Source organism: Mytilus edulis, chromosome 1, assembly GCF_963676685.1.
Source record: "Mytilus edulis chromosome 1, xbMytEdul2.2, whole genome shotgun sequence".
NCBI lineage: Eukaryota > Metazoa > Mollusca > Bivalvia > Mytilida > Mytilidae > Mytilus > Mytilus edulis.
In genome coordinates this window covers 95,882,862-96,027,040 of record NC_092344.1, presented here as the reverse complement: position 1 = coordinate 96,027,040, position 144,179 = coordinate 95,882,862, and the positions used below count along the sequence as shown (strand labels likewise).

General features: G+C 32.1%; 4 protein-coding genes across 11 annotated transcripts in view; 2 read left to right on the top strand and 2 right to left on the bottom strand.

Moving 5' to 3' along the window:
- The window catches only part of LOC139495916 (alpha-N-acetylglucosaminidase-like), a 47,139-nt gene extending 40,872 nt beyond the window's left edge, over positions 1-6,267 (bottom strand). Inside the window, exon 1 of the mRNA XM_071284349.1 lies at positions 6,212-6,267. The gene's annotated coding sequence lies outside the window, so the exon portion shown is untranslated. The remainder of the gene's footprint in view (positions 1-6,211) is intronic.
- The window catches only part of LOC139495966 (tyrosine-protein kinase SYK-like), a 42,466-nt gene extending 4,598 nt beyond the window's left edge, over positions 1-37,868 (top strand). For 2 of the 7 annotated variants that reach the window (XM_071284433.1, XM_071284441.1), the window contains exons 4-19: positions 5,698-5,932; positions 15,057-15,217; positions 16,516-16,648; positions 17,487-17,580; positions 18,198-18,289; positions 19,689-19,899; positions 21,623-21,754; positions 22,749-22,861; positions 24,642-24,702; positions 25,174-25,255; positions 27,177-27,366; positions 28,153-28,293; positions 32,384-32,499; positions 33,055-34,269; positions 34,824-37,010; positions 37,115-37,868. In XM_071284433.1, the coding sequence (XP_071140534.1) occupies positions 5,698-5,932; positions 15,057-15,217; positions 16,516-16,648; positions 17,487-17,580; positions 18,198-18,289; positions 19,689-19,899; positions 21,623-21,754; positions 22,749-22,861; positions 24,642-24,702; positions 25,174-25,255; positions 27,177-27,366; positions 28,153-28,293; positions 32,384-32,499; positions 33,055-33,136 (1,843 nt within the window). In that variant the 3' untranslated portion in view covers positions 33,137-34,269; positions 34,824-37,010; positions 37,115-37,868. Of the gene's footprint in view, positions 1-5,697; positions 5,933-10,658; positions 10,707-15,056; positions 15,218-16,515; positions 16,649-17,486; positions 17,581-18,197; positions 18,290-19,688; positions 19,900-21,622; positions 21,755-22,748; positions 22,862-24,641; positions 24,703-25,173; positions 25,256-27,176; positions 27,367-28,152; positions 28,294-32,383; positions 32,500-33,054; positions 34,270-34,823 lie in introns of all 7 variants that reach the window. The other 5 variants (XM_071284397.1, XM_071284403.1, XM_071284417.1 and 2 more) reach the window with 3 other exon arrangements.
- Positions 37,869-46,532: 8,664 nt separating this feature from the next.
- On the bottom strand, positions 46,533-73,910 carry LOC139515866 (TPR repeat-containing protein DDB_G0287407-like). 2 transcript variants are annotated; one of them, XM_071305606.1, is made up of 23 exons: positions 73,772-73,910; positions 67,854-68,056; positions 66,740-66,808; positions 65,741-65,850; positions 64,743-64,876; positions 64,107-64,237; positions 62,714-62,809; positions 61,648-61,803; positions 61,181-61,311; positions 60,583-60,694; positions 59,854-59,961; positions 59,218-59,391; positions 56,380-56,567; positions 55,744-55,913; positions 54,126-54,297; positions 53,403-53,523; positions 52,746-52,874; positions 50,528-50,646; positions 49,385-49,517; positions 48,869-48,985; positions 48,463-48,606; positions 47,686-47,766; positions 46,533-47,371 (listed from the first exon to the last, which is right to left on the bottom strand). In XM_071305606.1, exons 2-23 carry the CDS (start codon positions 68,004-68,006, stop codon positions 46,574-46,576), a joined length of 3,546 nt encoding a protein of 1,181 aa, XP_071161707.1. In that variant the 5' UTR covers positions 68,007-68,056; positions 73,772-73,910; the 3' UTR covers positions 46,533-46,573. The 2 variants fall into 2 exon arrangements, with proteins under 2 accessions (XP_071161707.1, XP_071161716.1); XM_071305615.1 differs by having other exon boundaries at positions 73,637-73,901.
- A 7,563-nt stretch (positions 73,911-81,473) lies between these two features.
- LOC139515858 (FAS-associated factor 1-like) lies at positions 81,474-123,669 on the top strand. The gene is made up of 18 exons (XM_071305595.1): positions 81,474-81,681; positions 83,501-83,569; positions 84,066-84,393; positions 84,762-84,853; positions 85,521-85,630; positions 86,428-86,536; positions 87,120-87,206; positions 87,971-88,069; positions 92,395-92,515; positions 94,662-94,725; positions 95,887-95,968; positions 96,872-97,026; positions 97,660-97,796; positions 99,336-99,424; positions 113,325-113,405; positions 115,706-115,795; positions 117,570-117,785; positions 122,120-123,669. The coding sequence occupies exons 1-18, from the start codon at positions 81,640-81,642 to the stop codon at positions 122,198-122,200; spliced, it is 2,052 nt and encodes a 683-aa protein (XP_071161696.1). The 5' UTR covers positions 81,474-81,639; the 3' UTR covers positions 122,201-123,669.
- The last annotated feature ends 20,510 nt before the right edge of the window (positions 123,670-144,179 follow it).

The window sequence follows — 144,179 nt, the reverse complement described above, 5'->3', positions numbered from 1 at the left end:
GATATGGTTTTGATTAAATGTACAACATGTAGTACACTTCAAATCAACATTGTTTAAAAAAAAAAAAAGAAACGCCCATAGAACTGAGAGTAAAGAAAAAAGATAATCCGTCTTAAAAGTTGTTTACAGTTATAAACCAAGTCAATGTTAGCTTTAATTGGTATTTATAAACATGTAAGATCCAAAAGGTATTTGATGCTGATTCTTTTGTTCAGCTAAAAACAATACATATGCTCTTGGTCATACAAGTCTTGACCAAAAAATCCTTAGATAATCAGGATCCAGTATTTAAGGTTATAACTGGAGTTATTGATTAAAATGAGGCAGTTTTATCACAGGAAGGATGTACATATATTATTTCTTACCAGTAAATATGAAACAATGGTACATTTAACTCTGAAAATCCCTATCCATAACAGTACCTTTATGCGGTAGAGGGTGCCCTAAAAGTATATTCTTCAATGCAAAAGGTGTCTGTGAAGTTTAGCCAATCTGCAATTTTGAGTTTCCTTTGATAAAAAAATTGCCCTGCAATTAATAAAAGCTGCGGGGAAAAGACTAGACTTTTCCTGCAAAGGTTTTGTTCGGATGTGTTCAATTTCATGGATACCTATGGCATCATGAGTCAGAAAAAATGTAAATGCAGGGGAGGTAACAATGCATTAAGGGTCAACATCAAGGAGGACTTTCATTGCCCATGACAATCTTTATTGCATTTTAACACCACATGACAATCCCAATGATGTTGTTATGTATAAAAAGCCATGAAACTGTATAATTTATTATACAATGTATTAGGTATGCCCTTTCTACCTCACTTGGCCCGAAGGGTCAAGTGAGCTTTTCTCATCACTTGGCGTCAAACTTTTTACATTTTGAACTTCTTCTAGAGAACCACTGAATGGAATGAAACCAAATATGGCATGAATGATCCTTATGATTTGCTGACCAAGTGTTGTTACCTTGTAGCCGATCCATTATCCAAAATGACTGCCAGCAGGGGACTTAGTTTAACATAGGACCCTACGGGAAATGCATACAAATGACTTCTTTTAGAGAACAACTGAATGGAATGAAACCAAACATAGCATGAATGTTCCTTATGAGGTGCTGACCAAGTGTTGTTACTTTGTTGCTGATCCATCATCCAAGATGGCCGCTAGCGGGGGACTTAGTTTAACATAGAACCCAATGGGAAATGCATACAAATTACTTCTTTTAGAGAACCACTGAATGGAATGAAACCAAACATGGCATGAATGATCCTTATGATTTGCTGACCAAGTGTTGTTACCTTGTAGCCGATCCATTATCCAAAATGGCTGCCAGCGGGGGACTTAATTTAACATAGGACCCTACGGGAAATGCATACAAATGACTTCTTTTAGAGAACAACTGAATGGAATGAAACCAAACATAGCATGAATGTTCCTTATGAGGTGCTGACCAAGTGTTGTTACTTTGTTGCTGATCCATCATCCAAGATGGCCGCTAGCGGGGGACTTAGTTTAACATAGAACCCAATGGGAAATGCATACAAATGACTTCTTTTAGAGAACCACTGAATGGAATGAAACCAAACATGGCATGAATGTTCCTTATGAGGTGCCTACCAAGTGTTGTTACTTTGTAGCCGATCCATCAGCCATGATGGTCGCCAGCGAGGGCCTTAGTTTAACATAGGACCCAATGGCATATACATACAAATGACTTCTTTTAGAGAACAACTGAATGGAATAAAACCAAACATGGCATGAATGTTCCTTATGAGGTGCTGACTAAGTGTTGTTACTTTTAGCCGATCCATCATCCAAGATGGCCACCAGTTGGGGGACTTAGTTTAACATAGGACCCTATGGAAAATGCATACAAATGACTTCTTTCAGAGAACCATTGAATGGAATGGAATTGCTGGCTTGAAGTTCAAGGTCACATACTAAAGTTGAAGTTGCAAATCTTAGGTCCAAATTGAAAGATGTGTCTGCTCTGACATAAATCAGGGTATTTTGGTGTTGCATTACACCAAGAAATTATTAATTGAATTTTAAGGTGCCAAATTCTTGTTTTTTTTCTGTCAAAATCTGATTTAATTCACTCTTTAGTGTTGTGGATGACTTGGTAGTGTTCTTCCCAGATATTTCATTTAGCATCCTGGTAAACAGGAAAAATTAAAATACCATCTTTTTTCTAAAAATTATAGCATCACATCCATAACACAATCTATAAGAAAACCACTTCAGATAGCATCACATTACCATGATGCTAACAGACCCTAGGGAGAACACTGCTTGGTTATATGCAAAATATGAATTATGAAAATTCAAACACAATTACAATATAAGTAGAACAAATTATAAGCCGATCATATCAATAGTAATAATTTCAAGTGATGGTATATCAATTGAAGATTACGATTTATTAATTTATGTTTTGTTACAATAAAATTAAATGATCGTGTATCAGGAAGTATCATTAACTTTTGATGTTATTAGTTGTATTGATCTTTCTAATTATATTAATTTAATTTATATATGTGGCAATTTATCTGTTTAATGATAACTAGTATTAAGACCAATAAAACCCTACTAAAAAATAAAACATTTTGGGCCTGAGATCCTTTAATGGCCTTCAGAAAATACTGATTATTTATAATAATCTTTTACTTATGATTGTTTGAAACCTGCATTTATCTTTCCAAATTATCCCAATTTACAGTTTAACATGGGGACACCTTTAGAGTGTTATGATGGTTCTTGGAATATTTACCTCATGTACTTTGGTATCCCACAAATAATAATATGGATTCATTATTATTTGTTGATTACCCCGGTACCAATTTTCAAGGATTAAGTGGGAATATAAAGCCACAAGTTGAAATAAAGTATGAATTTTCCATAGACTTATATGCAGACTTTGGCAGTGCATTTGTACCAAAATATTATATATTCAGGAAAAGACTTTTTTCTTCAATCCACAAAAAAATATAATCCATGAAAACAAAAGAATCCACAGTAAAAATGAAATCTGATTTCAGGTAAATTCATTAGTGCATTTTCATTAAGACTATTTAACAAAGACGGGCAAAAGACGGGCACATATTGATAATAGATACACAATAAGTAAAAAATAACTGTATTCTCTGTCAAATTACAATGTATCTATTTTATTAATAGCTGACTCACTTGAATAAGGAAGTGAACAAATATTTTGATATCAAATAATACTATTCCCTCTTGACTTTGACATTTGACCTTTTAAATCAATACTTCCTGTTTCCCCTTGACTACTTATCAATGAGTATACACTGATGTAACATGCAGATGCATATTAATAGCTTATGGAAAAGTGAAAACTTAATATAACTTAAAAATTACTTATACAAAAGTACGATGTATATATATACTTTTAATACTGATTTTTATTTTTGTTTGACATATATACTTATTCAGTTGATTTTGTGAGCATTGGAGAGCCACAATTTTAAGTTTTTGTAAAAATACAATGTTCCTTTAGATTTTGATTTGTTTTGCTAAGTTTCCCTTTAAGAATTGGTCAAAACTCTGAAATTAAGAATTCACATAAAAAGGGTTTTTCAAAAATCAACGAAAAAACGTTGATTGACAGTAGAACAAATTTTATGAATAATATGTAAAAGATGAAAAAGATATTGGAAATTATAGAAAAATATTATGTAAAATAGTCAACTGTACCATTTGAAATCAACATCGAGACTGAAGAAAGCCTGAATGCAACAAACTTAAATCTACCTAAAACAAAATACGGGCTAGATTTCTTCAATGTAGATACATGTATTAAGAAATATTTGTTTTTGGCTTGTAGGTCAAAGTTAAAGATCATAGTTTATAAAAATAGAGTTTTATTTCTAGTTTTTTTTCTTTTTTTTTCCATAAATCAGACCTTAAAAATATTTGCTGGACTTTAATTTAAAAAAAAAATAACATGGATGCTTCATACCTAGTGTGCAGATAGATGCCTTATGTTACGAAGTTTCCGTCTGTCATATGTCTATTGTCCTTGACCTCATTTTTCATGATTCAGTGACTGCTTGAAAACATATTGAAATTATTTTGTCATGAATTTCACTCGTGAGTAGTAAATTAACTATATTTGGTTAATGGGTTCCTTGTAACGTCTACATACCCTTCAGACTGGTTTCAACTGACCTAATTCTGATTTAATGGATCATAGATCAAGGTGAAAGTTAGGTTATTAGTCTGAGTCTCAGATAATTAACATTGAGGTCAACATATGTGGTGTATGGAACGATTATAAGGGGTAAATGTCAGTCTGGCAGGTTTTAAACCTATCAGTAAAACCAGGATAGTATTTCCAATCTCTCTGAAGTTATCAAAGTGCCTTTAATCTACTTTGATAGAAAAGTTCTTCAAAGGTTAGTCAAATTTCCTTCACAATTGAAACTGAATCCCTTAGCAAGATAAAACTGCAAATTGAAGTGATTAAGTTAAAGATGTAAATTCCTCCTATCTTTTCAATATATATTTATCACCGATGTTTACATTCAATAGCCTCCATTTTTGACAAAAAATATGTATTTTCCCATCTTATGTTATTTTTTTTTTATTTTTTTTGTATAAAAGAGCCATTTACAGTTGTTCATTTTGGTAAAAAGAATTTTTATCTTGCTGGTAAATGAAAAATTTGTTCCATTTTTATTACCAATTGTTTGAGCTTCAATAAATTGATTTAACTCTGAATATCTGTTTTCCACATATTTCTGTCTCATTTTATATATTAGCAGCCAGACTATAGCTTCTCTAAATGTTCATTTGTATGATTGCATGTTATGTACATATATTATTACATTTATGTTTTGAGATTTTAAACACAATTTTACATATGTGTAAGATGTACTGTGTGGCACATTTTCTGATTGTCACCGCTTCTTTAGACCATTTTTTACAAGACATTTATTAATTTTGTAATGTGTTACCAAAAGCAAAAACTATGGTATTTGTTTGATACACACCTTTAAGTTACCAATTACTTCCAAACTTTTGAAGGAAGGCGATAATATCCCTGGTGGCCATGTACCCCTGGTACCTGGTTTATTTCTTTTTCATGTTGGTACAAAAATGTTTGTTTGGTTTCCCATGGTGTTTGTCATAAACATTCCAAATAAAAGTTAATTCAGAAGAGGTCTTTTTATGACCCCCACCTTGTTTAAGGGAGAATAAGCTTATCCTTGTCTGTCTGTATGTCCATAAATTGTTTTTTTTTCTGTAACTTATGTCTGCCTGAATTAAATTTTATTAATCTTATACACAAAGCTAATGACCACAAAACACACATCAAGTTTGAATTCTGATGGTGTCACTTTTACCGTTCTAGAGTTATGCCCCTTTACAAAAAGAAACATTGCTGTATTTTTCATTTCCGTTCTCTTACTTAAGTTTGTCTCAACCAAATGTTATGAATCTTATACGCAATGCTTTTTACCACAAAACTCAAATGTATGAATTTGGTTACGATCACTATTACCATTCTTAAGTTATATCCATTTTCATCTTTAAATGCAAATGGGGATATCATCTGTGTCCCATGGACACATTCCCATCATTTATTTCATAAGCAACATTAACTTTACAGTTTATCATTTTTCATATGATGATACATGAAGCTATATAGCTCCAATTAACAAACTTAATTATATTTTAGTTTCCATCACTACAACATTGAGAAAAGACAAGATGGCATGTATAAAATATCTGATGGTCGTCCCTTTCCTGGACCTGTAGAATTAATACAACATCATGAGTATAATCTGGATGGTATGATTACAAATCCAAAGTTCCAATGTGTCAGGCAGCCATTCCAGAGACCTATAGCATTTAGAGGGATGACATATACAGAGCTTGAGAATGAACTTATATCTAAAGCAGAATCTATGAAGGTAAGACCAGATTGAATGTTAAGTCGATTAGAAAAAAATTTGAGCTGTTTACTGCCTGTAACTTTCCCTGCCAAATTTCTTTCTTGCTTCTCTTTGTATAAGTATTGAGCTATGCTTTTTTTAAAAGGCCTCAAAAAATTTTGTGAATATTAAACCCTTGAAGTTTTAGTTTTAAAAACTTAAATAAGTCAACCTTCTACACGAAGGTAAAAAAAAAAGAACTGCAAATTGAAAAATTAAATTACAAAATTAATGCTCTATGAAAGTATTTAAACTTACAGTAATGTAGACACCTACGATTTAAATCTTAATGCAGTCTCTATCTACCTTTTTCTTGGATTGAGTTTTTGACTTATATCAATACTTTATCATATGATCTTAAAAAGCAATGTCTACAATAATAAAGTAACATCTGTTTTCTACATGCATGTGATCATACTATTGTTTATGGGCATGTTGATGAATAAATGAGTTCTTCATTATGCATAAGGGTGTTTATCAACATTTATCAACTAACCAAGTAATAATTATGATGATGATTAAAGTAAGAGGGTTGTGAAAGGGGATAGTGCATGAAGAAAATGAATGAATAAGTAGTGTTAAGGTTTAATTGTGAATTTCTGACTATTCACTAAACAGATCTAGATGATATAGCACCTTCGCCAGAGAAAGTTATGATATTAAAATATGGTCTGAAAGGATTTATTCATATCAATTCAGAATATACTTGTATGATTTTTTGGCATATATTAAATTAGTAGGTGAATATGAGCTCTTTGAAAACTTTTTTCTTTTCTTTTTTTTGAAAACTTGGGATCCATCATCTGTCCTTCATTTTTTTTGCATCATTAAAAAAAAAAGATTTGTCAGGTTAACTCATTTGCTTCAATTACTTGTATGTTTCTAACTTGAAAAATTATATAAGTGGTTCCACACAACCAATCAACAAGCTAATATAGCAGTATTTAGGACCATAACAAAAAAGAATTAAGCAGATAAATTGGTAATTTTTTATCATAGGTTTATTATACACCCCTTTACAGAACGTATTTATGGTAAACCAATGTCCATCCGTCCATCTGTTGTCAACATGTTGTCAACATGTTGGACACTAACAGAAAACGCTTTAACCAATTTGAATGAAACTTTGGTGAATTGTTTATATCTATTTAAGTGAGCTCCTTATGATTGTTATAAATTTCAGATTTTAGGTTTCTGAGTCATGGGATTTTATTCATTAAAAGAAAGGGTATTTTCCAGTTTTCTGACATTAACTAAAAAGCACTTTGATTGTTTATCTGTTGACTTAAGATCCCTTTCAACTTTTAACATTTTCAATTTTAGGTTTCAGAGTTGTGGGATTTTATTCATAAAAAAGAAGGGATTTTCCAGTTTTGGTCAATAACTGAAAGTGCTTTGAGCAGTTTTCATGAAAATGCAGTGACTGGTTTATATCTATTAAAGTAACCTCCCTTTAGTTTTTTTTGTAAATTTCTGATATGACATTGAGGAGATATGGCACTTTATTCTTTGAAATTTTGTAAATTTAGAGTTTTCTCCCCCTCCTAGATATGCATTGATATTCTTTATTGACTTTAATTATTCAATGAGTAATGTGCCATACTAATTATGAACACTGGAATTTATAATTTTTATACGACCCCAAAAAAATTTTGGGATCGTATAATGGTATGATGTCGTCGTCTGCGTCGTCGTCGTCCGAAGACACATTAGTTTCCGGATAATAACTTTAGTTTAAGTGAACAGATCTTCATGAAATTTTTTCAGAAGGTTCAATACCAAAAAGGGGGTTGGGATTGATTTTGGGGATGATGGTCCTAACCGATTAGGAATTAGGGGCCCAAAAGGGGCCCAAAACAAGCATTTTTTTAGTTTCAGGATAATAACTTGTGTAGCAGTATTTCAATTGCTCTGAAATCATACCGCAATGTTTAAAACCACAAGTAGAAGGTTTGGATTCATTTTAGGGGTTATGGGGCCAAAATTTAGGAATTAAGGGACAAAAAGGGGTCAAAACAAGCATTTTTCTAGTTTCAAGACAATAACTTATGTGTAATTGTATGGATCTCTCTCAAATTGCACCACAATGTACCATATAACAAAGGGGAGGCTGGGATTAAGTTTTGGGTTAATTTCCCAAAATATGTAGGAATTAGGGGCCAAAAAGAAGCATGTTTCTAGTTTCCAAACAATCATGACAATAACTTGTGTTTAAGTGTATGGATCTCTCTGAAATTGTACTACAAGGTTCAATACTGCAATGGAAAGCATGGGATTGAGTTTAAGGGTTATTGCTCCAAGGGGGTTTCAAAAAGTTGGGAGGGGGGGGGGGGGTTTGTTTACCATTTTTTGAAGGGCTGCCTTTTTTTTCAAAATTTCGCAAATTTCAAATTTTGAAAAGTTTCAAGAAGAAATCTTCAATTGCACAGTATTGTGCAATAGATTTGTTAGATCTTTGACCACATTAATTTTGTGACAAAAACCTATATTATGTCAAAAATTTGATCACAATGCAAATTCAGACAGAATCAAGCTTGAATATTGTGACCAAATTTGCCCCAACTGTTCAGGGTTCAACCACTGGGGTCATATAAAGCTGCGCCCTGCGGAGCACCTGGTTATGAATGTTTTCTGCTAAGATGGCAGCCATTCATGATTTTGAAAGATTTTTTTGGTGAAATCACGTAAAAAAAAGAGACAGAAGATAATTTTATCTAGGTTATGCATAAATATCAGGTTTGACATTCAAAATTTGTTCCAATGGATGTACTTTGAGCTTAATTAAAATCCTTGGACTCCGAAACTTTAAAAAAAAAAAAAAAATTAATTTCCTTGGTGTCAGCTTTTTTACCAGTTTAGTAGCTGATTCATTGAAAGCTTTCGTGTGTTGAGTTTTAAGTAGGTAAATGATGATTTACCTTTGACCATAATGTGAGTAAGGGTATTGAAAAAAACATATGATACCATTGTGCACAACCATTTTTTTTAACTAGGGTTTGTCCTAAGGAAACATGGGTTTTGTCATTGCTTTTTCTAGGGTTACCCAGCCTGTATCTACAGTTTCTCCAAAACCCTGTATTAGAATTCCTTTCTTTGAAATTCACCATATAATGCCATTGTACACCATGTATTTTGTTTGTCAATTAGCAAATTATTGCTTTGTTCCGTTCCTTTTTCTGGGATAGAGGCATAACAATTTTGTAGCCACGACACCTTTTTGATTTTTCACCATATAATGCCATTGGGCACCTCCTATTTTGTTTATTATCTAAATTATATTCGGGGTTTTCCTAAGCAAATCATAAACTTGGTGAGGTACAAGGGGTATCTTGTTTTGTGAGCTGAGCTTGCAATAAACAGAGTTCTACTTGTATTTTATTGTTCTCTCACTGCTTATGATTATTGTGAAAGATTTAGCAATCATAAAATAAGTTCAACCCAATCTCTTTATTGAAATCTTTAGGAAGAATTGTCAACCTTTACCTCATTTTCTGACTTTGTGCTGACTACTAGTATTCTTTTGTCCTTCACCTTATTGCTGTATATTTGACAGAAAAGCTGCAATTACTAACTTTTTAAGTATTTGATTTGACTTTGACATTAGTCAAACCCACAACTTCCAGCTGTTGCAGCAGTTACCCTTGTACAAAACCATCAAGGCAGTCATTGATGGAAATTGTATCTGATTTAGCTGATGATTTGATTAGCCTGTGTCTCTGAGTCTCCCTCTTTTATTGACATGAAAGTTACTAGATTTTTATGCGAGGGAGAATAATTTAAGATTTAAATGACATCCTGATATGTTTATAATATATAAAATACTGGTTCTTTCTATTCCAATAAACTTTCTGCTTATTATGCTTGGCCATTGCTGAAAATCTTGATTTGACAAAAAAAAATCTATTGATTATGCACGGTCTTGTTGCAAATACATTTTGCTCATAACCATTAATGCCTAGCCTTTTTGAAAAAGCAGTTTACTTAATATCCTTACTAAAAATAAACCAATAGAAAATGTATGTCTATATAAGGGTACATGCATATACGTATTTTGTCCAGTTGTGTATGTTTTTGTGTAAATTATTGCCTTATTATGTCCTTTTACAATTCTGACTTACCTATAGGACCCTCTTATTTTGAGACATTTCTGAGGGGAACTTATTATCCAGACTGCATTCTGAAAAAAAATGTTTTTCATATAAATCCTCATCTACAGTATGTTATAACTATATAAATCAATAACACATAAAAACTGTAAAACATACGTTTACCATCAAAGGGTTTATACATCTTTATTGTTTCTGATTCCACCATTTTGTATTGTCATTAGGTTCATTGTATATGTCATTAAATTTACACCCAATACAAATATATAGAATGCATTCAGAGTTTATGATATTATTTATGCATCAACTGGGTCAAGAAATTTGTTAGAATGTTATTTTTTCCATTTGTAGTTTTACTATTTAAAAATAGAAACTTATGTAATTTTAAGGATAATTTTGGCTTCTACACCAGTGTGCCAAAAGAATCAATTGGCAGGGGCACCAGGGCTCTAAAAATATACTTTCAATATGATCAGGTTTTAATTGTTTATGAAATTCACATAGGGAAACATACAAAATCAAATCAAAAGGATCAGTTTATAGCTTGCAGAAAAAGTCAAGAGTTTTTATCCTTTATACAATTTTACTTTCTTCTGTAGAACAAATATACTGACTTCATTCATAGACATTCATTAAGTCTGGACAAGGTAAGAGAGCAGATCTGCTTGTGGAATATGTTATCCATCTCGAAATTTATATGATTCCAATACAAATCATTTAACTAATCTTTTAAAGAATGCAACTTTCTGAATTAACAAGTGTCCAAATCAAAGTGACTGAAATGTATTTGCAAATGAATGTATAGATTCTCTTTATGCATGGGTAACATTTTGCATTTTGACAGTTATAAGCTGATTGCCTAGTCTGCATGATGTTAAAATAGTTCCAATCCTGATTAAAATACAGATCCTTTATCTGTGCTATGCTTACAATGATCTGACATCAATCTGTTCTGCTTACTTATCTGATAATTAGTAGGTACATCACTCAACAATTTTAAAGTGTGCAGGCACTTCGATTCAGACCAGCATGTAATAAGCTATTTTTTCCATAATATGGTTCTTCAACTCCTTATACTCATGGTTCCCATCCGTCTGGCTTTCCTTTGAATGTTGTTAATTAATCACCATAAGTGAACCCCAACAAAATCCTTGCAGGTGACTGTTTTTATGATAGTGTAAATGTAGGTAGTATTTTGCTTCCTAGGTAATACCTTTCTCTCTCAATGCAAGTAAGTACAGATAGTAATTTGAGTATTAAAGTGACAATAGTGACACAGTCTATTGGACCTATAAGTCACATATTTGACAATATATGTAGGTTTATGTACTATCACAGACTGTATTATAAAAATATTATATTTGTAATACTTTTCAAATAATTTCAAATTAATGTTCAAACATTTAGATTGAAATGTGTAGATATAAAATTTGTAGTTAAAATATCACTTGGCATCTAATATGTATTTTGCTCATTCATTTTCTTGCATTAAAAATCATTAAAATGTTAAATTTTCCAGAAATTTACTGCAATTTAAAGTATGTACCGTACTCCAAAAATGTTATTTCGAAAAATTAGATATAAAGAGGGCAATCATAGATATAATGGGACTCAATTTTGGTTTCTCCATTAGTACATTATATATGCAGGCGCGGATTCAGAGGGGGGGTTCAGGGGGTTGGAACCCCCCTTTTTTTTGGACGATCAATGCATTTGAATGGGGACATGTAATTGGAACCCCCCCCTTTGTCCTGGGTTAGGAACCCCCCCTTTTTAAAATGTCTGGATCCGCCCCTGTATATGTACTACTTCTCGTTTTATAAGATGCTTAAGCACTATGTTCTGGTGTCTCCTCCAGCTAAGCAATCAACATACTGAAATGATTGTCTCCTCTTGGGTCAAACTGCTGCAAACATCCTTATTGCAGATCTAGAGAATGCAACATTGAAAAATTATCTAATATTGTTTTTGTCATTACCGCACCCATATTGTACATTGTAATCTTGAACTGTATTGTTTGTATAACTGAATTAGGATTGTATCTTTGTCAGTGCCCCCTGAGGGACCTTAATTTGAATAAACACATATTGTACTGTATTGTATAGTAAGCAGGTCTTTCAACTGGAGTTTTGCATGAACATCTTCAGCTTTCCATCCTTTATAGTAAAATTCCACAATTGTAAATTGCAGTTGTTATGAAATCAAATCTATTCCGATATCTTACCATATTAATCCATTGATGATACTGACTTGGAATCCCGCTTATATCTTTCTGATATCCAATAATGGGTGCAAATACCTATGATTTTATCTTTTTATGTAGTATAACAGAAATATATACAATATAGGCAAACATATGAATGAGAGCAGACAAGAAATGAAGAAAACTTAAATAATGATGGAAAAATCTTTTATTTTCTTAGATATAACTAAGAAATAATTTTAATGACCTCTTAATTATATTCATACAGATTTTTACTATATTTAATAAAAATTAACTTCTTCATTCACTCACTTTTTATGCTTAGTCGATTAAGCATTTAAAAGTGAACAGTGCAGAAATAAGAATATATATAAATCTGTTTTTTACTAATTTATTTTTTACCAGTTTTATGGGAAGTAACTCTTGTGCTTTTTTAACATGATTTTTTTAAATAATTAATTTTACAGGTATTTTATTAAAAGTTTCATATATTATTGTATTAAAATATTGTTTAAATCGTTATAACTGTAATGGCTTAATTACAAATTTTACATGATTGACAATAATATTTTTTAGCAATTTTAAATAATATTATATAGATATAATATATAGATTGTAAAAAAATAAGCTACGTTTTGTGTCTCCATTATAATCAATACGTACAAAAATTGTTAGATATCTTTTTAAATCTCTCGAGTAAAAGTGTGGCAACACACAAAATAAATAATTAATGGAAGCCAGTGTCATATCAACTGTTGCCAGATTAATTGTGGTGGATCTCGTTTCATATAGTAGGTAAAACGAATCACGCCACAGGGAAACAGTGAGTATCAACTTCAAATAAACAATAAAACTACTATCAAGTCTAAAAACTTTAAAAAATAAAACAACTGTTTGTTATTTGCCCTTTTTTTTTTTTCTAACATGGATATGATTACAATTCTTGCATATCTAGTTAAGTGCAATTTTTTTACTAACTTTTAAATTTGTCTCATCAATGTCTGTCTCAGCTCCGATCTGTTAGTTCCTCTTTAACTTTAGAGTTTTAAATGCCCCCAGGGTATCGTCCGCCTTTTTTAGCTCACCTGACCTGAAAGGTCAAGTGAGCTTTTCTCATCACTTGGCGTCCGTCGTCCGTCGTCCGTCGTCTGTAAACTTTTACAAAAATCTTCTCCTCTGAAACTACTGGGCCAAATTCTACCAAACTTGGCCACAATCATCCTTGGGGTATCTAGTTTAAAAAATGTGTGGCGTGACCCGTCAAACCAACCAAGATGGCCGCCATGGCTAAAAATAGAACATAGGGGTAAAATGCAGTTTTTGGCTAATAACTCAAAAACCAAAGCATTTAGAGCAAATCTGACATAGGGTAAAATGGTTGATCAGGTCAAGATCTATCTGTCTTGAAATTTTCAGACGAATAGGACAACCTGTTGTTGGGTTGCTGCCTGTGAAATGGTTATTTTAAGGAAATTTTGCAGTTTTTGGTTATTATCTTGAATACTATTATAGATAGAGATAAACTGTAAACAGCAATAATGTTCAGCAAAGTAAGACCTACAAATAAGTCAACATGACCAAAATTGTCAGTTGACCCCTTAAGGAGTTATTGCCCTTTATAGTCAATTTTTAACAACTTTTCGTCATTTTTTGTAACTTTTCTAAAAATCTTCTTCTCCAAAACTACGTTGCCAAATTTAACCAAACTTGGCCACAATTATCATTGTGGTTTATAGTTTAAAAAATGTGTCCGATGACCCAGCCTGCCAAACAAAATGGCCGACATGGCTAAAATTAGAACATAGTGGTAAAATGCAGTTTTTGCTTTATATCTTTGAAACTAAGACATTTAGGGCAAATCTTTCAAGATTTAAATGTCCATCAGAATAAGATATATCCCCTCACAAATTTTGAGTTGAATCGGACAACCTGTTGTTGGGTTGCTGCCCTAAAATTGGTGATTTTAAGGAAATTTTGCAGTTTTTGGTTATTATCTTGAATACTATTATAGATAGAGATAAACTGTAAACAGCAATAATGTTCAGCAAAGTAAGATCTACAAATAAGTCAGCATGATCAAAATTGTTAGAGGACCCCTTAAGGAGTTATTGCCCTTTATAGTCAATATTGAACAACTTTTCGTCATTTTTGTAACTTGTATAAAAATCTTTTCTAAAACGACTTGGCCAAATTTAACCAAACTTGGCCACAATCATAATACTAGGGTATCTATTTTAAAAAAAAGTGTCTAATGACCCCGCCTACCAACGAAGATGGCCGACATCAGTAAACACATTAACAGGTGAGCGACACAGGCTCTTGAGAGCCTCTAGTTTTCATAACTGTGATGTGAACCACTGAAGATGTTCAAACCCTTCATGTGAAATTATTTGAGATTTGTTCAATCCTTATCAATATTTTATATGATATGTCTCATGTTGAAATGGGGGTCAAGTTACTTATTTATAGTTTTAACTTTTGCTCTCAGGAGTTAGTCTTTGATACACCTTATCACTAATCCCCGCTGACCCCAGAATCGGTCCCGTTAGAACTGTTGATGTCACTTTTTCTTTTAGGCGTCAGATATTTTGTATTATGATGTCAAAATTTTACGGGAACTTGTGTGATGTCCAGTAATGGCAGAAAAAAGTGATAAGGTGTATTAATTGCGAATTGGTGCTTTATGTTGTTTTCCTGAAATAACTGAAAAACCACCAGTTCAATTCTTTTTAAATTTTGTTTATCATGATAAATGGAGGTTTTAATTGATAACATTTTACTCTTTTATTTGTAGAATGCCAAAATGGAGAGGGCTCTTGGTGCTCAAAGGGACCACTTAATTTTGTTAGTGGCTAAAGATCTTCATAAAAAGCAACCATGGTATCATGGGAAAATTACCAGAGATGAAGCTGATAAAAGAATGACTAAAGCTGGGCATGATGATGGAAAATTTTTGTAAGTTTTACTTCTTTATGAATTAACTGACATAAACATAAATTCAGGAGTTGCTTTTTTGTTGTAAAAATCTTAGCTGTTTGAACAAATGAGATATATTCCTAAATTTGCACAAAACATTTCTGAATAAACTATATAAAGTTATCATCAGGAATATACTTATATGACCTAGAAACTAAAAAATAAATGTATCACACAAGGATGTCAATCTGGAAGCACTGGTCACTGGAAAATACAGGTTTTCATCCGTTTAATACGTTCACCTTTACTTACACTATACTATCATAGATCTTAAAGATATATATCAGTTGACAACTACTGATAAGGTTCTTGAATTGTCTTTTTTATAAATCTGAAAAATACATTTCCTCTATATAAAATACTGTGTTTATTGTCATTAAAGTTCATTATGATATAGTAAATTAACCATTTTCTTCTTAAGAATTGAATGCTTCTTTTTGTAAATTTATTGGGGTGTAAAAGTGACTGAAGTACATTTTGTATGTACGCACGGTCAACGCTTTTACAACCCTATAAAGTTACAAAAAGAAGCATTCAAAACTTATAATTACATTTTTATGCCCCACCTACGATAGTAGAGGGGCATTATGTTTTCTGGTCTGTGCGTCCCTTCGTCTGTCCGTCCGTCTGTCTGTCTGTTCGTCCGTTTGTTCGTCCGTCTGTCCCGCTTCAGGTTAAAGTTTTTGGTCAAGGTAGTTTTTGATGAAACTGAAGTCCAATCAACTTGAAACTTAGTACATATGTTCCTTATGATATGATCTTTCTAATTTTAAAGACAAATTAAACTTTTGACCCCTATTTCACGGTCCACTGAACATAGAAAATGAAAGTGCAAGTTTCAGGTTAAAGTTTTTGGTCAAGGTAGTTTTTGATGAAGTTGAAGTCCAATCAACTTGAAACTTAGTACAAATGTTCCTTATGATATGATCTTTTTAATTTTAATGCCTAATTATATTTTTTACCCATTTTCACTGTCCATTGAACATGGAAAATGATAGTGCAAGTGGGGCATCTGTGTACTTTGGACACATTCTTGTTTAGCTATGATTATGAAAACACGAATTTTATATATTTTATTATTTAATTCACCTGTGCACTTTATTGTTGGAGCACGTGTTATCATGAATGAAAAGTTGTATTGAGCAATGCAACTGCTTACGGAATAACACGTGATGTGCAGTTAGCCAATCAGAATAAAATATTATAATGAAACATACATCTAATGTAATTATATAGAATTGAAATTATTAACAAACTATAATGTGCCTCTTTTGCAGAGTTAGACAAAGAGATGATAAAAAGACCTTTGCCTTAACATTAAGTTATAGAAATGAGGCCAGACATTATATGATTGATAAAAAAGAAAAATTTGCCATACAGGATGGTCCAAAATTTGATTGTTTAATGATGGTAATTAAAACTTTAACTACTTATAATTAGTTATCTCTAAATCGGTTGAAATAAGATGATACCCTTCATATGAATGGATAAGTTTTGTCCTCTATTGAAATATAGAGATTATAAAGATTATGTTAACCCATTAATCTTCTATATGTCTGTGCATTCGGACATATATGTTAATTTTTATCGGAAATAAGGATGATGTATAAAAACTGAGTACTATAATTATGTTAGAAAGACATATCGGGTAATAGATATAAGAAGATGTGGTATGAGAGCAAATGAGACAACTCTCCATCAGAGTCACAATTTTTAAAAGTAAACCATTATTGGTCAAAGTACTGCCTTCAACACAGAGCCTTTGCTCACACCAAACAGCAAAATATATTAAAAGGGCCTCCAAAATGACTAGTGTTAAACTATTCAAATAGGATACCAGCAGTCTATATTCAAACAAATTCCTTTTATTTTAAACAGTAGGGCATGAGTTCTATTAAAAAAATACAAGTGTAAGAGTTTGCATTCTTGAATCCCTGGAACAGTTAACCATGGCTCTACTCATGATTCTAAAGAAATGCTGAATTAATGCAGCTAATTCAGGGTGGTTCTAAATAGACATTGGTAGAGATAAAATATTCAAGAATATTTGTATTCAATTTTTTTATAGAGAGAGAGAGAGAGAGAGAGAGAGAGAGAGAGAGAGAGAAATGATATATAATTATTTTTTTTAAGGATATGATACATGGAAATAACATCAACAAATTTGAAGTTTTTATTTCAAAAATGATTTATGTACATATCATATTCATATATTTTAAGAGTATCAAATGTTTATTTTCATTTTTAGTTGATTGACCATTATCATAATAAATCTGATGGGTTACTATGTAAACTAGCCACTCCTGTTCCTAAACCAGGGTATGATAAAAGTGCTTTGGCAAGTAAGTATTAACTAGTCTAGGTTGGTTCCTCCCTCAAATATTTAATATGCCTTCTGTTTTGTCAAACTCATCAAATTTGGCGTGTTTCTGAAACATGTATCATCTTAATATTTACATTGACACACAATATTGGCCGACCATAGCAAGGACTGTATAGTCAGTCAAGGGCTCGAGGTAGCTAAAAACTTCCATCATCAGACACACAATATGAACTAGTTCACAAAAAGAAGTTTCCAACGTATCTTGCACACAAGATTTCTTTGTTTGGTAGAGGTCATAGGGAGGATAAAGGGTAATTGAAGAAGTCTTTGATGGTTGCCTTTAGCAATAACAGTGACACAACATATCCTTATATTTAAATATGCACTAAAAAGATATGTAGTTTAACATTCATATCATTTTAACATATTATCATACAGGTAATAACTCTATAATACAGAGAGCATTGTTATGTAAACAACGTACAAGAACTAAAAACTTTTTGTCATAATGATAGAAGTTTCCATATCCAATCAAACTGTGTTATGAGAAGTTAGTCTGATAACAAAGTGTTAAGTTTTTCAGATGACTGAATTCCTATTACCTATTTAAACTCTTTTATTGAATTTGCATTTTAGAATATATGGAAAGCAGTACAAGACAAAACATGGTTTATTCTGATCATCAAATTCCAGGACGTAGGCCGTCACAAACCTCATTACACTCACCTGTAAGTTTTTACAAGTTTGTTATGAATTAATCATTCAATACCATCTTATGACAAAGACAATTACTGTTAATTTAAAAATTATTGCGTGAATTTATTATTTTGTCATTTTTGTTAAAACACTAAAATGCCATTTAAAATTTTGCGATATTGAGAAAAATCCTGTTTAATTCATATAAAAAATTTCAAAATGCAAGTTTTAATTATTGCCATTGTAACCCTGTCCCATTTTTTGCCATAATTTCTTAATTTACAGTAATTTTGTGTGTTGTTAGGAGCTATTCAATGGCACTCGTTAATTTTGTATATATGATGATGAGCCTAGATTGACAAAGGTGGTTAATATGTAACAGCCACTATGTTCCGTCAGTTACTTTGTTCTGACGGATCTTTTCAACTAGTTATTTCGTTCCGATGGAACTTTCCAACTAGTTGTTTTATTCCAAATGCAGTCGAAAAGTTCTGGAAAAAAATAGCTAGTTGAAAAGTCTTGGAACAATGTAGCTAGTTGAATAGTTCTGGCGGAACAGAACAATTAGTTACATCGTACCGAATATAACATATTTCGTCCTTTACGTAGAAAGAGGGGGAAGAATGAGTATCAGTTTATATAAGAGCAAACCATTAATTTACAAGAATACCTAACACACTGAAAAGGGTTTCTTTGGGGACAAATATGAAAAAAAGGGGCATGGAACTTTTTTTGGGGGGAAATAATGAAAATGTATTTAAAGTTTAATGTACTGAGGGGGAAGAACAAACTTCCCCAGCAAAATTTAAGTTGTATTTCATAGCTCACATAAAACGGAATAAGTTGCATTATCATGCAAATTTAATATTCATAGTACCCTCAAGAGAGGGAAGAATACCTCCCTCCTCATGTGGGTCTTTGCATCAATTCTTTTAATGGAACTTTGTGGCTGGTTGATAAGTTCCATTGGAACTTTTGTGCTAGTTTGTTAGTTCCTGTTTTGACTAATTTGGCAAAAAGGAAATTTCTAACTAGTTGATATGTCCCGGTGGAACTTTTAAACCAGAGGAATAAAAAAGTAACTAGTTAATAAGTTCCTCCAAAACTTTTTGGCTAGTTAGTTCTTTCTGCACAGAACTTTCCAACGTCAGAACAAAAAAGCATTTACAAATACTCATGTATGTATGAGAGTTAGTCACTGAGGTCAGAGGTAAAACTCCATTTTAAAACAAGACTTTATTTTTGTACCTTTCTATTTTACAATGACTAAAAATGTGAGATATTAATGCATATTAGTTGTCTATGTTAATATACCAATTCTTTTTGCTATTTCAACATACCACTAACCTAATTATGATATGATAGATACTAATGTTTATAAAATGTTCAAACGATGTTAAAGAATATTTCCAAACTTTACTTTCATTTTAGACTTCTCCAACTGGTAATAGCTTCCCAGGGAAAGTCCCATCCCGGGCTAATAGTAATCGAGATCGAGCTTTACCACTTCTTCCTCCTGAAGAGAATGCACCACAACCTCCCCCTACACGGACTAAATCTGGTATCATAGGCAGACCCCCGCCTCCATTACCTACTGGTGCAGAAAGGGCAAACTGGACAGGTGGAAATTGGGAACAACCAGGTATAGTCAAATATTCAATACATAGTGAAGATGTATTAAGGTCTGTCATTCATAGATGACATCATAATATATGTGATCAGAAAAATCCTTGTGTCATTATGTTTATAATAATTGTTCTTTTTAATCATTTTTATACCCCACGCAACAAAGTTGCGGAGGGTATAATGTTTTTGACCCGTCCGTCCGTCCGTCCGTCCGTCAGTCCGTCCGTCCTGTTTCTTGTCATCGCAACTCCTCTCAAACCACACAACAGAATTTCACGAAACCTTTTCAGATAATAAGGACATACTATGTAGTTGTGCATATCGACGGGAAATTGCGATTCAATTTTTTTTCTAGGAGTTACGCCCCTTTGAATTTATTTACTTTAATGTACTACTGCAACAGTTTGTCATCGCAACTCCTCTCAAACCACACAACAGAATTTCACGAAACCTTTTCAGATAATAAGGACATACTATGTAGTTGTGCATATCGACGGGAAATTGCAATTCAATTTTTTTTCTAGGAGTTACGCCCCTTTGAACTTATTTACTTTAATGTACTACTGCAACAGTTTGTCATCGCAACTCCTCTCAAACCACACAACAGAATTTCACGAAACCTTTTCAGATAATAAGGACATACTATGTAGTTGTGCATATCGACGGGAAATTGCGATTCAATTTTTTTTCTAGGAGTTACGCTCCTTTGAACTTATTTACTTAATGTACTACTGCAACAGTTTGTCATCGCAACTCCTCTCAAACCACACAACAGAATTTCACGAAATCTTTTTATATGAAAAGGACATATTATGTAGTTGTGCATATTGACGGGAAATTACGATTCAATTTTATTTCTAGGAGTTACGCCCCTTTGAACTTATTTGCTTCAATGTACTACTGCAACAGTTTGTCATCGCAACTCCTCTGAAACTACACAACAGAATTTCATGAAACCTTTTCAGATAATAAGGACATACTATGTAGTTGTGCATATCGACGGGAAATTACGATTCAATTTTATTTCTAGGAGTTACGCCCCTTTGAACTTATTTGCTTCAATGTACTTCTGAACAGTTTGTCATCTCAACTCCTCTGAAAACACACAACAGAATTTCATGAAATTTTGATGATAATAAGGACATACTATGTAGATGTGTATATTGACAGGAAATTATTATTCAATATTTTTTCTTATACAATTTTTTTTTCTTATACTTATTTAATTTCTCCAATGACAATGTGGGGACGTGGGGTATGTGAGCGTGCTCACTAAGGTTCTTTAATTTTTGTAAGATTTATGATTTTTGATATGATGAAATTTTGAATCATCATACTAAATAGATGTACTGAAATGTAAAATGATGTCAAATTGAATAAACTGGTAGATATTGTTTGAAAAATTGTATTTTATTACTAGGTTTTGCCAAATAATTAGAGCCCTGCCAAATGGCAGGTCGCCCTATAGTGATCAGTCTGTCTGTCAGTCTGTCCGTCGTCCGTTCATTACAAGTTGTGGCCACTCTATATCTAAAATACTGTTATAATTTCATACTTTATACTTGAGATGTATATTAACCAACACCAGAGGGTGTGTAATAATGTATGTACAACTTCCTAGGGCAAAGGTCAAGGTCAAAAACTTTAAGTTTACTTGACAAACCAATATCCTATGGCAAAGATCATGCCCGCTCTATATATTGTGAAAAATGTAATTAATAATATATTTGATTTTGTAGAGGATGATCAGGACAGAAGAATTAAAATTGATATGGAAAGTTCACAGTTAGAAAAGATTTATGATGACCTCCCTAGAACAATAGAAACGTTTAGCATTAGACAATCTCAGCTTCAACTTGAAGAAGAACTTGGTAATGATTAAAATACTGTGGATTCATTTATTTTCGTGGGTACTAATTTTTCGTGGATTAAGGAAAGCTCGCATATTTGTAGATACTTAATTTCATGGTTTTGCCTTAAAATCTGCATACAAGCTGATATAAAATTTGTCATTCGTTGATCATTTAATTTTGTGGTTAACCTGTTATAACAAAATCCATGAAAAATTGGTATCCCACGAATAATAATAAATCCACAGTATTGTGAATCTTTAAGAAATAATTTATAAATGAAAGCAAACCATTGACTCTCATAGGTTATTTACAATGAAATAAAACTGTAGTATGTACCAATAGAATTGCAGTAGTGAAACTTAACCATGCTGTTTCCTGCATTTATTACATCAACAATTGTTAAAAGAGACACAAAAGGTACCAAAGGGAAATTCAAACTTATAATTCTAAAACAAACTGACAATGCCATGGCAAAAAAACAAAAAACAATGGAAAGACAAACAACATTATACAAAACACAGCATAGATATAGAAGATTTGGCAACACTAACCTAACAAGAAGCTGAGAATAATCTCAGGTCCTCTGGAATGGTAAGCAGATCCTGCTCCACATGTGACTACCCTTGTGTTACTCATGAAAGTACAAACCTAATGATTGGTCATATTCAAGGAAAAGTGGACAGAATTGTATTTACGACGGTTGGAACACATCCATTGTCTTTTGTGAAACAGATATTCTATTACGATCAACCAACTCATGATGGAGTCCATAAAAAGTTTGTAATTGGATCTTTGTATTATGTATTCATCCAACTTTTGGACATTAATATAAATAAAGATGTGTGTAACAAAGGCTTCAATTTTGAAAAGAAAAGCATACTAGATTCAGAATATGTTAAACTCAATTATATTACTTTGTATAACGAAATGTATTATTCCAAAATCAACTTTACTACTTATATATAAGAAATTCTTTGTTTTATACGATATTTATATTTTAAATGATTAACAGGATCTGGGCAGTTTGGATCTGTACAGAAGGGATATTGTACATTAAAGAGAGAAGGAAAAATTCCTGTGGCTGTTAAGAAACTGAAAAGTGAAGACAAGTCTGCAGAGCAGGAGGTAATATATACATCTGAAAGGCTTATATCAGATAGAGAATGATTATGATTGGTTGATAATTTGTTATTATCATATACTTAGACTAAATAACATATGATTTTTACTGTATGATAATAACATTAAAAAACGTAAACTCCAAATTTTTTGGAATTGGTGCTTAGCAGGCTGATAGGAAAAGTTTATCACATGCTTCGATTATTATCACATGCCTTTCCGTAACGTTATCGCATGGCATTCCAGTGATACTGGGCAAGTTCCAAAAAATATACCTCAATGCTACGTTTAAAGTGAAAAACATTAGAAAGTAGTGTACAAAACAATTATTTGGATACTGAAAAGAATATTGTGTAAAATATTAAAAAAACAAATAACAAAAAAAAATATTGAATAAATGCATTTTTAAAAGTTTCAAACATGATTTAGAAAGTTACTTTTCCAAACAATGTTCATCATGTTCATTATGTATATTGTTGAATTATTTTTTTGTTTGTTGATTCGTCCAATTTTAAAATATTTTTCTTCTTTTGAGGCATATAATAGAAAGATTTCATATTGATTGTACTAAATCTGGTGTCCAACGTCCGTAAACTTTTCAATCTTTGAACTTCTATTTTGGAACCACATAAAAGGATCAATATATGAATCTGTTATTTTTCTCCATTGTTGAAGCATATGATAAAAAGATCATAACATGTCATTTTTCATATCCCATGTTTTATCAGCCCTCAGTCAATTTTAGCCCTCGAGTCATGCGGCTCTTGGCTAATATTGAACCTAGGGCTGATAATATATGCGATATGAAAAATACCATGTAATAATCTGATAGTTGTAGGTGTAAAATATCATCCATGTTTTGATAAAGAGATGACAGGTAGATTTTAAAATTTGAATTGGGATAGTTCTTATATGACTGGTTATGGTATATCAAAAAACACATTTTAGATTGGGACAAATTTTTAAGAACTTATCAAAGTATGATTCTGTTCCTAAGTTAAAAAAAATCAATAAATAATCTGTGCAGTAACTAGACAAGAAGAGGTTGATAGATTACTGGCAACAGAGAAAAAACAAAGCTAATTTGAGCTCAGTTCTTAAATCAAGGTTGAGAGTTTGAGGTCAAGTCTGTATCTCAGATATTTTCAAGCATAAGGTCATATATATGTGGTTATTGAATGCTTGTAAGGTTAGCATATCCAACTGACAGGGTTTATCTGACCTTGACGTCATTTTCATGATTTTTATGATCAACATGTTTTCCTGGTTAGGTCCCTTCCTTAGATACAAATCAGCATAAGATAAACTATGTTTGGTGTAGGGAATGAATGTATGTTGTAGATGTCTGTCTGGCAGTGTTCATATAACCTTGACCTCTTTTTCATTTAATACCTGTAGTAGAAAATCTTTATTTTTACATTCTTTCAACATAAAATTTAAAGATGATCAATCAGTAAAGCAGGTGTGATATTTCAGTGTATTTCCTTTTATTGAAAATTCTAGTCTGTTATAATATTTAAAGGAAGTGCAAACAACCGACAGTTGATGGATCTTCTCTAGGTAACATGTCTTCCTGTAGATGGTTACCTTGTGAACTAGCTTGTTAAAAATCCAGCTCAGCGTGTTGGTCAAGTAAAAAGCCAGATAAATTAACATGTCACCACCTTGAATATTTATTAAATGCGGCTGGACATTCAGCAGCCTTTATTCATCATCATTATTGATCTATTCTCCTAGTTAATGTGTTTTTTTTAACTCTTTAATGAGTGGAAACTTACCTTTTCAGATGTTAAAAGAAGCTGATTTGATGAGAAATTTAACTCATACAAGAATTGTCAGAATGATAGGTGAGTGAAAAATATATATAGTCCACGATTGGAATTAAATATAAAATTTTGATGCTATGGTATGATTGCTAATGAGACTACTTTTGACCAGAACCCAAATGATGTAATAGGTAACAACTATAAGTCACCCTAAGGCCATAGACAATGAGCAAAACCTTTACCTAATAGCAAGCTTAAGCAGAAGTGACAAATGTAACACAATTCAAATGAGACAACTAACATCCTGAATTGGATATAAAAAACACACCTAAAAATGATATGATATACAGTAACAAACAACAAACACTGAATTAAAACTCTTGACTTGGGACAGGCACATACAAAATGTGGTGGGGTTAAACATTATTCCCAACCTTCCCTCAAAACTGGGACACAGAAGCATAAGACCAATGTATGTGTCTGAATGATTTTTTGATGTTGCATCTGTAAAATGATGTCATTAAAATAAGATTACATATTTAATTATTTTAGGTCTATGTAGAGCAGATTGTATAATGTTAGTGTTAGAATTATGTCCCTGTGGACCTTTAAATTCGTTTTTAGCTAAACACAAGTAAGTACCTATTTTCATTGCTTGAGGAAAAATTGTATTTACATGGGTTTGCTCAAATCTGTGTACAGAAAAATCTAAATTAATATGTTTCATTTTCAGAAAGATTTGAAGATATATTTTTTAGAAATATTTTAGTTATTGTTCCAATTCTTTTCTAAGGGTCCGGTCGGATCAAGAAACGATCAGAGATAAGGTCACTGTAGGAGCCTTTTTTGTTATGTCCCATTAAGGAAGTTCGTTGCTCAGTTTCAAAAAATAAATAGCTTTCCATAACACTATTATATATTGATAGGGGATTAATTAAGGAATCAAAAAAGTAAAAAAAATATAGGGGTCAATGTACTTGTTTTTGAGATATTAGCCATTGGAATTTTGGCGGGAAATTGTTTTCTCTTGATTTTTCATAGCTTTATCATTGACCAGTTAAAGAAAGTTCTCAAAAACTATTAAAAAATAAATAAGATTTTATAATATAAAAAAAGAAGATGTGGTATGATTGCCAATGAGACAACTATCCACAAGAGACCAAAATGGCACAGACATTAACAACTATAGGTCACCGTACGGCCTCCAACAATGAGCAAAGCCCCTACTTCATAGTCAGCTATAAAAGGCCCCATTATGACAATGTAAAACATTTCAAACAAGAAAACTAGCGGCCTTTTTTGTATAAAAAAATTAACGAAAAACAAATATGTAACACATAAACAAACGACAACCACTGAATTACAGGCTCCTGACTTGGGACAGGCACATACATAAATAATGTGGCGGGCTTAAAGATGTTAGTGGGATCCAAACCCTCCCCCTAACCTGGAACAGTGTTATAACAGTACAGCATAAGAACGAACTATAAAAATCATTTGAAAAAGGCTTAACTTATCAGACGGACAAAAATACAACTGGACGTGGCCGGGTACTTGTACATCCCGACAACAAAAATACACTAGGAACAGATCTGAGAGTACTCACAGTTATCTGAAAGCTAGTTCAAAGCCACTAACAACTAATAAAAAAATCATTCTGTCTTGCCATGGCTTTGTTTGGACTTGTTTGTTTGCTTTTTGGCCTTGAATGTTTGTCCCTAATATTTTATTAACTGTGCATTTGTATTCAGGTATTGCAGATCAAATTTATTCATTCATAGTGTGTTAATTTACATTTTTTGATTGAGTTAAGCCTTCCAATTGATATTTTATCGTGCGGTTTTCTATGTTGTGATGTTATGCTATCGTTTCAGAAAAAGGGAGAAGGTTTGGTACAATTAAAATGTTTAATTCCGCTGCAAATATTTGCACCTGTCCCAAGTCAGGAATCTGATGTACAGTAGTTGTCGTTTGTTTATGTAATTTATATGTGTTTCTCGTTTCTCGTTTTTTATATAGATTAGACTGTTGTGCAATGACAAGTTACCGGTATTGATTATAAAACTTTTACAAATGTCTTATAATTATGCATGTAAAAGATTTATAAAAAGGAAAATTGGGGTCCATGGGCAAATTTTTTTAAGCCATTTAAATGGATAAAACCAGAGGATTTCGAAAACTTGACAAAAATTCAAATATAACAGCTATAAATACACAATAGACCTCAAAATGATGTCAGTGTTTTGTATAATATTGAAGAAATCACATATCTCTGTTGCCATGGAAATGATCAATTATCTAACAAATAGCTAATGGAAATGTTGCAATATTCTTTCAAGCTGCATAACCCAATCAAATTAATGCATTTCAATAATTTATTATTTTGGGAGCTTGTATGACTTTGATATTGCTAAGATAGTATACTTCATTTGATTTGTTGAAATAAAACACATTGAATAAACTTGATAAGTGTAACCCATTTACCTGTCTGTTGTGTACATCTTACAGGTGTATTTTTTTAATGTCTGTTCTTAATAAATTGATTATCTTTACAGAGAACTGAAACAGTCAACCGTTGTCCAGTTAATGTGGCAGGTAGCTCAAGGAATGGCTTATCTTCATTCTAAAAATTATGTACATAGAGACTTAGCTGCCAGAAATGTATTATTAGTGTCCGAAAATTCTGCTAAAATAAGTGACTTTGGTATGTCTAAAGCACTCAACATTGGAAACGATTATTACAAGGTAGGTTTGAAATGATAATGAAGGTGGAAAGGGGGCAGGGGTTATTGATATATAACTAAAAAGTTGTGATTGCAAATGAGAAAAATATCCACCAAAGACCAAATTACATACTTGTAAGCAACCTTATGGCCTTCAATAATGAGAAATCCATAACATGTAGTAAGCAATAAAAGGCCACTATATGAAAGTGGACAGCATGAGTTATATATGAAAAAAAATCTAAATTGGAAAACATAAACTAAGGACAACCACTGAATAACAGCCTCCTGACTTGGGACAGGCACATAAAGAATGTGGCAGGGTTAAACTTATTTACAAGCCATACCCTTTCAAAACCTAGTACAGTGGTATAACAGCACAACTTCAATAACAAATTTTAGACATCAGTTGAAGACAGCTTGACATTATGCAAAAAACTAACTTACAAAGAGACTAAACACTAAAGACCTACTCACTGTTACTGAAAGCTAGTTCAAGGCCAATAACTAAGAAATATCAAATTAAGGAATTTTAATGAGGTATTGTGATCAAAATGATTGTAGACTGCATAAATTCAGTCCTAGGAAGCTTAGGAAACTAAGTTCAGAAATTAAGCCCTCTTATCCTGCCCTTCAAGTTTATTTTTTGAAAGTTTTGACTATTTTTAAGGGAAAATTGAGGCTTCATTTTTTTATGTAGATTTATTACGGTATTGAAAAATGTATGGATAATTTTCTATTATTTCTTTAAGATTGAAATATCTTGTCTTTTTTTCTACCAATTTAACTGATATCTTATCTTAAACAGGCCCAAGAAGCTGGTAAATGGCCATTAAAGTGGTATGCTCCAGAATGTGTATACTATTGGAAGTTTGATGCAAAATCTGATGTATGGAGTTATGGTGTAACACTGTGGGAGGCAACTTCATATGGGGAAAAACCTTACAGGGTAGGTGGTAATGTAATATTAAAATCTAGCATTTGATATTCTTAGCTGATTTTCAACAAAGTTAAACTAGGCTTATACTATGATCAATGTTATCAAGCAGTTTGGCAGTTTTAGTACTAAAAGTCAAGGGCACTGTTTTATTTTTTTAAATATCAGCAATTTATAGACTAAATTTCACGGTCATATTTTGGTTCCAATCATTTGCAGTAAATTGTTAGTGGACCCTTACATTCTCCACACAAAAATATGTTGCTTCTGCAACAAATCTTTTAAGGATGTACTTAGGTGATATTAGATGAAATTAAATAAATCAATAGAATGAAATTCATAACAGTGTGGTCGACAGTAAAACGTTTATTAGTAATTGTACTGAAAAGTTTACCTATAACTTGTTTGTCGTGGGCGATGATTTTGTGCTCACTCAGTCTATCGGAGGCCTTCAAGTGGGGATTTAAATAATCATGTGTTACACATTTTGATACATAAAATGAAACTTTCTTTTCACAAATCATTTAAGGAATTTATTTTAAATAATTGTTATACCATCACTTACAACAGTTTCACTTTTAAGAATATTAATGTCCAGAGCTGATATCAATAAATAATAATAAAAAAAAAAAGTTTATTCATGGTAAAAAAAAACAAAAAAACTTTTAAGTTAATGGGGACCCGCGTTATTTCAGAAAATATCTTATTGATTATTAAGAGAACAAAAACTTCTATGTTGTGATCATTTAAGAGTGGCCTTCTATTTATTCAATGCTAACCATGTGGGCTTTGTTTTTTTTATATACCATAAATCGATTCGTTCATTCAGATATTTGTCAGTTTGCCTTGGCTCTTCAAGTCCAACACACAACTTCTCACGAAAGTGGTATTTTTCTTACAAAAATTACATCCATGTGATGTATTCTTTTCATGGAGAATGAATGTTGCACCTTATTTTATTTGTTATCGGTTTTTTTTGTGTGTATCATTGACGTATAAGACAACCTGAATCTTCTTTATTCAAATTTAAAACATACGAGATGGCAATTATGACACAAAATAACCAAATTAAACTTACAGCAGAAGAAAGATAATGAACATCGCTTTTATAGTCTTCTAAATATCGAAGACACAAAGTCAGTAGTCTTTTTTATAAATGATGTAAATTTATAAAGGAAACAACAAACAAAATAGTTCGAATATTTATATTGGAAAAAGTAACGGTGTGTAAATCATAACAATTATTTTATTTCAAAGAAAATCAAACTGTTGAATTTTTCGGCTGCGAGCAAATTTTTAATTTTGGTCGCATTTTTAAAATCAATAAATCTTGTATTCTTGTTGGAAGCTGCACTGTGTAGTTTATACTCGTTTTTTTTTAATGCCACACAAATCCAACACAGACAAAAAAAAATGGTAGGTTCAAGAAATAATTGATGCAAACTATACTTTATTGTAGTTTTAACATGGGTAGGCATTATATTCGTGATTATTTTTCCCCGAGCGATATCGAAAAACTATTATAAAAAGTGTCCTAGTTCAGTGAAAATGTACGTCATACTTATTTCCTAAACAAATAAATAAACAAACATTAATTAACATACAACACTACCAAAGGCCAGAGACTCCTTACTTGTATGATTTTGTAAAAAAAAGCATCTTTTTAAAACAGTGGAAAACAAAATTGTCTGTCCAATGGAAAAGTCGAAGCCCAAAAAAGATGAACAGTGCATTATAGAAACTTTACATAGAAGCTGGTTGCAAAAGTTGACGACAAGATCTATTTTATAACTTGAGTATGGCCTAATACTATTAACCTGAAATAAATATATTTATAGCAATTCCCTTGATACGAAAGATCTACATGTTGCCTTGGACTTTTTTTTTTCTTTTTTTTTGGCTCTTTGGTTGGGTTTTTGTCTCAATGACAATTCAATTTTCATTCTTATCATAGATATAACTGCATGTTAAAATAAGAATATGTAGTGTGATAGACAATCATACACATTCTTTCCAGGGACCAACAGGCGTTATCAAGCTATAGGTCCCCGTATGGTCTTCGACCATTAGCAAAATACACACTTTATAGAATGAAAGCTCCAAGTGGTCTTGGCATGAAAAAAACAAACATAAAAGATGAGCAAGAAAAAAAATAGGGATACCGCATGGAAATTGATAAATGGTCCGCAACATTAATTTAGTCAACTCACTTAGTTGAAATTAAAGACCTGGCGAATTTTAGCCTTTTGCAATGGATGTGATGTATGTTTAAAAAAAAATCATGGTTTGTTTGGACATTTTTATAAATCAAGTCTTGGTTTTAAATTATTTGCAAGTAAGTTTTAAGTCATGAACAAATAATCACCCACAGAAAGACGTCAAATCCATCAACAAAAGAAAAAAATTAATAGATGACCGACAACGCACAGAATATCATGTATGTGTTCCGGAACATATGAGTATTTGGACCATACGCATATATCATGACCATAAGGGTATACTAATATGGTCCAACCATACACGTATGGTCCGACCGTACGCGAATGACGGGTATGGTCATGCGCGTATGGTCCAAATACTCATAAGGTCCGGAAACATATTTTATTTGCGATCACAAATGCACGAAGACGTCCATTTCTATGTAAATTGGGTCGATTTTTTTTTTATAGATAAGATGAATGCGTTTCTGTTGCCAAGTGTTTTTCACAAGTATAGTAGCAGTATAGCAGAACGGTTTAAGTTTCCTATATACACCAAATGATACATTTTGCCAATACAATAACGTAAATGCATGCAAATTTCACAAGGTTTAATCCAAATAGCTTTGTTACTATCCAATAACTTTCAAGTACGAAAAAGACAGGGCAAAAGTATATTTTGTCTTTATGTTTTGTATTTGCACAACTTTTGAAAGTGGATTATGTATTCGTTCTAAAATAAAATTAGACCAGATAAAAGTTAAAAGATTACATAACTCGACAATCGCAATTGTTAAATCGCTTTGACATCCGAAAAAGATAATCAATCAATAAATGCATTGCAACTTTTAAAGCCAGTAAGTCATTATTTTTTCTGAAAGAACATGGCTTTGCGATATCTTATTATGAAAATTGATTGTCGAAACATAACAAAAACACAAGTAAAGGACGTTTAATTAATCAATATAAATCAAAACACAAATTCCTGATTAGTATTTAGAATTATTTTATATAGGCGTTGAGAACCTTTGGTGACCCCACGGTTTAAATGTTTATATTAAGGACGTCGTGAGCAATGGGCGTTAGACGAACGTTCACCTAATCTGTCCCAGTCAATGGGATATAAAAGTGCGCCAATCAATGTCCACAGCCACACTGTTATGAATTCAATTCTAATTTGAAATTGATACTGTAAGCTGGAAGAGTATTAGTTAAGGATCAGAATAAGCTAAAAATATTGATAGGTCATAGATCTTCTTTTCCAGATATTTGATTCATAAAATATGGCAGGAAAATGCTGACTCGAACTTTTACCTTATATTTGCATTGGTATTATATGGGTCTCAAATCAAAAGAAAGAAAATCAAGAATCTGCTTAAATTTTATCAAATAACCTGTTATGAGCTATGAAGTCGTATATTCAAAGATAAGTAGGTGTTATGGGGCAAAAATATTTTACCTTGTATCATATGGGAAAACACCAAGGAGTCTGAATATCTGACACAAATTCCAAATCCTCACCTAAGTACATCCTTAAGATTGCAACTCTGCCTATGCCAAGATTATGTTTCTGTAGTTTTCTATTCACAAAATTATGTCTATATATGTCATGCCAAAAATAGTAAAATGATTTTCATATTAAATGTTATAAGTCTGTATCATATACTAGAAGATGTGTATATTACAAATGACATTCTTAAAAAAGGAGATAAATTGATATAAAATATGTTTTATCCCATTATAAGCTCTTATGTTGTCATAGGCTAGGATTTTTTTCAGTGAAATCAATTTATGACCATTGACCAGTGGTATACTACTATTGTCCTTATTGGGTAAAGGAAATAAGGGAAACAAATTTCAAATGTTTGTTTTTTTCTCAATTTTTGTGCTATTGATTTTCACAGAAAATGAAAGGAAATGAGATTTTGAAGTTTCTGGTAGAAGATGAGAAGAGGTTACAGAAACCTGACTTTTGTGATGAACAAGTTTATGAAATTATGTTGGAATGCTGGCAATATGAGTAAGTAACTTTGAGTATAATTACTAAGCATTTTCACGATACAGGGAGGAGGTATATGAAGCATTCATTTGGCAGCAGAAACAGTAGTAAAATAGTAATCTTCTTTAATTCTTTCAAAAATCATAGTATTTATTTTTGATAAATGAATAGTATTCAATTGAGTGGGAAACTTTTTTTTTTTTAATTGCTAATATTGTTGATATATTTTTTATTTTTCAACTGGACAAATGAATCAGACACAAGTTTTACAGCTTAGTAACATCGTATTCAATTGACCAATTTATTAATTCACCGTTTCCGAATCTAATGCATCCTGGGTAATATTTTGAAAAGTGTACACCAAAATGTTGTGATAGGTTGAAAATGTCGTATAAACAATGGAAATTCAACCAATGACATGACGTTATTTTCATTTTGAGGTAGGAACAATGAAATAGCCCATGGTTCTCTAGATTTTGAATCGGCTAATTTCATTACAAGCTGAATGTTAAATGTATTCCTAACATGTTACAAGTAGAAACCTCAATTTTAAAATTATTCTTTATGTGTTTGTAGTAAAAAAGATCGACCCACATTTGAAGAAATTGACCAAAAGATGAGGTATCAACAACAGAGACTGCTGAGTTTACATAAGTGATTTTTTTTATTAAAAAATGAATAAGATTATACCAGTATTGTTACAATATTGTTAATGTTTAAAACTTTACATGGTATTATTTGTTCGTCTTTGTTATTGCAAATAGAATATATTTGTAAATGATTTGTAAAGATTTGCCAGACTATACACGCCTTAATGACATTGACTTCAAATTTTGTTATTTTAGATATAATATAATTGTTATTAGAAAGTGCAGGGAGAACTTGGATGATTTATGTTGACATCCATGTAATATCAGAAAGGATATATATGTTTTAATATGAAATCTGTACAAAATAAATTAAAAAAATCATTTACAACTTCATTTCAGAATAAAATTAGTTAATTGTCTCAACAGTGTAAGATCGAGGGAGGGGGGCATTTTAAAAGGCTGGTATCACTCTACTTTTATAACAAAACAAAAGTAATTGTTTCTATAATTTTCAAACTTATCTTTGTTCAAGACTTATCGTAGAGAAATTTTGTGCAATTTACTGTAAAATAAAAAGATCTTCCATGCATTGTCTCATCACCAATTTTTTAATTATTTTTTTTTTGCTTTTATGTTTAATTTTATTTTTGATGAATTTGGAGAAATGAAAAGTTTACATTGTTTACATTGAAAACCTGTTGTGGATTTTTATTAACTAGAGTATTTACAAAAATGAACATCAATAAAATGTATTCCTATAGTATGTGCGCATAAAAGTCCTAGAAAACTAGCAAATTATTCACTAGGTGAGTGATACAGGCACAGTTGGGCCTCTTGTTTCAATGATTATGTGGTGAAAACATTGAGAAGAAATTCCCCAGAGTTATTTTGCTGCTGGACTATTTCTCAATCCAGCAAAAAAAAATATGTTGTGCATGTTTTAATGTCTTAAGGGTATATTTTACAGTTACAGGGGAGGTAATGAGGATGCTAACGAAAAAATTATATTTTTGCGACGTCAAACTGTGACATACCGGGAAAAGATGCATTTTTCGATTGATTTTTATCATTCAAACTGATTTAACTTTTAAAAGAGTTCATGGATCCCTCTTTTTTAAAATGACATTCGGTTTGATTAGGTATGAAGATTATTTGTACCAAATTTCATGAAAAAGTCAATGATGCAATTTTTTTTTAATTTGTTAAGGGGGTTCGCGGGTCTAAATCATTTATATAGGATTCCTCTATATTTTTCTGTAAATGAACTTCATCTTATAGTTAATAGAAAAATAAAATTAAAAAATGGGGTCACCTTTCATTTGCGCTCACAATCTGCCTTCGAAAGAAGCATACATCTTTGTAAAAGTTTTTTTTTTCTGTTGACCCAATAGGAGAAATAAAGGTAAATATCGAAATAAAAAAAGAAATTTATTACAGAAATCACTCAAATTTTACAATAATTTAGTTTAAGTACAGCATATATCGAAATTATATTAAAAAATATAGGTCACCGATGAGTTAAAAGAGATATTTCAATTTTAAAGCCAAAAAATGGCATTTTTCCACCAAAGGGAGATAATTTGGAAGTTTTTCAATGATGTTTACATTTTAAAAGTCATCTGGGGTCAACACGAATTAATTGTTTTGAATGTTTTTTGTACCATATGATAAAGTAACAACTCCAAAAGATAATAAATAAAATTTGTAATGAAAAACAAATGTTTAATTTTTTTCTGAAATTTTTATACCCTCGAGCCTCCTTAAATACACAGCAAAAAATGATGTTTTTTTCTACATTCATAAACATTTGATAAATTTTAGTTATTTCTAAACAAAATATCTCATAAATTTATGGGATACTTATATAAAAGAGAACTTATAAATAATTTAACAAAATACAGCTTGTGTTTATCTTTTTAAACAAAAAAGTTATGCATTTCTGTTAGGAGGAAAAATACGTCCACAAATCTGAATTTTGAGCAAATATCTGAAATTTCAACCACATTTTGCTCAAAAAGTAGCACATGAAGGTATATTTTTTATTACATATTTAATTTAAGTAGGTAAAGAATAATAGCCTATATATCTTAAAGGGGAAAATTCTCACCGTCAGAAATAAACTGTTGGATATGCCCTCAAGGCAAATAGCAGACAAGGGTTACATTTGAAAAAAGCAGCCATTTGAACTGTTTTAGTGTTTAATTAAGACACTTTTGTTATGATGTGTTTTTTTGTTTATCATTATACTTTTTCTTAATATGTCTCCTCATTCCTGGTGCTACAAAAGCAGTCATTTCATGATTCATATTTCATTTACATGTTGACTTGTGGATATTAAATTTCATTCTACAAACAAAATTCATTGTGCATAATAATATATGAATGGTTCATATGTTTCAATTGTTAATGTAAAGGAAACAAAACCTGTCATCAGAATCAGCTGTTTTTTTTTGGCCAATTAAGTTAAGTGTCCCATTGAATAAATACAATAGCTTTTGTTTTTTGTGGTGTTCATTTAACTTTAAATTTCTCCCTTAAAAACCAATCGTTCATTGATTAATTCTGCTTTAAAACAAATAATTCAATTTTCTAAAAATTTAAAAAGAGTCGGTAAAAATCAACAAATACTGGGGAAGGTTTTTATTTTCTTCGAAATAACAATTTAAAAAAAATTCTTGTATGATACAAACTGTAACTGAGAATTTTGTATGATAGTTATTTTTATAATGAATTTTACTATCTTTTATATTTGTGAAAAATGAGTTTCGAACAACTTTTTATTTTGCATAAAACATATATTTTTTTCAATCATTAGATCATCTATAGTTATTCGTAAGTTGAATTATATTAGTTGAAATGTTCGTTTTTGATCAAATGTTTAGAAAAAGACATGGGAACAATAGTTGCAAAAAAAAATCACAATAGGATAATAAAGAATCATAGATTTGATTTGCTGCTATAAAGGCTTCATATCATTTTTTAAAACATGCAATGTGGCTTATTCTTATCATTTTAGGAACCTGGCTTTATTGAGAATTTTGCCAGAGTTTTATTATTCAAGAAATCACATTTGCTTATTAATTTGTTGGTGTGTACAAAACTTTTTCCAAATAAAATTTGATGTACTTTACATTCTATTTTATTAAATTTATTTACTGACTTATTTTATTTGCTTTTTTTGTTTAATACAACAATTGTGATATGAATAAACATTCCACATACTTTTACAATAGATTTTTACAGTAGGAAAAAAGGTAAACAACCCTTTTTGATAGAAATCTTCCAATGTACATGATGTACATATAAAACATACAGTAAGAAATTTAATTTTGGAATGAACCAAGAAAAAATTTGTGAAAGTGAGCTAGCATAGTGATTAATTTCTTTATCATGATACTGCCATTATTTTTTAAATGTCTGTAGGCATCGAAGGGACACCCAAGTCTAAATGAAATACAATCTAAAAGAGCTGTTTAAAAGTGGCTAAAATCAAACATGGTAAAAATGGCTCGATTTATGATATACCTGGTATTATCTTTTAACCTATTGTTACTTGTATTTTTACTTGTCCCACCAAATTATTTGTGAATTATTTACTTATTTATATTTTGTAGTCAGGTTTTTTTCCTGTAAATATTTATATGTGTATATCTTGAAAAATTCTATATGAACAAATGTTTGGAGTTCTAATCATTACTAATACAGTTCTCAATGAGAATAAAGTGTTAAGCTGTACATATTATTATTACACTAAATCTTAATTTATAAAAAAAAACTCTTGTAGTAAACATTATTATATCTACAACTTGATTTCTATGGGTAACATTTAATTTAATTGCTATATTTTTTTGATTTAATCAAGGAACTATTTGAATCTGGAACAATTTTGAATTCTGGAAAATTAATTAGAAATATATGATGAAAACTAACCCAACTAAATAGGTTAGCCATGTGAGCATGGCTAAGGTTAATTTGACTTTCTCTATCATTTCAGTATGAACTAACTAACCCCCCTTAGCCATGCGCACATGGCTAACCCTATGTAGTTGGGTTAGTTTTCATCATAAATTTCTCATAAATTTTCCAGAATTCAAAATTATTCCACATTCAAATATTTCCTTGTTATTACCATACTTTTTATCTGTATGTCATTAACCTGAGCAGTGGCGGATCCAGAATTTTTCATAAGTGGGTGCCCACTGACTGCCTAAGAGGGGGCCTTCTCCAGTCATGCATCAGTGATTTCCTATATAATCAACCAAATTTTTCCCAGAAAAAAGGGGGGGGGGGGGTTAATCCGCCTCTGCTGAGTTCATAGTAATTATTTTGGGCATCAAATTTGTAAACAGGATGACATAATTTGAGTAAGGACTACTTCCCTTTTGTTGTAATGTTTTTTTAACAATTTTTTTTTTTTTTTTTATTTGGGTCATAACAACAATCTAGTACGGATCTCTGTATAAAACTCATATTGCATGTTTCAATTTGGTTCGTCAAATTAGAAAATCAATAATGCATCCTTCCAAAAAGGAAGCCAAGGGAAATAAATCATTCTAAACCTATCTATAGGAAAAACTGGAACCCAAAGTTCAAAATCTGCCTTGTCAATCTACTGGAGTATAAGACATTTTATAGTTTTTACACAAACCCTGTGTTGTTGAATAGCTAGTGTTTTTGAAAATAGAGCAATACATTTGATTATGTATTTACAAGTTAACCAACCACAAATTATTTTTGTTATGTTTTTCAGAGTTTTGATGTTACTATGTATTTTACTCATAATAAATGAATTTCTAACTACTTATGTACTACTTCTTTAAAACTTATTAGAGGAAAGATATGTATTTGTCTGATCACTTAGCCGTATTTGTGAATTTGATCTATTGCCAGTGCTCTTTGAACTAAACATACTTAATAATTCTTGTAAAACTACTGACATAAGTCTGGCATGACAAACCGGAAAATTGTCAAAACAAAAGCCAGTCTACAATCAAAAATCCCAACGACAGTACATGTACTAAGTTTGTAGTAATTTATTCCAAGCAAACTAGATCTACTTAGCTTATGCATGACATTTAAAAAATCCCTTATCAGACTGTAAAAGTTTCATTACTGGAATGGTTGGAAATATTTTTCATCAAAGTATGTGTCACGTTTCCTAGTTTCAACCATTTTGCTAAGTTTCCAGTAAACCAATCAAAGCAAACGTAAGTTATAGTACAATATGTAACTAATTTACTTAAATCTGACAAGTCCCTGTAACTCTGAAATGACAAACCTGAAAATAGACAAATTCAAAGGGAGCTTTCTTTTATCAATCCCAACAATAACATTACTTACTTACTTACTTACTGCCCAATACGCCCATTGGCATAACATAGTTTTGCATAAAACAATTCTGGCATACTGGGGTTATTGAGCAATATGTAAAAAATTGCCTAAGTTAAAAAGTTTAAATTCCAGAAACTTTGGAACCACAAAGCCAAAAAAACAAAACAAATTGGAATGTTAATTATTTGTTGTTTAAATAACATGAGAATTAGAGATCTCATACAAAGTGTTGATGGATAGGCTGACAGTATACCATAATAAATCAGTTCTAGGATAAACATGTGAGTACATACAATTTCTAAGGTGTGTATGCAGTTTCCCTAAAATTGTTTTCCTCCAATATTCTGTTGGATATGATAAAAAAATTGTGAAGAATTTACTTTTCTTTCAAAAACGAGATCCTTGGTATGAACAAGTTTACACCTGTTCAGTACATCAGTAAAAGTTTACACCTGTCCAGTACATCAGTAAAAGTTTACACCTGTCCAGTACATCAGTAAAAGTTTACACCTGTCCAGTACATCAGTAAAAGTTTACACCTGTCCAGTACATCAGTTTTACACCTGTCCAGTACATCAGTAAAGTTTACACCTGTCCAGCACATCAGTAAAAGTTTACACCTGTCCAGTACATCAGTAAAAGTTTACACCTGTCCAGTACATCAGTAAAAGTTTACACCTGTCCAGTACATCAGTTTTACACCTGTCCAGTACATCAGTAAAGTTTACACCTGTCCAGCACATCAGTAAAAGTTTACACCTGTCCAGTACATCAGTAAATGTTTACACCTGTCCAGTACATCAGTAAAAGTTTCAAGTTAACACCTGTCCAGTACATCAGTAAAAGTTTACACCTGTCCAGTACATCAGTAAAAGTTTCAAGTTTACACCTGTCCAGTACATCAGTAAAAGTTTACACCTGTCCAGTACATCAGTAAAAGTTTACACCTGTCCAGTACATTAGTAAAAGTTTACACCTGTCCAGTATATCAGTAAAAGTTTACACCTGTCCAGTACATCAGTAAAAGTTTACACCTGTCCAGTACATCAGTAAAAGTTTACACCTGTCCAGTACATCAGTAAAAGTTTACACTATTATTTTTTGGATACCAATTTTCTTGGTTTTTGTGGGAACAGCAAGCTATAAAGGGCCCCAAAAATGACTCTTGTAAAACCATTCAAAAAAGGAATAGACAACTTTCGAGTTCGATGCATTTCCGTCAAAAACTCTGGTTTTAGTGAACGTCATTTGTGCGTTTAGGGGCGTCGTCACTTCCATTCCAATGTTGAGCGAGTGGTTGGAAAACTATACTTCTATATTGTACGAATTATTCGGCAAATTGAATTCTCAAAATTGACAATCAGCATTGCTGTCATTAGGGAATTGTCATTAAGTATCTACAGAACAACCATTATTTCTAGTTTATCCTGCACAATGACGATCACTAAGACGCTTGATGAACGTAAATAGTGCAGGGATACAGGCAACCCCCTCTATCTGGTAAATGACGTCATAAAGGCGCGTATAATTGACGAGTTTTTTCCGGTGACGGATGAACTCGAAAGTGGTCTATTCAATGATCTAATCTATATAAAAAAAACAAGCTATAACACTTATGAACCCCATCAACAAAAGACCACCACTGAACAACAGGTTTAACTGTTTGAATAATAATTAAATGAGCAGATGTAATTGAATAGAAATTCTTTTGAGATGGTCAGTATTTAAGCAAATGTGGATTGTATCTACTTGGAGTCTTGACTATGTTAAATAATTGGTTCTGCAGGAAGATGCAAGATCTGTAAGACGATAGTTTGTTTCAATTTGTCAATAGATGTGCCTTTTATAGGTTAAAACAGTTTAGCCAAATACATGAAATTTTTGTCAAAATTATGCTTAGATGTTCCTGACTGATATAACTGCAAATAGAATGTTTCTGAAGAACACATTATATGTTGCATATCAAGAACTGTTCTTTGAGACCACTTATCAACCTTTTGATTCATAAATCTAATAAAGTTTAGGGAATCATTTGCTATTTAATAGCTCATTAACTCTGGTTAGCAACAGATTCCATTCAGAAACTATTTTCATTCTATTCATGCTGTGTAGAGAAACACCACATACATGTGTCACTGTTTAAATGATAAATATGTCTCAAATCTGGTTGATATACATTGAGCATAGGTATCAAGCCAGGGGACAGCACTCAACAAGCTATGTCACAAGAAAAGCCTGCAACTTGGATTGCATTGTGACCTTTATGACCAAATGGTTATCTTGACTCTTTTATCTTTAAAACTAGCATACTCAATTATTGGAATAAATTTTTAACAGCAATTACGAATCATATATGATCAACACAACATATCCATTGGTTCATCTGAAATATAATAAACTCTAACCTATCTTTATAAGCATTTAATAAAAACAAATACATTTAATACATCATTCAGCACTTTCACTTTTATAAATGCATTAGTATCATAGAGGGACGAAAACAATTATTGAAATGAAAGATGAATCATGGGTTTCATCTCAACTTTTACTTCTCCAACAGTATAATGGCTACTGTGGGTGGTCACATTTTGTATAGAAAATACATATTCATCCCACCTATAAAATATTAGAAATTGTGATGATGTAAAAAATAAACACCTTACACCATACAGATTTTGAAACAGCCTTTCAAGGCTTTGTATGGTTGCACTTATAACCTGTGTGATCTCAGAGACACCACATTAGACATGCTAACCTTTTTTTGTTTTTGAAAATAAGCAACAAAATGAAAACTTGAGATCAATAAATTATAATTTTTTCTTTTGCTTTTTGTTCCAATACAGAATTATTTCAAAATGATTTTCCACAAATTGTGGCAAACAATATAGTATTCTTGATATCAACTTTAATTATAACTAGTAGGAAGTGTTTACAGCAGTAACAATCTTGACTTACAAACATTTGTCAACTTCATCCTGTTGTTTCTAAATACATATATCTTTTATATATAGCCACATGATAAACTGATTAACAGTATGCATGCTAAAACTTATCAATTGTATCTTGTAAGAAAACTTTTTTCCAATAATATTTTTAAGTTTTATCAAATGATTGAATACTGTTGCTGAAGTTGATTCTTATAGTCTCCATCTACAATTATTAAAGCTTACTGCTATAGGAATAGTACAAATGAAATATTGAGATAAACCCCTTGACCATGGCAATTGAACTTGCAAAAACAATCCAAAATTGAGCAAAAAAACTTTATGGTAATATTCAAAGAAGACTGGATGTGACTTAATGCCCGCATCACACTGTCCCGATTTTTACGTCGATGGCTACACGATTATGGAAATTTTCAAAATCGGGACTGATCGTATCCAGATCGGGCTATTCGAAGTGCCATCTTTAACCATCGTAGAACCATCGGCCACTTTTTCTAGCCTTCGGGGACAACTTCGGGAAGGGTTCTAAATTTTTTAACATTTTAAAAAATCCCCGAAGGTGCGTCCGATGTTGAGGGTTCGTATTGAGTTCGTATCACCATCCTCACCATCGTAATGTCACCGGGAATGCATCTTTGAACATCGTATTGCATTCGTGTTTCCATCGTTTTCATCGGGCAGTTTTGACATTACAATGTCTAAACGAATGAATCACGAAGCTACCTGAAGGTCTTACGATGGCAACACGACTTCGTGAAGACCTCGTAATCCCGTCGTGTTGCCATCGAATAAAAGTACGAAGGCCACAAGATTGAACTACGATGGCAATAAATCCAGCTAAATGTAAGTTAATTTTCGCTCTAAAATACAGGTAAAGTGCCATGCACGATGTGCACTGGTCAGTCTAATACGACAGTTAAGAAAGACGTTCACAAAACATGGAGCTCATATCATATGATTCTATGAGAACAAGAAAGGCGACCGACAGCGTTGTTTCTATTAATTCAAATGGAACAAGAAGAGCAGCTATTACAGGCTCAGGATTTACTTTTACAAGTAAAATATTATTTTTTGTCAATTTTTCATATCAAGTAACGTAATGAAAATCATAAACGCGCCTCGTACACCAACACTGCAGGTACACGTATATAGGGAAACCAACTTTTCCTTCATTATTTTGATTTTTTATGTATCGTCTGAGTTGTTGTCACACAAATGTTTACTCCATAACCATTTTTTCTATATGTCATATTTTGTCGCATTTGTTGCTTTCCCCACATCCTTCCCTTTGTCTATATTATTATGATATTCTCCTGGAAAGAGCTCTTTTTGAATAAAAGAGATCAACGAACCCATTACCTTTCCTTTAAGATAGATCAGTAAACATGGGCATAATTACGGGTAATTATTCAGACTAGTGCACACATTTTACAGTTCAAACAAGGCAATGCCGAGCATGGCATCCCCTCGTATGTAACATATTGGGGACAAATATGGACACTATATTTGTATATGACACATTCAGAAAATGGTAAATTGAATATGCATATTTGATACATAAACTATTTTTTTAGAAATCAACCAAAACATTCAGTAACTGGAAATACCTTTAATATTGTCTTTAAAACCAGCAGGTAAAAAATTGAGCCACCAATTTCCTGTGTATTATGCTATTTCCACAGGCAAGTGCCTGTGACTATTTCAAGGAGGAAAAAAAACAAGTCCATCTGCATGACCTTGACCTTTGGCCTTGAACGTAAAAAATGTCAGATCATTACAAGGAGGAACAATATACCAAATGTGGTTAAAATCTTTTGAAGCATATTGGTTTCAGAGTGTCCACATCTATTTTTCTTTTGGTCTTGTACTTTCCTGCTAGACTCATACCCCTCCCTCTTTCTTTTCCTCTCCCTCTCCCTGATTTTGGTGGCATTATATGCAGAGACTCAGAGTCAAATTTTACCCTTCAAGCCCACGGTCTTCCGTCTTATGATTAAACCAGAAAAACATATAATATATATTCAATATTGATCAAACAATTTAAAATGTGTGATGCCTTCGGCATATAATTTAAATGCATCGTAAGCTGTACACGACGTCTTTTAGACATCGCATGGCCATCGCGCCATCATCGTAATCCATCGTGTAGCCTTCGTAATCCATCGTGTAGCCTTCGTGATCCATCGTGTAGGCTTCGGCTGAGATATGAAGCTTAAATACCCGACTTCGGTTAACCTTCGTATGTCCATCTTTTGCTATCGTATATAATTTCGGCACCATCGTATAGACTTCGTTATTCATCGTACTTGCTTCGGTCACTTTTTGGTATTTTAACGAGATCGAGACCAACTTCGTACGAACTTACAATTTTCGCATTCGGGTGTCCATTGTATATAAAAATCGGGACAGTGTGACGCGGGCATAAAGCATATACACAAGGAAGGTCCTTCTACTAGAATACATATATTGGATAACATAACTAACATCAGTACGGGATACTGGGTACATTAGTTTACATTCTTTGGCACTTCATAATGAAAAGAATAACTTATAAAACTAAAACTTTGTATGATTTCAAAATATATTGTTATTAAAATGGATATTTAAAGGAAATTTGGATACATGTTGAATTGATACTTATAATACCTGTTATCAGAGTGAATGCCTGATCATAATTGACGTACATGGTGAAATAATTCATGCTAACTTGCCTGCTTGTCGATTTAGTGATATCTTATTTTACACTTCTAAATGGTATGATCAATTTCAATAAAATTAGTTCATTTTGTTTGTTGATATACATGTAACACACAAGAATAGACACAAAGGACAACAGCACAACTACCTAGCATCATGTAAAGATTTGGTTCTAGTTTATAGATCATCAAATTAGTTTCATATAATATTCCATTTAATGATTTTTATTCTCCTTTTTTTTTCTCTTGCTATCTTTATATCTTCTTTTATATTCCTTTGACCATAATAAAATTCTGAAAACATCCCTGATCTATAATATTACAGCAAAATGCATTGAGTGTGTTGGTAAAGGAATTATGCTTTGTTACCTTGCTTGCTAGCTGAACCATGAAGTCATTATTAGGTTAGGTATACTACCCTTCTTTCAAAGTAGTCCTACAGACAGATAGATTTTTCATCTTTTGGACTAGTCTACTCTTAAAGGAGGGAAGTATACCTAACTTCTGTGAAATCAAATCAAAGGTGTAATTTTTTTATAGGATTATACAAATACAGATGTTTAGAATAGATAAAACAAAATTACAGGTCAACACGAGATCATGCAGGTTTTTTAAAATTGACCAGCTTGTGGAGATTTCCAGAAAATACCAACATTACCAAGGCTCAACATTTTTAATAAATATTCCAATAAATAATTATGATTAAAAAATATAAACAACTGCTATCTGCCAAAGTCTAATATTAAGATACCAAGAATCAAAAATAGAATGGGTAAAGACAGTAAGTTATTCCAAGCAGAGAAAGGTGTTCACATATAGTGTTCACATATACTGTTCACATATAAAACTGATATTAGAAATCCCAACAAGTCGACAAATAAATCAGTCATTTAACCATGATATTGCTGAAGTTTACTTTTATTATTTAATTCTGGAAGGACTGTATTCAGCAGGACAAGGTTATTCATAAATATTCATTTTCTTTCTTTTCAAATTGGGGAATTTTGCAAATATTAAAGAAGAAATACCAACAATTTCACATCATTTTGGCTATATTTCATATTTATTCAGACTTCCTTGGTAATCAACTTATTATATATAATCATTGTGATAGTAATGTAAAGATTTATAAAAAATAAAAAATTTGAGGCATTCAGAATTCCTTTCTCCTAGAAAACTTTAACATGAAAACTCAAAGTCAAAGTATGGAAACAAAACTCAGAAAATACATAGGAAAAGTCAATAAATATTAAAAGCACATGCAGGGACCATACAATTATTTATAAGAATGATGTCGAAGTTGTGATTCATCTCATGGTTCTTTCTAACTTCCATTCAATATTAGTTGACTATACAACCATAACAAATAAGACCATACCATATAAGATTTTTACTTCACAATCGAAAATATAATGATATGCTCAAATGTGATGTCATATTGTTGTCAGAATGTGCATAAAAGAATCATAGTAACAGAACAATGAGTTTAAAAAGGCCATGAGAAATTAACCCCAGTGTATGTTCTTAAGGGGAATATATGTAGAATGTTCAGTTAATATACATGAAAATTGAAGGATTTATTAGTAAAAAAGTATTTGAATTTGATTTTAATTCCTTTTCTGTTAAATTTTGTTATGAAGAAGTTTGAAAGGGTCCTGCCTAACAAAACCTTTGTAACTGGAGCCTTTAATATGTTGTTACATATTCAAACACTGGCAAGATTTTTCTAGTTCAGCCATTTAGAATGACACTGATTTAACCCTATATGCCTACAACAATGTAAACTAAAAGCATGATAGATCATCTAAAATTTACAAATATAAAAAAGAAGATGTGGTATGATTGCCAATGAGACAACTATCAACAAAAGACCAAAATGACACAAACATTAACAAAAGTTCACATAGTCATGATGTCATCATTAATAATTTAAATTATTAATATAGAATATTCTAAATATGTAGCACTACTATCACATATAGCACTTATTGATGCCAGGGTAGTTAATATATTTCAATGCAAAAGAAAATAATCCAACATTTTACAATACCTGAGAAATGAACAACATTATAATTAGAATCAGGGATGTTTATAAAAATAGGTCAGAGAAACCTGTAATATTCTCATTATTTCAAAATACATCTTACTACTTTTTCAGGTTGATGAAGATTAAATTTTCAATGATTTAGGACTCTTAATGTTTTGAAGGAAACATTTACTAGTAAACAAAGCAACCATGGGACTATTTTACTTATAAATTGTATATGCATGTTGACATCCCTACCTGGTGCATCTATATACACAAAACACATTTAGACTTTGATGTAAAACTTCACCTCATTTAATCAAAATTATAAGAAAAATTTGGTTTTGATTGGATTTAAATGTAAAAATAAGTTAAGTACAAGTCACATTTACATGCAAAATTAAATGACCCTGTTACATGCGTTTGGATGTGTATGTTGAGAAAATAGGAATAAATACAGATGATACTAAAATAGTCCACCTTAATTTTATTAAGACAAACTAATAATCATAACTGGTTTACTCTCTGTCTGGTATTAGAACAATTATCAGATTCATTTTCACTATTGTTATCTCCAGCATAAATTGCATATCTATTGTCTGTCTCTGCTTCATTATCATAATTTTCACGTGAAGTAATTTGTTCAATTTCATCATCTACATCGTCATTATCATCTATATTTATATTTAATTCATTCATTAAATTGTCATCTATTGGGTTAATCATTGCATACTGTTCAGCATACTCATCTAAACAATCATCATACAAATTTTCATGATCGGAATTCTCACTTTCATTGTCACTACTACTGCTACTCCCATCATGTGAAGATGCTTCCTCAAAATAACCATTCGACACTTCCTCTTCACTATTTAATGCATCTTGTTCATTATTTGGCAAATTGCCAACCGAAACCAGATTCTGGTTACAGTCACTGACCACTAAATTGATATCATTCTGGTCAGAAGAATCATCGTAAAAGTTTTCTAAATCTCGTCTTTCTGTTTCATCAACATTTTCTTCCCCAGGTGAGGAATCATGGCCAGTTCTTTCCCATTCATCTAAATTTCTGGCAATGTTTTGGTATCTACTTTCTCTGAGCACACCTCTAGCACGCTTTGTCTTTGGATGATCAGGTCCTAGAATTTCCTCACTTATTCTAGCCCATTTCTTGAAATATTCATAAGCTTTTTTATAATCACAGTTATCCTCATAAACAATACCTATGTTTATATAAAGTCTTGACATCAGAATATGATATTCTCCATACATTTGCATACACAAGTCCATTGCTTCATTATACAACTGAAAAAGAGGAAAATAAGAACTGCCAAAGGTAATTAATTCATTGTTTGTTTTCTTTTTTGTTGTTGTCATATTTCTTAGATACAAATAGAAAAGTGGCTAAAATTAAAATTTCTATGTATAAAAGTAAAAAATACAAGCAAAGACAAATTGCATATACTTGCACACTGAGCTAACTATTCAGAAATCACCACTGAGATTTATCTATTTTTATATAAATTCATGTAGTTAAAAGATAAGAATGTAAAAATGATAAAATTCTGCCTTGAAATTGAGTTGTATAAAAATAATTGCTCTATTCTATAGAGGTTTACCTTTAACTGTTCCATACTTCCTCTCTTAGCAAGAACACCTTTAGTCATTAAAGCTTCTGCGTAATGTCCCATGTCGTTTAACTGAAAAATATATACACTTTCTTATTTCATCATTAAGTGAATCTGTTTCTACAGTCAGAGTTACAATCACTTTCCAAAGTTCCAACAACTTATTTATTCAGTTTTTCATTGTCAATTTGAGAGATATACTAAACACTAGTATCATATGTAAAGTCTTTTTAAAACATGATTTAAACCATAGGTAATCTAGTCTTGTCTTATAAACGTTTTACCCAGAAAATTGATAAAACAATTATGAGAATGATCTTTTGATTGCTGATTACATATTCATTATTTCTAGTGACAAATATTTCATGTGTATTCAGACACTTTATTACTTTCACTAAAGGGAATTCAAACTTCAGCATGAAAAGGATACAAAACTATTATCAAGGTCCCTATTACTTTGTTGTGGTGAACTAAAAATAAAAACAGAGAAATTTGAAAATTAAATTGGTTATTGACCCAGTTTGTAAGAAAAAAAACCATATACCTATTCATAAATTGTTTGACATGTCTGGATTTTTTAATTATAAGCCTGGCATATTTAAGAGTTTAACAGAAAGATTAATATAAGCATGTGTTGCTTGTTTCTGAATCATAAAGGTGTATGTAAGTTTATATTGTACAAGATGTAATTAATTTCATACCGGTAGTAAAATATTGTTTACACCAATTTAGCCAATTGTAATCAAAGCAAAAATCTTATATTCATACCTCCTGAAATATTTTGAGTGCTTTGTCTATATATCTATTGCCTTCCTCTAAAGCTGAGGTTCCAGTCAGTTCTGGTCCTCCACCACATGCTTCCCAACTTTCTAAGTTAAATGCTAGCTTCATTAAACTCATCCCAAGCTTAAACTGAAACAGAAGTTACCCAACTTTATAAGTTAATGCTAGATTGCATATTATAAGAAAGGCTTTTGAAAATTAAAGTCCTTTACTAAATAATCTTGTGAGGGCTGTTCCAAAATTTATCCTTTGGAAGGAATGAGAGGCATTCAAATTAATTGAATATTGGTGGTTGTATTTTCCTTAGAATTTACCTTTTAAGGAAAAGTTGTATCGTTGGTTATCATACCACATTTCCTTCTTTTAATATCAAAATCTGTTTATTTCTTACTTTATGGTAAGTGCCAGGCAGAGTTTTCCTTATGGCTATTGATTTCTTTCCATAGTGAATAGTCTTCCTCAGATCTGGTAACTGGCTTGGAGATACAAAATCATTTAACTTTAATTTCTGCAAAATAAAAATTATCACATAGACTAACCATTCATTATCACATTAAATATTTGTGTGTTGATCATCAATGAACATAACAATACATATGAGTTTATGAATTTGATTCTGCATTCCACATTAACTAAAAGAACAATAAAGGTGAATAAATCATTATAGGTGAAGCTACAGGACATTTCAGATTTGTATATGTAAAGAAAATTCCATATTCCCATATGTACAATAGAGAAACTTTCTGCAGATGTTTTTTTTTTTTTTCATTGACACCAGAACATTTCAGACAGAAATGATTAAAACCATTTTAAAATAACTATGTAAGAAAATAATCATGACAGAAACCCATTTCATATCTGACTAACATCAGTCTTAAGATTCTGGTGATAAACGTTTGCAAATTACCTCATCATAAATTTCAGCCATTAGGGCATAAAGCTCCACCATTCTATGTGGTCGAGCTCCAAGTTCCTTCTCTTCAATCTTCATGGCTGTTTTTAGCAGGTCTAATGCATCATGGTATTTCCCACACTGCACTCTATTGGTAATACACATATAAAGATCTAGTTACTGTTAACCAACTTGTTTTACAAATATTAGTTTTGTGACATTAGTCCTTTCTAGTCCATTTTGTAGAATTTATTTTCGAGATTTTTTTCTTACTTTTTTAGTGTATTTGTATATCAAAGAGAATATACCAAGTCATGTACATTCCTGTAGCATCCTTCTGCCCTTGGTTTCACTGAGGAACTGCTGCTTCAATATCATACTTACAAGTTGTTTTAAATGTTTAATTACAGTATTCATTTCTGGCAGTATTGATATATTGCTGGCTGCTTAATAATCTAGTTAATTTCTCACAATAAATTAGTTTTTATTCAATAAAATTATGCTTAGCCTAGATAAAATATATCACATCATATATTTAACATCATTATTAAACACATGCTGTTGTGCTGAACATACTGCCATTTGCAAAACAAAGTACCAGAAAACCTCTTCAAACATTAATGGTAAACCATACTTTGTCTGTTGTTGAGTATAAAATTACCTTTAACACAAAAACAGGAAAAGTGCAATATTTTTAATCCTTAGGATTTTCAAAGTACATCATCTTTATCATTATCATTATCATTTCAATATGTTTGGTTGCTGTTGGTATTTTCAAATAATTTAATTTTGGATGTAACTCGTCTTTTGATTGGCTGACGTCATTTTGTTATGAGCCCATAGACATAATTTAGTCATGTGACCGTGACGTCATCAACGTTTTTTCATGGTTTTCTACGGTTTAAAATGGAATTTAGAATTAAATTATAAGAAATGACTGTAATATTTTTTCTGTCTATTCGAAATAACATAAAAATGTGGTGCACACTGAATAACGCGCTACTGTTAAATAACCCGCTACGCACGTTATTCAGTGTGCACCAAATTTTTAATGTTATTTCATCATAGACAGAAAAAATATTACAGTCATTCCTTAAATAGTTTTCTTTAAAAGTACAGTTAATCCAAAAGACTTTCAAACCAGATAAAGTAACATACATGACCCTGCAGACTTTTTCATAGCGTATAGATACAGCTTCCTCTTTATGTGCTGAATGGGCTTCTAGTCCGTGTAATGCTTCACCATATTTATTTATCATAACATGAGTACTTCCTACCTATAAACATAAATATTTACTTTACTAACTTTTAAAAAACATTAGTAATATAAGCATTTGGCTACTAATATAGTAATAATAGAAACTTTACTGTTGCATGGTTAAGCGCTAGCACTTAATTTTTTATTTACATCATTATTTATCTAAGACTCTATCAGTTCATAAAATACTGAGATTTGAAATTAATCTTACAAATTTGAATTCACAAACTGGAAAATAACATCTGTAAAATGAGAAAAACTTGGAATTTGGAGAACCATTTACTAATGGAAAAAAAATCACAAATGATGTTTGTTAAATACTGGAGCAATTTAGGTGAAAAATATTCCTAAACTTTTCTTGCATAATTAACTGTTTTCTTTATTTCTGCAAACTTATTTGTTTTTTAAGGTAAAATTATTTTGCCAACAAGAGTAAAGTTTTTGGGCCAAATACATAGAATGATATTACACATTAGTTCAATGTTAAATAGTCTATTAAATTGAAGAAAGATTACTGTGAATACCTTAATGTATCCAGCAGATTTTAATCCTACTTGATAACTACCAAATCAGGTGTTGGTTCACCACATATAATTATTTATCCCTATTTTAAGCACTTTTCCGTTGATCTATGTTTGTGATAATTTTTATCATACTACTTGTTTGAGATGGAAAATTATCGCTAGAAACTACTAGCGTTGCTAATGAAATTGACATGAAATTGACAATGTTGTCATAGGTAAAATAGCGATAAACAGATTATCATCGGTCATCTCAACTCGTTTGCCATACCGGCTCAAGCGAAAAAATCAATCTCATTGAGATGATCAACGATAATTTATAAATATTGAAACAATTACTACATATATTTAAGTAGATGGTGCTATCTTCTCATTGGTAAGACATATCCCTATGTCTATCAAAACAAGAGTGCACACGCTGAAATGTCTCGCCTTCGATACTAATCATTGATATTATGTTGATAGTCCTAAGTATAAAGCTAAGCTTTATTACAACTGTCACATAAACTTAACATTAACCAAGATAACTAAACAAAGACCAATGAACCTTGAAAATGAGGTCAAGGTCAGATGAACCAGGCCAGGCAGACATGTACAGCTAACAATGCTTCTATACAACATATATAGTTGACCCATTACTTATAGTTTAAGAAAAATAGACCAAAAACAAAAACTTAACACTGTGCAATGAACCGTGAAAATGAGGTCAAGGTCAAATAAAACCTTCACGACTGACATAAAGATCATAAAATATTTCCATACACCAAATATAGTTGACCTATGGCATATAGTATTAGATAAAAAGACCAAAACTCAAAAACTTAACTTTGACCACTGAACCATGAAAATGAGGTCAAGGTCACATGACATCTGCCAGTTGGACATGTACACCTTACAGTCCTTCCATACACCGAATATACTAGCCCTATTGCTTATAGTATCTGAGATATGGACTTGACCACCAAAACTTAACCTTGTTCACTGATCCATGAAATGAGGTCAAGGTCAAGTGAAAACTGTCGGACAGACATGAGGACCTTGCAAGGTACGCACATATCAAATATAGTTATCCTATTACTTATAATAAGAGAGAATTCAACATTACAAAAAATTTGAACTTTTTTTTCAAGTGGTCACTGAACCATGAAAATGAGGTCAAGGACATTGGACATGTGACTGAGGGGAACTTCGTAACATGAAGCATCTATATACAAAGTATGAAGCATCCCGGGTTTTCACCTTCTAAAATATAAAGCTTTTAAGAAGTGAGCTAACGCTGCCGCCGCCACAGCCGACGGATCACTATCCCTATGTCGAGCTTTCTGCAACAAAAGATGCAGGCTCGACAAAAATATTCAATGAAATTTGAACTGTATTGTTTATTGTAAAGAAAACTAAGAACCATCTATTTTTCTCCAATATTGTAACAATTTAGACCTAATATCTTTATTTGTAAAATTCATTGAACAATCGGTAAAGCATTAACCTAATATTTGTCAATAGATAAACTGTTTCAATGGCAAAATTTTGTATCCAACTTTCCACAATATTCTAAAAACTTAACAGTATACAAATTACAGTGTAGATTATTCCCTACCTTTCTCCAATATTCCAGCAGTTTAGAGCTATACTCTTCATGGTAAAGTTTATCAAATACTCTCCAATCACAAAGACATTCAGTCAGTCTGTAAGTATCATCTGTACACACTAATTGGTACAAGTATTCCTGAAATTATCAAAGGCCAATCACTTTAAAGTAAATAAGGTAAAGAAAAAGTACTACAGAAATTGAAACTTATGACTGGCTGAAGATAATTTAATGAAGGCTGAATACCATCGTAAAACAGGTAATGAAGTTGCCTGGAGTATTCAAGGCTGATTTATATGTAGATGCAAAACAAGATTTTTGGTTGTAAATGCCTCCTACAATAAACCTTATCGATATTCCTGGCTGATCTGAGAATCTGTCCTGCTTGAAATATTGACATCATACAACAATCATTTTTCTCATGTGGTGTCAGATATTTTGTATTATGACATCAAAATTTTACAGGAACCTGTGTGATGTCTAGTAATTGTAATCAAATAGCGATAAAGTGTATGGGTTATTACTATGGCAACTGATGTATGTTAAAGTTGTCAGGTTTTTCTTTCTTGCTTTTTAAATTCAAAAAGTATTTTAACATTTGAGTCAATAGTTTATAACTGCTCTTGATTAAAAGCTCTTTAAGATTAATTTAAAAAGTCACAATACCTCAACAAATCTTTCATCATTTTGTGAATGTTCAAATGATTCGGCCAACTTTTTATGCCACCAATAGTATTCCTCTGAATGTTCTTCTGCTGCTCCTTTATCTTCAGACTTCACAAAATACCTACAGAAACAATTGTATATTACAACAATCACAAAATACCTACAGAAACAATTGTATATTACAACAATCACAAAATACCTACAGAAACAATTGTATATTACAACAATCACAAAGAATATTAGAGATATAAAAATATAATGAAATGATCACTTAGTCATCAACAAAAATCAATATGCATAGATCACTCACAACTATCTACACCAAAGCCTTAGTAGAAGTCGTTCAGATATTTGCTACAAATTCATTAGCTAGCATTTAGAGTAAGAATATATTATAAGATAGAAAATTATATTGTATTTCTCACAGAAGAGGAGAAAGTCTGAAATAATATAGATATCTTTTATAAAATACTGTTCAAACCTCAAAAACTTAAAAATAACCTGCAAATCTTGTGGTCCTATGTTATAATTTCAATAGCAATTTTAAAACAATTCAGTAACATCACAAAGTTTATGTTAGTAAAGAAGTATTAAAAGGCCCTTGACATACTGTATTTTTGTGACACACAAGATAACATTTATAAACCAGGTGTCCACTGTTAAGTATTCTATTATAATTTTCCAAAGTCAATCAATACTAGCATGACAATATATTTAGGTTACCTTCTCCGAACAGCTTTACTGAGTGCTCTATGATAGAAATCCAATCTGCCCTCTTTACTTTCACCATTATAGCGTAAGTAAGGCTGTAATGTTTTCATAATAGCATTCCATTTTCTTGAAGAAACTGGATCCATAACTTTAATAACTTCTTTCTCAGATGATTCTTTTTCATCTAAAATACCAATCAGTAGAATAACAATCTAAGTTGGTAATCAGCTTAAAATTACTTCAATTAGTTTTAATTCTTTTCATCCTATTATGTATATAATTAAGTAAAATTTGACATGATTATTCAGTTCTCTAGTGAAGAACAATTGTGGATAACAATTTTATTGTAGATCAAACTATTTTCGAGCCTTAATTCAATTCCATCTGATTTCATGGCTTATGTTGTAAATTATGAATAGTCTAGAGTGTAATGTATGACTGGTTTAGGCTATAACACATGTCTAGAGTGTAATGGTTTAGGCTATAACACATGAATAGTCTAGAGTGTAATGGTTTAGGCTATAACACATGACTAGTCTAGAGTGTAATGGTTTAGGCTATAACACATGAATAGTCTAGAGTGTAATCGTTTATGCTATAACACATGACTAGTCTAGAGTGTAATGGTTTAGGCTATAACACATGAATAGTCTAGAGTGTAATGGTTTAGGCTATAACACATGAATAGTTTATTGCTGTAACATATGACTGGTAAATTATGAATAGTCTTGAGTGTAATGTATGACTGGTTTAGGCTATAACACATGAATAGTCTAGAGTGTAGTGTATGACTGGTTTAGGCTATAACACATGAATAGTCTAGAGTGTAATGGTTTAGGCTATAACACATGACTAGTTTATTGCTGTAACATATGACTGGTAAATTATGAATAGTCTTGAGTGTAATGTATGACTGGTTTAGGCTATAACACATGACTAGTTTATTGCTGTAACATATGACTGGTAAATTATGAATAGTCTAGAGTGTAATGTATGACTGGTTTAGGCTATAACACATGACTAGTTTATTGCTGTAACATATGACTGGTAAATTATGAATAGTCTAGAGCGTAATGTATGACTGGTTTAGGCTATAACACATGACTAGTTTATTGCTGTAACATATGACTGGTAAATTATGAATAGTCTTGAGTGTAATGTATGACTGGTTTAGGCTATAACACATGACTAGTTTATTGCTGTAACATATGACTGGTAAATTATGAATAGTCTAGAGTGTAATGTATGACTGGTTTAGGCTATAACACATGACTAGTTTATTGCTGTAACATATGACTGGTAAATTATGAATAGTCTTGAGTGTAATGTATGACTGGTTTAGGCTATAACACATGACTAGTTTATTGCTGTAACATATGACTGGTAAATTATGAATAGTCTAGAGTGTAATGTATGACTGGTTTAGGCTATAACACATGACTAGTTTATTGCTGTAACATATGACTGGTAAATGCTGAAAGGCATGGATACCCCTTTCATTGTTATAAGGCCATAACAATTAAACAATTCTCAAAATGACAAAAAAAAGCATGAATATCATGTTTCATCTACATGTTTTGGATATAACTAAATACATTAGTACTTATGGATGTTATTAAATCTTCTATACCTTTTTCATCAAATGGTGATGGAGGCATCAATGTGTTTTCATGACCTAATATCTGTCTCAATTCAAGCTCATATAATCCAGCAAATGAAGCTTCCAAAAGACATAGAGTACCTATGACAAGGTTACTACCTGATTCATTCTCCAGTCTCATTAACATGTATTCAAATAAACTGAAATTATAAGGAGAAAAGTCTACATCAGATACTGCATTAACTGGTCCTTTGAAATGATTTACTCTGAGAAATTGCTAAAAATCTAATTGCTAAAAATCTAATTGATAAATATAAATTTTGCATCTTTTGCACTTTATTGTATTTGTATCACAGATGGTCAAAGAAATATTCAGTATCTTGCAATATTGAATAATTTTCATTTTCAAGTTCTATATCTTGATTTTAAACAAAAGTAACTACATGTAGGAATGGTACATCTCACTCTCCTGGAACATCAGAGGTCATCTACACATAATATAGTAGTTCAAGTAACCCAATAGTGTGATTTCTTTGTTGTCAGTTTCTAAATTATCATCTTCCTTTTTTCCTTGTCTCTCTGTAATGACCTAGTTCATCATTTTTTTCTCTCTTACTATCTATCGATTTCTTTAATTAAAATCATTCAATAGTTTTGTTTACTTACTTTGGTAAACCTTCTGGCAGGTCATTAATTTTTTTATCGATTTGGTCCAGGTCACAGACCAATTTGATCTCTTCACAAGCTAATGACAACCACAAAAGGTTTTCTGAGGAGGATTTTGACAGTAATGCATCCAACTGTGTACCCGTTAATTCTTGGTCAAATTTCTTGCACCAACCTTTTGCTAAAATCTGAAAGAGAAACAGTTATCATAATAAATTTACTGACCTAACCTGTAGAGTGGGGTGGTCATTTTCGCCGGGGACACAATTTCGCCGTTTAAGGATTTTGAGGTGTAAAAACTTCAAAGGATGGCTGAAATGGAAGAAATGTACCCGTAAATTATATTTTTATAACAAATATAATATTTTTTAAAACTGAGACAAAATTGCGACTCCTACCGAAAATGACCGAAAAACGGACAACGATTTTCGGACAATTTCCTGAATAAAAAACACGATTTCAAAGAAGTATTTCTAAGTAAATATTTGACTGAATGCCCTAATTTTGAATTCTTTATACCTTTGAAATGTCTGCTATTCATCTATAATGCAATTGATTTGATAAAAATTGTTAAAAGCTGCGGTTATTTGGTTTTAAATAGATGTGTAAAAACGGCGAATATGTGTCCCCCATTGACAAAACATCCGGCAATTTCAAACACCCTTTAATCTAACTTTTCAGATGATTTTCTTAAAACAAACCGGTTTTCAAGCTTAAGTATATTTTGCATTTGAAGTTATCTTCATATAGAAATATCAGTATACTTCAAAAACATTTAGACCTGAACATAAACTGTAGAAAACATGGAAAGATGTGGCGAAAATGAGCACCCCACTCTATGTTTTATGCTAAATGTATTAATGTGAAAACTAAAGCTAATTTGCAATGCTATATTTCAGAGCAACACATTCCATTTGTCTGATAATTTTGGTACAAATAGATAGTAACTTAAGTAAGTAATCTTGAAATACTGAAAGATCATGTCAGATTTCTTCATCTTTTATGATTTACAAGATAAGAATTTTTCCCTGTAGTCTACCCTTCTTATTTCTATTTTTAGTGATTAAAAAGTTTTCAAAATAATAACAATCTTTAATACAGAACTCTGAAGGCTGTAAAGAGTGTTTCATGAGTAGTTATGCAGATACATTTGACTTGGGTCACCAATTTCATAAAAAAACTAGATATCATTGAGATCGGAGACATCTCTGTGGGCCCCGCTGTGAATAATGTGCATTAAAAAATTATATCTTTACCATAGGACATGGGTTTGTCAACTGAAATCAAAGTTTTTGACCTTGACCTTTGACCTAGGAAGTTGTAAATAAATTATGACACACCCTTTGGTGTTGGTTTATAAACATGTCAAGTATAAACTTTGAAATGATAACGGTTCTCAAGATATAGAGCGGACACAATCTTTACCAGAGGACATGGGGTTGTCAACTGAAACCAAAGTTTTTGACCTTGACCTTTGACCTAGGAAGTTGCACATAAATTATGACACACCCTTTGGTGTTGGTTTATATACATGTCAAGTATAAACTTTGAAATGATAACGGTTCTCAAGATATAGAGCAGACACGATCTTTACCATAGGACATGGGGTTGTCAACTGAAACCAAAGTTTTTGACCTTGACCTTTGACCTAGGAAGTTGTACATAAATTATGACATACCCTCTGATATTGGTTTATATACATTTCAGGTATAAACTTTAAAATGATAACGGTTCTCAAGATATAGAGCGGACACAATCTTTACCATAGAACATAGGGTTGTCAACTGAAACCAAAGTTTTTGACCTTGAACTTTGCCCTAGGCAGTCGTTCATAAATTATGACACAGCCTCTGGTGTTGGTTCATATACATGTCAAGTATAAACTTTGAAATCATAACGGTTCTCAAGATATAGAGCGGACACGATCTTCACCACAGGACACAGGGTTGTCAACTGAAACCAAAGTTTTTTTACCTTGACCTTTGACCTAGGTAGTTGTACATACATCATGACACGCCCTCTGGTGGTGGTTAATAAACATGTAAAGTATAAAGTATGAAATCATAATGGTTCTCTAGATATGGAGCGGACACAAAGTTAAAGTGTTACGGACGGACGGACAGACTGATCACTATAGGGCGACCCGCCTAAAGGCGGGGCCCTAATAAGCCTCATTCTAATATGACGTTCTTCAGACACTCTGAGTCTGTGGTAAAATACAAATATATATGTATGTCAGCTGGTAAACAACCAACATCATGATTTGTTTGGGTTGTTCCAATTCTACTCCCATGTCGAGTACTTTTGATGAATGATTTACTTCACGTCAGATGGTGTAAATGATGTCATTGAACAATGACGTAAGAATAAGAATATTAGTCAAATACAAGAATTGGAAACAGAAAGTACCGGTAGTCAAAACATGAAAACAAACTAAGAATTGTAGAATTTGTATAATGTCCATATCTTCTTAAATGAAACTAAGATCAGCAATTACATTACATTTATCCAAATCAGTCTTATCATGTCATTCTATATAGTTTTAAAAAATGTTTCTATTCAATTTTCTTTGCTGTTAACATCAATATTAATATTGTGTGCAATTACAGGAACACCAAATATTTCTCTTCACATAGAGCACTTCAATCCAAACAAATTGTTTTCTTTGTTCTTTTAGAATAGAATAACTTCATATAGGGTTGAATTTATATTTATTTTACCATGGGTTGGCCCTTTAAGCTGATATTTCACCCTTTTGTAAACTTAAGCTTACCTTACACTGCCAGACTGTCTGTCAAGGGGTTCTAACCGTAAACAATTGATGAATATATTACTTACACTACGAGACTGTCTGTCTAGAGGTTCTAACGGTAACTCTATAGGCTTTGATTCTCTACTAATCACTGTTTTGTACTGATGTGAGTCCGTAACAGAGGAAAATATACATCTAACATGTGGAGCTAGTTTCCTTGGTAACCAACTCATTACTTTTGAAGCTTGATCATCAGAAAACTATATCAAAAGAGAAAATGGAATGTTTTATCTTAACAAGAGGGCACCTGCTGACATGTTTTATCTAAACAAGAGGGCACCTGCTGACATGTCTTGAAATTATTACAAATTATGTTGAAAGTATTTATGATAAAGGTTTAACCTTAGTATCACAATAAATATACATTATCAATGATCCACGTAACATAAAAATATCTTTGGAAAGTCAAGTAAGTGTGACCTGTTTTTCAGCAATCTGCCACAATATGAATGATTAACATCAGGACTATGAAATTTTCAGCTATAATTTAAGGGCTAGTTCAAAATTAAGCAGCCTTGGTTATTAGGCCCTGCTTATCATTTTACCTGGTATTTACATGTAATTGAAAAACAAAAGAAATTTAAGAGCATAAAGTCTGTGAAAATGTCCAACATATAAACATTCCTGTGAGAAAATACACTTGATGTTTAAAAATATCTCACCTGATTCAAACCGTCTATAAATATAATAATAGGCTTAATACTGGGGTTAGCTAACATACTACAACAAGACTGGGCAGTTGCCTCCACACCTCTTGGAATGCTGGAGTCCTGAAACAAAAAAAAGAAATAATTGATGAAACTGGTCACTCAAACAATGAACTGCATACAAGATATTTCAGGTAATTAAAATGAAATGAAAATAACAAAGATTAACAGACTGATACATGTAGTTAAAAAGAATCACTATTGAACATAAACAATGGTAATATGTCTTAAAGCTACCTATTCCATTATAAAAATTGTATATAAACAAAAAAGAGTTAAATCTGACTTCTCTTGAACTGAATTTTAATGTGCGTATTGTTATGCATTTACTTTTCTACATTGGCTAGATGTATGGAGGAGGGTTGAGATCTCATAAACATGTTTAACCCTGCCACAATTTTGCGCCTGTCCTAAGTCAGGAGTCTCTGGCCTTTGTCAGTCTTGTATGATTTTTAATTTTAGTTTCTTGTTTATAATTTGGAGTTAAGTATGACGTCCATTATCACTGTACTAGTATACATATTTTTAAAGGGGCCAGCTGAAGGACACATACGGGTGCGGGAGTTTCTCACTTCATTGATGACCCATTGGTGGACTTCAGCTGTTGTCTGCTCTATGGTCGGGTTGTTGTCGCTTTGACACATTTCCCATTTCCTTTCTCAATTTTAAAAAATAAATGCTTACGTTAACTAAGTCTGCTTCTTTTAACAGTCTCTTTAACATAGTCTCTAAACAACAAGAACCAGGAATAGCACCAACAAAATGGAAAAACAAAGTCCAAGATTTACCTCCAGGGCTGAAAATATGACATAAAACAAGATAAAGGGCTGTGCTTGACAATGAGAAAATTATTTTACACAAGTAGTCCCAATACTTATTTTCAATGGCTTTTTTCTATGATATAGTATAGATTCAAAATTAGATTTGTGGAAAAAGTATAGTAAATAAGGACACTTATAAATAAACATAGAATGACACTTTTAACTGTCTCATGCACACGATATATCTGTTCAGAACTGGTAATACTATATTGGTGGTATAAAACATCTATCCAGGTTAAAGGAGTTGAACAATTTTTGTGACTTTTGCATATAGAAAAATATTGTGAATATAAATTGTTGTGAACTTGTAAAACTTGGATCTAATCTTATTCAAATACATCAAGTAAATTTGGACATCCTGAAATTAAACAGCTGCAAAGTTGTCTAAAAAAGACTGAACACAAAGTAAAGTTTCCATGAAAACAAGTTGGATTACAGTATGTATTACAAGAATCAATTACCAGGGTATATGTCCAAGATTTTTGTAAATAGTATAAGCTGCTTTACACATCACAGAAGACTTTCCTATACCTGCCTCCCCTATAACAAATAATGGAACATCCTTTTCTTCTTTGAATATGTAATCTTCAATCTAAAAAAGATAGACCACAGTTACAGAGATTTACATATGTTTATACCTATTTACACTTGAAATATTCATAAGTATTATGGTTTGTCATGTTTTCTCATTATGAAATTGGGAATTTGATTTCATATTGGTTCTGTTTTACCCATAAGGTCTACCTAAGAATGATTTTGAATTACTATATAACATCAAATTCAGACTGCTATTTTTCCAATTAGTACATTGTCATTGACCTTTTTTTCAAATTCAACTGGGATGTATAAGAATAATACTTTCTTTAGTTGGTTACGCTTTCTATTTTGAACTATATACTAACAGTTATCAGGGAAAAATAGTACTGACCACTTTAATAATATCATCTCTTCCTATGACCGTGGAACTTTTATTCTTCATGTACGTCAGATGTTCCTGAGATACTGTATTGTCAACAGGACTGTAAGATGTCACCTGATCACCGCAGTAATCACATCCAATTCTTTGTTTACAAAATTCTAAAATCTGAAACAAACAAAAAAATGTCTGTTCAACCACAAAAAATATAAACTTGTATAGAACAATTCTTAAACAGAATGAATCCATAGTACAGGGATCCCCAACCTGCACTATCATTTTCTATGTTCAGTGGACTGTGATATTGGGGTCAAAACCCTAATATGGCATTATAATTAGAAAGATCATATCATAGGGAACATTTGTACTAAGTTTCAAGTTGATTGGACTACAACTTCATCAAAAACTACTTTGTCCATCAACTTTAACCTGAAGCAGGACAGACGAAACAACAGACAGACAAATGGATGGTCATATGGACAGACAAATAAACAAATGGAAGCACAGACCTAAAAACATAATGGCCCTACGTAGGTAGGGCATAAAAATCAATTATCCTATAAAAAGGAATCATCTTCAATCCGCAAATTGAACTTTGAGCTTTACTAAAAAAATCATACTCCCTGCAAGTAACAGGAATTCAAGAAGTTGATAAGCTATGGATAAACATCCTCTGTCAATAAAATCTGGCTGCTATGTGATTGCTTTGTGTGCTTAAAGTGGTGTAAAATTTTAAAAATCAATCAATCCTAACATGGGATCTTGCTAATCACTGTAATCAAATGGCTATGTTTTGGTTGAACTAGTGCCATAAGTAATAAATCTTCATTTTAGAAGATAGTTTTAATTGTCTTAAGCTGTTCAATATCTGTCCTATATATCAATACTATATGTATGCCCTTTGTCATTAAATAACCAGCTTTCATTTAAGGTCCCCTGCCCTTTCCAGAACCCTGTGTAAATCCCTACTCATTGACATTGACATAACATCTCTTTTAACCATTTTAATCATGACGAAAAAACATAACAAATTGACACAAAAAAATACATTCCATATACTAAATGCACAATCTGTTACCTTTTGTTTGAAAGAATCACTTAGTTTTAATTTGGGTTTATTCTTTGAACTTAAACCTTTGTATTCCTCACAGTTATATTTTACTACTCTGTTTATCTGAAAATACATAATAATAAAAATCTGAGAGGGCATCAAACAAGTAACAAGAACAAATAACAAATAAACAATTAAGAAGCTGAATAATAAACACACGAGGGATTTCAAAGTTATCAGGAAATAAACATATCCATTATGGCATGTCTTATCTAAATTGAAATGGCTAAACAGAAAAGTCCTTTCTGGCTTAGTAACCCTATGTAGAAATCAACACTCATTTGTTATTCATATTCCAATTAATTCTTCAAAATTACATATATGTATTTAAGCATTTTTGCGCCTGTCCCAAGTCAGGAGCCTCTGGCCTTTGTTAGTCTTGTATTATTTTAATTTTAGTTTCTTGTGTACAATTTGGAAATTAGTATGGCGTCCATTATCACTGAACTAGTATATATTTGTTTAGGGGCCAGTTGAAGGACGCCTCCGGGTGCGGGAATTTCTCGCTACATTGAAGACCTGTTGGTGACCTTCTGCTGTTGTTTTTTTCTATGGTCGGGTTGTTGTCTCTTTGGCACATTCCCCATTTCCATTCTCAATTTTATTACCATAGTCACAGAAAAGATTGAAAGCATGGATTAACCATGGGTATGTGCATTTAATGTATGCAAAATAACAAAAGCGTGTTGACTGTTTGGGGAGAGGAGGGGGACTTAAAAAGGTACCAACCAACCATTTTTTGTTTCAATGCAAAAGTCATTAAATTAATAATTAAGATTCCTTTCACAATTCTTCTTTTAACTATGCAATAAAAATATAACATATCCATGAATAAAATAAAAACGAAATATTTGCCAATTAATGTAAAGCCAACACTCATTCAAGTTTTCAGTGTTAAAAAATTTTTGGGGTAAAGATTGTATGAAACCCTACAATACTGACTTGATATCTTAATCCTCCAAGGTTTGTCACCACTTTTGAGATACACACGATATAGTTCATTAATCATATCACCCTTAACATCTTAGCCATAAACATTTCCAGAAATTTATCAATGTAATATTTGCCCAGATATTCAAGTCACAAAATGATGTTATATAGTTGTGAAGAAAATCACATAACTTATGTAAGGTGTAGGAATCTAAGAACTCTGTTCTAAAAAATATGAATGATGTCAGTGTTTAAGTAATCTTTAAAATTGCTCATAATTGTTATTGAATCAACTACAACCAATGCTTTATACAATGTAATGTTTAATTTTACTTCCCAATTAAAAATCAAATCAATCTTTACCCTTCAGTGCTTAAAAGCACTATGATTTTTTTAGTTCTCTTACATAAATGATATAGTTATTACTTACAGGAAACTTTTGTGAAATTTTATCTCCAATTTTGATGACCGTTTCACTTGCTGGAGTTTTCTTTAGAAAATATTTTTGGTCATCTATAGGAAGGTTTTTCAGAAAGTCATCATTTCTCATCATAAACAAAGCTATGTGTGAATAAAATAAGAAATGGAATAATTTAAGCTTTACATAAACATTATTCTTTATTTATCATTCATGTTAGGAAAGAAATACATTGTATGCTCTCAATAAAACAATAATTGATTTTTGTAATTTTAACAGTAATTAATTTTATTTCTACAATATTCTAACTATGCAAAATATCATTGACACATCAAGTGCCATTTGAAAAGACAATATCACAGATCAAGCAATTGTGTGCATATATGTATCTAATTGGACCATCTGACATGGAACTAGTTTATTTACATGTATTATGATTGACAGAAAAAATATATGTGTATACATGTCATAGATTCATCTTTTCATTGAAATACACTAAATATGTTTTTATTCATACTGTGTAATTTTTAATATTTCAGAGATGTAAGTGTACTGTCTCTGTGACCTACACTAATTTTATAGTAACATCATGGTTAACATGAATAACACACAGAATTAAAAAAAAATCTTTAGCTATCAAAAACTTACAGTTCTGATTGTCTTGCCTAAAGGCACCATTCATAACTTCTAAATCTTCTACAACTAATCCATAGGCTTCAATGTAATTTTCTACAACTTCATCAGGACATTCATCCCACATTGGCACCCATCCAACTGACTCACTGATATTTAAAAACAAAACAAAAACATAATACCAAATCAGTAATACATGTATACATTGTTTAACAATTCAACACTCAACAGCAATATCATGTTGATAAAGATAATGTTCATTCAATATAAATCAATTTTGGATTGATATATATACATTATATAATGCAAAGACAAGACAAGAAATAATAAAATAAATGTGTCTGCTATCAATTTATTAATATTTAATAATTAGATGCTACTTAAAATATTAAGAAACAAGAATGTGTCCATAGTACACGGATTGCCCACTCGTACTATCATTTTCTATGTTCAGTGGACCGTGAAATTGCGGTCAAAACTTTAATTTGGAATTAAAATTAGAAAGATCATATCATAGGGAACATGTGTACTAAGTTTCAAGTTGATGTAACTTTAACTTCATCAAAAACTACCTTGACCAAAAACTTTAACCTGAACTTCGCACTATCATTTTCTATGTTCAGTGGACCATGAAATTGGGGTCAAAACTATAATTTGGCATTCAAATTAGAAAGATCATATCATGGGGAACATGTGTACTTAGTTTCAAGTTGATTGGACTTCAACTTTATCAAAAAATACCTTGACCAAAAACTTTAACCTGAAGCGAATGGACGCACGGACGGAGGGACAACAGAGGCACAGACCAGAAAACATAATGCCTCTCTACTATCGTAGGTGGGGCATAAAAATATCTGCTCCAATATTGATGAAACCTTTTCATTACAATATCCAAGATATATACTAATATTTAGGTAAAACAAAATGTTGTAACAAAACCTGAAACAATCTCTCATTTTATGTAAATATTAAGCTACAAAAATTAGTTATTATCATTGCTTTAGTTTGCTTACCTTGTTATATTGATAAAAATAGGCATTACATCTTGGAAATAACATGTTTCTATACAAGTCTGTATTTTCTCTAATTCAGTAACATCTCGTCTGTCTGGATGTTTAGATCCCTAAAAAGAAAACATTTACAAATATAAACATGCTCAGGGTTTGGCTTCACAGAGCTTGTTTCACTTAGCAACATTATGTATATGCCTGTACCAAGTCAGGAATATGTAATTCAGTGCACATGGTTGTTGTTCAGTGCTAATTATCATAATTGTTTTCGTTCATTGTTTTGTACATAAATCAAACCATTATTTTCATCCTTTGAATTGTTTTATATTTGTCATTTCAGGACTTTATATAGCTTACTGTCTATGTGATATATGGGTTTTGATCACTGTTGAAGACCATGCTGTGACCTGTAGTTGTTTAATTCTATGTCATTTGGTTTCTGTTGGAGAGTTGTCTTATTGGCAATAATACCTCATCTTCTTACTTTCATATTAACATGGATGAAATAGTTTTCATTACATTACCTAGCCTGATATAAGTTTTACTTGTAGAAAGATACTGTCTTAAACAATTGCCAAAATGTAAGTATTCAAATACTGAATAAAAGGTGTCAAAATAATAGTTCTAAGATGACTTAAATGTTTCATGTCAGAATTCAAGTTGGTTTTTTTATTGTGTTCATGACGCTTTTTTGCCATCTACTTTGAAATACTATGGCCAATCATAGAGTGTAAGCATGATGTCTACAATATCAAATAAGTGCTCTAAGATTGCTATCAGTTAGTATTCTGTAACAACTTCAAGTGTTATTGCTTTACTTGTACAGGTTTTAAACTGTGTATTTGATGTCTGAAATTTTGAATACTTTAAAACTAGTTCAATCCTCCACATGTTTATGTGCATGATAACTTTATGATTAAACATTTTCATTTTCAAAATTAATACAACAATACTCTTTTAATTTCCTTCCCTTTTTAGTTTCACCGTATTTATTATCCATACCCATTTCACAAACTGTTCCTCAACTGTTAGATGTTTTGATTCACACCATGACTTTAATTCAGGCAGCACCTAGAAGTAATATATATGTTATTATTATTCTAAGGATGGTGGTTTTTTTAATGAACTGTTAATGCTTTTAGAAATAAACTAATTAATTATCTCTAATATCATCTGAGGGGGGTAGGAGGGGTCCTGATCCCAAAATCCTGGACTTAAAAACACGAAATCCTGAGGTCCCGAATTTAAATAAATCTAAATCCCGACAACCTGAAATTTGAAAAAAGAATTCCTGTATCCTGAAAGGGTCAATCCCGAAATCCTGAGCTTAAAAACACCTGATCCCAGAGTTCTGATAAAGGTCTGATTCCCCTTCTCATCTGGTCACTAGATAACTTTTATTGTTTTAATCTCCAGACACATGTCACTAGCTAAGGATCATAATGTAACCATTTATAAACAGTTATATGAATTCATATATAGAGAGGTTTCTAATTGTGTAAACTATTTTCACATGTCTTATTTTAAACTAGTTTTGACCTGTTTGATATTTTAAATTCACTACACATTTATCAAATTTGTTGCATTTTAAATCCTGTCAATATTTAGTTGGACCACTGCACTTGGCATTTTTCAACAAATCATCAGGGTAACTGATTGTACCTTTTTACCACATTGATAATAATATGTATCCATTCTCATAGTTAAATTTCAAATTCAAACCATCTCCAGTAGATAAATATCTTAATCAACAGGGACCCAAGTGTGATAGATTATTTATGTAATAAAAAGCATTCTATATTGTTCTATGTTACATCATCACAAATCATTTTTTTCAAATCATGTCATAATTTAATATAGATGTACAGTATATTCATGAATGTATTGTATTGGTATGCATGCTTTATAAATATTGTACTGCTTCAAATTGTTAACAGAAGAAGACATTATACATTTGTTTTACTTCTGTCTAATAATTTTTGCATATTCAGGTAAATAATTTTAAACTGATAAAGGTATACATAACGAAACCTCTTGTCTTACACAAAATGAAGTTGCTTGTTAAAATGTAGTTGTGTCTAATATAATATCTTGTGTTTGTAATAAACTTGCATACCTCTTTTCTTACTATGTCTCTCTCAGTATAAAATTCATCAGAGTATGTTGTGATGAAAACTTTAACAGGTTTCTTTTGTTTTCCTCCTTTTCTAACTGGGACTTCAGGTAATTTCTTTGAACGTCCAGGAGCTGGAATGCCTCCAGTTGCCATAGTAATGGCTCCTTACTGCTGTTTATTCACATTTGCATCAATTCTAACATCTAGAAAAGCAATTAATGTTGCATAATTTTAAAATAAAAATAAAAACATTTATAAATGTTAACTATTGAGAAACAAGAATGCATGTATGGATGTGCTAAGAATATTCCCATTAAAGATCAAAAGTATTTATTTACATGCCTGAAGTAGGTGTATTTTGTCCATTGTTGTCAAAAAGGAGAAATGTCTTTTTGATCATGTATCTCATCTATTATAAACAGGGTTTAAAATTGTGGACTACTAAATTTCTCTTTTTCTTGTATATTGACTTCCAAAATTTAAGCTGCCACAATTATAACTTAAATCTCTGATACACGTTTTATTTAGAGTGGTTACCTAGAATTTTTCATTCCAAAGAGAAGGTACAATTTTGGCTGAGACTAAAATAAAATATTTCAAATTTACAAATGTAGCACAGCTATTTCTATGAAAAAATACAGCCATGAAATGACAGTAAGATAGTTTTTTCACCCAACTATACAAATGTTTATCTATTTAAAGAAAATTAATTCATCTATATTTACAGTTCATCAAGCCTAAGTCATGTAAGTTGTATGCTTAATTCTAGTTTATTAACAAGAGGCTGTCAGAGCGACAGCAAACCGGATTTATTAATATTTATCAGTGTCCTGGCATTTTTCAATATTACAAGAACCATAAATGATGCACGGTTAAAGTGAAAATCATCAATATCAAACTTGACCTCCACTTTGTCATCAGTAAGTTGAGTAACAACATATTAAAATTTGAAAAGCTTTGGTTGAACGGTTCATGAGTAAATGCAACAACATGACTGGTAACACAATTTTTCAATCTTTCAAGAACCATAACTCCAGAACCGTAAAAGTCAAAATGGTCATTATTAAACTTGACCTCCATTTTGTTGTCAGTAACAATTTTAAAAGCTTTGGTTGAACGGTTCATGAGTTAATGCACGGGCAGGACTGGAAATGCCATTTTTCAAAAACCATAAACTCCAGAACCGTAAAAGTCAAAATGGTCATTATCGAAGTTGAATTAATTCCGTAGAAACCTCAGCATCAAAAGCTAATGTTGCACCCCCTCTTCTAAAACTATGAGTAGAGTAAAATAAAGAGTTACGACCTGTTTTTTGTATTAAATATCGAAGCTTATTTTGATACTCTTTATAAGTAATGGGTAGAATGCGCCCCCTTTTAACTTTACAAAATGCAGGATCCTTTTTAACCGCAGGAATAGCTTTGATCATATTCTTGTATGCATTAACCGGACATAAAATACTCCCTGAATACTAGAAATGGGAATTCTCAACTTTCTTTGTCCAAACTGAATTGTTTTAGACCATTTCAAAATAATTATTAAAACATCATTCTCAATAATAATATCCCCTCTACATAATTGCTTATTTTCATCAAATTCTTTTTCTGAATTTGGAACAAGATTAGATTTTCTACTCATCATAAAAAAGGCTAACAAAAACAAACTCCAGAAAGTCTTATCCTGGGTGTCATTTAAATCCATTAACTCATAAATTTGTTTTAAAATAAAAGGAGTTATAGGAAGCACTTTCCTTGGTAAATAAGGATTTAATCTCTGTAAACCTTTCAATGTAAGTTTTAACGAAAAACTTTGTAAATAAGGAAACTCCAAATCATTGTATCATAGCTTTGGTTGAACGGTTCATGAGTTAATGCACGGACAGGACTGGAAACGCCATTTTTCAATCTTTCAAGAACCCTAACTCCAGAACCGTAAAAGTCAAAATGGTCATTATTGAACTTGACCTCCATTTTGTTGTCAGTAACAACATATTAAAATTTTAAAAGCTTTGGTTAAACGGTTCATGAGTTAATGCACGGACAACATTTGGTTGCCGCCCGCCTGCCCGGCCCACTGCCGTACATCCCCAAATCAATAACCGACATTTTTGTCACAAAAATCCGGTTAAAAATCTGTTATAGATACCATTTACTGTAAATTGACCTATATAAAAGGGTTAGTCAGGAGGTAGGACATCTTCACGACCAGTTACCATCAGTTACCTGTTACTTCGTTTGCCATTTTATTCAACGACAGAAACATTGCATGATATATTAATTTACAATAGACCGCTGATATCTTCTAACAAATGTTTTCTGTAGTTGTAAAAATTTTGTTTTGCTTAATTAATGCAATACACCTTATCGCTATTTGTCCCCCATTAATGGACATCATAGAATTTTGACGTCATAAAAGAATATCTGATGCCACAATGGAAAAGTGAGGGTTGCAAATTGTTTTATCTAGAACTGAATAAGGGCATGGTCATTTTTTTTTAAAAAGGCACTTTGAGAGTCCACTATATAATAAAGGGCACATAAATAAAATAGTTGTTTACATATTCAGGGCTCACACTACTGACTTCTCTTTTTGAAACTCATAGGGAGGGGAGGTGAGATTTGAAAGAGAAGTGCTCATTTGCCCGAGGCCCTACAATGTTGAGTTTTTACATAATAAAAACGGCTATATGTACATTGGTGTACATGTATCTTTTTTTTTATATATTGTTCAATTCATACTTGGTAAACAATTAAAGTAACAATTCAAATTCAAAGTTGTTTAATTTAATCACATCTATGCCCTTCTCTGTTAAAATGTTTATGAAATTCAGTGTTTCTCATTAAAAAGATATTATATATAAATTAAACAAAGTTAAGCTGGGACATAATAATACAAGAGGCTGTCACAACGACAGCAAACCGGATTTATTAATATTTATTTGTGTCCTGGCAATATCACAAGAACCATTACTGATGAATGGTGAAAGTGAAAATCGTCAATATCAAATTTGACCTCCATTTTGTCATCAGTATCAACATATTAAAATTTGAAAAGCTTAGATTGAATGGTTCATGAGTAAATGCAACAACGTGAATGGAAACGCCATTTTACAATCTTTCAAGAACCATAACGCCTGAACGGTAAAATTTAAAATCGTCATTATTGAACTTGACCTCTATTTTGTCATCAGTAACAACATATAAAAATTTCAAAAGCTTTGGTTGAATGATTCATGAGAAAATGCACGGACACGACTGGAAACACCATTTTTCAATCTTTCAAGAACCATAACTCCTGAACGTTAAAAGTCAAAATCGTCATTATTTAACTTGACCTCTATTTTGTCATCAGTAACAACATATTAAAATTTGGGCAGCTTTGGTAGAACAGTTCATGCGTAAATGCACGGACACAACTGGAAACTCCATTTTTCAATCTTTCAAGAACCATAACTCCTGAACGGTAAAAGTCAAAATCGTCATTATTGAACTTGACCTCCATTTTGTCATCAGTAACAACATATTAAAATTTGGGAAGCTTTGGTAGAACAGTTCATGCGTAAATGCACGGACACGACTGGAAACTCCATTTTTCAATCTTTCAAGAACCATAACTCCTGAACGGTAAAAGTCAAAATCGCCATAATTGAACTTGACCTTCATTTAGTTGTCAGTAACAACATATTAAAATTTTAAAAGCTTTGGTTGAACGGTTCATGAGTTAATGCACGGACAACATTTGATTGCCGCCCGCCCGACCCCCCGGCCGCCCGACTGCCCGACTGCCCGGCCGCCCGGCCGCCCGCCGTACATCCCCAAATCATAACCGACATTTTTGTCACAAAAATCCGGTTAAAAACATAAGAATAAGAGTCCCATGGTTGTTCTATTCTAATAAATAAATTAAAAGTTGTGCCAGTCATGCGTCCAGTCATTATCGTAAGAATTCGGAATTCATTCATAGCTGGTCCGTTTCCCAAGATGAAGAAAATTTACGAAAATAAAAGATGTTTAGGTCGTAATTTGGAAATTATATGACCATTTTAATGCAAAAATGGATTACAAATTTTCTTCAGGCATCTTTCTAAAGTATCGCAAACTTATTTTGCCAATAAGATAGAATGATCTGATGTTCCCTTTCCATTCTCGATGTAGTGATTAAAATGACATGCAACCAACTTTAGTCAATGCTTCCCGCCCTTATATCAGTAAAAAACACAGCACCTTGACCCTCTCTCGATCTATATAATGTTACAGGTCACATGGCGTCAAAGAGCGATGCAGGACGTAACGGCCATACTGCCATGACGTCCATATGATGAAACAGCCATACCCCGAAACGATGAAACGGCCATACCCTGAAAAGATGAAACAGCCATACTTTGAAAAGACGTATTGTCCATGTTTTTTTTTATATATCTTCATCGACAGCGACAGTCAACATTCCTAAATATTAAACTTCATATAAAATAAGATGCCTTTATATCACATTACGATAAAAATTATTCTTCAGAAATTGTTTATAACTGATAATAAAGAAACCAATAATATACTTACATACATGTAATATGGCCCAAACAAGATGTAAATACGAGTGATGATGATCAAGTAAAGATAACTCTTACAAGAATAAATAAAGGTGCACAGTATATCTCTTGTGCAGAAAAAAATACTAAAATATCATATTTAAGTTATTAATATGAATAAATACTTATTTTATTATTACATTTTATATCTTATGTTATAATCTCAATAAAAAAAAATAATTAAAGTGTGGACGATACGTCTCACAATGTGTGGCCGATATGTCCCGTGGACGATGTTGTGGTATGGCCGACACATCCTATGGCCGTCATGGAAGTATGGCTGTCGCGTCTCGAAAGCTCAAATTTTGCAGAAGAAAAAGGGCATGGCATAGTGCATGCTAAATTGCTTTAGATAAAACACTATGTATGAGTAAAATTTCAAGCGAGACCCATTCTCTGGTCAAGCAGGACATATTTCCAAATAGCGATAAGGTGTATTAAGACAGGAAAATGCTTAATTTTATTAATTTAACTTAATTTTCTGTATACCATTACTGTAATATGTATAAATATTGTACATGACATAGTAGACTTGCTACATGTCCCTTCCTAATTATTATTATTTTTTGCCCCTTTAATAATTTTACTGCTATAACTAGGAGATTACAATTATACTGACATCTGCAAGAGCTCCAAGGGCAATCAGTAGGCTGGTTTTTATCAGTATACATATAAATTAGTAAGAGAGAAATAATAGAAAGGGAATTGTAGCATGACATAGATCTAAAGGCTAATTGTCGATAATTGTACAATGATTCACTAATAAAAAAGATTCTCAAGATATTTCTTTTCCTTGTTTTCATATTAAGATAGTTAATAGTTATCAAAGGTACCAGGATTATAACTTAATACGCCAGACGTGCGTTTCGTCTACATAAGACTCATCAGTGACGCTCAGATCAAAATAGTTGTATAAAAGCAAAACAAGTACAAAGTTGAAGAGCATTGAGGACCCGAAATTTCAAAAGGTTGTGCAATATACGGCTAAGGTAATCTATTCCTGGGATAAGAAAATCCTTAGTTTTTCGAAAAATTCAAAATTTTGTAACAGAAAATTTATAAAAATGACCACATAATTGATATTCATGTCAAGACCGAAGTGCTGATTACTGGGCTGGTGATACCCTCGGGGACGAAACGTCCACCAGCAGTGGCATCGATCCAGTGATGTAAATAGCATGTCGATCTTATCACTCACTTTGAACACACATGTCCCTTGCACAGTTCAAGAACAAACCAGATCGGCAGTTGGGCTTACAAATTATGTACCTTTCCTGTCGTCAAAATGTTCGCATGATACCATGATGCTATAAGGACTAATGACTTAACTTACTATTACTAAAGAAATTCACAACATCAAGCATGATTTACATAAATAATTCTCAAGCAAATAAGCAAGTTAAATTTGTCGGGCGACCAAATCAGATTTTTTAGGATTCTAGCCTTCTTGACTAGAGAATTCCATCAACATTAGACTTACCTCCCTTTGGGTATAATTAAAAGTTTTTAAAGCGGTAAATTTAAACAAGCAATTTTACTTGTGCTGGGATTTATGTTGAAAGTCTCTTATTGATATGGTTTCTAAAGCTCAAATAAGCTTTAAAGTATCACATAAGAATCAACAATCTTTGAATGATCCATGAAAATGAGTTTAATTAAGGTCAGATGAGCCACGTCCACTCCTTACAAGTCCTTTACGACGAAGCCACCCCCACTGACTGCATTAAATCAAAGATATTTACACATATATGTAGATATATCTTTAACTATAGTGGTCATTTTGTTTTGTAGTACCTGGACATCAGACTTAACTTCAAAAAGCTTAACATTGACCAAATGAATATGAGTAAATGAAGTCATGGTCATATGAGCCCTGCCCACTATACATGGGCCATAGAACACCTTTAATACATTCATTCATACAACATTTACAAAGATAAATGACACATTTTCCAATCTCTTTAAAATCCGATGTTCTGAACGGAGTGGTGTAGCGTATCAGAACATCGGATTTTAATGAGATTGCACATCTTCAGTTTTTATATCTATAGACACCGTACAATCTTACAATCTTACATTCATTCCATACACCAAATCTAACTTTAATAGCCTATATCTGATAAACTGACAAAACCTTGAAAAATCATCATTGACCTTGCAATGAACCATTGTCATATGAAACCTACTAGAGTCACTAACCATTCATTAATTTTCTACACAAAATATAGTGGCCCTTTAAAGTTTGCTTATAGTATCTGAGAAATAGACCAAACTACAAACACTTAACATTATTCAATGAACCATGAAAATGAGGTAGTTGTCCGACTTGACAACGCAAAATTAACCTTGATCACTGATACATAAAATGAGGTCAAGGTCAGGTGAATCAAATGCGATGGAAACTGGGACTGTGCCAAAGAGTTGGTCTCATTGGGGTCTAAGCGTGAAGCGGGATTGCCGATTTTTTGTAAGCGTGACACGTGAAAGTCAAACTATTGTGTCGTGAAAACGGGAAATGAGGTCTAGCGGGACCCGGGAAATGCAAAAAAAAAAAAGAGAATTGCTTACGTACATAGTGTAAGCAAGATACGGGAATCTGACAAAACAATAAGCGGGATCCGGGATCGGAACCCCCCAAAGAGACAACAACCCGACCAAAGAGTGACAAAACAACCCCAGGCCACCATCCAATGGGTAACTAAAGATGTAGGGGTCATCTGGAGTATGGGGTCAACTCGCTGAATATGTGTTGAATATTACCCATTGAAGGCCTTCGTTGTTATATGTTTATGTCTCTTTGACACATTCCCTCTTTTCATTCTCATATGATCTATGGTTAGATGAGAACTAACTTTTTTTATACGTTTAGTTGTCGTGCTGCTCTTTTTACAAATGTTAGAGATATGTGTATTCGAATTTAGTTTAAAAACTATGGTTACACCAAGAGGATTCACCTCATCCTCACAATGTGTCATATTCCGTTTAGGTTTAAGACTATATTTAATGCCCGGGCATACATTCTTTCGGTCTGTCCGTTCGTTTGTTCGTATGTCCCGCTTCAGGTTAAAGTTTTTATACAAGGTGGTTTTTGATTGAATTGAAGTCCAATCAACTTCAAACTTAGTACACTTGTTCCCTATGATAAGATCTTTCTAATTTTCATGCCAAATAAGAGTTTTGAGCCTATGTATCGGTCCACTAAACTTAGAAAATGATAATGCGTGTACTATGGACACATTCTTGTTTTAATGTGTTTTCACCTTTTGCAGTTGCCTGAATTTTGTTATGGTTTTACTTGCGTTTTTTTGGATGAGAACCATATTAAGAAGTTACTATCTTCTTTTCCCCCGTATGTGACCTACCTACGATCTATTACCGGGGTTGTACTAACATGATCAACACGATGTATTTTACGAGGAAGATCCTTCAGTATTTGTGGAGTGAGTTGATTTGGTCCACTTGTCTTAATTGTTATGGTTGAGTTATTTAGACAGCTTTTTTACTCTATGCCGAATAAATAGTATGATCAATTTAGATAATCTGATGTGAGGGACTTAACAAACACTTTCGAGAAGTCTAATATTCCATTACCAACTTGTTTTCTTCTTGGTTTAGTTGTTTGCTTTGTCTTGTGTTGTTACGAGAAACTAAATTTCACAGGATCTCTCTAAAAACCATTGTCATGTCAAATATTCCGTTCATCTAGGTTGTCCATTATATGGGACACTGTGATGAGGTATAGCTGCAGTTAGGGACACTGGTCGTTAGTTTCAGGCATAGATCTGTCGCCTTTAAATATGAACAATGTTGTTTGCATTTCTCTATTCGTTGGTGTGTCTCCAGTATCTGCTCAAGCAAGTAAAAATACGATGATAAGAGTCGATTTCATGTATCCGTAATTTTCAACAGGAATACATTATCTTAAAAAGTCACCTCAGTATTCCCAGTGTCATTGGGGCTTGAATGAACACAACCAGGAATAAGTCACCTCAGTATTCCCAGTGTCATTGGGGCTTGAATGAACACAACCAGGAATAAGTCACTTCAGTATTCCCAGTGTCATTGGGGCTTGAATGAACACAACCAGGAATAAGTCACCTCAGTATTCCCAGTGTCATTGGGGCCTGAATGAACACAACCAGGAATAAGCCACCTCAGTATTCCCAGTGTCATTGGGGCTTGAATGAACACAACCAGGAATAAGTCACCTCAGTATTCCCAGTGTCATTGGGGCTTGAATGAACACAACCAGGACTAAGTCACGTCAGTATTCCCAGTGTCATTTGGGCCATGCCAAGAAATTGCTTCCGTTGAAATTCTGCAAACACCCCATAGAGCAAATTACATGGATGATTAATTTTGACCATTTGGTATATGGCCGTGTTCTAAGCGACACGTACATGAAGGTCATCCATTAATTTCTTGAATGAAATCAAATCTTTAGCTACTAAGGACTGCCGTAGGGGGTCGACCGGAATTTTTAGCGTGGATTTCTTGGCATTTAACAGATAGAAAACTCAGGGTCAAAATTCATAGAACAGAAAAGGGGCAGTGGCAAATATTTCATGTATATTTTGAACACCGAGAGAATTACCCCGGCACCCTTTGCCAAAAAAAAAACCCTTTCTTTTTTCTTATTTGTGCCTTCGGATTTTATGTTTTGAATTGTAGTTTCACTTTCCATATTCGGTATTTATTCAAATCTAAGCTCCACATGGTAAAAATCACGTGATGCAGGAATACAGTATCTTGGAGTTAGGCTATTTCTTTCTTTTCGAGAAGGGACTCCAAGCAAACAACATGCATGTGTATAACGGCACTGTAGATTTTTGTATTAATTAAAGAAAGTTGTCGGTCCGGTACATAAATAGATTGGTTAGAAAGCAAGGTTTTAATTTTAATTAGATTGGAAAGCTTAATTCGAGGGTTAAAGATCGTTAAACATAGAGAGCACAAAAAAAGGGGGCGGTGTTCCACAGGGAATATTTTTTATCTTATGAACTTTACATTTGAAAGGTTGTTTTTTTTAATTTAATTAAAAAAGAGAAAAACAAATATAAGACAAATTGTGAATGGTCTTTCTTCCTTTCTCCCATGCCAAGAAATTGCTTCCGTTGAAATTCTGCAAACACCCCATAGAGCAAATTACATGGATGATTAATTTTGACCATTTGGTATATGGCCGTGTTCTAAGCGACACGTACATGAATCTTACATTAATTTCTTGAATGAAATCAAATCTTTAGCTACTAATGACTGCCGTAGGGGGTCGACCGGAATTTTAGCGAGGATTTCTCGGCATGTTGAATGAACACAACCAGGAATAAGTCACCTCAGTATTCCCAGTGTCATTGGGGCTTGAATGAACACAACCAGGAATAAGTCACCTCGGTATTCCCAGTGTCATTGGGACTTGAATGAACACAACCAGGAATAAGTCACCTCGGTATTCCCAGTGTCATTGGGGCTTGAATGAACACAACCAGGAATAAGCATTAAGAGGGAAAACATTAAAACATTAAATGATCACTCTTGGCAAAGCTGACACGAGGTAAAAATGTTCATCAGGTTGAGATTAATCGTCACTGATATTTTCAGACAAATAAAACAACCCGTTGTTGGGTTGCTGCCCCTGAATTGGTAATTTTAAAGAAATTTTGCAGGTTTCGGTTATCATCTTGAATATTATTATAGATAGAGATAAAAATGTAGACAGCAATATTATAATGTTCAGCAAAGTATGATCAATAAAATTGTAAATTGAACCTTTTTAAAACAAGGAGCTTAATTTTGGCCTATAAAGTAAATTTTTAACAATTTTCGTAAATTTTTGTAATCTTTTACAAAAATAATCTCCTCTGAAACTAACGAGAAAAATCTAACCTATCTTGGCCACAACCATCATTGGGTTATCTAGTTTGCAAATGTGTCCGATGACCCTGTTGGCTAACCAAGATGGCCGACGCGGCTAAGAAAAGAACATAGGGGTAAAATGCATTTTTCATTTCGCGTTTTCGCTTTCATGTTTTCGCGTTTTTGCTTTCTCGATTTCTCGATTTCCCGATTTCCCTATTTCTCGATTTCCCTATTTCTCGATTTCCCTATTTCCCGATTTCTCAATTTCTCGATTTCGATTTCTCGATTTCTCGATTTCCCGATTTCCCGATTTCGCGTTTGAAAAGTGAAGGAAGAAAACACGAAAACACGAAAAGGCGAAATGGCCGCATCTGGCCACCATATTTTTTTGCATTTATCTCTGAAATGCATTTTGAGCAAATCTGACAAGGATAAAAGTATTCATCAGATTGTTTTATCTGCACTGAAATTTTGAGGTATGTTCAGTGCACGTTGTAGTGACGATATCGCCGATATTGTCCACTTCGTTCATGATTTTATACTGGGGTTGCGTTCAATATCGTAGCGGCTACATGGGCCGACGTAGATTTATGACTAATGAACGTGAAGCTAGCCTAGCTGCTACATAGATATCGATTGCAGCTAGGCTAGCTACTCGTTCAGTAGACAAAAAAAAACTGCGTAGCCCTATGAAGCTGCTACTCGCTGCTACGATCTTGGATGCAACCCTGGGCTACATTCAATATCGTAGCGGCTATATGAAAGGTTTACGTAGATTTATAACTATTGAACACGTAGCTAGACTAGCTGCTACATAGATATTGATAGCAGCTTAGCTCCTACCGCTTCTATTGGAGTTATCAATACCAAATTTGAACCATCAATAGCCTTTATCATGAACTTTTTCCAGATGAACTTTTGTAGGATTTCATTATCCCCTTTAGAAGTTATCTCCCTTTTATTGATTTTTTTCAACATGCCCCCCCCCCTAAATGTTTTAAAAGATATCATGACCTTATATGGACAATAGGTAGATATCATCATGATGTATTACCATATGAGACTGCATAGGATTTCATCATCCCCTTTGAGAGTTATATCCCCTTGAAGCAATTTCTTTTAATTGCATTTTTCTTACAAAGTATTAGAGATAGAATCACATTGAAAACGGCAACATGTACAGGAACAGATGGCAATGTTAATAAACATAAACAATTATTGTGTTACCAACCCTTATAAGGAGTTATTTCTCTTTAAAAATTATACACATTTTTTGAAAAATTCTACTACGAGAACCGGAAGTCGTAGACACTTGGGACCTTGACCAATAATCTGTAATTCATGTGGCCTTCAACTTGCACACAAGGTCAAAGGTCACTGAGTGCAACAAAAATTCACGCTGCAATTTCAAGCTTACATATTAAGAAAATGATAAGAGTTTGCTGCATACATACTGTATATAAAATGTTCCTCTCGACAAGCTCTATATTTTATACAATAAACCCAAAAATGTCCGACCGTCTGTTCAAAAGTTACAACGGGATGATTCTTAAAAGTATAGTATTTTGTGTATATCTCTTTAAAGGTCACAGATATCAACGTACTATAAACGGCAAAGATGATCAGTAAGTCAAGACCTTCAATTTGAGGTCAATAAAAGGTCATGATGAAATTTCACCTTGACCTTCACAGTATACTTTGACCTTGACCTTGTGATATTTGAAAGGTCAAGTGGTCCTGAGTTGAATGGTGGTAGTCCCATGTCTCTACGACTTCCGGTTCTTAAGTTTGGTATTGCATCATATATTGGATGATTCATTGTGACATTGATGAACTTTGAAATTATCCCAATTTTTTTTCTATAATGTTGTCCTTCAACTGTAAATCATTTATCATTTAACAGATTTGAGATATCTATTGTCGTTTTAGAGATAATGCAGTTTGAAATTTTACGAGCGGAGGTATGTATTTCTGAATCAACAACAGCTTACCACTTAAAATGTTTAAGAAATTGAAGAGGTTAACATAGTTATATGTTTGACCAAATACTAAAAACATTCCATGGAAAAAAACACCAAAAAAATCAATTTGAAATTTTCATGTTTTGCATTGACTTTGTAAGTTTCATAACTTCTATTAATTTATATAGTTGATATTGCATCATTTTTGGCACTTTGTCAAATGGGGTCATCTGATATATCAAATTGAAGGTCTTAGTGAGCTCTACTCAAACATGAAAAATTTAAACCCCCTTTTCATCCCAGTGGGCAGGGTGGGGTCATTTAGTGCAAACATTCAAATTTCTCAGATGGTAAGGTTGTCGCATATCAAATGAAAGAACATAAACTAAAGCGTACATTTCAAATTTCAAATTGACGTCTCCCAAAAATGGGTTGGATGGGGTCATAGAGTGCAAAAAATATTTTTTCTTTTAAGATAGGGTTGTTGTATATCAAATGAAAAGTCATGGTGTGTACATTTGAAACATCAAATTCCCGACCTCCAAAAATTAGTTGGATAGGGTTATTAAGTGCAAAAATCAAACTTTCTAGAGCATGGCGTTGTCGCATATCAAATGAAAGCTCATCTACTCTATGTTACATATATCATACTTCCGATCTCAAAAATGTAAGCGGATGAGTGCATTAAGTGTTAAAAGCGAAAAGTTTCAGAAGGTATGCTTGTCGTGTATCAAACGAAAGGTCGTACAAAGTATATTACGAAAACATCACTTTTACAGGAAAGACCTTTCAATTGTTTTACAAACAATTGAGATACTAGTTTTATTTGTTTTGTTCAGTCCTGTAAATACACAAAAGTTTTTGTTATTTTTAATTTGGAGTGTACTGGTTGACACACGCGCACAGTATATCTGCGTTATGGAATTACCGACTGCAGATTAACCACATAGAAGTAGAAGTAGAAGTATTACTATACACTAATCCTTGATCAAAATTTAACATGACCCGACCAAAATTGTTAATTGACATCTTATGATCTCTTATTTGAGATATTGTAAAAGTCATTTTCTGCATTTTTATTTTATAATTCATGTAAACTTTTTTTTCAAAAATATGTTTAAATATAGAAAATATACAATCGGAAAATTTAAAATCATGCCTACACAAACTTTTGACATGTGACTGTCACGTGACACATATCATAAAATTTTCTCATTAAAAGAAAATTATCTTTAAGAATATATCATATCGTTGGGAAAGGAAACATTTTAACCTTTGACTGCTTTAAAAATTCCCGATATATACTATTTTACCAAACATTGTTTTGAAAGTGAAAACGGAAGTAAATAAAGGCATGCGCGTAAAACCCGAAAAATAGTCAACAATGGCAGATGGCGAGAGAGAACGGATCTTGGCTGATTTTCAGGTTACTGAATAACTTGTTATCCGAATATACATGTGTTTCCAGTCAACAAATCCCTAGAAAAACAATCAGCCTTAATTAGTCCTCAAACTAAATTATGATCAGTATTAAATTGATTGGTCTTGGCAGAAGCACATTTACGTTTGAAAATTTTCCAGTGAAATGAAAAAGCAAGTCATGATTGCGCAAAAGGAATAATCTTGTATAATTTTTCTAGGTTAATTAATGAAACAACACACCGAAAACTTGAGTTGTAGACGTTGGTCTTATAAGAATGGACATAAATCCTCATTCTTAAGACTTGGGTCTAGTGAGACAGATTCAATCTATAACACCGTATAAGTATAAAGGAGAAAGTATATAGTGGGTCTCATTGGGGTCTAAGTGGGACATGGGATTTGCTGATTCTTAAGCGTGACACTTGAAAGCCGAGTTATTAAGCGTGATAACAGGAAATGAAGACTGAAGTTCAGCGGGACACAGGAATTTACAAGTGCTATTATGGCAACGAGAAACGGGATCAGCCCCCTACCCCCCACAATGAAACCCCTTTATATTCCTTCAGGAATTTGGGATTCTGTCAGATTTTTGTTTTGGCTAACCTCAAAATTTCTTGATAAGGGATTCTGAGAGCATTCAAACTAGATGCTGTCTCCTTTCAGTTTGACAGAATCTCAAAAGGTACAAATCATCTTAATAATAAATTGTTCCTTTTCTCTTTTTGATCGTACATGTCTTAGGGAACTGTCTACAGGTGATAGAAAATGTTAACGTCTACATCAAATACAATTTGGCACTGGCTATGGTTATATTAAAATGTAAAAATAATAAACAAGTTTCATTAGAGACTAATCGCCCAAATGCAGGGTTGAGTGAGGAACTGATTAATTACAAATGTAACAATGCTGAATAGTATTCATAGATGTACATGTAAGAAGATATGGTATGAGTGCCAATGAGACAACACTCCATCAAAGTCACAATTTGTAAAACATGTAAAAGTAAACCATTATATGTTAAAGTACTTTCTTCAACATGGAGCCTTGGCTCACACGGAACAGCAAGCTACAAAGGGCCCCAAAAATGACTAGTGTACAAGAAACAAGAAATGCTGATGAACCACATCAACAAAGAGAACTACTGAACATCAGATTCCTGACTTAGTTTTATGTTAAAAATGGTTTATGGAAAGTGAAATTATCTGCCAGGAGGGGTCTAGAAAGCAGGTTTTGGCTTCATTTATTCCAGAGCTTCTGAGGGCATTAAGCAGCCCCAGACCCTCTGCTGTTTTTAGTTGGTTACTTGAGCAGCCTTGCATTCTGGCAATTTGCCTCCAATGTAACAATGATTTGATATTGTTACATTTCAATGTTACCATGGTTACCATAGCCATTGCCTTAAAATTATTAAAAGTCTGTAAAAGTATACAAATACAGAAAGACAAAAGCTCTATGGACTTTAAAAACTGACACAACAAAAAGTACTAACATAACAAATTTATACCAATAGACAAAAACATAAGATGATCATTGCATACACTTTCCTTGAAAAGCAATAAAAGCAAAACGAAAACATAAATCAGCAAAGCTGAAAACTTATAAGCTTAAATATTAATCAATCTTAATGGTTTTCAAAATATACTTAAGAATATTAAAATTGATATAAAATGAAAGCACTAGTACATGTACATTTTGGAAATGATGGATATCTATAATTAGCCCTAAGGGTACAACCAGCCCATTTGTACACTTTAAATATGAATAAGGATTTCTGCAAATTTACTATTACTAAACTGTTAGAATATATTATCCTTTTTTTTCAGGCTTGTTCAAATTTAGAAGATGTGGAAACTTGTATAGCTATTTTAGATCAGAATGAATGGAATTTAATGGTAATGTTACACTTATAGATTTATGCATATGATGTCTTATAATTAACATCAACTTAAAATATATGTAACATAATGCCTAGCATTAGTAAGCAGGATATAGATATTAAAATATAGTTAACATGTGATGTAAAACCTAATTTTAGTTCAATGATTAGCCTTTTGTGAACTGTTTGGTTTGATGCAAACAAAAAATCTTATTTCTACGTTTCAACTCTTTGTCTCACAAAAATCAAACATAAGTTGTTGTTTTTGATTGACAATGGTTCATCCACTTATTTTCATGAATATTTTTCACAGCAATTTATTTTCATGATTTTCTTGTTGTTGGTGTATTCACATTAGAAAAAAGCCAAGACTGAAGTACGACAATTTTGCAACTATTTATATTAGTGTTTTATTTTTACCTTTATGAAAAAGTAATGCAAATTAGTTTGTTTACAGTAATTGCTTTTAGAAGATGTAACATATTTTATAAAGATATTTTATCATTATGTAGAGAGCCTTGGGAAATGTGATGCCTGGAACAGAAGGGCAACATTCACCAGCTTTCCATGATATAGAACCAGGAGATCCAGCTCCTATGGACATATCAAATAGTTTCCATCCAGGTGTATTTCCTGAGCCTGAACCTATTGACAATAATGTGGCTGATTCTTTTGCAACCTTTGACCCAGGGTCAGCATCTGGACCTTCAAATTTTGATATTGGGCCTTCAACTAGTTTTGGTACCAGACGTGCAGGCCAGAAAACAAGAATGCTACATTTCATTATAGAATACAGAGAAAAGAACATTGATGTGTCTTTAAATGACTCAGAAACTGTGGGTAAGTCAAAAGTTTATTAAGTACCAAATGTTTGGTAAGTATTTTCCAGGTTATGATTTGTTTTGCCACTGGCATTAGGCAACAAGCAATTGGTCAGTTTTAAGATTCAAGTTAAGTGAAATGTCATATATTTGTACAAATCTTGATTGAGAATTACACACAGTGATGATATGGTAGAAAATATATAAAATGTTAAAACAAAGTATCAGTCATAGAAATGTAATGCATGTCTTTTTTTGTTTTGAAAAAGGGTATGAGTTTACCTGCTGTACTTATTACTGGTAATTATATATATATGTGAAAATCTAAAAACAAATATTGACTGATAAATGTATTTTTATTAAATATATTGTGTTATCATATTTCAGGTAAAATAAAGGAAGTCGTACATTCAAGGTTGGGTGTTCCTCCTGAACATCAGGAATTAAAAGGCTGGAAGAGAACTAAACCTGATGATTCAGTAAGAGAAAAATGTTTGGCTGCTTAAATAAGTGAAATATTTTGAAATTGATGTAGTTCTACTTTCTTTACCTACAGTTGAAATAAGGATGATTTATATTTGTTGTGGAGTAATGCTTGTTAGATATTAAGCAATGTTACCAGTTGCTTTGTGCCAAGAAAATTTTACTTTACCATTTTGACATGCAATTTTTGCAAAATTTTCTTCTTGTAAATGATAGAGTATAATTTTATAGTTGGTTTGCAGGCAGGTCATGCTTGGTAGTACTATGGGAGTGATTAAAAAATATATATATTACCTGCAAGTTGAAAACACTTAATATTTTATATATATTGCGTTTACAAGCTATAAAGGCGCTTGCCCTTTTGGCTTGAAATTTTTCATCAAACTAGACAAGTTGTATTCTTTTTGCATCACCCTTTGTATATCATGTATATTGTATAAAAGTAACCATACTTACATCTGTTTCAAAGAACTTAAATTTTGAGAAGTTTATAAACGTACGGAGTCAGGATATTTTTTAAACAGAAAAGTATAAAAGGCTGATATGTTTCTTGAATCTTTTAGTTTCAGATAATGACATATAAAAACACAATTGATATTTATTCAATGCTGAGCTGCTCTTAGGTTAATGGATTTTTAATTGATGTAACTTTTTTTTCTTTAGAAAATTCTACGAGATTTGCATTTGCCACAGGAAAATACTCTGTTTTTACTAACACCACATTTAGACAACAAAAAGATTGTGACTACAAACAGTGAAGAATTTGATGGAAGGTATAATAGACTATATTATTTGCTAGAACTCAAATCAACAGATTATTTATCCTACTTATTATAGATCTCAATGTTTCATTAGCATGATTAGACAAGAGTAAACATATGAACATATTATTATTACTATTAGTTATTGCTTATTTTCTGAAAGCTCATATGCATCTACCATCAATCTAATGATACATCATAAAGCAAAGGTCATTGATTTGAGGACTGGTTTATTGTAAAGTATGCTAATAAAAGAATTATTTTTAATCTTTGTCCAAGTTCAAGTGTTACAGAAGAGACCAGATAAACATTTACAGCTCATCTTTGACACTTCATAATAACTGTTAATGCATAGCTTGTATCTTCCTTGATACTGTTTTGATATGAATCCTACATACAATCTTGTAGATCCCTACAAGTTCATACTAAGATCACTTGAACTGCTGAAAAGATATTGATGCTCAGTGTATGTTTATAGCCATAAAACATTTAACATTATCATTGTCAGATAATGTTCACAAGAAAATATCTTACTGTGACATTAGAATTTTAATTCTTTGTAATCTTAGATATGACACCTGTGGTAAAAATGTGAACATCATAAAATGGTAATATGAAGTTCGGTCAAAATGACACAAGACTTCGTACATATAATGAATAAAGGTTTCGATTTTAATTTTACTTGTAAATACACCGAAAAAAATGGTTCACAATATATGACAATTGAAAACTGATGCTAATTGTTGACCGTCTTTATTTTCAATGAGTAAATTTAAAATATAACTTATATCTTGTTTTTACTATTTCAGCTTTACAGAATCCTTGAATAGAACATACAAACTTGTAATAAACTTTACAGATAATGGCACTTCCAAAGAATTTAATTTAAATGTCCCAGGAATCAAAACTGTTGGAGAGGTGAGCAAATTCTCGCATCATGTGCTTGAGACTTTTAGTATCAACAAAAATAATATCAGGAATATATAGATAAATAGTAAGATCCAATATATCTTCAGACATAAACCTGAAGTAAAATTGCTCTCTAGAATTTAAAAGCTCATCTTTGAACTGTTTATATGTTTTGTTTTGCATAATACAAAGTTTTTGGGGAGTATGTACAAATCACCCTGTCCTTCTGTCATTTCATGTTCCTTTGTAAGGGCAACTCCAACTCAAAGACTAGAGTTACAAGACACGTATTCTTGAAACCTTAAACAGTTGTAAACATATCTATCAGAGGTTTTTACCCATTTTTTTTTCAGAAATAGAAATCAGGTTATCTTTGCATTGTTCTGATATTTGGTGAAGATTTACTCTCTGTATTGTCGTCAACTCTTCAGATCAGTAGCTACATATATTTATACTTGAATGTTTCTTTCCAGGATACTTTCTTTTACTTTTCACTTGTTCTTTTCTTGGTAATGAAATAATACTGAATCTTTATATTTATTTTGATGATATTATTTATTGATGTTTTCCAATTGCTTCAATTTATTTGCAGATTAAAGGAGATGTGTATGCTATAACCAATGTACCAGCCAGACATCAGATATGGTCTGGTTGGCCTCCTGTTGCTGATGATGATACTGTAAGATTATTATATTAACAAAAATATTTTTATCTATTATTTCTTAAATGTAAGGATAAATTTTAGTTTATTAAATGATATCTTACATACATGCTTCAAGATCATGAATAACTTAGTTGCTAAAATAGCTGATACATCCATTTGCATGAATTCCAATGTATATGAAATAGTTAATACAATTTTCAATATTTTGAATACTTGACCTAGACTCTGTGATATAAAAAGTAAAAAAAAACAGTGTTGCATAATTTGATTTGCTGTGATTTCCTGTGATGAACTTGTAACGCTTCAAAAAACATATTTTGCTGGGTTGACAATTGAGTTATATGCGACATTAAACCACAACTTGATTAGGACATTCTGTTTGACTTTTCAAATATCTCAAAGTTTAAAAAGGCCAACACAACACTTCAACAGGTAGAATGTCCCCTAAATTTGATATCTTAGTCCAAGCCAGTTACATATATTTAATAATAACCTTATAAAGGGTTTTTTGTTGAGGATAAGCATTTTTTTCCAATTCAACTATTGAACAGTTGATGCTTGTGCTCTAGCTCCTGCAGTAAGGGGGGGGGGCTTGCTTTCATTTACATCACACCAAACATATATAATCCATGTTTTTAGCCGTATCAATTAAAAAAAATCTTTTGAAAATGGTTTTGGGAAGTATTTTGATTGGAAATAATCACAACTCTATACACAAGCAGATGATATATATATATTATTGTCATACAAATAGAGGTTATGCTTGTATTCTTTTTCAGATGACTATAGGATGTGCTGGATTATCTATACCAGAACACAAATTAACCCTCACTAAATCAAATATAACACACAGACCACAAGCCAAAAAGACGGTTGAGGTAACTAAGAAGAGTTATAATGTTGATTTAAGGTGCAAGTAGTGAGACAAATGACACAGAAATCATAACAATCTAGCTGAACAAAAAACATTTGTTTATATGCTAAAAGTATTGGATGAGTTGATATGTAATCATGCTTTCTACAATTTAAGATAGATCTGCAAATTGGGATATGTGTAAAAAAAAACTAAAAAAAACCCATAGTAATATATAAAATTATATGCAAAGGGTAAGGCAGTAGTTGGCATTATATGTAACCTATTTCCATTATTTGGCTTGTATTTTTCAATAATGTAAGTTCAATTTGGAAGTGTCTTCCTGCAGACATTATCTTATAAACTAGTTATCTCTTCAAAAATCTTTTAATATTATATAATTTGTTATACTTGAAAAATTTGTATGCCCCCGCTGCTGGGCCCCAAGGCCAAGGGGCGTCAAGTGTTACGCCTGTCCCCTCGCTGATCTCCTCGTAGTGTCTTCCCCAAAATTAGTTTATGTTTTTTCCTTTACTTAGTTTTGCCTTTACCAGATGTTATAAAACTTATACACAATGCTTTTTACCACAAAACACAGATCAAGATTGAATTTGGGAAGTGTCACTTTTAAGTTGCTAGAGTTGTGTCACTTTACATATGGAAAAATCTCCTGAATTTTTCATTTCCTTCCTCTTACATAAAATGTCACTTAAGATTACATGGAAATAGATACAAAAACTAAATTGAATAACAAGTTATACTATGTATAGGAATGACTAGCAGTCACTGAAAGTAAGTCCACAGTACTTTTAAAAACTACAGGTCTTTAAGAAGTCCTACAAAATACTAAATATCTGTTGCTGTACTTTATAGATGATTTTTGGCCCAATAGCCCTTCTGCCTTGAAGTAGTATAAAGCAAACATTAATCAATGCATTATAGATGATTTCATTATGGTAAAGTTTTAACAGTAGAGAAAAGCCTATTTTATTGACAAAACTAAAATGATATAAAATAAATTCCATTTTCCCCTGTACAAAATAATGTTTCATAAACAGCATATAACATATCTGATTAGAATATCATCAATTTTGTATATGTCTATGTTACATAAGTCACCTGGCTTTTTCACAGGGCGGTTCGCCCGCCCTTTCCCGAGTGCCGCCCTGTGCCCTTTTAACAGTTTCCAGGGCGCTCTGCCTTTTTGAAGATTGATTTCATATTATTTTGTTCATTTTGATATGATATGCCAATTACGAAATTTTACCTATCGACAAGTTTATGACTTTGATTACAACCCTAAACTAATCAACAGGTGTCATAATCTGTTGTTACAGCCAATCTGTTTATCGGATGGGTCATAAATGATCATCAACATTATTCATTCAAATAGAATTAGTCAGTCAGCATTTGTCTTTAAAAAGAAATGTTATAATTTGCAATGTTTACCATAGTTACATGGTAAAAAGGTAATTGACAGGAAAGTCAATTAATTAATTAGGCATAATCAACTTGATAAAAACATTGTTTTACTTGTTTTCCGTAAAATAAATTGCAAATTTAGATTTATTTGTCTTTGACTGCCCTCATTTTTTATACGAAAATAACAAAATCGACCGCCATTGTTGATTGTATTTACCATCTTCTACTTACTGTTTATAATCCTCCAAAGAAGGAGCACGGCCAATTAAAGAAAAATAACTCAATCTTATTTTTTCCTAGCATTGAGTTACCTACTGAAGATATTCTTAAATATATAAAAAAAGAAGATGTGGTATGATTGCCAATGAGACAACTGTCCACAAGAGACCAAAATGACACAGTGTCTAGACTACATACTTTTGGCTTTAGAATTTATATGTTTAGGTCTTTTGAGTTATGGGAAAAGTTAAAGAGGGTCTTAGTAGCAGGGTTGGTAGAGTGCCTAGGTCATTTTTTCTGTATTCTTTATTTTTAATACAAATTTTCACTGTTCATTAATTCCTAACATTATGCATTTAATGAGCACAGCTGTTTTGTGCTGTATTGCCTTTAAGCACACCAGAGGTAGAAGGGTCTTTCCTAGGTAAAACTTGTAAAGTGTGACCATAGAAACAGAATGAACCAGGACACCTTTCAAAACATACTGCGTATAAAAGCTTAACTGTGTCAAGCAATACATGCTTTGAAAACTTGTGTGACAAGGTATTTGACAAGTTTTTCAGCCAAAAAAGTAGAGAGATAGATTTTTATATGGGCTTATGATGTTGTTCTTGTATATATATATAACCAGTGATCAATGAATAAACACTATGTTTGATTAATATCTTTATTAAAACATGCCCTTTTCATATTTTTCACATGTTAAATGCCCTTTTTATACAACCGCAAAATTTGTTTTGCCTCGTATAATGCTATCATGTCGTTGTCTGCGTCGTTTGAAGACACATTTAGTTTCCGGACAATAACTTTAGTTTTAGCAAATGGATCTTAATAAAATTTTACCAGAAGGTTCAATTCTACTAAAGGAAGATAGGGATTGATTTCGGGGGGTTATGGTCCCAATAGTTTTGGAATAAGGGGCCAAAAAGGGGCCAAAAATAAACATTTTTGTAGTTTTCAAACAATAACTTTGGTTTTAGTGTATGAATCTCTCTGAAATTATACCACAGGTTTCCATACCATGAAGGGATAGTTAGTATTGATTTTGGGGGTTATGGTCCCAATAGTTTAGGAAAAGGGGGCCCAAAATAAACATTTTTATAGTTTTCAAACAATAACTGGTGTTTAAGTGTATGAATCTCTCTGAAATTATCCCTCAAGTTTCCATACAATGAAGGGATAGTTAGTACTGACTTTGGGGGGTTATGGCTAAAAAATGTTTGGAATTAGGGGCAAAAAAGGGGGAAACTAGGTTTTTCTGGACAATTAAGACAAATTTAAAAGCAGTGTAAGGGAGGTAATTCAAAAACATTTAACATACAATGTTGGGTATGTTCGTATTTACCTCCCTTACACAGGGTTGGCAAAAACCCGGGTTTTATGAGTATTGCCCAGCCCAGTGGGAAATACTGTGAAAACCCGGGTTTTACTGGGTTTTACTAGGTAATACTGGGCAATACTGGGTAATATAAGATTCTGGCCTGAATTTCAAAGAGGATTCAGTAATCAAACACAAATGCAATACATTTAAGATATATATAAACCTATTTTTATTTATAAATAAGTTTACTTGTTTGAGAGTCTTATGATACATACATGTACAAAAGTACAAGTGTATTCATCTGAGAAAGAATTATTCTAACAACTCTGATAAAAAAAAAATTTCAAATATATAACTAGTATAAAGAATTTAAGGATTACATGTACATGTAAGAAAAATTACTTTGAAATAATTTATATATGTACAAATGTACAAAACTAATTAATAAGTAATTATTCAGATTAGAACACAGATATGTTTATATAACAATAATCAGTCTTTTCATTTCTATAAGAGTTAAAGACAAGACCCTGTAGGGTGTTTATTTAGCAATCATGATTGCATATATAGCAATTTAATTTACAATTCACTTAAACACTGCAATAAAGTGTTAAGATTATTGAAACAATGCTTGGAAATTAACGAGGAATCCTAAATTGTGCAAATATTGTATGTTGCCTACATAGAATTTATGTGGAGAAGAGAATGAAATTGAATTTTTAATCTTCTAGAAATGACTCTCAATGGTTATCTGTATAAAATGTATATATTTAGCTATAATACTATAAAACTACACCAAGACTTTACTATTTTGTGTTGAAATAAGCTTAAAAAATCATATTGCCCAGTAATGCCCAGTATTCCCCGTTTCAGGGAGTATTGCCCAGCCCCCCGGGTTTTCCCGCCCAGTAAAACCCGGGCGGGTAATACTTTGCCAACCCTGCCCTTACACTGCTTGTAAATAAGTATAAAGAAATGTCAGGTTTTGGACTAATTGCCAAAAAAATGGGGGTGTGATAGTTTTCAATTTTTTCCCCCCAAATTTTTCAAATTTAAAATTTTTGAAAGTTTGAAGAAGAAATCTTTAATTGCACAACATTTGTTTTGTGTAATAAACCCATATTATGTCAAATATTTGATCACAATCCAAATTCAGAGCTGTATAAAGCTTGAATGTTTTGTCCATACTTGCCCCAACTGTTCAGGGTTCGACCTCTGCAGTCATATAAAGCTGTGCCAAGCGGAGCACCTGGTTTAGGATTGGCACCCTGCTCTTTTGAAATCCTAGCTGGAACACTGTGAATACTTATAGCTGGGCTATCTATTTTAATTGCTCAAAAGAAGACAAAAGAATGCACAGGTTTAACCTTCTTATATTTATGTTTCAGGATGTTATAGCAGATATAAGTGATGATGAGGAAGATTATCAAAGTTGTTCATTTCATACAGAACCTGATGATGATATGTTTGAATCAGAAGGCTCAATGACACGCAAAATGACAGCATTAAGTAAGTCAATTTGATTAGGTCCTGAACTGTCAGCTTAAAACTTATGTACGTACAAAATAGGAAGTATGGAATAAATTGTAATAAGGCAGCAACCAAGTAACACCAACTGTATGGAGTAAAGTGCAATGAGACAGTAACCCAATTACATCAACAAATCTAAATTAAACATATATAGAAAGATGCTAATCATTTTATTTAATTATTGAGATCTGATTTGGCTAATAAAATAGAAATTTATAACTTGTTGTTTGGACTGCAGTTTCTGTCAGAGATTATGGTAATGGCACCTCAAAAATGTTTTAAAAATTGTTTACTATTTGGATCGGATTACCTCACAATGGGGACAAATTGATTACTTTTAAGAATCGACAAAGCATCTATTATTTAGGTACCATAAGGCCAACTAAAATTAATAAGTAGATTTTCATCCAAATTTTTGAAAAAAATGGGGCGGGTGGGAGGATTTTATTTTTTAAATTTTATTTCATATGAAACCTTCTTGTCATGTGTTATTTATATATGAAAGTGTTATAATAAGCTTATATCATGTAAATACATCCATAAGGTATCGTGTATCAGACAATAACAATCAAAACCAAGGAGTAACCAAAGACCCATAAAACCAAAAGACATTTACATCAACAGTTACAAATAATAAGTAGGAAACAACACGAACTCCACTAAAAACCAGGGGTGAAATCAGGTGCTCCGGAATGGTAAGCATTTCCTGCACAGCATACGGCACCCGTCGGGTTATTTCTTTGTTCAGTTCGGTAATGATGAAAGGTTGTTATGACTGAATCACTGAGACATGATTTCTGACACACTTTTGTCATAATGGCCAATCAGCTCATGATGGCGACCATTAAATTGCTTGAGTGATGACCTTAATTTGATTGATTCATAGCCCTGTCTTAGCAACTTTTGAGAAAGCAGTATTCCTCGTTCAACAAAATCAACGTACTTTGAGCTAGCTCTAGAGTAACGTATCAATTGAGACACATATACTCCATATGCTGGTTCCGCTTTCTCAAAATTATAAATATATATCTCTGATTGGCAACCACTGTTCTACATGTAATTGCCACTTTAGAAACCTATTTTATAGTAAAGCATGCAGCAGAAATGTGGAGAAATGCTCTAGCTCTTCAGTTGGACTACCTACATCAAAATGTATTTTGCTTTCTTAATCTAAGCAATGTTTTGTTGTCCTAATAAAATGAAGCAAATGCATTGGTATGCAACACAAGTACAATAAGTACAGAATAAAATGAACTCAAACAGTGTTTAATTAATAGGGTTGGTCCTTAATGTGCAAGATGCAAACTTAATTACAATGTAGAACATAGTATTGTTTAATGACTCTATCGTGGGTATTGGGACAGAGGATATTTTCTCTATTTTTACAAAAAACGAAATAAAAGCTAAATCTGAATCTAAGAGCTTGCTATGAATTAATAAATTAAAAATGCGTATGTTTGTTGATTTTTTTTAATTCAATATACGATCACCAATCTAAAAAGTTCATGCTTGTGTCAATTTCTTTATTCCAGTCTAATGTGTTCCACGATTCTAACACTTTTGGGTTTCATTCACAGTCCAAATTTCTTGACACAAAGTCATTGCATAAATAAAATAAATCCAAGGTGTTTTACTCACATACATTTGTGTCATTTGGGACATACGCTACAGCGATTTGCGTTCTTGGACACAGCGTATTACTCGTAACCCGAATATTTCACGCCCCTCTCGTAATCAATCTCTATTCTCGGTAAATGATGTTTTCATCATAGATCAGCAGAATATATCGACTTAATCATTCAGTAAGAATACTCTAAGAAATAAGAAAACCGAAATTTGAAACAGGAAGTTTTACATGAAACGAAATTATCGACGGTTACCGGTAACGGAAATGAACAAAATCCGGAAATCGTATTTTTTTCAAAAGTAAAAAAAATCGGGGCGGGCGGGGATGAAAATCTATCAATTAATTTTAATTGGCCTAATAACTATAATGGCCGATAAAAACATTATGCATAATCCTATATTTGTTGAAAGGATGTAATTGGTACATAAATAATTCATACATGTCTATTTCTTTGTGAAACTAAAAGAAAGATTAAATTATATGTGTAATACATTTCAGTACCTGAAACTGTCAAAGATGAAACAGAAGCTTTAGAACATTTTACTAGAGAATTTCGTGAAAGGTATGAGATATTTGTAAGCATGGTAATGAAAAAAAGTTTTAACAAACATTCTAAGAAAAGAAGAATATAAAGAAAACTGCATCTCTTTGTTTTTATAAAAAGATTTCAAAATATTCTTAAATATCAGTGGAGTGATTTTTTTGTGTGTTCTGTTGTTCATAATTTCTTGAAAAGTTGTTTTTTATGCCCCTATCGTAGCGAGGGGGCATTAACATTACTCATGTCATCTGTACATACGTCCCAAAATTTGTTCCAATTTCTTACTTGAGTTTGGCTCAACCGAATGTTATGAAACTTGTGCACAGATTACAACCTAAAATCACAGATCAAGTATGAATTTTGGTGGCATCACTTTGATTCTATAATTATGCCCCTTTATAAAAGGAAAATTGCAAATTTTTTAGATTCCGTTCTTTAACTTAAGTTTGCCTCAACCAAATGTTATGAAACTTATACACAATGCTTATTACCACTAAACACAGATCAAGTTGAATTTTGGTAGCATCACTTTTATCAATCTTGAGTTATGTCCCTTTATAATGTTGTATGCAAGTGGGAGCCTCATCCATGGGGACACATTCTCCATTTATTTCATTTCAAGACGACACCTCATATTTTAAAAGTGCAGATATGACCTTTGATTGTATGAAAAGGAATATATGATCCATATAAAAGACCTCCTCAGTGGTCGCATGATTTTGAAAGCATTCTTGACTCAATTGTGGGAGGTCGTAACTTTGATTGAGGAATGTGTCATACCAAAGAAATTAAATTCGGTATTTGCTGCTTTTCCACTAATCAGCCAGCATTTAAAGTTAGATCTAAGACTGTTTGCCCAGTTGTCAGAATAATTTACCAGTTAAGGTGACATTAATTCTTGCGGACTGCTTCTTTTTGAACAAGCACATTTAAAATCAGTATTAGCTTCTCTGTCTAGTACAATGCATTGGTTCATATTCATACCACATAATCATTTCTCTCCATGAATATGCATTTAACTTTCCATCGCCAAATATATAACCACTATCTATTTAATATTAATTTTAAAATCAGTGAAAATATGAAGTTAAATAATGTTTATTTTGCCACTGTTAGCCTTAAACCATAATTTTACTGTCATTTGTTGTGAAGATAAGACTAGATGTATTTATTTTTTTACAGATATGGAGAAAATCATCCAGTATTTTTTGTTGGAACCCTAGAAAATGCATTAAAAGAAGCTTTACAAGGGAGAGCAAAAGATGTAAGTTGTTTATTTTACATTTTATTTATGGCTTATGTTGTTTGAAAATATTAAATTCATATCCATGTACTATTAAGTTATTTCTGGTGAGGAAGGCACTGCGGCTACAACAATTTTCAAAGTTGGTGATTTGGTTAGCAAAAGGGTACCACTTGTGGTAGGTTAGTGATATTTTGATTGCAGTTGTTAGTTGTATTAGCATTGGTTATTATTTCAATTTTTCACAGGTGAGCAATTCAAGGACTTAGGAGACTCTTTATATTTTATTCTTCTATCTGCTGATTTGATATTTGGTATATAGTCATTGCAATATGATAACATAGGAAGCTAAAGATTAAATCTTGAGTTCATCGTGGTGGAGACATTTTGTGGAAGTTTTGCCCTAAAGTCACCATATATTGCAAGACAATATTGATTTTGCAGACCTCCCTGATAGGTGTAAACTAATCCAATGTTCTTGCAGGAAGATAACATTGTATCATATGCAATACCCTCAAAATACTTCTTTTGAATATTTATGTCCCATTAATGGGCATTATGTTTTCTGGTCTGTGTGTCTGTCTGTTCATTTGTTCTGCCATTGGTCCGTCCGTTTGTTCCGCTTCAGGCTAAAGTTTTTGGTCGAGGTAGTTTTTGATGAAGTTGAAGTCCAATCAACTTGAAACTTAGTATACATGTTCCCTATGATATGACCTTTCTAATTTTATTGCCAAATTAGAGATTTTACCCCATTTCCTTGGTCCACTGAACATAGAAAATGATTATGTGGATGGGGCATCTGTGTAGTTAGGACACATTCTTGTTTTTAACAAGGAATGACAATTTTTAAATATTTTTTATCAAACTATCTCTTGGTATGAATTAATTGCTTTATCTTACTGTACATCTTTTTTTTCTTTTCAGAGAAAGTTATTAGCCATATATCTACATCATGACAACAGTATTTTATCTAATGTGTTCTGCTCACAAGTGTTGTGTAGTGACAGTATAGTTAATTATCTCAGTAATAATTTTGTTACGTGGGCCTGGGATCTCTCATTAGAAACAAATAATGCAAGGTACATATGTATAATTACATAATAAATCTCATGTAGGTATTATCTTCATGGAACAAGATGATTTTCAGAGTGTTTCTACAACAAATCTTACATGAGAAACCTCTTCCTGTCAAATATTGATGACTGTGAAAAGAGAAGCTTGTGTAGGCTACCATCCACACTAGATGAATTTACAATCCTTTTCTCTCATCACTGACTTCTAACATGACCAATACTAAGTGGTTAACATAAATCTGTGACATCATTAGAATGGGGGGATAATTTAAATATAAATCAAGAGGAGCAAACAGTTAACATAAAATGAATAATAGGATTATTCATCACATGTTGTAATTTTTAGGGTTATTTGAGAATAAATATAACACAATTATTTCATGACATTTGATAATGCACAATAGAATCACTAGAATGTGAGTATTAATTTCATAATGTAATTATGATCATTAGATTGATCTTTACATATGGTTAAAAAGTTATAAGACCATACACCTTATATTTATTTGTAGAGTTTATAGCAATTCTTCAATGTATTTCCTAGTCGTTTACATTGAATTAAAAAAAAACCAAGAAGATTTATCAAGTTCTGAATTCTTGTGAAGTACATCATGTAAAGTTTAAAGTTTTTTTTTACAGATTAATAACCTTAGCAAAAAGACATTTTGGTAGTATTGCTTCAACACAGATTCGCAACTACAGACCTGATCAACTTCCTGTTTTATATATAATCTCAAGGTCAAGGTCATCCAATGAAGTAGTTGATGTTATACATGGTGAGTGAAGGTCATTGATATATTGAAAATGTTTGTTAAATTCTTACACAGATGAATAACTTTATGTATAAGTAATTCAGATTAAGTTATTTTTAAACCTTATGATTTATAAGAAAGGATATAAGAAATAATTAAAAAAAAACTTCAGCAAAAATAAGTTTTAAGTAGAAAGAGCACGACTAATGCACGATCATTTTGTAACAGTCACACTGCATGGCAGATAAGAAATGATGCACTACAATTATAAGCTTGCTCATTTACTGCTTGTACTAATTATGTAAACTGGTAATAATCTAATCAAGTAATTAATTAATATCTATAGAAAAAGTATTACTCAAACAACAGTATTTGAGAACCGTAAAAAAACACATTTAATTATCAATAAAGGGGTGATGATTGGATGCCATTAATCATGTGCAGAGGGTTGATACACGGTGCTGAAGACTTAATTGTTCACTTAAATATAGTGGTAAGCAGGTCTTCTACAATTTATGAATTATTTTTAACTCAAGTCTGATGCCAAAATTGTTTGGTAGTTGAATCAGCAGGAATTATAACCGAAATATAAGCAGCTCAATTAGTAGTTTTATATTTTGACTAGGCATGTCAACCAGTACTCGAGTACTCCAGTATTGCTTGGTAGTACCAAGTATTAAAATTTCTTTTTTACTGAGAGTGCTTCCGGGGAAATTATATATTAATCAAAATGAATAAAAATTAAAATACAATTCGAATGTTTGCGTTTAACTGTCATTTAAAATTTCTCCAAACAGAAGTATGTGTAGGATATATGAACACGAGCATTTTTCCAAGGCTTACACTTTTAGCTAATCTTAGTCCCTCCCACATCTCTGTGCCGTCAGAGCAGATATTTTCATCAACAGGACTGATAGTTACCTATTAATTTTAATAAATCGCTACGTCCCTGAAAAAGTTGACAAGATGATATAATTTAAATAAGAACAATTTTGTTGCACCGTGTATCAACCCTCTGCACATGATTAATGGCATCCAATCATCACCCCTTTGTTGATAATTAAATGTGTTTTTTTACGGTTCTCAAATACTGTTGTTTGAGTAATACTTTTTCTATAGATATTAATTAATTACTTGATTAGATTATTACCAGTTTACATAATTAGTACAAGTAGTAAATGAGCTATTAATTATGGTATTGAATTCTTTCAACTATTTTTTAGTCCTTGGTAATAATGTTGAGAATTTTACGATCATAAGACAACGACCCACAATACAGAACATGGGTATAATTTTGTGTTTCCCTTTTATGTAAATGTTTTACCGAGTGAGTACTCAAGTATCGCTCAGTAAATCCAACGAGTAATCGATAAGTAAATCTTCACCGAGTTGACATCTCTAAATTTGACACATTTTACAATGAAAAATTTTGACTTTGGTTGTGCTTACTATCACATAATTTTAATTAAGTCTCTATGTGGATATAACTATTGAGAATGTAATTAAATTCCTTGAGACAGCAGCTCTAAACTAAAACACATTTTTAATATAAATTTGTTGTAGGTTCTGTGACATTAGATGAATTAATGACTAGGTTAATACATGTAGTAGAGGTATTTAATCAACAGCTGACAGGCGAGATAGAAGAAGAGGTAAGAAACATAATTACAAAGGTTAATTAATTCATTACTCAAAGGTCAAATGTAAAATGAATTATAATGAACTAAAATTAAACATACAAAAAATATATAAGTTATTAAATGATTTGTCAAATTATAGTAAACATACATAACTAATTCTAGGTCCAATAAAGAAAAGTATGATTTTTTTCCAATATTTGGCCCACCAAAAATAAACATAGAGAGCAAAATATTTGTACACCAAAAGTCAACATGTAGAGCAAAATATAGCTCCACCAAAAGTAAACATTTTACAAAATAATATAGGAAAACAGTGAGCTTAGTAAGGATCAGTCAACAAAAAGTAAACATGCAAATTGAAATATTATAAATCAGATTATAAAACTACTTTTGAATTATTGCAAGCCAAAAGTAAATACTCAAAAAATGAATTATTTGTAAGCCAAAAAGTTTTTTTAAAAGGAATTATACTAAATGAAATTTAGGTTGAGCAAAATAAACATTAAAAATGATATAAAGAAAAAGAAGGAATAGGAATATAGTGTATTAATTCATGATACAAACTCCTACAAAGACATGACAAAACACAAAGAGTACTCAGTACAAACTCTACAAAGACGTGACAAAACACAAAGAGTACTCAGTACAAACTCTTACAAAGACGTGACAAAACACAATGAGTACTCAGTACAAACTCTTACATAGACATGAAAAAACACAAAGAGTACTCAGTACAAACTCTTACATAGACATGAAAAAACACAAAGAGTACTCAGTACAAACTCTTACATAGACATGGCAAAACACAAAGAGTACTCAGTACAAACTCTTACATAGACATGAAAAAACACAAAGAGTACTCAGTACAAACTCTTACATAGACATGACAAAACACAAAGAGTACTCAGTACAAACTCTTACATAAAAGAGTACTCAGTACAAACTCTTACATAGACTTACAAATACATGACAAAACACAAAGAGTACTCAGTACAAACTCTTACAAATACATGACAAAACACAAAGAGTACTCAGTACAAACTCTTACAAATACATGACAAAACACAAAGAGTACTCAGTACAAACTCTTACAAATACATGACAAAACACAAAGAGTACTCAGTACAAACTCTTACAAATACATGACAAAACACAATGAGTACTCAGTACAAACTCTTACATAGACATGAAAAAACACAAAGAGTACTCAGTACAAACTCTTACATAGACATGAAAAAACACAAAGAGTACTCAGTACAAACTCTTACATAGACATGGCAAAACACAAAGAGTACTCAGTACAAACTCTTACATAGACATGAAAAAACACAAAGAGTACTCAGTACAAACTCTTACATAGACATGACAAAACACAAAGAGTACTCAGTACAAACTCTTACATAGACATGACAAAACACAAAGAGTACTCAGTACAAACTCTTACATAAAAGAGTACTCAGTACAAACTCTTACATAGACTTACAAATACATGACAAAACACAAAGAGTACTCAGTACAAACTCTTACAAATACATGACAAAACACAAAGAGTACTCAGTACAAACTCTTACAAATACATGACAAAACACAAAGAGTACTCAGTACAAACTCTTACAAAGATATGACAAAACACAAAGAGTACTCAGTACAAACTCTTACATAGATATGACAAAACACAAAGAGTACTCAGTACAAACTCTTACATAGACATGAAAAAACACAAAGAGTACTCAGTACAAACTCTTACATAGACATGAAAAAACACAAAGAGTACTCAGTACAAACTCTTACATAGACATGGCAAAACACAATGAGTACTCAGTACAAACTCTTACATAAAAGAGTACTCAGTACAAACTCTTACATAGACATGACAAAACACAAAGAGTACTCAGTACAAACTCTTACAAAGACATGACAAAACACAAAGAGTAATGAGTTCAAACTCTTACAAAGACATGACAAAACACAATGAGTACTCAGTACAAACTCTTACAAAGACATGACAAAACACAAAGAGTACTCAGTGCAAACTCTTACAAAGACATGACAAAACACAAAGAGTACTCAGTACAAACTCTTACAAAGACATGACAAAACACAAAGAGTACTCAGTACAAACTCTTACATAGACATGACAAAACACAATGAGTACTCAGTACAAACTCTTACAAAGACATGACAAAACACAAAGAGTACTCAGTACAAACTCTTACATAGACATGGCAAAACACAATGAGTACTCAGTACAAACTCTTACATAGACATGACAAAACACCAAGAGTACTCAGTACAAACTCTTACATAGACTTACAAAGACATGACAAAACACAAAGAGTATTCAGTACAAACTCTTACAAAGACATGACAAAACACCAAGAGTACTCAGTACAAACTCTTACATAGACTTACAAAGACATGACAAAACACAAAGAGTATTCAGTACAAACTCTTACAAAGACATGACAAAACACAATGAGTACTCAGTACAAACTCTTACATAGACATGAAAAAACACAAAGAGTACTCAGTACAAACTCTTACAAAGACATGGCAAAACACAAAGAGTACTCAGTACAAACTCTTACATAGACATGACAAAACACAAAGAGTACTCAGTACAAACTCTTACAAAGACATGGCAAAACACAAAGAGTACTCGGGTACAAACTCTTACATAGACTTACAAAGACATGACAAAACACAAAGAGTACTCAGTACAAACTCTTACATAGACATGACAAAACACAAAGAGTACTCAGTACAAACTCTTACAAAGACATGACAAAACACAAAGAGTACTCAGTACAAACTCTTACAAAGACATGGCAAAACACAAAGAGTACTCAGTACAAACTCTTACATAGACATGGCAAAACACAAAGAGTACTCATGTACAAACTCTACAAAGACATGACAAAACACAAAGAGTAATGAGTTCAAACTCTTACAAAGACATGACAAAACACAAAGAGTATTCAGTACAAACTCTTACAAAGACATGACAAAACACAAAGAGTACTCAGTACAAACTCTTACAAAGACATGACAAAACACAAAGAGTACTCATGTACAAACTCTTACAAAGACATGACAAAACACAAAGAGTACTCAGTACAAACTCTTACAAAGACGAGACAAAACACAAAGAGTACTCAGTACAAACTCTTACATAGACTTACAAAGACATGACAAAACACAAAGAGTACTCAGTACAAACTCTTACAAAGACATGACAAAACACAAAGAGTACTCAGTACAAACTCTTACAAAGACATGACAAAACACAGAGTACTCAGTTCAAACTCTTACAAAGACATGACAAAACACAAAGAGTACTCAGTACAAACTCTTACATAGACATGACAAAACACAAAGAGTACTCAGTACAATCTCTTACATAGACATGGCAAAACACAAAGAGTACTCAGTACAATCTCTTACATAGACATGGCAAAACACAAAGAGTAATCAGTACAAACTCTTACAAAGACATGGCAAAACACAAAGAGTACTCAGTACAAACTCTTACAAAGACATGACAAAACACAAAGAGTACTCAGTACAATCTCTTACATAGACATGGCAAAACACAAAGAGTAATCAGTACAAACTCTTACAAAGACATGGCAAAACACAAAGAGTACTCAGTACAAACTCTTACAAAGACATGACAAAACACAAAGAGTACTCAGTACAAACTCTTACATAGACTTACAAAGACATGACAAAACACAAAGAGTACTCAGTACAAACTCTTACATAGACATGACAAAACACAAAGAGTACTCAGTACAAACTCTTACATAGACATGACAAATCACAAAGAGTACTCAGTACAAACTCTGACATAGACATGGCAAAACACAAAGAGTACTCAGTACAAACTCTTACATAGACATGGCAAAACACAATGAGTACTCAGTACAAACTCTTACAAAGACATGACAAAACACAATGAGTACTCAGTACAAACTCTTACAAAGACATGGCAAAACACAAAGAGTACTCATGTACAAACTCTTACAAAGACATGACAAAACACAAAGAGTACTCAGTACAAACTCTTACAAAGACATGACAAAACACAAAGAGTACTCAGTACAAACTCTTACAAGACATGACAAAACACAAAGAGTACTCAGTACAAACTCTTACATAGACATGACAAATCACAAAGAGTACTCAGTACAAACTCTGACATAGACATGGCAAAACACAAAGAGTACTCAGTACAAACTCTTACATAGACATGGCAAAACACAATGAGTACTCAGTACAAACTCTTACAAAGACATGACAAAACACAATGAGTACTCAGTACAAACTCTTACAAAGACATGACAAAACACAATGAGTACTCAGTACAAACTCTTACAAAGACATGGCAAAACACAAAGAGTACTCATGTACAAACTCTTACAAAGACATGACAAAACACAAAGAGTACTCAGTACAAACTCTTACAAAGACTTGACAAAACACAAAGAGTACTCAGTACAAACTCTTACAAGACATGACAAAACACAAAGAGTACTCAGTACAAACTCTTACATAGACATGACAAAACACAAAGAGTACTCAGTACAAACTCTTACAAAGACATTACAAAACACAAAGAGTACTCAGTTCAAACTCTTACATAGACATGACAAAACACAAAGAGTACTCAGTACAAACTCTTACAAAGACATGACAAAACACAATGAGTACTCAGTTCAAACTCTTACAAAGACATGACAAAACACAAAGAGTACGCAGTACAAACTCTTACATAGACTTACAAAGACATGACAAAACACAAAGAGTACTCAGTACAAACTCTTACATAGACATGACAAAACACAAAGAGTACGCAGTACAAACTCTTACATAGACTTACAAAGACATGACAAAACACAAAGAGTACTCAGTACAAACTCTTACATAGACACGACAAAACACAAAGAGTACTCAGTTCAAACTCTTACAAAGACATGACAAAACACATAGAGTACTCAGTTCAAGCTCTTACAAAGACATGACAAAACACAAAGAGTACTCAGTTCAAACTCTTACAAAGACATGACAAAACACAAAGAGTACGCAGTACAAACTCTTACATAGACTTACAAAGACATGACAAAACACAAAGAGTACTCAGTACAAACTCTTACATAGACATGACAAAACACAAAGAGTACGCAGTACAAACTCTTACATAGACTTACAAAGACATGACAAAACACAAAGAGTACTCAGTACAAACTCTTACATAGACATGACAAAACACAAAGAGTACTCATGTACAAACTCTTACAAAGACATGACAAAACACAAAGAGTACTCAGTTCAAACTCTTACAAAGACATGACAAAACACAGAGTACTCAGTACAAACTCTTACATAGATATGACAAAACACAAAGAGTACTCAGTTCAAACTCTTACAAAGACATGACAAAACACAAAGAGTACTCAGTACAAACTCTTACATAGACATGACAAAACACAAAGAGTACTCAGTACAAACTCTTGCATAGACATGACAAAACACAAAGAGTACTCAGTTCAAACTCTTACAAAGACATGACAAAACACAAAGAGTATTCAGTACAAACTCTTACATAGACTTACAAAGACATGACAAAACACAAAGAGTACTCAATACAAACTCTTACATAGACATGACAAAACACAAAGAGTACTCATGTACAAACTCTACAAAGACGTGACAAAACACAAAGAGTACTCAGTACAAACTCTTACAAAGACATGACAAAACACAAAGAGTACTCAGTACAAACTCTTACATAGACATGACAAAACACAAAGAGTACTCATGTACAAACTCTACAAAGACATGACAAAACACAAAGAGTACTCAGTACAAACTCTTACAAAGACATGACAAAACACAAAGAGTACTCAGTTCAAGCTCTTACAAAGACATGACAAAACACAAAGAGTACTCAGTACAAACTCTTACAAAGACATGACAAAACACAAAGAGTACTCAGTACAAACTTTTACATAGACTTACAAAGACATGACAAAACACAAAGAGTACTCAGTACAAACTCTTACATAGACATGACAAAACACAAAGAGTACTCAGTTCAAACTCTTACAAAGACATGACAAAACACAGAGTACTCAGTACAAACTCTTACATAAAAGAGTACTCAGTACAAACTCTTACATAGACTTACAAAGACATGACAAAACACAAAGAGTACTCAGTACAAACTCTTACAAATACATGACAAAACACAAAGAGTACTCAGTACAAACTCTTACAAATACATGACAAAACACAAAGAGTACTCAGTACAAACTCTTACAAAGATATGACAAAACACAAAGAGTACTCAGTACAAACTCTTACATAGATATGACAAAACACAAAGAGTACTCAGTACAAACTCTTACATAGACATGAAAAAACACAAAGAGTACTCAGTACAAACTCTTACATAGACATGAAAAAACACAAAGAGTACTCAGTACAAACTCTTACATAGACATGGCAAAACACAATGAGTACTCAGTACAAACTCTTACATAAAAGAGTACTCAGTACAAACTCTTACATAGACATGACAAAACACAAAGAGTACTCAGTACAAACTCTTACAAAGACATGACAAAACACAAAGAGTAATGAGTTCAAACTCTTACAAAGACATGACAAAACACAATGAGTACTCAGTACAAACTCTTACAAAGACATGACAAAACACAAAGAGTACTCAGTACAAACTCTTACAAAGACATGACAAAACACAAAGAGTACTCAGTACAAACTCTTACAAAGACATGACAAAACACAAAGAGTACTCAGTACAAACTCTTACATAGACATGACAAAACACAATGAGTACTCAGTACAAACTCTTACAAAGACATGACAAAACACAAAGAGTACTCAGTACAAACTCTTACATAGACATGGCAAAACACAATGAGTACTCAGTACAAACTCTTACATAGACATGACAAAACACCAAGAGTACTCAGTACAAACTCTTACATAGACTTACAAAGACATGACAAAACACAAAGAGTATTCAGTACAAACTCTTACAAAGACATGACAAAACACCAAGAGTACTCAGTACAAACTCTTACATAGACTTACAAAGACATGACAAAACACAAAGAGTATTCAGTACAAACTCTTACAAAGACATGACAAAACACAATGAGTACTCAGTACAAACTCTTACATAGACATGAAAAAACACAAAGAGTACTCAGTACAAACTCTTACAAAGACATGGCAAAACACAAAGAGTACTCAGTACAAACTCTTACATAGACATGACAAAACACAAAGAGTACTCAGTACAAACTCTTACAAAGACATGGCAAAACACAAAGAGTACTCGGGTACAAACTCTTACATAGACTTACAAAGACATGACAAAACACAAAGAGTACTCAGTACAAACTCTTACATAGACATGACAAAACACAAAGAGTACTCAGTACAAACTCTTACAAAGACATGACAAAACACAAAGAGTACTCAGTACAAACTCTTACAAAGACATGGCAAAACACAAAGAGTACTCAGTACAAACTCTTACATAGACATGGCAAAACACAAAGAGTACTCAGTACAAACTCTACAAAGACATGACAAAACACAAAGAGTAATGAGTTCAAACTCTTACAAAGACATGACAAAACACAAAGAGTATTCAGTACAAACTCTTACAAAGACATGACAAAACACAAAGAGTACTCAGTACAAACTCTTACAAAGACATGACAAAACACAAAGAGTACTCATGTACAAACTCTTACAAAGACATGACAAAACACAAAGAGTACTCAGTACAAACTCTTACAAAGACGAGACAAAACACAAAGAGTACTCAGTACAAACTCTTACATAGACTTACAAAGACATGACAAAACACAAAGAGTACTCAGTACAAACTCTTACAAAGACATGACAAAACACAAAGAGTACTCAGTACAAACTCTTACAAAGACATGACAAAACACAGAGTACTCAGTTCAAACTCTTACAAAGACATGACAAAACACAAAGAGTACTCAGTACAAACTCTTACATAGACATGACAAAACACAAAGAGTACTCAGTACAATCTCTTACATAGACATGGCAAAACACAAAGAGTACTCAGTACAATCTCTTACATAGACATGGCAAAACACAAAGAGTAATCAGTACAAACTCTTACAAAGACATGGCAAAACACAAAGAGTACTCAGTACAAACTCTTACAAAGACATGACAAAACACAAAGAGTACTCAGTACAATCTCTTACATAGACATGGCAAAACACAAAGAGTAATCAGTACAAACTCTTACAAAGACATGGCAAAACACAAAGAGTACTCAGTACAAACTCTTACAAAGACATGACAAAACACAAAGAGTACTCAGTACAAACTCTTACATAGACTTACAAAGACATGACAAAACACAAAGAGTACTCAGTACAAACTCTTACATAGACATGACAAAACACAAAGAGTACTCAGTACAAACTCTTACATAGACATGACAAATCACAAAGAGTACTCAGTACAAACTCTGACATAGACATGGCAAAACACAAAGAGTACTCAGTACAAACTCTTGCATAGACATGGCAAAACACAATGAGTACTCAGTACAAACTCTTACAAAGACATGACAAAACACAATGAGTACTCAGTACAAACTCTTACAAAGACATGGCAAAACACAAAGAGTACTCATGTACAAACTCTTACAAAGACATGACAAAACACAAAGAGTACTCAGTACAAACTCTTACAAAGACATGACAAAACACAAAGAGTACTCAGTACAAACTCTTACAAGACATGACAAAACACAAAGAGTACTCAGTACAAACTCTTACATAGACATGACAAATCACAAAGAGTACTCAGTACAAACTCTGACATAGACATGGCAAAACACAAAGAGTACTCAGTACAAACTCTTACATAGACATGGCAAAACACAATGAGTACTCAGTACAAACTCTTACAAAGACATGACAAAACACAATGAGTACTCAGTACAAACTCTTACAAAGACATGACAAAACACAATGAGTACTCAGTACAAACTCTTACAAAGACATGGCAAAACACAAAGAGTACTCATGTACAAACTCTTACAAAGACATGACAAAACACAAAGAGTACTCAGTACAAACTCTTACAAAGACATGACAAAACACAAAGAGTACTCAGTACAAACTCTTACAAGACATGACAAAACACAAAGAGTACTCAGTACAAACTCTTACATAGACATGACAAAACACAAAGAGTACTCAGTACAAACTCTTACAAAGACATTACAAAACACAAAGAGTACTCAGTTCAAACTCTTACATAGACATGACAAAACACAAAGAGTACTCAGTACAAACTCTTACAAAGACATGACAAAACACAATGAGTACTCAGTTCAAACTCTTACAAAGACATGACAAAACACAAAGAGTACGCAGTACAAACTCTTACATAGACTTACAAAGACATGACAAAACACAAAGAGTACTCAGTACAAACTCTTACATAGACATGACAAAACACAAAGAGTACGCAGTACAAACTCTTACATAGACTTACAAAGACATGACAAAACACAAAGAGTACTCAGTACAAACTCTTACATAGACACGACAAAACACAAAGAGTACTCAGTTCAAACTCTTACAAAGACATGACAAAACACAAAGAGTACTCAGTTCAAGCTCTTACAAAGACATGACAAAACACAAAGAGTACTCAGTTCAAACTCTTACAAAGACATGACAAAACACAAAGAGTACGCAGTACAAACTCTTACATAGACTTACAAAGACATGACAAAACACAAAGAGTACTCAGTACAAACTCTTACATAGACATGACAAAACACAAAGAGTACGCAGTACAAACTCTTACATAGACTTACAAAGACATGACAAAACACAAAGAGTACTCAGTACAAACTCTTACATAGACATGACAAAACACAAAGAGTACTCATGTACAAACTCTTACAAAGACATGACAAAACACAAAGAGTACTCAGTTCAAACTCTTACAAAGACATGACAAAACACAGAGTACTCAGTACAAACTCTTACATAGATATGACAAAACACAAAGAGTACTCAGTTCAAACTCTTACAAAGACATGACAAAACACAAAGAGTACTCAGTACAAACTCTTACATAGACATGACAAAACACAAAGAGTACTCAGTACAAACTCTTGCATAGACATGACAAAACACAAAGAGTACTCAGTTCAAACTCTTACAAAGACATGACAAAACACAAAGAGTATTCAGTACAAACTCTTACATAGACTTACAAAGACATGACAAAACACAAAGAGTACTCAATACAAACTCTTACATAGACATGACAAAACACAAAGAGTACTCATGTACAAACTCTACAAAGACGTGACAAAACACAAAGAGTACTCAGTACAAACTCTTACAAAGACATGACAAAACACAAAGAGTACTCAGTACAAACTCTTACATAGACATGACAAAACACAAAGAGTACTCATGTACAAACTCTACAAAGACATGACAAAACACAAAGAGTACTCAGTACAAACTCTTACAAAGACATGACAAAACACAAAGAGTACTCAGTTCAAGCTCTTACAAAGACATGACAAAACACAAAGAGTACTCAGTACAAACTCTTACAAAGACATGACAAAACACAAAGAGTACTCAGTACAAACTCTTACAAAGACATGACAAAACACAAAGAGTACTCAGTACAAACTTTTACATAGACTTACAAAGACATGACAAAACACAAAGAGTACTCAGTACAAACTCTTACATAGACATGACAAAACACAAAGAGTACTCAGTTCAAACTCTTACAAAGACATGACAAAACACAGAGTACTCAGAACAAACTCTTACATAAAAGAGTACTCAGTACAAACTCTTACATAGACTTACAAAGACATGACAAAACACAAAGAGTACTCAATACAAACTCCTCCATAGACATGACAAAACACAAAGAGTACTCGGGTACAAACTCTTACAAAGACATGACAAAACACAAAGAGTAATCAGTTCAAACTCTTACAAAGACATGACAAAACACAAAGAGTACTCAGTTCAAACTCTTACAAAGACATGACAAAACACAAAGAGTACTCAGTACAAACTCTTACAAAGACTTACAAAGACATGACAAAACACAAAGAGTACTCAGTACAAACTCTTACAAAGACATGACAAAACACAAAGAGTACTCAGTACAAACTCTTACAAAGACATGACAAAACACAAAGAGTAATGAGTTCAAACTCTTACAAAGACATGACAAAACACAAAGAGTACTGAGTTCAAACTCTTACAAAGACATGACAAAACACAATGAGTACGCAGTACAAACTCTTACATAGACTTACAAAGACATGACAAAACACAAAGAGTACTCAGTACAATCTCTTACATAGACATGACAAAACACAATGAGTACTCAGTTCAAACTCTTACAAAGACATGACAAAACACAAAGAGTATTCAGTACAAACTCTTACATAGACATGACAAAACACAAAGAGTACTCATGTACAAACTCTTACAAAGACATGACAAAACACAAAGAGTACTCAGTACAAACTCTTACAAAGACATGACAAAACACAAAGAGTATTCAGTACAAACTCTTACAAAGACATGACAAAACACAAAGAGTATTCAGTACAAACTCTTACATAGACATGACAAAACACAAAGAGTACTCATGTACAAACTCTTACAAAGACATGACAAAACACAAAGAGTACTCAGTACAAACTCTTACATAGACATGACAAAACACAAAGAGTACTCAGTTCAAACTCTTACAAAGACATGACAAAACACAAAGAGTATTCAGTACAAACTCTTACATAGACTTACAAAGACATGACAAAACACAAAGAGTACTCAATACAAACTCCTCCATAGACATGACAAAACACAAAGAGTACTCGGGTACAAACTCTTACAAAGACATGACAAAACACAAAGAGTAATCAGTTCAAACTCTTACAAAGACATGACAAAACACAAAGAGTACTCAGTTCAAACTCTTACAAAGACATGACAAAACACAAAGAGTACTCAGTACAAACTCTTACAAAGACTTACAAAGACATGACAAAACACAAAGAGTACTCAGTACAAACTCTTACAAAGACATGACAAAACACAAAGAGTACTCAGTACAAACTCTTACAAAGACATGACAAAACACAAAGAGTAATGAGTTCAAACTCTTACAAAGACATGACAAAACACAAAGAGTACTGAGTTCAAACTCTTACAAAGACATGACAAAACACAATGAGTACGCAGTACAAACTCTTACATAGACTTACAAAGACATGACAAAACACAAAGAGTACTCAGTACAATCTCTTACATAGACATGACAAAACACAATGAGTACTCAGTTCAAACTCTTACAAAGACATGACAAAACACAAAGAGTATTCAGTACAAACTCTTACATAGACATGACAAAACACAAAGAGTACTCATGTACAAACTCTTACAAAGACATGACAAAACACAAAGAGTACTCAGTACAAACTCTTACAAAGACATGACAAAACACAAAGAGTATTCAGTACAAACTCTTACAAAGACATGACAAAACACAAAGAGTATTCAGTACAAACTCTTACATAGACTTACAAAGACATGACAAAACACAAAGAGTACTCAGTACAATCTCTTACATAGACATGACAAAACACAAAGAGTACTCAGGTACAAACTCTTACAAAGACTTACAAAGACATGACAAAACACAATGAGTACTCAGTACAAACTCTTACAAAGACATGGCAAAACACAAAGAGTACTCAGTTCAAGCTCTTACATAGACATGACAAAACACAAAGAGTAATCAGTTCAAACTCTTACAAAGACATGACAAAACACAAAGAGTACTCAGTTCAAACTCTTACAAAGACATGGCAAAACACAAAGAGTACTCAGTACAAACTCTTACAAAGACGTGACAAAACACAAAGAGTACTCAGTTCAAACTCTTACAAAGACATGACAAAACACAAAGAGTACTCAGTACAAACTCTTACATAGACATGAAAAAACACAAAGAGTACTCAGTTCAAACTCTTACATAGACATGGCAAAACACAAAGAGTACTCAGTACAAACTCTTACATAGACATGAAAAAACACAAAGAGTACTCAGTACAAACTCTTACAAATACATGACAAAACACAAAGAGTACTCAGTACAAACTCTTACAGACATGACAAAACACAAAGAGTACTCAGTACAAACTCTTACATAGACATGAAAAAACACAAAGAGTACTCAGTACAAACTCTTACAAAGACATGACAAAACACAAAGAGTACTCAGTACAAACTCTTACAAAGACATGAAAAAACACAAAGAGTACTCAGTACAAACTCTTACAAAGACATGGCAAAACACAAAGAGTACTCAGTACAAACTCTTACATAGACTTACAAAGACATGGCAAAACACAAAGAGTACTCAGTACAAACTCTTACAAAGACATGACAAAACACAAAGAGTACTCAGTACAAACTCTTACATAGACTTACAAAGACATGGCAAAACACAAAGAGTACTCAGTACAAACTCTTACAAAGACATGACAAAACACAATGAGTACTCAGTACAAACTCTTACATAGACATGACAAAACACAAAGAGTACTCAGTACAAACTCTTACATAGACATGGCAAAACACAAAGAGTACTCAGTACAAACTCTTACAAAGACATGACAAAACACAAAGAGTACTCAGTTCTATCTGTAATGTTATGTTATGTCATTATTAATTGATGATACAAACTCTTACAAAGACATGACAAAACACAAAGAGTAATCAGTTTTATCTGTAATGTTATGTTTTTGTAATTTTAGTCAGAAAGAGATGCAAGAGAGATGATAAGGAAAGAACAAGAAACAGCTTTCCAGGAGTCGTTAGCTGCAGATAAAGCTAAAGTAAATACATTTTATGCTAATTCATATACGACAGCAACATTTTTTGGGGCAGTTTCAGTTTGGTCCAAATAGGGGTTCAAAATTAATCTTTATTCGATTTCAACAAAAATTGAATTTATGAGATTCTTTGATATGCTGAATTTAAATGTGTTATTAGATTTTGAATTCTTGACCTGTTATTAAATTGGTCCACATTAAGGTCCAAAGGGTACACAATTAAACTTTTGTTTGAATAATGAAAAATATAATTCTTTCCGTTCTTTGTACGTGAGTCTAATCAAAGTTTTAAGTGCTTAGACAACATTCATTCTGTGTCCTAAATCTATGCTATGTCAAATATTAAATCACACTCAAAATTCATTGTTATTAGATTCTCAGTTAAAAATAGATATAGCATCAAATTCTAAATTGAGAAATTATGTTTAAATATACTTTTAAATTAACTGTCCATTATTAGATAGTTTGATCAATAATTATTATAGGCAAGTTTTATGGATTTTTTTATGACCATGTATTGATGAAAAAAAATCATTATTTTTTAAAACAAATTTTAGAACTTTGTGGTTTGTTAAATCTGTATGAATTAAATTTTAGAATAATATCTTTTATATTTTTTTTTGATGAGGGGACCCCTTTAAAAAACTTATATTGTCCATTTATAAATAAAGTAAATTCTTGGTGTAACTGAGTATTTAAATTTTGGATATTGGACCATAATAGGTAAAAGTCAAATTTTTGAGTTCTTTGACCACAATCATTCTGTGTCAGAAACCTATGCTGTGTCAAATGATTTTAAATCACAATCCAAATTCAGACCTGTACCAAGCTTGAATGTAGTGTCCATACTTGCCCAACTGTATATGGTTGCAACCTCTGCAGTCGTATCAAGCTGAATTTTATAGAGCATTTTATTCATTTAGAAAAACAATATACATTTCACACCAAATATGTTGATTCTGTTGATTTCAATTCCAGTTATGATGAGAAAACAGAAATCAAGCTTGATCTTATTATCTTGATCTTTTTATCTTTCAGGATATGGTCCTTGATTTAATGGGAAATGGCACTTGATTTTGATACATTGATAACTTGAGAATGCTTTATCTGATCTTTTATGAAATTTTAATGTATTGTTCCTCATAACAAAATGTAGATAATGAATAATTTAAAAGATTTTCAATTTAACTGTTCAGGAGTTGTTGCCTTGTGAATGATTCACTCAGAAATACCTATTTGCTATGTTCAATAGATTTTATATGACATGGCTTGTAAAGTTTATCACCTGAAATCACCAATGATGGACCTGTTTCAATTTGATTCACTCATTACAAGCAAGGCTGGAATATAACAGAAATTCATTGTGTTTACTGTATAATCACTAATGAAGATAGATGTCAGTGTTTTCATTATTTGTTGGTTTTTTACCAAGAACATATTTTTGGCCTATTATATTGGTGGTAAAGGATTATTTTCTTGCACAAATTGTATATACTGTATATTCACATAATTCCTTGTCAGTTTTTCATCTGTTGGGTTATTGACATAGCATGTATTTTAGTGCAAGACAGGTGCCTCATTGAAAGTGTACTGCTTATTTAATTTTCCTGCATCAAGATAGTCATGAGTGCTATTTGCATCTGTGAAGTACCTTCTTCCTGTTTGTCTATACTTTGTTTTTTTCACTTAAAATCAGTTGTCAAATTTTTTCTCAGAAGCTGCACAATAAAATAACTTTTATATTGCTACTAATGGTTAGCAAAGGTACCATCTGCTCAGTAGAAAGCCAATTTCTCTAATATGGAAGGATTTGAATAAAGTTTTTTTATTTGCAACTTTTATGAGTCACCTAGGGGTGTTACGTTTTTCTGTATGTGCGTCCATTCGTCCAGATTCAGGTTTTAGTTTTTGGTCAAGGTAGTTTTTAATTAAGTTGAAGTCTAATCAACTTGAAACTTGGTACACAAGTTCCCTATGATATGATCCTTCTAATTTGATTGCCAAATTAGAGTTATGACTCCAAATTCACGATCCACTGAACATAGAAAAGGGTAGGGCGAGTGGGGCATCCATGTACTATGGACACATTCTTGTTGTTGTGTTTAAACTAGGTTTCAACTGCTTCAGGCAAAGTTGACTCTCAAATACAATTTGGGCTTTCTGGTCACAATCATTACTGATGAAGGTTATATCAGAAATTCATGTTGACACACAAATCATAGCATTTGTTTCTTTTGTGGTTTATTTGGCACTGTAGATCTTTTTTCATTAGTTTTAGAGTTTTATTTATTTTAAACTTTTAGGCTGAAGCATTAAAACTTGAAAGAGAAGAAGAGATGAAAAAACAGGCTGAAGAACAACGACAAAAAATAGAGGAAGAACAGAAACAAGAAGTAAGTAAATGATTTGTGTCAAACTTTTCAAGTATTAACTTAAAAGCACTTCCACTACAACTTATCTGCTGATTAGTGTGTAACACAAACTTGAAATATGTGCCTGCTTAAATTTATCTCATCATTCCAAAAGTGAATGTTACCTTTGAAATATATTATATAACATGTGAGTTGATGCAATTTAAATAAATTGTACTCAAGGTAATAATATCCTTTTGTATTTTAAAAATAAATAAAAATAAACTGTTGACCATTTCAACAAGCAAAAGTTGTTTTCAATACAGTTTCAGGGCAGATACTTCTTATAAAATCTTAGAAAATAATAATAACGCAGATTTACCAAACAATAGAGTTACAAAAGAAATGTTTTGAAACATGAGACAAATATTTGTCTTCACTATTATTTAGAATTTTGTGGGAGAAAAAAGTTAATATTCCTGCAAAAAAAAACCATACAATTGGGGGAAACTTGCCTCAAGATACAAATTTTGATTTTGTCTTCTTAAATCAGCTTATTGAATATTTTTTATGTATTCATTTAAAAATCATAATGAATGTCCAATTATATAAAATGATCAGAAAAATGGTTTACATACTCTACAATACCATGATTACCATCAGTGTGGTTTGAAGTATTCTCACATGTTCACAATTCTCTTTTGTCATTTGTATCTACCTGTTCATATATTGTCAAATTTCTATGTTCAATATTCTGATACTAAATTATAATTATCATATATATAAAATGTTCAAATATCAACAAGCGATTATATGGTAACTGGAAATCATTACTTAAAAACTGAATGCTTCTTATTATATTTTTTGTGGTGTAAAAGTATTAGACAGAAGCAATTTTTGTATGAAGCCTTGAAGCCCTTCATAGTATAAATGTGGGCACAATCAATGCTTTTACAACCCTATAAAATTATTAAAAGAAGCATTCAATTCTTATTATTCATGTTATTACAATTTTCTGCTACACCTATGAAATTAATTGTTAAGGGGGCTCTAAGGTCTAAATCAATTTTTTTAATTTTATATAGGATTTAGCTATATTTTTCTATAAATGAATTTTATCTTATACTTAATACAAAAATGAAATAAAAAAATGGTGTCACCGTTCATTTACGCTCACAATCCCCCTTCGAAATAAGCATACACTTTTGTTAATGTCCCTTTTTTCTGTTGAACTAATAGGAGAAATAGCAGTAATATTGAAATAAAAAAGAAGTAAATTACAGAAATCTCTCAAATTTAACAATTATTTAGTTTATGTACAGCTTTTTGGAAAACAACAATAAAAAATATAGGTCAATGATAGATATTTCAATTTGAATGCCAAAAAATGGCATTTTTGCACCAAAGGGAGATAATTTGGAGCTTTTTCAATGATATCTACATTTTAAAAGTCACCTGAGGCTAACATTAATTGATTTTTTGGAATGATTTTTGTACCATATGATAAAGTAACAACTACTTAAGGTAATTAATAAAATTTGTAATGAAAAATAAATGTTTATTTTTTTTCTGAAAATCTTATCTGCGAGCCTCCTTAAATCAATTGTTTTGTTTATTGTTTAATGCATTATTTTATCATTGTTATAGATTTTCTACAAAGAGCATGTATAGTCACAGCTGTTGTATTTTATACAGAAGTACAATTTGTTATTTGAGTGCCACGCAACTGTTGTCAGACATTCAAAATCACACATTCTATTGAAACATACATGTAATGTAATATTTGGAAATTAATTTCAATGAAATGTTTTTTCAGGCTCTTATGTTATCAGCAGAAATTGCAATGCCAGATGAACCAAGCCCAGACTGTAAAGATCCTATAACAGTGTTACGGATACGAACACCTGACGGGGAGACATTATCTCGGAGATTCAGAGCGGAGGAACCATTAAAACACCTTATTTATTATGTTACGTCAAAAGGCTTTCATACAGAGGGATTTAAACTGTTAACCACTTTTCCAAGGAAAGATGTAAGTAACACTTAATAATGGTCATTTTGGTTGATTTTGTGCGTATAGGTGAACCAGGAATTTTTTTTACCGCCACCGTGGTGGAGGGGGCATTTTAAAAGTTTTACCCTTGTCTGTGTTTGTCCCCTATTTCGTCCCAAAATTGGTTCTGTTCTCTAACTTTAGTTTGCCTCAACTAATTGTTCTGAAACTTATACATGATGTTGTATTCAGGGCTTCCAAAAAAAATTTGAGCCAGCCGGACATTTCATATTTGATCCCGAATTTAATCCCTTAAGACTTAGTCACAAAAGGCAATTATGGTAATCAGATGGCCATTCCAATGATTGACATTACATTAAAAAAAAACGATTTTAAACTTTACTTTGATATGATATGATTTTGATGTTCGGATGTTACTGTTAAATTGGCAGTGCATCATTCAAAGTGTGCAGATCAGCGTGCGCCTATCTGCCTTAGACTTTTTATTTGTGCAAAATGACATTGTCAAAAACTTTACTTTCGTTTTCAACCGGATGTTGACTTGACAATGGTAAAACATGGACCATAAACGGATACGTAAAATCCGTGTTCGTTTTACAAAGCACGACTGAGAGAAGAAGCTCTTTCCACGTTATTTCTTCAACAAAATACTTAAATTGAACGTTAGATACAGGTATCAATGATAATTTTAGCATTTTTAAAGAAATGTAGGATGCATTATTAAATGTTCCACCTGTGCACATGCGCACACGTGTTCTAGTTCATGCGATGTAGTTCTGACGATTTTTTTTAATTTAAAACCTTTTTAAAATTTTCATCAAATCATGTTGATAAACTAATTTCTAATAATTTTAATCTTTTGGACTAAATCAATTAGATACAAACCGCTGAAATGTAAGAAAATAATTGTGAATAAACCGATCAATTTATACGATGTCCGGTACTGAACATAGTTCACCTGTCACCTGAACAGGTAGATTTCAGCTGTCCAACTACTAATTAGCCTTGATTAAAATTAGAAAGTATTGAAGTAGGTGTTGTTTTGATAGTTATTAATCATCATGTCACATTTATGACCGGAAATGTGTTGATGTTAAAGGCAAAAGGTTGGGTCAAAAAGATCGTGAATTATGTAAAACTGACCGAAAAAGCCTTGAAAACTAAAAAGTATATGAGCGTTTCATGCTTTGCCCAGCCGGACTTTTACCGGACATTATACAAATGACCGGAATATATGACCGTTTTGGAAGCCTTGGTTGTATTACAAAAAAACATAGAACAAGCTTGAACTTTGGTTGCATCACTTTTACGGTTCTACAGTGATGCCCCTGTACAAATAGAAAAATTGCAAAATTTTGGTTTCAATTCTCCTGACTTCAGTTTGCCTCAAGCAGGTGTTATGAAACTTATACACAATGCTTATTATCCCAAAACACCGATGAAGTTTGAAATTTGGTGGCATCACTTTTTTTTTTAGTTATGCCCCTTGATAAACATCCATTCTTTAACTTTAGTTTGCCTCAACCAAATGTTATGAAACTTATCCACAATGCATATTACCACAAAATGCAAATCAAGTTTGAATTTTGGTGGTGTCACTTTTACTGTTCTAGAGTTATGGTCCTTTACTAATGGAAAATTAGCCTCAACCAAATGTTATAAGACTTGTACACAGTACATAACTTATTACTCGAAAACTCGGATCAAGTACAAATTTGAGTAGCATTACATTTGCTGTTCTTTAGTTATGTCCCTTTATCCCTTTATTAGCTCACCTGGCCTAAAAGGCCATGTGAGCTTTTCTCATCACTTGGCGTCCGTCGTCGTCGTCGTCGTTAACAATTTTTCAAACATCTTCTCTTCTGAAACTACTGAATGGATTTGAATGAAACTTTAAATGATTGTTCCTTAGATTATCCTGCACAAAGTGTGTGCTTCGATTTTTGATCCGTCAAAAAACATGGCCGCCGTTACTTAAAATAGAACATAGGGGTCAAATGCAGTTTTTGGCTTATATCTCAAAAACGGAAGCATTTAGAGCAAATCTGACATGGGGTAAAAATGTTCATTAGGTCATGATCTATCAGCCCAGAAATTTTCAGATGAATCAAACAAACCATTGTTGGGTTGCTGCCACTTAATTGGTAATTTTAAGGAAATTTTGCAGTTTTTGGTCATTATCTTGAATATTATAGATGAAGATAAACTGTAAACAGCAAAAATGATCAGCAAAGTAAGATCTACAAATAGTATGAAATTCAAAACAGTGTAGCTGTGGCCATTGATTGACACATTAAAATCATTCATTGACTGGGACAATTTAGGTGAACGTTTGTATGTAACGACCAATGCTCACTATGTACTTTTTAAAGACACTTAAACTATGGGGTCACCAAAGGTTCTCAACACCTAAATAAAGTAATTCGAAAAATTAATCAGAAATAACACGATATTTTGATTTATATCAATTATATAAATCAAAACACAAAGGTTATTCCTGATTAATTTTTCGAATTATTTTATAATTAAAGGCGTTAAGAAACCTTTGTTGACCCCACAGTTTAAATGTCTATCGTAGGTACGTCATGAACAGTGGTTGTTACAGACAAACGTTCACGTAAATTGTCCCAGTCAATGGATGATTTTGATGGGTCAATCAATGGCCACAGCTACACTGTTTTGAATTTCATACTAGGTTAATATGACCAAAATTGTCAATTGACCCCTTAAGGGGTAAATGTCCTTTAATGACAATTTTTCACAATTTGTTCATCATATTTGCTAACTTTAAAAAATCTTCTCCTCTGAAACTACTGAATGGATTTGGATGAAACTTAGCATGATAGTTCCTTAGATTATCCTGCACAAAGTGTGTGCTTCGATTTTTGATCTGTCAAAAAACATGGCCACCCTTACTTTAAATAGAACATAGGGGTCAAATGCAGTTTTTGGCTTATATCTCTAAAACGAAAGCATTAATAGCAAATCTGACATGGGGTAAAAATGTTCATTAGGTGAAGATCTATCAGCCCTGAAATTTTCAGACGAATCAAACAAACCATTGTTGGGTTGCTGCCACTTAATTGGTAATTATTTTTTTTTTGAGACTCGAAAAATCAATATGGGAGGGGATGAGAATTGAGGATTTTTTATTGTAGCCATATTTTAACACACTAATACTATGGTACTGAGGTAATCTTCATAGTCAATGTTTCTTAGTTAAGGGGTTCAAAGTTTAACAATGTCCAACATAATCTACCTACCTATTCTCTACCTAGCAGGGTAAAATTTTATTTTAGAAAAAGATGTATAGTAAGTACATGTATGCAAGTTTTTTCTCTTAATAAATGATTAGTTAAAAAAATTGTCTTGATAATTTTTGTCGAGCCTGCAACTTTTGTTGCAGTTAGCTTGATATAGGGATAGTGATCCGGCGGCAGAATTGAATAACTATATTTGGTACGTGCGTTCCTTGCAAGGTCCTCATGCCTGTCGGACAGTTTTCACTTGACCTCGACCTCATTTCATGGATCAGTGAACAACGTTAAATTTTCGTGGTCAAGTCCATATCTCAGATACTATAAGCAATAAGTCTAGTAGATTTGGTGTATAGAAGAACTGTACATGTCCAACTGGCAGGTGTCATCTCACCTTGACCTCATTTTCATGGTTCAGTGGTTATAGTTAAGTTTTTGTGTTTTGGTCTGTTTTTCTTATACTATATGCAATAGGTCTACTAAAATTAGTGTATAGAATGATTGTAAGGTGTACATGTCTAGCTGACAGGTGTCATCTAACCTTGACCTCATTTTCATAATTCAGTGGTCAAAGTTAACTTTTTTAGTTTTGGTCTATTTTTTTAATACTTTATGCATTAGGTCAACTATATTTGGTGTATGAAAATATTTTATGATCTATATGTCGGTTACGCAGGTTTTATTTGAACTTGACCTCATTTTCACAGTCCATTGCTAAGTTTTAAGTGTTTGTGTTTTGGTCTCATTTTCTTTATTTATAAACAGTAAGTCATATATATTTGTAATATTGAAGAATTGTTAGCTGTACATGTTTGCCTGGCATGGTTCAATATGTTCAATAAGGCATTGTTTACCAGGTGAGTGATTCAGGCTCTTGAGAGCCTCTTGTTTAATTATTCTTTATATTATATGCAACATTCCCCATTTATTTTTTTGGCTATTATCTTAAAAATAAAAATAGATAGCAAGATGCTTGAAACGAAAACAAAATAATCAGCTAGACAAGATACATTATTCAAAATGTCCAAAATCATCAATCAGAAACTACAATAATCAAAGGATGTATTCTAATTATTAAACTTTCTCTATTTTCAGATTTCACAAGAAGATGATAAAAGAACATTGCAAGATTTAAAACTTTATCCTCAGGAGACATTAATGGTAGAAGAAAGATAAAGAAGCATGTTAACCCCCCATTCTGTGTCTGTGATAACCTTATGTTCATTATTTATTTGTCCTTCTGTTATAAAATAGCAGCAGGGCGTGTCACATCAACATACCAGACTTTAAGGGTATCTCAATCTTTCCTATTATTGATATTTCTGCATAAAAAGATTTGCTGTACTGGTACAAACCTTCTTATACATGTATTGATGGTACAAAATAAGAATTACATATTGTTGTGTTCATGGAACAACAAAACCATAAAATTAAACAATCAACAAAAGGACATCTATATTTATTTGTGTTGCTCAAAGTTTGAAAATCCAACACATGGAAAATCAGCATTCTAAAATTGGAGTATATTCACGCTTATTTATGTTAATTTATTTTCTAAAGCTGAAGTTGAAAGTCAGACACATGTGAAACCAGCAGTGCATTGTTTCAGAGTATTGTGATACATTTTTGAGGAATTATAAATAACAAATTGAATGAACCTTCTTTGAGAAAAGGGAAATCATTTTGACTGTTGTAAGTGGTAGCTTTTTATTTTAATGTTTGAAGAATAAAGTTGATTTAAGTATAAGATATTTTTTATTTAATACAAATCACCTGATTTAAAAAGGTCTTTTACATACAACCATTATCAGCTGTTGACCGGTGAATATATTCTCTTAACAAGTGAACATATTTTTCATTTGAGTCTCTTTTTTTCTGAAACTATTTATCACATTTGTTAATACCATAATGTGGTTCATTTTAGCAGTTTATATTTCATGAATCTAAGAGTCAAATATTTCTTGAAAGTTTCAGTTCTGTTATTCTTGTCCTAAAACTGATTTCCTTTGAAGATTAAATTTACATGAGGAGCTATTTTGCCAATTCATCCTAGTCATGAAAATTTCACAATTTACGATAAATATGATTTCAATTTGAAGGTTCACTTCAGTGTACCTTTTTATATACATTTATATAAAAGACATTTTTAGGTGAGAAGAAAATAATTCAGATAAATGAGATAATTCCAGTGTTCAGTGAACCACAAAACCTTGGTCAAAAACCTTATTTGACACATAATTTTAAAAGTTTACCCCATTTAAACATGTGTACAAAGTTTCAAGTTGATTTGACTATAAATTACCTAAAACTAAAACTTTAACCTTATGCCAGTTGAACAATTCATTAAAGTCAGCTCAATCTTTCTTAAATTTTGACATTACTTTTGAGAATTTTGAGAATTTTTTAAATGTATGACTGCTAGCCATGCTGTATTTTAATGTGTATATATTTTATGTATTATAAACTGAGAGTTTTTAGGCATGTATATGCTTACAACAGTATAGACAGGCTTTCTGCTCTGTAATATTGTGTAACTCAATCTTTTATTATTATTGATTGAATGCTGATCTCTATAGTCTCCAAAACTGTCATGGTATTAAAATGGCAAGAACTTGTTGTTTTATAAATAAAATGAAAAGAATTCACTTTTGAATTATTGTTAGAAGTTAGGTCCCTAGTCTGTAGGATTTTGAATGGTTTTAAAGGTTTTGACTGGACTGAAGTATTTATATGCAATTTTATGCAAGTCATTTTAAAAAAGATTTTCAGAAGTCTGTCACATATTTAGAATACACAATTACTCTTGAGTTAAGTCTTGACATTCCCTTTAACTGTCCCTCAGTTGCTAAAGTTTTAACAGAGGAATTCCAAGAACTTAAACCTGTGATGTAACATTCTATAGGTGTATCCTTTGATCTTCAATGTAAACAATATCTCAAAAGCAGCTACACCAAACTTGAAATCAATGGTTTTAATTATTGCTTACCACTAAAACTGAAATTTAATTTGAAAGGAAGGTTTCTGTTATGGACCTGATCAATCAGATGAACAGGAATAAATTATAATTAAATGTACATCACCCTATGAGAAATATTTTAATTTATTATTTTACACACTACACAAATTGATATGTGTAGAAAACTCTTTGAGAATTTTATTAAAATAGATCCAATACAACATGTATGTTTGTTTAAAGCTTAAGGTAGTATGGGTGTCTTTGGCCATCTTGGATTGTAAAAAACAGAGAACCTAAGGTCCAAATCTTTTATCAAGTTGGCAAAATTTGATGCAGGAATGCAGATATATTTAATGTGAATTTTCATTTAAAAGAACCAATTTATAAGAATATAACTTATAAATATTAATATTTTCACAAGTGTAGATTATTTGTGGTTGTTTTGAAAAGTTTTTAAATTGGCATTTCAAGGGTAGGTAACTGTAAAACAGTCCATTTTCTGAAGGATTCTACATGGAATTTTCCTATTTTGTATTTCAGCAGGAAAAAATGTACGGTGACCCTATCTTTTCTTTTGATATTCTCAAAGTATTGTCTGAAAGCTATCTTTTCCTAATTTATTTTACAATTCTATCATATAGTAGCTAATCACAAAATAGTGTTTTTTCCTGTATAATCCTTACAAAATATGTTAATTTGTCACAATCTGTAGCTTGAAAAAATGTGCAGTTACCTATCATTTTTATTAAATTTTTGAACATGTATCAATAGATTCTACATTTGGCAACGCATGAGCAAATTCTACCATTTTTAGACTCCCATACCACCTTAACTAGCTAGGAAATGATTTCTCTCAATCAACTATAAACATTTTGATAAATACAATTTTTATATTCCCACATTCATAAGTTGTCAGGACATAAAAATACTAAATGAAAATCGGGAATTTAAGAGCAACAGTTTACACACACTTCTTGTTTTAAAAGTTGTATAAAAATTGTTTATATAATCTATAAATTTTCTGGTATATAGTCCATGGACATGCGCTCATTTTACCAGATTTTGAAATAATGTAACCCAAAGAAATTTCAGCATTTATTATAGTGAAAGGTTCACTAATGTAACCATACCCTCTAAAATTTAAAAACAAACTTGTATTTCTTGTAACATTGGTAGAAAACTATTGAATTTATGACAAGAAATTGAGATCTCGACTTAATCTACACACCATGATAACCTTACCTTTCTAATGGAATAACAAGAAGAAGTATATGACCCCTTGTTCAACTATCTAATAAAAACATTTAACACTTTTAGAACACCTTTTAGTACTGTTGCTTATGAAAATGTAAATATAATTATTTTGTCTAATCTACCATGCATTTTGCAAAATGTAAACTAATAGTATAAAGCTTGCATTTGTTAAGGTTCCACTACAGTCAAAATATAGGACACTTCATAAACATCTTAACTTTGCCTGTATTTTTATGACCCACTTATGGGCATTATGTTTTCTGGTCTGTGCATCTGTTCGTTTGTTCATTATTCTGTTCATTCATTCATTCCTCCGTTTGTCTGTCCCGCTTCAGGTTTAAGTTTTTGGTCAAAGTAGTTTTTGATGAAGTTGAAGTCCAATCAACTTGAAACTTAGTATACATGTTCCTTATGATAATAAACTCATCATAGATACCATGATTAAAATTTTATATTTACGCCAGAAGCGCGCTTCGTCTACAAAAGACTCATCAGTGATGCTCGAATCAAAAAATATTTAAAAGGCCAAATAGAGTACCAAGTTGAAGAGCATTGAGGACCAAAAATTCCTAAAAATTTTGCCAAGCTAATCTATTCCTGAGGTAGAAAAACATATTTTTTTTCAAAAATTCAAAGTTTTGATCTTTCTGATGATTTTTCTGATTTGTTAATGGCAAATTAGAGATTTCCCCCATTTTCACGGTCCATTAAACATAGAAAAGGATAGTACAGATGGGGCATTCATGTACTGTGGACACATTCTTGTTCAACCTATAATGAATAAAGTCCTAAACTATATGAAGATATCTTCTTTTAAACACACTTAACATTGGGCAACATTAAGCTTTTGTGGTTAGGATATTGACTGTATTTGATATATGAAAAGATTGTAAGGTGTAATTCTGCAATTTTTTCAACGCTCGACTTCATTTTCATGATTCATTGTTCAAGAGTCAAAAGATATGAAAAGAAAATCTAATATACATTTCCTTGGCAAAAAAGAAAAACGATAAAAAGGTGAGCAATAACTAAAGTTTGAGCAACACAGAACCCACCTAAACAGGGTTTGATCTAAGCTGTTCCTGAATGGTAAGCTGAGCCTGCTTCACTTATCGCGTTCCTCATGACAATTGCAATACACATTTGATTGTATTATCAAGGACAAGAGGATGGTATATGGTTACGACCATTGGAACATGGTCATATATACTAATAGTATCTGTTACTCTCTAAGGGATGAACTCATCATTAGGAATCCTTGTTAGAATATTGGTGTTGTGAACAGCAACACCGTATCAAGAAAATTGTTAATATAGGAGACCCAACCTCTGAAATATAATAGATGGGAGATATATATTCATATCACCTATGACTTTTTTTATTGTTTCTTGAAACCGAACGGCTTCGTAGAGCTTAATTTAAACAACTTGATTTGGCTGTTCAATGTATTACAAACTTACTCTTGAATCGGGAAAAACACTCACAATTAAGGCTGCACTTACAAGTGTCACTGTGTGTGTATACGTACACAAAATGAATTTCATCTTTTTGGTTGTATGGTATTGAGGTTTTTATAGACGTGTATATCCTTCTAACCCAGAAGTCGCAGGAAACAGATTCGAAAATGTCTTGATTATTTTGGGGAATCTGTAGATTTTAGGATGCTCATAAGACGTACAAAGCCAAAGACAATCCTAGAAAAGTACCAAGTGCAGGAAGTATGCACATCAATGAACGACATTCTAGTAAACAAGTACAAGTAAAGCAAAAATATCGAACTCCAAGGCAAACTGAAGGAAGTCCATAAACACTGACAAAATCAAACGATATCCATCAACGGAACAAATGAAAAACAACAACCCTGTTCCTAAGTTGGTGCTGGCATTTCCTAAAGAAAATTGTGGGGTTTAACCTGGTTTATGTAACTAGCTTAAAATGGTTCTTATAAATGATATCAAAGTCGACGAAGAAAGCCAAATACTGTATGAAGACGTTTCTGAAACGCACCGAATAGAAGTCACAACAAAAGTATTCATGAACAATGTCAATTTTTTACCTTGCAATATTTTTAAACGGTGGCAAAATTATTTATAAAAGTCGAAAAAAAATCTGAATTTATACAGAACAATGAGAAAGATGAATGGGACATCGAGCTGAACGATGTTAAAGGAAAAGCTGGTATTGTTGTTGACGATAAACTAAAAATCTCTCCAATCAAATGGACAACAAATCCTAGGGCTAGAAGACCGTTATAATAGAAGAAAGCTACCGAAAATTCTGTCTGGCCCGTCATAGAAATACAACTCGAAACCGCAAATGGAATAGTATAAATGTGTTAGGAACTATAGTTACCACTTTTTTTTTGGTGAATACTGAGTCAATTTATTTCCTGTTTACAAAATTATTTTTTTTCGAAAAACTAAAGATTTTCTTATCCCAGGCATAGATTACTTTAGCCGTATTTGGCACAACTTTTTGGAATTTTGGATCCTCAATGCTCTTCAACTTTGTACTTGTTTGGCTTTATAAATATTTTGATATGAGCGTGACTGATGAGTCTTATGTAGACGAAACGCGCGTCTGGCGTACTAAATTATAATCCTGGTACCTTTGATAACTATTTACACCACTGGGACGATGCCACTGCTGGTGGACGTTTCGTCCCCGAGGGTATCACCAGCCCAGTAGTCAACACTTCAGTGTTGACATGAATATCAATAATGTGGTCATTTTTATAAATTTCCTGTTTACAAAAATTAGAATTTTTCGAAAAACTAAGGATTTTCTTATCCCAGGCATAGATTACCTTAGCCGTATTTGGCACAACTTTTTGGAATTTTGGATCCTCAATGCTCTTCAACTTTGTACTTGTTTGGCTTTATAAACATTTTGATATGAGCGTCACTGATGAGTCTTATGTAGACGAAACGCGCGTCTGGCGTACTAAATTATAATCCTGGTACCTTTGATAACTATTCCTATAATTGTTGGAGGGCTGGCATCAAATTTGATCGTAGACTCTATTAAGTGTTTTCGTTGTTACTGGAAATAGAATACTCTTTCTTTTGAGAAAATTGTCAAAAATATACCATTTCAAGAAGACAGTTGTAGACATTCGATCGTGTAAAGTAATTGCCTTAAAGACAATAATAGTACATTCTAAACATGAAATAGTAGAAAGATAGGATTCGTTGAATAGTTATTGTGTTATGTCTCCAGAAGTTTAATGAAAAGTAATAACCAAGCACTAGCAAGAGTTCTGGTGAATGCATTTAAGGAAATAATTAATGTCAAATTATTTATTGCAACATAGACGGATGTTATACTTTATAAAGGGACACATGTGACTTTGTGTGTACCAGTTATAAATATTGATGACAGTGTTGAGGTATAGATCGATAATGTTAACTTTGGTCATATTGACGAGAATATATGTCAGACTTTATGTACAGTTACCTCAATATATGGACAAGAATCTTATGATGGAAAGAATTCTCTTAACACTGGAAGAAGACGATCAATTTTGGAATGTGTTATTATTTGGAAATTTTAATGGAAACCCTGGAGCAACATTATTGAGGATACATTTGATAAAATTACACAATGAAACACCGATAAAGAAACCCCAAAGAACAGTACCATTGTTCAAGAGGCAATTTTATTTTTGCGTCGTATAATGGTATTGTGCCGCGGATCGTCGGCGTCGTCCGAAGACACATTTGATTTCAGGACAATAACTTTAATTTAATTTAAGAGAATGGATCTCTATGAAATTTTCCCGGAACATTCAATTCCACAGAGACGGAACGCGCGTCTGGCGTATAAAATTATAATGCTGGTACCTTTGATAACTATATAAGGTTGTGATAGTTTTTTGGGGTTATGGTACCAACAATTTAGAAATAACAGGCAAATAAGGTGACAGAACAAGCATTTTTGTTGTTTCAGGACAATAACTTGTTTAAGTGTATGGCTCTTTCTGAAATTGTACCATAAGGTTCCGTATCACAAAAAGAAGGCTGGGATTCTGTTTGTGGGTAATTGCGCATGCTCTTGCATTCAACAATCAGGATTTGGGGCCAAAACCGCATTTTCTAGTTTTCAGACTCTTTGAAATTGTAATGCAAGGAACCATACCACAAATGAAATACCAAAAAGAGGTCACAGTAATTTTTCTAGTTTCCAGACAATTACTTGTGTGTAAGTGTATGGATCTCTCTGAAATTGTCCTGCAAAGTACCAGTCCATGAAAGGAAAGATGGGATTGAGTTTGGGGGTAATTACTGAAATGGAAGTTAAAAAAAATTGGGGAGAGGGGTTTCTGAGATCAACACGGAGCACCCTAGTCATCTACAGTACGTGGTATCGGATACGCACTTCTTGTGGTAATGTCGTTTAATTCCCGGTAATCCATACATAGCCTATATGAAGTATATTTTCTTCCTGTTTTGGTTCTTTTTTCTTAAAATTTTTCATTTTTGCATTGATTTTTTCTGATTTATATATAAAAGCAAAAAATACTAATAAGGCAGGAGACACACACTGAACATGACGTGAACATGACATGATATGAAGTATTGTGCAATAGCACAGTACTGCGTAAAAGTAAGAAATCTTCTTCTGCACAGTATTGCGCAATAACAAGAAGTTTTCAATTGCACATTATTGCGCAATAGTAAGAAATCTTCAATTGCAAAGTATTGCGCAAAATCAAGAAATCATTAATTGCACAGTATTGCGCAATAACAAACAATCTTCAATTGCAAAGTTTCGCACAATACCAAGAAATATCCAAATTGCACAGTATTGAGCAATAGCAAGAAATCTTCAATTGAAAATTAATACAAATATTACAACCCATTTCAAACTTTTAAGATTTATTTGTGTCAGAAACGTATAGTATGTCAAAAATTTGATCACAATCCAAATTCAGACAGTATCAAGCTTGAATACTGTGTCCAAACTTTGTTGAAAGAAAAAGAGCATTTAGAGAAGAAAAGTATCCGCTCCAATTGTCTTAGTTCATATTGGCTATGCATGGATTATCGGGAATAAAACGAAATTACCACAAGAGGGTCGTATCCGATATCGCGGATTGTAGATAACTTGGGTAATCCGTGTTGATCTTAGAGACACATAGCACCACTTAATATGTATATGGTTTATCATCATATAACAATTAAACATAGTGATAAGGAAAAGCCTAAGTTCTCAACCCCAAAACGATATTTTTTTTCACTCCATAATCGGACTATGTATTGCAGCATCAACATTTCAGAGAATCATTTAAACAGATGTTAGCGGAATTCTCATTGTTCGTTAGAAATGTAGATTTTGTAGACAATATAGTATACCGCTGTTCAATAGTAATAATTCGATTAAGAAAAACAAATCCTGGTAACAAACTAAAACCAAGACACACACATCAACTATAAGAGGAAAACAACAGAACATCATAAACACTGAACTACAACAAAATCAAACACAAACATAGATAGAAACGTTTTAGAGGGGGTTCTTTAACATGGGTTTAACTGCTCGACGGGAGACATTTAGGTGACCAATCTTATTCCTCAATCAAACTTTGATCCTGGTATCTTTTATAATAATTAACGGGTCAGCTATATTCAGTCCTTCTTCGCTATCCAATGGTTACTATACAGTCCCTTTAGCTCTAGAGAGGAGCAGGGGATTAGATGGCCACCCTAGACTAGCGAAGATGTATTTTGTCAAAATACACTTTGATGTATGTACATTTGCCACCGACATATTTAGAGAAATCACATAACTTTGAACTCATTCTTATAATTCACAATCATTCTAGCTATGTTGTTTTCTCAAATGTAATTGGACACACATTAAATTGTGTTGTGCAGGAATATATTTTTGAGGGATAATGTAAACTAATCCACTTATCTTAACCTTTTACTCGTGACTTTCTTATACCGGTTAATGCATTTCAATTAGATATTGTAAATTCTTCAGTACATGATGGCATTGTGTTCTACTTTAAGTTTTGATGCTGGTTACATATGCATATAATTTTTTGGCAAATATAATCAATCAAAAAAGGCATACAATTAAAAAAAAAAACAACAACGACGTCATTAGACATTTAAAGTTTTCTTAATGGGCAAAAAGTTAGACTTTCATATTAAATAACATCAAATGCGAGCAACAGCCGTGTTATAGTAAACGCATGTGAAACATAAGCTTACAATTCTTAAGCACGTTGTTAATTCCTTTCACGTTTGAAGCAGATTGTGTACGTTTTTTCTCTCTTAAAATGCAGATAAACATTTTCAATGAAGGTTGGTAGAGTTTCAATTCATTATTTGGCAAAGTAATGTATAAAAAAACTACTGTTTTTGAGATGTATATAACGTATAAAATAAAACATTTGATATAAATTAAAAAGAAATACCCATTCTTTGGCGAAAGCACGCGTTGATAGATTTATAACTTTTTAGAGGCATAAAAAAATCCGAGCTTAAGCCTTCATTGGAAATAAAGAAATAAAAACAGTTCTTTTTTCTTACAATTTTACGAAATAGTTTTTAATTTGTTTGATATTTACTAGTAAGTTGAAATATTTTTTTTTTATTTTTAAACACGTTTTTGTTTGATTGTTTTCCAACTGTCCATTAGAAGATCAAATCAAATTTATAATGCATCAAATAGGTTGATCAGACAGGGTGATGGATGGAAATTATAATTGCCATACATGAGGGTTAGAAATTTTGCCTTTCAACAGGAACCCTAATTGCTGAAAAAGTTCTTCAACGTACAGAGAGTGTAACAGTCTGGGTCATAGACGGATCCAGGGGTCCCGTACCCCGCCCCCGTTTTTGGGAAATCATGTTTTTGATTAAAAAGGTAACACTGAAGCATGATTAAAGTGGGACACCTCGATATGGGCAGTCAGTGGGCCCCCCCCCCCCTTATGAACATTTCTGGAAACGTCACTGTGGGAACATTAGGCTTTCCATCCTGTAACATCCAAATATTTGTATGCATCATATCCAGCAAAGCGGTCGCACCTCTTTAGGACAAGTGTTTCTGTCTGATTGGAAAAGACCATTGATAAACACATGGCTTTTCTTGGGTCAACCCTTAGTGGTCAGCGTGTAAACAAACTTCTCCTTTTGCAAAACAAAAGCAATCAATTCACAATAGCAAATAATAGAGTTGGATACTTCGTCCGACTTACAACATTAAGTTGGATACGTGGTTTAAGCGTACCTTATTGCAAAGTGGGGTAGGCAAATTATGTAACTGAGAAACAAAGTTGTCAATAACCTTTGGTGGTACCTCGCCTATTTATCATACGTATATTGGTACGGTTATACAGGAGCAGGTCAATGCATGAATCAGAAAAACAATTTCAAAATAAGAGTATATTTGCGAAATGGTTTGATTTACGTCTCTCAGGTTCATATCTAGATAATTACTATGGGAAAACAGGTTATAATATGTTTTATGAATAAGAAATTAAGCAAAAATATATTAAGATAAAATATAACAATAACAAAAGGCGAATTTCCTTAGTCATTTATCATACTGCTGAATAGGTAGTAATAAAACGTAAAATTATACTTATTGTTACTTAATATCCCATGACGTTACTCCAAAATAGAAGGAAACACCACAATTGAAAGTAAAGATAGTTTTTGTAGATTTAATGTATCTTCTTTTAAATGCAGCTTTCCTGGGAGGTGAATTTTTCCATATTCTAACGAGCCAAGTAAATAACACAACCCTGGACTAGTATTTAAATTGTAAGATGTTATTCAATAGCCATGTCAAAGCTATAATATTATAGTAAATAACTGTTTCTAATGTTTCTTTTACAAATAATGTGAATGCAACTGGTACATTAAGTCTTTATGCATTCACAATTATACAAATCATACCTCATTCATAGCATTGATGTTGATGCCATGCATAATAATATCTATGATAGATTTTTTTTAAATGCAAATTGCACAATAATAAATATCAAATTCGGCTATTAGGTCGTTAACTTATATTACACCTTCTGGTTTGGGAAAATTCAATCTGGCAGATTACACTATTTTAGAAAAAAAAAATAACAGTTGCAACTTTCAATTTTCTTATAGCCATATAGCTGTTTGATATATTCGATTGCTGTTTCTTGCAGGTTGTTTTCTATGAGATGACAGCTGGTATCTGAAACATTAAAATTTCGGATTTTATAAAGGGTTTAACTACAGAATGTTAGGTGAAGTAATGGTTTTACTTTGGGTTTACGTCTTTTTTTGTATGTGCACATTACAAACTCCCAATTTATTTTGGAATCAAATTGATTTCAAGGACTAATGTTCATCAGCGAAATTTAGACTAAAGTAATTGATATCGATAACTGTTGCAATTGCGACAGTGCCTGGAATAGAATGAATCCACTTCATGACTCAAAAATAATTCACAATTAGAGTAGATACGATTTGCCAATTTCTGTTGCAGCCTTTTGTGGTTGGTAGATATCGAAATAACGGTCTATTTGGAAAATCTTGATAGTAAGAAAGCATTTGCTGAAATTTTTATGAGGCGTAGAGACAAATAATTTTTTTCGAACAGAGGAATAATATTATTTTAAAGGCATCTTCTAAATATGCGCTTTTTGTGCAATGACTGAATTTTATGCAATTTGTTAAATACCTAGCCTTGCCAGGTATCTCATAAAATGACTAAAAATACTTTAATTGGTAAAAAAATGTAAAAAAATTAAAAAAAAGTTTCAGGTAATTTATAGAGAAATAATATAGCTGAGGTATTAAAATGATTAAAACACAATATTTTACAAAATTAAAAAAAAACCCAAACAATGGTTACACGAAATTTACTTAATTTTCCCCAATTCCCAGCGATAAACTTTTTCTGGGGTAAATAATTAAAATAGAAAATATAGATTCAAATCAGAAGTGAATGATATGGAACTGAGAAAACCATGAACATAATTCAATTGTTGATTGCTGTTTATACTTTAAATGCAATGACAAATAATTCACATATATAAATAAGATGTAATGCTCCTAGTCTGAAAAAAATACGAGTTTGTACATCCTGCACAGCCAAACGGAATCCCCTCTTGATATGTACATGGTTTTTACTGGTTAGTGGATGATCAAAATCAAAAACCCAAGTCAACCATTGGGATTGAAAGTATTTGAACTGAATTTCACATGTATTAACAAACCATCACACAATGTTTTGTGATGCATAATTAAAATCTTCATCTTCACTGCATTAGGAGATTCCTGGTTCTAAAAAAAAGCTTATTAAGCTCTACTTAGGCCTCTTGAACGGGGTGTTTGCTGGATTGAGAACTCACAGAAAATGTTTAACCTCGCCGCATTTTTGCGCCTATCCGGTCCTATCCGGCCCAAGTTAGGAACATCTGACTTTTGTTAGTCTTGTTGTATATAGGAACATCTGACTTTTGTTAGTCTTGTTGTGTGTTTTAATTTTTACTTTTAGTTTTAAATATTAATAAGTGTCATTCATTTTTAGTGAACTAGTATACATTATTGTTTAGTTGACAGCTGAAACCCACCTCCGAAGCGGAATTTTCACGCAGTCACAGTTAGACAAATATTTCATACCACAACAAACAATTGTCGCGTTTAGTGTTTGTGAGAATTGTACATAAATAAGAAGAATCAATTTTCTAGAGTACAATGTTAAACTATGAGGTTGCGTGCTGTTGAAATCAGTTACTATCAAAGAATAAACTGCTCTGTTCCATTGTATCAGTAACTTAGTTTTTGGTTGTTAATAAATAACAATAAACAATATATGAGGAAACATAGTTAGCTTGAACTCTCAATGCATTGAGATACGAAAGGTGGAGGTTGGTCTGCAGTCAAGAAATGTATTGAAAAGCACAGTTTTCTGAGGATCAGGTGGACCAGGGTATTCTGTGTTTGGCATATGTATGTATAAAATCATATGATACACACCGGTCTTTCCAATTTGTTTAGTTGAACATGTTATATGGATAAAAAAAAGAGTTTCTTCCTGGGTGCCTTCTCTTTATAAAGATTCGCGAGTTTATTTTACAAACAAGGATTCAAGTTCACTGCATTGTCCTTACAATAACACGGCATAGTATGACAATTTGCTCTCCCGACGTTGCTAACTCCTTAAGTAATAGATGCGATTTATTGTGACATTATATACTGTGGATTCATTTATTTTCGTTGGTACCAATTTTCGTGGATTTAGGAAAACTTACACGTTCGTGGATATTTAATTTCATGGTTTTGCCAAAAGTGCGTATACAAGCCAATGGAAAATTTGCATTTCGTTGAACATTTAAATTCGTGGTAAACTTGTACCCAGGAAAATTAATGAATCCACAGTATGCAGATGGTTACTTATTTTTAAACATTATTAAGTTGTTTTCTAACTGACCTGGAACCTTTGAGAGCTTTTACTTGATATTTTTTTTTACATTTTGGAGCGTCTAATGATATATTAAAGAATAATTAAAGGACCATTAAGTGCACGTGTTTTGTGAACAATAGTATATGCCATTTTCCCCTGTTCATATTCAACAACAACTGTCAAGCTGAATGTATTCAAGTTTTAATTTTTTGAAAGGTTTTTTTTTTTCACTACCAAACATTTATTTAAAATCATATATCTGAAACGGCAAGAGTTCCGCCCCTTTAAACGGAAAAGGTTAATGTTCAGATATCTTTTTCACATAATAAATGTTATTTTTAATGGTCCTAATTATCATAAAACTACCATTTAACAGAAAAGAACAAATAAGAAGAATACTGAGGATACGGTGTATAAAGTCTCTATTTAAAGTAAATTATTAATTTTCATGTCATAAACATATTAAAAAAAGAGATTTTTTTAAGATGACGCATTTGGATGATAAATGAAAAATATTTCGGCAACAGAGGCAAAACTACGTTATACGATAAAGAAAAAAACCGCTAATTTTTCATAAATTTAATATAGTGATAAAAATAACTTTTTAATGTAACCAGAAAAACAGATCCTCGTACATCACCTGTTAACCGGCTGAAGTAATCATATGTGGCCTTTTATGACGAATATTCTACAATAAGTGTTGGTAACGGTAACCTTCCACTATATATATTATATAAACATTGTAGCTATGTTGAAGACCCATTGGTGGCCTTCGGCTGTTTTCTGATCTTTGGTCAGGTTGTTCTTTGACATATTCCCCATTTCAATTCTCAATTTTGTTATCTTGAACATTAACGAAACTTCAATATAAACACGTGATCTTTCATCATTATTTAAAAGCATGACTTCAGGCAAGTACTCAACACAATGCAACTGACCAAGATACTACTATGGGTATACACAGTTCAATTTAAAATCTTGTATTTTCTTTTAAGTTTATGTAAAGACTCTATTACTAATGTTTCATCCTTTCATATACATCCGAGAAAGGACAGTTCTATGGCTAACAATTCCAAACATGGTTTCTTGCTCATGTACGTATTCAATATATTTGTTGTTTTATATACCGTAAACCAATATAATCCGCATATTTGTTTTTGTTTGTTTATCAAATAATGTTTCAACTTAACTAAAAAAACAGAACAGAAAAAACGTAAGGTTCTTTAGTTTGAATTGTTTTACATTTTGCCATGTTGGCATCTTTTGATTAAAGGCAACAGTAGCATACCGCTGTTCAATAGTTCAATAAATCGATTAAGCGAACATAAATGCGGGTTACACACTAAAACCGAGGGAAACACGTCAACTGTAAGAAGAAAACGAAACAACAGAAATACTGAAATGCAACAAAAGCTGTACTTATACATCCGGTCATTGTGTTATTGGGTTTTTGGTAATTGTTTGTTTATATATCTGGGTTTTTATCCCCCACCTACGATAGTAGAGGGGCATTATGTTTTCTGGTCTGTGCCTCCGTTCGTCCGTTCGTGCGTCTGTGCGTCCGTTCGCTTCAGGTTAAAGTTTTTGGTCGAGGTAGTTTTTGATGAAGCTGAAGTCCAATCAACTTGAAACTTAATACACATGTTCCCCATGATATGATCTTTCTAATTTTAATGCCAAATTATAGTTTTGACCCCAATTTCATGGTCCACTGAACATAGAAAATGATAGAGCAAAGTTCAGGTTAAAGTTTTTGGTCAAGGTAGTTTTTGATGAAGTTAAAGTTAAATCAACTTGAAACTTAGTACACATGTTTCCTATGATATGATCTTTCTAATTTTAATTCCAAATTAAAGTTTTGACCCAAATTTCACGGTCCACTGAACATAGAAAATGATAGTGGGAGTGGGGCATCCGTGTACTATGGACACATTCTTGTTTTAAAAACTTTTTATAGTGATTAAGATAATAACACAACGTTGACTGCTGTATTCCTTTTTTTTCATTTTTACCAATTATTTCTGTTTATTTTGTTCACACATCGTTGTCAATGTAATGGAATTTTATACGACTGTCATACAATTTATCTGGCCATACTACCAGGTTCAATCCAATTCAATTCAATTCAAAGTTTTATTTTGAGTCGATATTCAATAAACTACATGACACAAATCGACTTAGGCAACAACCATTTGATTTTCTGGGGGGGGGGTCTATGTTTTTTTTCTTCTGTACAAACTTTTTTTTTCGCCAACGGCGAAAAACAATCTATTTTTTTCGCGACAAGTCAAAAACAATTTTTTTCTTTCAATTTTAGCATTACATATAGTGGCAGCTGAGGGTGAAACAAACAATTTTTTTTTCTCAGAATCAAAAACAAATTATTTTTTTCTCCAAAAACTGGAAACAAACCTTTTTTCCAAAAAAACCCATAGCCCCCCCCCCCCCCCCCCCCCCCCCCCAGAAAATCAAATGGTTGCTGCCTGAATAACAAAATACAATACACACACGCAATACAATACACACATACAAAAGTCATGAAAAACAACACAATTTTAAACATATAATGCATAGTAAGATACCATAAATGACATATATAAGTTAAAAGCATATAGTACACTTTAAACATAGCACAAGTTAATAATAAGATTGCACAAATCATATAGTCACACAAAAAATAAAAGTGAAATAAAACAGGCATACAAACTATATGCATGCACAGCACTGGCATGAGCTGTTACTTGGATCCCATGTTTGTACCAATTTTTTGAATTGGTCAAAAGATGTTTCCATTCGACAATGGTTCGGTAGCTCATTCCAGATTTGTGCAGCATTATAGCGAAACGATCTTAAGCCATTCTTAGTAGTTCGAACTCTTGGGAGTACTGCTGTTTCCTGTAATCTTAAATCATACTTGTTAATTTTTATATCAATCAAATCATGAAGGTAGCTCGGACTATTTTTGTGAATTATTTTAAATGTTTCTATTGCAATTGTTTTTATTCTTCTTATTTTTAAAGATGGTAATTTAGATTTTTCTAGCAGTTTTTCGTAAGGAATATCATAATCTTCATAAATGAATCGATTTGTTGACAACAGGGTAATGAAAATTTAAGTCCTCAAACAGAGGGGTTGTGTTGGATTGGATGGTTGGTTCTAGAGCTCTTTCTTGAATTTTTTCCATTTTAAAAGATTTTTTTTCACTACAGTAGTGCCAAATTACTTGACAATAGTTAAAATTCGAAAGTATGAATGAGTAGTATGCTGTTAATCTACCTAGCCTGTTTAAATATATACCCATACGTTATAGAATATTTAATTGTCTTGATGCCTTTTTACATATTTCAGATATATGATTGTTAAAATTTAAGTCCGAATCTATAGTTATTCCAAGAAGTTTAACATTTTCTTCACAAGAAATTTTGTTTCCATTTAAATTAAATATCAAATTATGTTTATTTTTTTTTTTCCAATGGCTATAGCCTTGAATTCATAGAAAACCAGTTTATTAGATTTAAACTATCAGTTTCTAAACTTTCAACAACTTTATCTAAATTATGATCACTGTATGATACAGTGTTGTAATCTGCATAATTATAAATGGTGCTTTTTTGTACAAAATGAAATATGTCATTTATGCAGACATTGAAAAGAACTGGACCAAGAATTGACCCTTGTGGTACACTCCTTTAAACATACGATCCCATTCACTGTAAGAACTTCCAATTTCAATTCGTTGTTTTCTGTTTTCTAGATAACTTTTTAATAATTTTAGAGAATTTTTAGACAGACCTTATGCTTCCAATTTAAGTAAAAGTAAATCGTGCGGTAAACAATCAAATGCTTTAGATAGATCCATCAAAATTGCAGCAATAAATTTGTTCTCGTCCAGAGCTTTTTTCCAGTCTTCTATTATTTTAATAAGTGCAGTTTGGCAACCAAAACATGACCTAAATGCCGAAAGAAGATGATGAAAATGTTTATTTAAGAATTCCATTAGTTGGTCATGTATAGCTCTTTCATAAATTTTAGAGATACATGGTAACACACTTACAGGTCTATAGTTTTCTTTATCAAGAGAGTTATTCTTTTTCAAAAGTGGGGAAACCTGAGCAGCTTTAAGATTATCAGGAAAAATTGAGCTTTCAATTGATTATTAACTAAGATTTTAATAGGATTTGATATTACTGGCTGTGCCAATTTTATAATTTTTGGTGAAATATTGTCATATCCAGTGGCTTTTCTTATATTTAACCTATTTATTTGTTTACTCACAAACTCCTCTGTTACAGGTTTAAAATTCAACTCATTATAATCATTCTTATTTTCTTATTATACTTGGATGATTTCTGTCTATTTTAATGTTTTTATCTCCTATATCTTTAGCCACATTTATGAAAAATTTATTGAAGATTTCTGATACCTCTTTTAGGATCACTGAGAATTTTATCATTTTCATATAAAATTATGTTATTGTTTGATTTAATATTTTTATTTGATAAAAATGGTTTAATAGTGGAATAAAATGTTGTTGATTTTGGACCACCAGCAGTTCTTTCATAAAAATATATTTTAATTGAGCTCTTTTTTATTATTGTCACAGTATTTCTCTGTTTTCTGTACAACTCCCAGTTGGCATCACTTTTGTTTTTAAGAAATCTGTTATGGTACATTTTTGTTTGTAGATTGCACTTCTTAGATCTTTATTCATAAAGGGTGCAGGTGCTACTATTGATCTTCTTTTTTTCATTGGTATATGCTTGTCAATGATGCTAACAAATTCAGATTGAAAATTTGAAAACGCTTCATTGACATCATCAACTGACAGCAAATTATCAAAACTTACACAATTTAGTTCATGTACAAATTTTTCCTGATCAATCCACCATTTTCTACACAAGAAAATGCCTATACCAAATCAGGTACATCAGGGATGTATAAGTACAAAGCCACGTCACATGCAAGAAGGAAACAAAAAAAGGCACACAGACAAAGCATATTAGTAAACTTGTAAGACAAGAATACAGAAATCATCATAGAACAATAACACAATGACGTCATATGTTAGAATAATATTCCGGTTTAACACATTATCATATCGTACATTTTGTTGTTCAGAATTTACCCGCCTTGAACAAGGCAATCTATCTTTATATCTTATCAGATTAGCATCTTCATTTCTAAAACCCCACTGTCCTCTGTATCCCCAGGAAATATAGGGGATTGATAATGAATAATTCAAGCTTACCTCGACTAGTTTATGTTTGTACAATGTTCATGATAGTTAGATTTGATAACATTGTTTGCTCAACGTTAAACTTTTAAAATCAAAAGTAAAAATAATCTTGATATTTATAGGAAGAAAGAAATAGAGGAAGAAACGTGTTGAAACGGCAAATATTAAACATCTGAAATACTGTGAACTCCAACCGGCTGTTGCTTGTGAACTTTCAAATGACGTAACTGTCACACCATATTCTGAGACTATTAGCTTAAAATATGATATCTTTTAACTGCATGTTTAATTTTTTTTTTTCAATATTGTTAATTCTGTAATCAAGAAAAAAAAAGGAACGTTATATCCAACATGTGATTTAGAATTAAAGCTAGTCCCAATTAACCAATATATTTGAGAACAGATTAATACATGTATTTTGTCAACTTATGTCTAAATGGAGGCAACAGCTATATATTGGATATTGCCAGAAGCAAAACAATACTAAAACGAAAAATAACGTAAATTGCAAAGTGTAGCTGAAAAAGACACAAAGAAAAACCATAACAAGACCTACACCCATCCCTGCTCGTAAAGCTCACCAGTAATTAACCCTAGATGTGTCAGCAAATTCATTTGGTACAATCTGAATCATCCTTATTACCAAATAGAAAAAAATTACATTCTTTTGATGCATAATCTAAACATTTCATAAATAAATGTTTAGTAAATTCCAATTTTTTGTATATTATAAATATGATACGCAATTGACATCATAAAACGAAAACCAGTTCAACATTATTTTTTCACATTTTAATTAAGATAGTTGATTGACTTTTAAAGAAGTATCAAATTATTTCATTACAAAATTAATATTATGACATTTGGTGAAATGATTGTAATAATAGATTAATCATTGAATTTTTTGATAGTTTATTTTACTCAAACAAACAACTTCATAATACAGCAACTGCATGCACGAAACCATAACATGTGGCAAACATTTTCTCTCTCTCAGACACAGTGTTAATTCAGAATTAATTCTGGACAATATTTCAAATGCTCTCTAAATTAAAAAAAACTTGCATTGAACTTTCATTGAATATTCTATTTCAAATATTGCAAAGTAAAACAAAAGATTAAATGATTTAAAGATTGTCTCAACACTAAACAACTAATACACCCTCATTTTTAAACGTGCCCTAAACTGTCAAACGAGGACACTGTTAAACTTACATATACTATTTCTCGTCTGCGTGAAAGACACTGATATATCAATTTTGTTTTGAAACCTACACACCCTTTTCTCCCTCGATGTCACAAAGATCGCAGCATACAAGACTTAGGAATGATAATCTAGCAACAGCAGATACGCCGTGAACTATTTGTATAAAGATTTATTTTCCAGAAGGTTCTGTTCTTATAAATAAAGGCAACAGTAGTATACCGCTGTTCAAACTCATAAATCCATGGACAAAAAACAAAATCGGGGTAACAAACTAAAACTGACGGAAACGCATAAACTATATACAATAGGTGAGCTACATTCGGTGTATGGAATGATTGTGATGTGGACATGCACGTCTAGGAAGATTAATTTAACCTCTACCTCGTTTTCATGATTCGTTTGTCAATGTTAGGTTTTGTTTTCGTGATTATAGGCCCGTTTCTCTTTTACCATAATCAAAATGGGATCTATGTTTGGTCAACATTGCTCCGGTATACTGACATGATTTATATGTTATAAATAATAATAATATATGACTGTACCAAGTCAGGAATATGACAGTTGTTATCCATTCGTTTACTGTGTTTGAGCTGTTGATTTTGCCATTTGATTAGGGACTTTCCTTTTTGAATTTTCCTTGGAGTTCAGTATTTTTGTGATTTTTACTTTTTATGTGAATCAGGATCTGCCCACTTATCTGGAGCACCTGAGATCACCCCAGTTTTGGGTGGGTCCTTGTTTCTCAGCCTAGTTTTCTGTACTGTGATTTGTGTTCTGTTGTTTATCTTTTGGACTTTTTCTCTTTTTTTAGCCATGGCATGGCCGGTTTATTTTGGACTTATGAACTTGAATGTCAATTTGGAATCTTTCGCTTTCTATTATACCACATTTCCCCCTACAAATTCCCGTTGATATATTTAGAAATTAGTAACAAAACAGAATTGATTTCCAACTCCGTCGTTTCGGATGAAGGTAAATCCAGAAAGTGCTTAGGACACACGCACATTTTTTTTTCATTTCGCGTATCGAATGGTTGTAGTGTATGTCATCTGAATTTGGCATCATCTACATGGTTCATTTATGAACATGTTTTTGTGGTGCAAATTTGTAACTGTCATGGTTCAAATTATCATTATATTTTTTTTATGGATCTTGATACTGGAAAGCTTGAAGAACAGCAATACAAGCGCTGTTACTTTGCTTTTTTAAGTGTTTTTGTTGTTTTGCATGTTCTGATTTTGTGGCATGGATGGACACCCCATATTCATTGTTTTTCTATTGATATGTGATATACCTAAAAATTTCTTGATCTTCAAGACTTTCAACCTAAAACTCAGTCGCGATCAAAAAGCAGGTGAGACAAGCGTGTGCACTCATCATAGATACCAGGATTAAATTTATAAGTGTGTTAACTTACAAACGATTAGAGAATAGAGATAGAAAAATGAATCAAAAGCAACGCATACACATGCACAGACTCATCGAAGATACCATTCATAACACGAAAAAGATTTTTTGCAAAAGCAAATACTAAAAACACAAAAAAATATTAACCAACCATCTATCAACCCTCATTAGGAACGTCCAAATCCGAATATTTGAAGGCTTATGATGTTTAAGACCGGAAACATTTAGGTGTATGTCCAAAAGGGACCTTAAAAATAGCCAAATCCATCACAGATCAACGAATATGATACCAATTGTAAAAAAAAAGTACATGGCACTTTCTAAAGTAAGAGTCAAAATGCAACACCCTCCTTCCAACCGAACTTTGAAATTAATAAGGGGTGACGGGTTGTAAACAGAGAATATTTTTTTCTTAAGTCATTACACTTTAAATAAAAGCATATATGTGAGTGTGTTTTTGATTGGATCATTGCAGAAAGCAACAATTTTTGAAAAACGAAAGAAGGTATTTTTGGGGTACACGTTACAACAGATTTATTTTGTACTCTCTTGATCTTATAAGCATTCATAGTAAATAAAAAGTAAAATCACAAAAATACTGAACTCAGAGGAGAATCCAATCGGAAAGTCCATAATCACATGGCAAAATCAAATGACAAAACACATCAAAAACGAATGGACAAGATCT

Excerpts from the sequence above, each read along its gene's own strand:
- LOC139515866 (XM_071305606.1), bottom strand. The coding sequence starts at position 68,006 with ATGGCAACTGGAGGCATTCCAGCTCCTGGACGTTCAAAGAAATTACCT. Across the intron at positions 59,962-60,582 it reads AAGAAGCAGACTTAGTTAAC|GACTCCAGCATTCCAAGAGG; the intron begins GTAAGCATTTAT and ends TTTTTGTTTCAG. Across the intron at positions 47,767-48,462 it reads CACTCAAAATATTTCAGGAG|TTAAACGACATGGGACATTA; the intron begins GTATGAATATAA and ends TATATTTTTCAG.
- LOC139515858 (XM_071305595.1), top strand. The coding sequence starts at position 81,640 with ATGGCAGATGGCGAGAGAGAACGGATCTTGGCTGATTTTCAG. Across the intron at positions 84,394-84,761 it reads AAATGACTCAGAAACTGTGG|GTAAAATAAAGGAAGTCGTA; the intron begins GTAAGTCAAAAG and ends ATCATATTTCAG. Across the intron at positions 115,796-117,569 it reads AGGAAGAACAGAAACAAGAA|GCTCTTATGTTATCAGCAGA; the intron begins GTAAGTAAATGA and ends ATGTTTTTTCAG.